The 144,179-nt window shown below is 33.3% G+C and overlaps 1 protein-coding gene across 1 annotated transcript; it reads left to right on the top strand.

Moving 5' to 3' along the window:
- The first annotated feature begins 31,859 nt into the window (after positions 1-31,859).
- Positions 31,860-91,933, top strand: LOC143240990 (pyrokinin-1 receptor-like). The gene is made up of 2 exons (XM_076484381.1): positions 31,860-32,905; positions 90,705-91,933. Exons 1-2 carry the CDS (start codon positions 32,149-32,151, stop codon positions 91,388-91,390), a joined length of 1,443 nt encoding a protein of 480 aa, XP_076340496.1. The 5' UTR covers positions 31,860-32,148; the 3' UTR covers positions 91,391-91,933.
- The last annotated feature ends 52,246 nt before the right edge of the window (positions 91,934-144,179 follow it).

The following is a 144,179-nucleotide window of genomic DNA, read 5'->3' as shown; positions in this document are numbered from 1 at the left end:
CATTAAACAGTAACTTTTTATATTACTTTTGTAGTTAAACCAACTTAAACAACAAATTTTAACTTTAGACACACAACAGTTTATGTTAAAGATGAGGCTTTTTAAACATTCGTTTTTGATATTAATTTTGGAGTTCATTCTTCTCAGAAAGAGTTTTTAGCATTAATTTTGAAAATGTATCTTTTCAAACAAAGAATTTTGGTGCAGGTTTCAGATATCATATTTTAAATAAAGTTTTTTGTTGTTCAATTTGAAAGTTACATATCTTAAACAATGACTTTTGATTCTAATTTTGGAGAGTCTCACTTCCAATCAGTGACGTTTTTGTGCAATATTGAGGTCATACTTTATTTTCAGTTCGAACTTAAAAAACACTTTCTCGATTTCTTGCGACCAGTTTGTTTGTAATTCTCACTGGTTATTTTTCTCAAATGAAGGAATGACTTAACTGGTATTTCATTAATAAGAACTATATTTTACCTTTGAATAAAACATGAAGACTGTGGTACAAGACAGATTGCATATACCACACTAAGCAGATTTTTCTTATTTATTAAAAAAAATGTTTTATGTTACGTCACAATTTGAAGCCCTTTAAATACTCACCTTATTTTTTAATCTCATTACCGAGTTGCAGATACATGTGTTGAGCCTAACATTTTATCTTGTAGCCAGCCATTCATTAAATATGTAAATCATCAAACTTCGACTGACTATGTTAACATACTAAGATCATTAATAAATAACACAATAAAATCATAAGAGAAATCTTTAGCGGGCTTAAACTTCCTTCTTTTACCGTGTCGTTTTAATCAAGTTTTGTTTGTATCACTGCAGAACTATTTAGTAAACATGAAGTGTATAAGACATAAAGTAGATTTAATTATTCATAACTATGCTCCACGTTATGTAATGAGTGATGTAGTCCTGTTCATTAACACATATAATAAAATATTGGATCAACAGCTTTGCAAATATCAAGACGTGAATCTATATCCTCATGCACACACTAAATCGGAATTGTCAAGACATATATAGAAATTCGTTGCTCTGAAATAAAGTTATATATTTTGTAGAATACCATATAAAAACATCTATTTCTCTTTTCTAATAGTCCCACCGTTGGACAGCGTAAGGTTACAGATTTATAAATCTAAAACAGGGGTTCGGTTTCTTGCAGTGGACACAGCATAATGTGGCTTTATTCTAAACCAAGCAATGAAGCAAGACATTTGTAATAAATAATAAAATGAAAATTCACGCAGTATTAACATTAAATCAAAAACCTCTTTTGTATAAAATACACCCAATTCATCCACTATATGAAGTGAGAACTTTGGTTTTAGTTATCAGTACCTATCTCGTGCTCCAAGGCAGTGATTTAAACTGAAGGAAGAAACTGAAATATTGTAGAAAATTAATACTAAATTGTTAGTAAATATGTTATTAATATTATTCTGATCAAAAACGTTTTTTGAGTGTGAGCATCAGGAGTATTTATATTTGTCTTCTGCCTATATCGGTTTCGTAGATAACTCCACTGATGTCTAAAATATAAGATTCGTACACCAAAATAAGAAAAATTCGGGATAAAATTGTCCAGTTTTAACATTATGAAATAAAAAAGATAAACATAATTTGGGTGTTCCAATCTGTTTTGTAAGAAAGTGTGATTGTTAGGTTTTTTTGTTTTTTGTTCAGCGGAAAGCTGTACAATGGACTACCTGCAATTTATCTTCAACGAGGAATTGACCTTTGGATCTTAACGTTAGTAAATCTATAAAATTATCATTGATCTACTGGTAGATTAATTGAAAGTAAAAAACAATGCATAACACTATATCAAGCATACTATGTTTGCTATATATAGTGCCGACGAGTCCTTTCGGATAATCCCATGGCTCATTAGGCTGGTTGGGATACGACAGACATAGCAGTGGTTAAGACACTATTTATATCATCATTAATAACAACTGTTATGTTATATATGTGAATGAAAACAATTTACTATTGCATCCTTATGTTTTACAGTTGAAATTCACTCAAAATTTATAAATAGAACAACAACTAAAAACAAATAGTAAAACTAGAACATCTTATTTCTTGGTAGCTCAGCTGGAATCCAACATTGAAATTAGAAAATTTTTACCTGTGGCGAACACAGTGACGAAGTCCATAGCATAGTATTGCGCTTCATAAGGAACAATCAAAGAAAAGAAAATCCCTATAATCGAGACTGAATTATGTTATATATAATACGAACCGTAGAGCTTCTCGCGTTTGAAAAGCTGTAAACGAAGACAAAGCTCAACATTCCCTTTTGAAATGACAATAAAAGACATAAATAATGTTGAAGCCAACCTTTATTCTTCAAGCACGATATTCTACATAAACTTATTAGGAATTAATCATAATACCGTTCACGTGACGTAACTTAAATAAAAACGTATATTTACTGTGTGTTATTGTTAAGTGGCTCTTAGCATGATTGCATTGTTTTATTTTAAATACCAAGCGACACAATGGGCTATTTGCCCATCACGCGTATCGAAACCCGATTTCTAGGGTTGTGAGTCTGCAGACTGGGGATAGGGTGGGGTTTAGCATGACTGAAATGCTCAACAACTATCTATCACGGGGATGGTATAAGTGGATTGGTTCCACTCAATACAACTGACCTTTTTAAAGTTCATAAAATAATTGAAATTGACAGAAAAAGTTAAACTTTGTCGTTACTGGGGATGGGTAATTTTATTTGTAAAAATGTAAGAGAGAGACATGGAAGTAAGAACCTGTTGGCTTAACTGGGAAGAATTCCACGAAGTTTTCGGATATTTATGCGTATCTACAAGTAAATTTACATTTTACAAGGAGAATGATCCAACGAATATGTATTTGGTGTCATAAGCATCCCGCTAGTAAAGTTAAATGAATTACTACTATAGATAATACTCAAAAACTATTATTCTCTTGTAATAAAACACAAACAGAAAAACTGCTGTGCTATTTGGTTTCTTTCCGAATAGTCATAATAGTGTGTGGATATTTATCAAGCACTTGACATACGATGCGTACATTGGCATGCAAGTATGTAAGCTTTCGTTTGCAGAAAACGAGACACAATTCTATATGGCCGTCTGCAGACCATATAACTTCACCGAGATGTTTCGCAGCACGTGATACCTAGGTTGTACATTAAAATTTAATGAGCCGAAAAAATCCGCATACTTCCTTTAATTTACCAACGATACCGGAGCCAATGTGCGATCCATGTAAGCTTTGCCGTCTCTTAACGTGATTGTGTTCTCTCCGTACGTGGGAAGGCTTTTTATGTTGAGAAAAAGCCTACAAGGAAACTTTATACATGCAGAAGTATAAAAACAAAACAATAAAAAACTGAAGAAAATATAGATACAGTAAGATCCATATTTGTTCTATGAATCCATGAATTATTTTCAAAAGCTCTTGTTGCCTAGCATTTAAATACATTTACTGATATCTTGTTGTATTTCAATTCAATGTAATTTATTGAAGACAAGACTGTTGCATATTGTGCTAAAAGTGATTTGAAAGACTCAATAATGCTCTTTAAAGAAACGCAGATTACAAGTTTTTTATATAACAAAACATTACAGTAAAGACCAAATTTATTCAAAAACCAGGTACAAAGCTAAAGTCCATACTATACAAAAATTATATCGACAAACACAATACCAACATAATTTATAAAATACAATATAACAACTATCACGACTTCTATATTGGAGAAAGAAGCAGTAAAATGAAACTAGAATCAGATAACACAAAAATACACCTTCACACGTTTTTGAACTCTGCAAGTCAAATAAACACAACATAACCATAGAAAACACTCAGATCCTAAGTAGGGAAACAAATATAAACAAACGTAAAATCAAAGACGTCCTACTTATACAATATACAGTAACTAAAACCAAAATTAAACCAATATAAAAAAACACCTTTATACCTAATACTAATTAATAACCTTTTATCCACCTTCAACGCCCCGTATAATTACGTACCCTTTATACTCTCGTCCCTAAGACATGTGTCCTTCAAAGGTCACATTCAAACTCTCTCTTTCTTAACCTGAAGATGACCTAGGAAAGTCGAAACGTTGTTCTCTCCTTATCAATAAAAGTGTTAATACCCATACCAGCCGTTCTGAGATACATTTTTATTTGAAGTGGATTTCTCGTCGTCTTGAATATTATGCGACTATATCTATAAAATTAGATATATAAAAAAATATTTAACAGGTTTTACTAATATTATTCTTATGTACTTTTGAGTTAAAAACGTCCTGAAAAATGAAAGTTTCTATATAAGAAACTTGAAGCTCATTATACAAAGAAAGGATGTATAACCGGCTAAAATGTGATTATATTAGAAACACAACAATAACAAAATATACGACATTTTAACAATTTTTAAAACTAATGCTTGTTGTTAATTTCGCGCAAAGCTACACGATGGCTATCTGCACTAGCCGTCCCTAATTTAACAGTATAAGACTAGAGGGAAGGCAGCTGGTCATCACCACCCGCTGCCAATTCTTGGGCTACTCTTTCACTAACGAATAGTAGGGTTGACCGTCACATATAACGTCCCCACCGTTAAAAGAACGAGCATGTTTGGTGCAACGGAGATTCGAACCCGCGACCTTTAGATTACGAGTTGAACGCTTTAACCCACCTGGCCATGCCGGGCCGCACTAACAAGTTTCTCTGAGAATCACCCAGTAACGTGTTTGCTACTTTTTTTTTATATATGGTAACGTGTCTAACTCAATGACAAGGGTGAGTTCACGTTTTATTTCATTAAAATACAAAATTTAGTGTAAATAAGAACAGTAGTAGTGCTGTACTTTTTTCTTGAAGAGTTAATTAGCTTTCTTTTTAGTATGCCCGGCATGGCCAGGCGGGTTATACGCGTTCAACTCGTAATCTGAGGGTTGCGGGTTCGAATCACGATCGCACCAAAATGCTCGCTTTTTCAGCCGTGGGGGTGTTATAATGTTACGGTTAATCCCACTATTTGTTGGTAAAAGTGTAGCCCAAACATTGTGGTGGGTGGTGATAACTAGCTGCCTTCCCTCTAGTCTTACAGTGCTAAATTATGGACGGCTAGCGCAGATAACCCTCGTTTAGCTTTGCGCGAAATTCAAAACAAACAATTCTTTATACGATATGTATTTTACAGTACTGTTGCTGATTGAAACTCAAATTCATATTGTGAATTAAAATTGAGATCTTATTTGAAAAAAACAAAGTACCATAACGACAAGCACCAATCATTTAACTATTGTGCAAATTATATTTTTATACAATATTAATATAACGATTATTTTTACCCTTGTTTTATTTAATTTACACGATAGAATGCATAGATTCTTTTCTCTATAATTGTCGAGTCTCGTCCCAAAAAAATAGGGTCGATAATCTCAGAGTTATCCAACTGGGGCCGCTACAATAAGACGTGTGCTACAACAAACTTAGTTATTTGTTTTGTCTTCACGTTTGCTGTAATAGTAGTACTAATAGTTATAGTATTGAAAGAAATTTCACAGTTTAAAGAAGTATTAAGTAGTGTAAATGTTTTATGAATTATGACGTATAAATATCGTGTACCAGGCTGTAATATCAGCTGCCGACAGGTGTTTCAAGATGAAACAACCAACGATTGGAACTTAGGATTTAACTGTAAGCATCCATCTAAAGGAGGCGAACTACACCAGTGAATAATCGTAAATGTGGAGCAATCACTGAAAAATAAACACTGTTACGTGATTCTATACACTGCAATGTACTAAAAAGTACATAGAAATATAATTCATAAACAACTTTGTAAGTATTGGGTATACTTTCGTGTGTCTTTCTGAACTTCGATATTGTAAGTGGTGTCATACATAACTGATCTTATCTTGATGGAAGACATTGAATCAAGATTGTACTCACATCTTGTATAGAGGTGCTAATCTGGAACAAAAGATCTAAAATACATCATATAAATGGTGGACTAATTTTGCATCATTAAATTTATCATCATTTTTCAATAGATATAACTTTTCGAAATTGTTTTGGTATAAACAACAAATTTTCATGTTGTTTTGGAACAAAAAGGTGACCTTGAACTTGAAATCAGTAGCGATGGTTTTAATTTATCTTTAAAATTATATGTTCATCCAATATAAAATATATTTAGAAAGATGTGCTATCTTCATGTCTTGCAGTGTAAGATCGATTCATTTGCCATCCAGTTGTTATCATTGTTATCAAATATAGGCAAATCTTGGAAACACAAATTCTATAATTCTTTGTTTTCACTTCAGTAGTGTTTTCACATTTTTTCTGGGCCGGCATGGCCAAGCGCGTTAAGGCGTGCGACTCGTAATCTGAGGGTCGCGGGTTTGCATCCGCGTCGCGCTAAACATGCTCGCCCTCCCAGCCGTGGGGGCGTTATAATGTTACGGTCAATCCCACTATTCGTTGGTAAAAGAGTAGCCCAAGAATTGGCGGTGGGTGGTGATGACTAGCTGCCTTCCCTCTAGTCTTACACTGCTAAATTAGGGACGGCTAGCACAGATAGCCCTTGAGTAACTTTGTGCGAAATTTCAAAACAAACAAACAAAAACAAACACGTTTTTCTACTGCCCCACTTTCATGCATTTGCAAAGATGGAGGTCTTAACGTTTTTGCAGTTGTTAGCCTCTTGAACAGGTTATTCACATCTTTGCAGATTTATCAAAATTACTATTATTCGATCCTGTAGGACTTGGAATCTAACCAATGTTGATAAGTTGCTTGCCCCTATGTCAATTCTTGCTAATGGTTTATGATTTAGCGTTTTAACAATAATATTGTTAAATGTCCTAATATACATTAGCATACACAGTTAACAATATCCAATACTTTTTATTTATCACTGTCCATCTAGCTCTGTAAAAAAACATAAATTAATCTTATTGATTTATCAGTCGATGTTTTCGTACACATAACGTTCGTTTTTTTTCAATTCTCTTACTTGAGATGTTGTATTCTTTCCATATTTTGTCAGTTTATAACTGTAAATCCTGAATAATATGACGTTTGAAATTCCACTGTATCAGAGTACAGATTTGTGATAACCGTGTTGTGTGGTAAAGCTATCTAACGGATTAGTTCTAAGCCCATTTTTTTTTGTCAATACATGCACATGCAGCATTGCACTGTCTCTAGTTACGAACCACTTAATGGAGGTAATTAGCATAAGATACCACATGTACTTTATTAATTTATGTTTTATTATCACTAATTATTTTGTATCCCTTTCTCATTATAATTACTTTAATTATTAATGTTAGGTAACCAATAAAAATAAGATTACTTTAATACTGTATTTTTACGCTGTGAGTGTTTAACACCAGTTTCACATAGGTTTTCCGTCTTGTAATAATATCTTCAAAACATTTCATGTTTTTATGCACAATTTTACTATTTACACTCTCCCTAACTACAAAGGCTGTTTCTTATCGAAATTAGGCACAATGGGCCATCTGTGCTCTGCCTACCACAGGTATGTGTGTGTGTTCTAATAGCAAAGCCACATGGGGTTATCTGCTGAGTCTACTGAGAGGAATCGAACCCCTGATTTTAGCGTTGTAAATCCGTAGACTTACTGTTGTATTAGATCCCACCACAGATATCGAAATAAAAAGTTGTATTTTGACGTAAGATTGTTTGTTTGTTTGTTGTTGAACACTAAATAGTGATTTTCTGACTTCAGGTGCCTAACTCCCAATTTTAGTGTAATTAATCCTCAAGCTTACCGCTAAGCCAATGGAAGTACGACGAAAAGACATTTAATCAGAGGGTTAATGTCATTTGACGTTGCAGGTGATTTTGTTACCTCTGGTTTCGGACAATTACCTTAAAAAGACTATCAACTATGATTCGACTTTCATCAGACAATACAGATGAGGTTAATATCTCAGAATGTTCCTAAGTGTTATTTTGGATGATCTTACGTTTCCTTTTTTTTTGTTGGCAAAAAACAACAAAATCGTTTTAATTCCCATGTTTCGTGTATTTTTTGTTGTATTTCGTAAAAAACAAAAAAACGACAAACATATGAAGTGTCATTAGAAACTTTATAGTGATGCAATTCCACTGATACGTTATGTTAGCATTAGCATATTTTTGTAAGCAATAAAACATATTCAGCATAGATTCGTAAACTCAGAAATTAATAGATAAATTAGTTTTAGTGTGAGTGAATCAGTAACAGTTAAATGTAATGATACGTTAATTATAAAAAAATTTATGTGATTTACACACCACAATAAGCACAAACAACGCTAATAAAACATATGTTGAGAGGACCTATAAAACAGAAATAGATATTTGAAATTAATGGACACGCTTGTTCTGAATTTATTTAATTTAATAGCATTCAAGTAAGATCACATATTAGCTATCAACAGATTCATACACCCAAAGCAGTTGTAAAATGATAACTGTTTAGTGTTAACAATAATAACAAAAAAATTAATCTGCTTATGGGTGCAAAGGGGACCTAAAATGAATTCAACGAGTGCAAATAAAATTACTGAAACTTAGGAAATCAGATATAGGTTTAAAATATTCTATTCCTCATTAGAAAACTAATAAAAGAGATACTTCAATAACCCATTCATCAATGTAAGTATAACTATACGTTCGTCAGAAAACATGGACAGATGCAATAAAAATAGGAAATCATGGCGCTCAGCTCAAACATCGGTGCAGTTATTGATAACTTAAAACTTATTAAAACTTTGTTTCGAAAGTAAAGCTAGCCTTTTAGGCTTAATTTATTTTACGATAATTTTTCGTTATTGTGATAATATCTTTACTTTTCATTTTCTTATTTGATGTTATTTTATTAATGAGTTTAGAACGCAACATAATTTGGAGAAGAGCGGAAGACCTTTTCACACGCTCATCTCAGAACACATGAGTGCATTATATACGTATAATCAACCGAAAATGTCATTACAGAACACTTCCTATAAAAATCTGAACCCTAATACAGAAAATCAAAACCTTTTTAAAGTCTCTAACTTCCAAAACAACGACAATAACACAGAAACAATATTTTAATGACAAAAAATATATGAAAGTTATACTCATCTAACTTCCAAAACAACAACAACAACACAGAAACAATATTTTAACGAGAGAAAATATATGAAAGCTATACTCATCTAACTTCCAAAACAACAACAACAACACAGAAACAATATTTTAACGACAGAAAATATATGAAAGCTATACTCATCTAACTTCCAAAACAACAAAACAACACAGATACAATATTTTAACGACAAAAAATATATGAAGCTATACTCATCTAACTTCCAAAACAATAACAACAACACAGAAACAATATTTTAACGAAAAAAAATATGAAAACTATACTCATTAACAATAAACCCCGTCACACCCAACATGCTGACTCTTTCAGCAGTGTGTGTGGAGTGATAATGTGACGATCGATCCCATTATTTATTGGTAAAAAAGTAGCCCAAGAGTTGATGGTAGATGGTGATGACTAACTGCCTTCCCTCTAGTCTTACACTCCAAAATTAGGGATTGATAGCGCAGATAGTCCTCGTGTAGCTTTGTGCAAAATTCAAAACAAGCATACCTTAACGATAAAAATACAAAAATTAGAAGAAATATTGTATCATACGTATAAGTAATGCGTCACTCAAAAGCCAGTGTCATATCAGTGCACTTGATGTTATTGTATTCAGTTCAACCTTTAAGTGCTCTGGCTTATCATACAGTCTTACAATATGTGTTTCTCAACATTAACATTTGTAGTGACACAGCGGCATGTCTGTATACTCACACCCTGGAAGCCGGGTTTTGTTACCCGGGGTGGGCAGAGCTAAGAAAATTCATTGTATAGCTACGTGTTTAATTCCAGTTCAACTTTAAATTTTTGTTTTAGAATCTGGATAATGATAAAATATTCTATGATTCTAGTTAAACTTATTATTCATATATTTAATGTATTACATATGTTAGTCTAGCCGTATTGTTAGTACGATAATTACACTACAATATTAGAACAGTAGCGAGGCAACAAAAATAATATTCTATACACTGTTAGAAGCAAGTTAGGGAAGATTCAAGAACAAGAGCAATACAAGCAATTTTATAGTTTAATGAATATTCTAATTCCACAGTTTTGTGTACTAGCCCTGAAAAAGTCGCAAGATGAAACAACAGTTAATATAAAAGTTTTATTTTAATCATCTCAGTTGTGAAGGTCGTTTTTCTTAACCTTTTTGTCAAAATACATATAAAATCTAATAGTCAAAGAGAAAAAAACTGAACAAAGTAAATTGACGGAAGTATTTCTGTACGAGAAGAAATAATGATAAAATTATAACATTCTTAGACGTCATAATTATATTACCACTACATGGCCAAAAGTATGTGGACACCCATTCTAATTAGTGGGTTCGGCTATTTCAGCCACACCCATTGATAACTGGCGCATAAAATCAAGTATACAGCCATGCAATCTCTAAAGACAAGAATTGGCAGTAGAATTGGTTGTAAAGAAGAGTTCAGTGACTTTCAACGTTTCATAGGATGCCACCTTTCAACAAGCCAGTTCGTCAAATTTCTGCCCTGCTAGAGCTGCCTCAATCTACTGTAAGTGCTGTTATTGCGAAGTGGAACGTTTAGGAGCAACAACAGCTCAGCCACAAAGCGGTAGGCCACACAAGCTCACAGAACGGAACCGCCGAGTGCTGAAGCACGTAGCGCGTAAAAATCATCTGTCTACAGTTGCAAGACTCACTTCCAAGTTCCAAACTGCCTCTGGAAGCAACGTCAGCACAAGAACTGTTTGTCGGGAACTTCACGAAATGGGTTTCCATGACCGAGCACCGCACACAAGCCTAAGATCGCCATGCGCAATGCCAAGCGTCGGCTGGAGTGGTGTAAAGAACGCCGCCATTAGACTCTGGAGCAGTAAAAACGCGTTCTCTGGAGTGACGAATCACGCTTCACTACCCAGCAGTCTGACGGACGAATTTGGGTTTGGCAGATGCCAAGAGAATGCTACCTGCCTGAATGCATATTGCCAACTGTAAAGTTTTGTGGAGGAGGAATAATGGTCAGGGGCTCTTCTTCATGGTTTGGTCTAGGCTCTTTAGTTTTAGTGAAGGAAAATCTTAATGCTACAGCAAATTACTTTATAGAGAATTGTGTGCTTCAAACTTTGTGATAACAGTATGGGGAAGGCTGTTTTTCTGTTTCAGCATGACAATGCCCCCATGCATAAAGCGAAGTCCATAAAGACATGGTTTACTGAGGTTGGTATGGAAGAAGTTGATTATCCTGCACAGATCTCTGACCTCAACCCCATCAAATACCTTTGGGATGAACTGGAATGCCAACTGCCAGCCAGGTTTTCTTGCCCGACATCAGTGCCCGACTTCAGTAATGCTCTTGTGACTAGATAGAAGCGAATCTCTACACCCATGTTCCAATATCTTGTGAAAAGCTTCCCCAGAAGAGTGGAGGCTGTTGTCGCACCAAAGGGGGAAATAACTTCATATTAATGGAATGAGATGTTCAACATATTGATGTGATGGTCGGGTGTTCACATACGTTTGACCATGTAGTGTATTTATCTATTGATATACGCGTCATAACATTCTAAAAATAATAAGCAAAATTTTATTCGATTAACATTCTTTTGCTTTTGTGTAATATATTTTCCTGTTTTATGTTATACACAATATGCCCTCTGTTCACAGCAAGAAATCAAACACTGAATTTTAGCATTGTAAATCCGTATTGTAACTCCGTAAGGAGTACTTTCCACTGTGATTGTACGTTTGTAAACAGCTTTTAATAAAATTCATTTCCTACAGTGAACAAGCTTTTTTTAATATTCTTAAAGAAATTCACGAACTATTGAAACTGTTATCGAAATTAGTGGACACGTAAAGTGGTCAGCTCGAAATGACAGTCCCCTCCAGTGGCACTTCGGTATGTCTACAGACTCACACCACTAGAAATTACGTTTCGATACTCAAGGTGAGAAAGATTTGTTTGTTTGTTTTTGAATTTTGCGTAAAGCTACTCGAGGGCTATCTGCGCTAGCTGTCCCTAATTTAGCAGTGTAAGACTAGAGGGAAGGCAGACCACCCACCGCCAACTCTTGGGCTACTCTTTTACCAACAAATAGTGGGATTGACCGTCACATTATAACGTCCCCACGGCTGAAAGGGTGAACATGTTTGGTGCGACGGGGATTCGAACCCTCGACCCTCGGATTATGAGTCGAACGCCTTAACACGCCTTAACCATGCCGAGCCAGGTGGGGAAGGAACAGATAGTTCATCGTGTAGCTTTGTGCTTGATCCCTAACAAACCAGAAATGGCAAGATAGTTGTTTTTGAAACCTTTTGTGAGAATATGATTTCACTTACTTTATACACAATCTGCCCTCTGTTCACAGCAAGAATTCAAATACTGAATTCTAGCATTGTAACTACGTAAGGTATTCACTGATCGACCGGGTTTTTCACTCGTTATTTTCCAGCTTTGAGTTACAGTTATTTATTTTGTTACTGTTATGTTGTTCAAGGATTACTGATTAACATGTTTTACTAAAAATAACCTTCCTACCTAAACTTTTCCTTATCTCTGGCTTTACAGCTTGGAATAGCTGTGCTTCATTTTTATTTTTGTACGGAATTCTTTTACACTAAAACAGGTAATATATTGGGTTTGTAGATAACTAGAAGGTAATAGCAAGAGGATTAGTAGTTGTTTTTAGTCTTTGAGATAATACAAATCAAACGTATTTACTTTAAAAAAAACGTTAAAATAAATCTGACGAACAAACTTTTCGGTTATGCCTTTTTATGTAAGAAATTAGTTGTTTACGTGCACAGTAGAAGGCTGCTCAAATGATTAAATAACTGTTTGTTCGTTTCAAGTTTAAACACAAAACTGCACACTTGGGTCTCTGTGATCTGTCCACAACGGTATCGTAACCCGGATTCTGGAGTTGTAAGTCCGCAAACATGCCTTTGTGCCACTGAAGGAAGGGGCTGACCATATAAGGAGAGAATGCATGACAATTAAGATAGTAAAGATAAATAAAAAAAATGTTATAATACAGAAACGAACTTTAAAATATATTAACGAGGAAATGTTTTGGGAATATTTACTCCATGCTAAAATAGTGAAAATTCAATATTTAGCATTATTTTCTTCTTAAATCGATTTAATAAGCAGACTTTTTAAAAGTGTCTTTAATCAGCGAAGAGTTTTAATAAATTATTTTTATAAAAACAACAGATATTGAATATGGATTATCATAAGATGGAAACTGTTTCGGTTTATTAGATAAGAAAATTTTTGAAAATAATTTTTAAACGCAGTTCTTATTAAAAAAATATGGTTGTAATGCTATAGTAAACACTTCTGAATTAGCCTAGAATGATGTAAGTTTGGTTAATAAAATCGAATAAAACGGCTAAGAATAAATATATTTGGTGAAGCGTGAATTTAAACCCGTGACCCCCTGAGTGACCCTGAGGGTTTAAAAATGAAGCGCTTTTTTATTATACTCATCCAAGATGAAAGATAGATATAGATATACATATGCCAAACTCACAATTAACTTTTCATATTACAGAAGCGCCACAGCATAATACTATGAATACCCTACTATGAATTAAGATAATTTAATGTGAAGCTTATCTCCTTGCTGCTTAGCCACGTCATACTCAACATACCTTTGAATGAATGTCTGTAATTGGTTTTTATACTAAAATCTCAAGCAATCAAAATAAATTTTATTCTTAAGTTTAGCTCTATAATAAGCAAACAGGTTAGGTTTAGCTTTACAATTTCTTATTCATTTCTGGGTGTTAACATTACATATCTGATCAATGAAATAGCATAGAACAAATTCGGCTGCAGTGGTTTTTCTATGTTAAAACACACAGATACCATAGCTAATTTGAATTGTGTAACGCAAACAGAACTCTTTGTACGAAACCTAAACAAACGTAATTCCAAAGAAGCGTTGCTCTGACTATCAGGCCATGAGGACCCGTGACGTAAAGGAATAATGTTATAGGATAACTCGACCCTTCAGCTCCTCATTGAGTTCTCACTATGACAAACACTATAAATACTATAGTTTCCAGCAGAATTACGTTATTTTATTTATAGTTTGTTTTGTTATCAAACTATGTCAACTAAACGCTTTAAGTTGAATTCGCCCTCCAGTGGCACAGCGGAATGTCTGCAGACTCAAACCGCTAAAATTCGGATTTCGATACACGTGGTGAGCAAAGCACAAATAGCCTATGGTGTAGCTTTGTGCTTAATTCCAAACAAACAACTTGAATTCTCGTAACGATGTTTTTATTTATATATTTTTCATAAAATACTAGAGCGATGATGCGGACAGTTTTGTCTACAAAACGTTATTTCAGAACTACATCTCAGTTTCAGTAGAAGACGTGAAGTCAGAACAAAATCCTTATAAAATTATAAGTAATTTTCCAAACAGATAGCTGTATTGTTTATCAGAAATTAGCATATGTTGGCATTTGGAGGGTTAATGATTTTTTTCTTCTTAAATGGCAATCAGTCAAGAGTTCTGAAAGCTGTTGTTCAAAACAAACTTTCTATCAGTGTTTGCTAAGCAAGCTGGTTTACTAACAAAAGTCACATTCTCCATAAAATTGTTTCAATACATCAGATGTAACCTTTAGTTTCTTTCAATGAAATGTCCCTCTCACAGTATAACTAAGAAAATAAGCATAACAAATAATTTACTGTATTAGTTAGCAAGTAATATCCAATTGCTAATCGACCGTTTCAGGTTCTTCCAGCGCTGCTGTCTTTAGGGATTTTATAGTTGCACGTAAGTTAACTCGCGTTATTTGTGATTTCCCACTTTTTATTTTGGTTGCACTTATGATAAAAACAGAAAAGTAGCTCCACAGGACAAAATATCCAATCGACTGCTCTTGTGAATATTTGGAATTGCTCAAACTAGTTTGTCCATTCAAAGAAAGCATAACTGGTATTGTTAGTGGTACTTGAGGCGATATGTAGAATTGTTTACGTGCTACCTGCAGAATAAACATATAACAATAAAAAAAATTAGAGGTTACGCGCTTATAGAGGTAGCAAGTCGACACCTCTCATCGTCAACTCTTAGACTGTTTTCAATAAACAAATAATGGGGTTGGCTCTCATATTATAACACTACAATGGCAGAAAGAGTGAGCATGTTTGTTGGAGAGTTTCGGTCTTGCTACCTTCAAATTACGAGTCGAGCCTTCAACTACCAAGATATTCCAGTCCCTTAAAAATAGTCAGCTCTCTTTCCAGTTTTATTGTAATGGAGAGTGATTTCAGGCTAAGTCGATTAGCGACATAGCACATAGAAAACAGCATTGCTTTTTTATTTTCTTTGGTACACAAAAGGCAGTGGTGAGTTGATTAACACTGAAATCAAATACCATAGGTTGTTTATCTCTACTTCCTGCGAGGATATTTGGGTGTATCTGAGACTTGTTCAAACTGATAGCTCCTATGTAGTTAAGTCTCTTAGTCAACAACTCTTAAACCAGGAGTACTGTAGAGAAACTATCCACTGCCATATTTCTATCACGGTACCAAACTAGGCATTACAGCTCTCGTTCCTGAGATATGCTCTCATTAATCTTCAGCTGTCAACCTAAATCTTTTCTATTGAGAAAGTAAGATATATTGGTATCACAAGACCATCGTAGTTTGACACCACAGGATGCTAATTAGAATGTAAATGTACTGTTGAAATGGTCAGTAACCTGTAAAAGGCACCAAATATTCATTAACTGTTATATCTGTACCTAGATTATAAAACTTTTGCAGCTGTACCACAAACATATTCATGATATCTCTTACTAGTACCAATTAATCCGTTGTCCTTTTCTTGGCTCTCATGCTTCACATGATATCTCTTACTAGTACCAATTAATCCGTTGTCCTTTTCTTGGCTCTCATGCTTCACATGATATCTCTTACTAGTACCAATTAATCCGTTGTCCTTTTCTTGGCTCTCATGTTTCAGTTATGAAATCTGATGAATCGCATGATAGTGTGGAAATGTTTCTAGCTCAATATGTCAATAAAATTAGGACAACCACATTTTGATGATTATAATTCCTCTAGTGGTTCATAATTATCACAGTACACCAAAATGAGTAAATCTATAAATCCTTCTGGTCATTTCTGGCGAATGGATATCATTGCTTCTGACGACTTGGATATTAGATATTATATTCTTTATAAGACTGCTCAGCATCTCTGTTTCGTTTACTGTAATACAGATAGCGTCTCCGGTTATAAACAGTCCAAACGTTTCCTTGATGGTATCTTTATAGCCTACTCTGATACACTAAGCTAAATTTAGATAATATCTTGTAAATTCTGTGTTGTGCAAATTACCACATTTTTCACTCTATTCTATCATATTTCTATTCCTTGCATCAAGATCTTGGTTATCTATTTCCCTTCAATTTGACCAGCATGTCGAGTCACTTGATCTCGAGTTTCACCTTTTCTTTATTTCTTGTTATGGCCACAATAACAACCCAAGCCACGCCTATGACCTCTCTTCCTGTGTACGGACTTTCTGAGCAGCTTACTTATTCTGGTGCCGAATAACTGGATCACAACTGTCATTCCCTGGTATATCTAAAACATATTTCTCATCCTTTCAAATGGAGACACATTCTCAGACACAATCATCTAATTGTCGGCTTGGGCTGAGAATTCAGATACGTTGCACTTATCTTCAGTTACAAGTGTGATTGCATTTTATAATGTGCATCTTGTCATTATTCATATCTTATTAACTATATTTTATGACTTACTCGTTAATTTTGTCATACATAATTCGGTAAATGTGTAGCATGATGTAATAGCACCTAAAGTGAGGTTATTTGAATGACTATGCTCTTAAAAACGTACACAACCTGTTTGTTCGTACTGAATTTGTGTGAAGCTACACGACGATTGTCTACGTTCGTCATTCCTAATTTAGCAGTGAAATACCAAAGGGACGGCAGCTAGTCACCGCAAACAAATATTAAACTATTTGTTTACCAACGAATAGTGGGACTAATCGTAACATGGTAGTATCCTCACGGATGAAAAGGCGAGCATGTTTGGTGAGATGGGGATTCAAACTCGCGACCCTCAGATTGTGTGGCATGGCCAGGTGGTCTGATGCTCGACTCAGTCTCATTATTCGCTGGTAAAAGAGTAGCCCAAGAATTGGCGGTGGGTGGTGATGACTAGCAGATAGCACTGGTGTAGCTTTACGCAAAACTCAAACCAACAAACGAAACAAATCCTCAAATTACGAGTTGAGCGCCCTAACCAACTGACTATGTCGGGAACACAGAACCTCCTAAAGAACTATAACTTCAGTGGTCTGAAAAATGTTCCATGAACAGAAAATATTTCACAAATCTTTTTATTATTTTTGGCAGTTGGTTAAAACTTTCCCAACATTTTCTTTGTTGCCATTAAGATAAAAGCATAAGAACAAATCCTAAATTCTATTTGGATATCGGAATATAATACGCTGAAAAGTAGAATTAGGTATACATGTGGGATGCATTTGTACTCCAAATGTAGCTTAACTGACCAATAGAGGGTTTACGCAGGGTGGCACAGCGATACGTTTGCGGACTTATAACAATAGAAACTGGGTTTTGATACCCCTGGTGGGCAGTGCATAGATAGCCCATTATGTAGCTTTCTGCTTAATTCCAAACGAACAAATAGACTCTGTAAGATATAAGTAGTTTATGGTTCGTTTTTTTTGTAGTAAATCACAATGCTACACAGTGGACTCTGCCCACCGAGGTATCGAAACCGAATATATAGCGCTACATACTCTCACAAAAGGGGCTTTATTGCTCTCAGAGAGGTAAGGGGATGCCATAGTCTCATGTAAGATTTTATGCCTTTTAAAAAAATTTACTGATTTGACAATTATTTTGTTATCTAATCAGCTTATGTTTAGCTTATGAAGAGTTTAATGAACTAATTTGTATCTGTTTACTGAGTACAATTTTTACTGTTTGTTAAGACCTTTCTTAGTTTGTTTTATTTTAATAAAATTATTTTGGTATTTATTTATTTGGTTTATCGACAAACTCAGTATCAGTTTAATCGGAATACCCAGTAGATAACAGAGAATATTAGCAGTAAATTAACAAACAATGATTTATAAACAATCTGATAAACCTTCGACCTGAACTGGTTCAATCTTTCTACGAGAACAAAGCTCAGAACAAAGTGTTCTATATTTTGGTTTATTTCTCAGTGTCTGATTTGTTTACCTGTTTCAATCTGGTCATCTTGTTAATATGAAAAGTACGAACAGTTCTTTTAAGAAATTGAGTTGATTCGACAATACTGAGTGTTGGAGGTTAAATAGAAATGGATTTTCAGATCTATCTATAGTCGGAGATAAGTATAGCATTAATTATATTTGCTATCTTTCCTTTTTGTATTTTATGCTGAAACCATTTAGTTTCCGTCACTTTCATGACAAAATTGTACTTGTCTGCTTCAAGTGGTGGCGCTGTATTCAGTAATGTGATATCTTATCATCCACTTTCACCGGTCACAAAATTAATTTAAGCTCTGAGACACGATACGTTTCTTAGGCTTCAAATCATGGAGAATCTATCGCGTACAGTTTAGATCATAAACTGACTTCCGATACCAACATCAAAAGCCTGTGGATTTCGTAAAAGTTTTCGAAGCTTTAATTACAGTTATTTCTGGATTTTTGTTATTATTTTCGCACGTGTTCTTTTTTCATTCGGCAGTGTTTCACATGTTCTTATCTTTATTACCTCTCTTATAGAATATTACACAAAAGCATACAAAAGACTTAGTAAGAAACATATGTCCAGCAAGGTTTACAACAGAAATATTTATATTTTTATTAAATAATTCCCTTACCCATTTTCCACTCGTTTTACAAATTTTTATTTCGTCCTTCACAAATATACCAGAACGCTAAAATCAGGGGTTCGATTCCCCTCGGTGGGCTGAGCAGACAGCTTTTTGTGGCTTTGCTATACGAAAAAAACACACACACACACACTTCACAAATATACCTACAAAATTAAATAACAAAATAAAAGATTCCTTCCTAAATGATACAGATATGCGAAATAACCAATTGTTTTATTGTTCTTGTATAAATACAATAAAGTTTATGTTGTTTCACCTTTCCTGATTAATCTGAAGAAACTGTTATTTAAAATCCACATTTTTGTTAAAAAAAACAAAATGCAGCAAAAAAAGGTTGAATTATAAAGCAACGAAATTCTTACTTTGAGTAGGCGTGGTCCAGCATATAATGTGCTGTTCTTTTGAATAAATAAACCTGAAAGTTATTTACAGCTCTTAAAACGTTTAACTTATAATTAGTAACTGTTTAAGAGCATTCTTTATACTTATGTTAACCTTGTTTATCAAAACATGGGAACTCTGTGCTTTAGTGCAAAATTGTTGCGAATATCTGCAGATTAGGTCACAACAGTTCTGAGTATCACTAGATTTTTTTTTTTTAATTTCGCACAAAGCTACTCGAGGGCTATTTGTGCTAGCCGTCCCTAATTTAGCAGTGTAAGACTAGAGGGAATGCAGCTAGTCATCACCACCCACCGCCAATTATTGGACTACTCTTTTACTAACGAATAGTGGGATTGCCCGTAACATTATAACGCCCTCACGGCTGAACGGGCGAGCATGTTTGTTGCGACCGGGATGCGAAACCGCGTCCCTCAGATTACGAGTCGCACACCTTAACACGCTTGGCCATGCCGGGCCCTCACTACATTCAACTTAAGAACAAATAATAATATTACTAAAGCTATGTAGGCTTATAAATAACTATTTCGTGGTCACAATCATTTGACTATGGTTTATTACATTACTTGTAAAAGTGATAGAAAAGTTATTAAAAAAAGAAATACAACAAAAATTTATTCATTTAGATTATTCATCACATTTTAATAGAATATTCATTCACATCGTATAAAAGCAGGACAAACATATGAAATTATCTCGTGGTATTATTATAATGACGAAGTGTAGTAATTAAATCAAATATTTAACATTAACTCCGATAGTTCAAAATTCTAAAATAAATTTTAATGAAAGTGTTTGTTAAAACTTGAATCGCTTTCGGTTTTTTCTTTAGTGCATGTAAAATATATGATTTCTACCAAAAATGAAATAATTACTTTTTAGAGTTTTAACAATATTTTACATATCTTTAAAAAACAAAAACTGTTTAGGTATATACAACTACTAACGTAAAATATTCGGTAGGATTTATTATTCAGAATGGTTCCAATAAACTGATTAACATTCCCTTATGTCCAATTACTTCTATACTTTATCTGAAATTTGCAGTAAATTAACCATCAATGTTCCTCATATTTTATTTCAGTTGCACAGCTAAGGCACTTTCCGGATAGGCAATTCGGCGTCTGAGTAGTGAAAGTGGGTTTTCTCGGAGTTCTTCAGTTTTCCCCCATCCAGTTCTTGGCATAGGATTCACTGATCCCCTTAGTCCCATACCAGCCATTGAGTTTCTGATAGTTATCAGTTTTTGTCGTCAGTTTTATCGACGTTGCTTGCTTGCTTTATACTACCTGAAATAAACATTCAAGAGAATGGGCCCGGCATGGCCCAGCGTGTTAAGGCGTACGACTTGTAATCTGAGGGTCGCGGGTTCGAATCGCCGTCGCACCAAACATGCTCGCTCATTCAGCCGTGGGGACGTTATAATGTGACGGTAAATCCCTCTATTCGTTGGTAAAAGAGTAGCCCAAGAGTTGGCTGTAGGTGGTGATGACTAGCTGCTTTTCCTCTACCATTGCACTGCTAAATTATGGACGGCTAGCGCAGATAGCCATCGTGTAGCTTTGCGCGAACTTCAAAAACAAACAAATCTATATTTACCCGAAAAGGTCCCGCGTCCAAAAATGTATCTCATTTGGTGAATCATCCATAGTGTCCAAGCATGCTTGCCATGTTTGGTCTTTCTAGCTTGTCAGCTGGTTCGCAGTACATTGTGTAGATCTGGAAGGATCAGATACATTCGACCTCTCCCAACCTCCTTGATGGTTTTTCTTTCAGTTTGAGGCATGTTGTCTTTTTATTCTGTCCTTTTCACAGCTATCTTCTTGAATGTTAATCTATGGCTGGCGATGGAAATAGACACATCTCAAGTCCGTCTGCTAAATTTCAACGTGCCAATTCTTAAACCGGGAAGAGGTTTGCAGAAAAATACACAGAACGTGAAATAATAAAGGATTGGAAATCTTTAAACTAAGAAAGACTTGGGTTCTCAAAAACTTAACTTCTATGTTAATAGATGGTACAAAATAACACTAAAGTAATTCAGTGTTTTATTAATTTAAGGACTGTGGATACCGCTAACAAAATAGTTAAATAGTTTTTACATATTGATTTCCGATGGTATGAAAAAAATATGTCGGCTATAACCTCTTCATCAATTTCTTCATTGGTGTCGTTTTTTATGTAATAAAAACTTTTATTTTCTGAGAAAGAATTTTTTCTTCTTCTAGCTGTTTATAACTTTATACAAATCACGTTTATCACGTTGTTAGTTTTAATACGAAATTAAATTCAAGTAGGAAACAGAAATGCGAAAAGGTGTTTGCAGCAACCGTCACACCTGGGCTCTCTAGATTTCATGTGTTAAAATGTCAAGGTGTTAGAGACAGCCATTATTGTATGCTACCGTCATAGTCCTTAGAATAGATCTAAACTTCATACTTTATTCAACAAGTTAATGTTACTCCTATCACAGAATTCCTGCCTTCAACTTATCCCAGCGTTTGTGTCGGTGTAACTTGTGAGAGAACAGTGATTATGGTAGCGGAGATTGTGCGTGATACAACCTTTCATAATTTAAGTCCTTCGAGACTTGAAGAATGGTACACCTTAAGTGTACTAATGGATTAATCTTAATCGAATCTCGCAATTTATACTGACAAGCTACTGTAACGAAAGAATCAATATTTATTAATGAAAGAGAGCATACCGAACGTGGGATTTAAAGTTATATATATATTTTACTTAAATAAACAAGATGCACGTGTCGAGTCGTTGACAAATGTATCTTGGACCCTGGCTTAAAATGGAGAATTAAAAAGGAATTATATGTTACGACAAATATTTTTTAGAGCACGTTATTTTTATGTCTTCATATATATTATTCATGTTTAAAAGTATTTTCAGTATTAGGCATTTTAAAAGATCAAACGTTTTCAATTAACGGATGTAGAAGATATTTAAGTGACTTTTGTTGTTTTTCTATATTTTTGCGCAAAGCTACACAAATACTATCTGTGCTAGCCGTCCCTAATTTAGCTATGTAAGACTAAAGGAAAAGCAGCCAGTCATCACCACCAACGCCAGTTCTTGGACTACTATTTTACCAATGAATAGTGGGATTGACTGACCATTATAATGCCCCTACCACTGAAAAGGCGAGCATGTTTGGTGTGACGGGGATTCGAACTCTCGACTCTGAGATAACGAGTCGAAAGTTTAATCAGCTCGTTATACCAGGCCAAGTGACTTTTTGTCGTTATCAATGAGTGAGATAGAAAAATCATTTTCTCGAAGGAAACATTTCACGTTATTTATTATTCTATCTATTCTATTTGTTTGTTTTGTATCTGCAACATACGTCGCAGTATTATTGAAAACAAACAAAGTAGAAACATCTCGAACTTTATTTTGTTTGCTATGGTACATACGTAAAATATTTAAAGCAAAGGTGCATAAGAAAAACAACTCAATTATGCCAACTTTGAGGAACTGCAGTTTGCGAAAGAGATATTTAGGCAAAATATTGTACCCAGAGGGCTTACTAGCCCTCTTTCGGAAAACTTGACTATGCTAGAAGGAGGATAACACAGATAGAGATTCTAGTACATTATTCAAAGGCTCCAAAAGAAACATGCAAACACAATTTACAAATTTCGACTGTAATGCTATTTCCTTTGCATAGGAAGAGATAAGGTCTTGGAAAAAACAGAAGAAAAATCTGAGCAGTACAATATTTTCCACAACAAGATTAAACTGGGTATGACAGTCAGTTTAGTCTATAACATGAATTTGATGTTGAATGTTACTTAATGTATAATAGCCGATGTATCTGTGTCGTTGTTTTTACGCTTGTCACGAGTTGATGTTTCTGTGTATTTGTGTCGTTTGAGAGATAACTTATTTCATGAACAGGTTGAAGTCTGGGTTCTAAGCTTCAAATATGTTTATCATTCATTCTCTAACGTAACATGTTTACGAAAAGAAACACCCAGTTCTTCATTTTCAAATTGAACTTGAAACGTTTATGGAGTTTTTGTAATATACGTTTATTTATCTCAGATATATTTGCTTGATATTCAGAGTAAAAGTACTGAGTTTGAGAAACGTCAGAGGATTCTTAAAAACCGCTCAGTGTTCATCATCAACATGAGAAAGAATTTTATCTATTGTATTCTGAGCACTAACTGGACAATTTAGCAACGTGATAATTTATATGACCAACATCTATAGATCAGTGTTTTGTATTTCAGCCCCCCGCTAGTACAGCGGTATGTCTCCGGATTTACAACGCTAAAATCAGGGGTTCGATTCCCCTCGGTGGGCTGAGCAGATAGCCCTATGTGGCTTTGCTATAAGAAAACACGAAACACGTTTTGTATTTCATTTGGTGTTATCTTATGTTTATAAGATAAATTTAACCTATGTGATTAAGTAAAAGACTTAATGTAAAAAGTAAACGTATATTACTTACGGATAGCTTATAATAACTACGGGAAGCGAGATGATTTAATATAGAAGGTTATTTTTTGTCTACCAACTATTTATTATATGCTCAGTTACCACACACTTCTCAAACACTTGTAACTTTACGATACATTAGAACTAAAAACACAAACCTGTTACACCTATACATTGTGAGAATGTAGATTTCAATGAATATTTCACAGGAAACTGTGACTTTGTCGTATAGCGACACTATTAAATCGTGTAAAGGATTTTAGTTGTTCTGTTGACAGAAGTTTAAAGAACAAATTGTGCTATAGTAATATTAAGCGTCAGAAAAGTACAAGTTATGCTAAATAAGTGTTAAATATATGGGTCATTTGTTTAGAATTTCGTGTAAAGCTACACGAGGGCTATCTGCGCTAGCCGTTCCTAATTTAGCAGTGTAAGACTAGAGGGAATGCAGTTAGTCATCACCACCCACCGTCAATTTTTGAGCTACTTTTTTACCAATTAATAGTGGGTTTGATCAAAACATTATAACACTCCTACGGCTGAAAGGGCCAGCATGTTTGGTGTGACGGGGATTCGAACCCACGACTCTTAGATTTACGAGTCGAATGCCTTAACCACCTGGGCTTGAGAAATGGTTACAACAACAAATTGAAACAAGGACTTGGTGAAATGTATCTTCATTTTGCTGACAAAACAACCATTAAAACCCGCTCTCTTCTCGTCGCGGTTTTATTATTATTTATGAGTAGCAAACATAAATTTGTAATAAAAAGTGCAAAGTATGATAAACGTATAATAAAAACAGTTATTATAGGTTCTGACGGATCTACCATTACATTTTACATTTAGAAATATACATAACGTATACTGTTAAATTTCTATTGCGGTATTCTCGCCTACTCATTAAAATTATGAAGGATTTCCCAGTGTTAAAATCAATAATATGTTTTGTAAGTAAACACCAGTTTTTCTTCAGTATCGTTGTGTAGGCTGACATTTCTAAAACTCTCCTTACCTCTATAAATGTAACCAACGTGATGTGCCAAGAACAATATATATTACTGGTTTTCTATAGTTGGTATACTATAAACCATGGCAGCTATAATTGTGATTAACGCTTATTAATCGGGAAATTCAGACATTTGACAGGAACATTTAAAAATTTCAAACATTACAAACTATATAACTTCAGCGGATTCACATTGGATATTAATCTTCTAACGGAAACATCACATAAATTCATTATAAGAAATATTTGAAGTGTGATTGGCAAAGAAAAAATAATACAGAACTAACCAGCTCTTTATCAAGTAAATTGTATCTACATCGACTAGAAATTAATTCGTTAATCATGAACCATCGATGAGATATCATAGAAGTTTCGGACCAGATAGAAGAATCAATATTGTTTGTAAGTTTGAAAAAGTTCTGTATATAAATCCTTACTTGTAATAACTGTTATTGTAAGTTGCATTATTGTTTGTATATTAAAATGTAATTTTATCAAAAAAGAAACTGTGTGTATCAATCTTATTGGCAAGTGTCATAAATTGAACACATATCAACATGTATTTAACTTAGTTTTTGGCTATTTGAAATAGTAATATGTAACAAGGTTCATCGGATTTCTCGAATTGTTTGTTTGTTTTGGAATTTCGCACAAAGCTACTCGAGGGCTATCTGTGCTAGCCGTCCCTAATTTAGCAGTGTAAGACTAGAGGGAAGGCAGCTAGTCATCAGCACCCACCGCCAACTCTTGGGCTACTCTTTTACCAACGAATAGTGGGATTGACCGTCACATTATACGGGCCCCAACGGCTGGGTGGGCGAGCATGTTTAGCGTGACGCGGGCGCGAACCCGCGACCCTCGGATTACGAGTCACACGCCTTACGCGTTTGGCCATGCCAGGCCATAGATTTCTCGAACATTAGAGAGAAAAGTACAAACTGTAGAGTTACAAACACTATATAACATTTTACGCAGTATGAATAAGTGATTATATTAATAGCCTTAAAGTGTAACGAAATATCAAAAGTGTCCCTGCTGTTGTTTAGCCAAAATATCGGTAAATGTTTCAGATTCTTCCTACAGTTGTTTTCCTTTGTGTTATGAATCAGATGAAGTAAAACAATTAGCATTATTTCTCAGTTTGTATTAATAATTACTCATATAATTCGAGCTTCATTTAATATCTTAGTAAAATTAGGTTAGAAAAACCGAAGTATGTGCTTGAGCATAACAAGTTTAAAGTAATAAGACTGCACTGTATTTTAAAGAATATTATATGAATAAAATTCTGCACACTGAGCTTCACTTTAATGGTTATGCTAACCCATTTTCATCTAATGAAGTTCAACTGTGCTCGAATTCTAAATATATAGAATTACTAGTAGAATGGAAATATATATAAATATCACGAAAGATACTTCAAATGTTTATAATTGTCACATCCTAAGTTCTATTTCTTCATATCAAACTTTGTGTTTTTTTATAATAACGTTGTGTTTTTTCTAATAGCAAAATCACTGGGCTATCTGCTGATTCCACCGATAGGAATCGAACTTCTGATTTTCGCGTAGAATATCCGTAGACTTACCGCTGTACCAGCGGGTGACATAATTATTTGAGGATATTTTTAGGAGGCTTAAATTAGAAGGTACAATATCAATTAATGTTCATCTTCATTTTTTTTTTTAGTTCTTACACTTAATAACCGAACTGCATATCCTGCTTTGTAAAAGGTAATAACTGACTCATTCAAGTACGCTTGTCTTCGTTTGTTTGTTTGTTTTGATTTTCACACAAAGCTACTCGAGGGCTATCTGTGCTAGCCGTCTCTAATTTAGCAGTGTAAGACTAGAGGGAAGGCAGCTAGTCATCACCACCCACCGCCAACTCTTGGGCTATTCTTTTACCAACGAATAGTGGAATTGACCGTCACATTATAACGCCCCCACTGCTGAAAGGACTAGCATGTTTGGTACGACCGGGATTCGAACCCGCGACCCTCGGATTATGAGTCGAACGCCTTAACACACTTGGCCATGCCGGGCCTGCTTGTCTTCAAATTTCTTTTAAAGGTAATTATGTGCCTTATTTCAGGATCTTTTACATCTCCAAATTATGACAAAAGCTTACATAAAGTGTTTCATGTACATTGTTGGATATTTTTCAGTTATTATCCGAAAGCGGTATTTCTCCAAACTTACATCGCTTGAAACCAGGTTTCGATACCCTTGGTGAGCATTGCACAGATAGCCCGTTGCATAGCTTTGTGCTTAATTCCAAACAAACAAACATAAACCATACGAAAATTTATGATAATCAAGCGGGTTAACTCTGGGTGATTTATGCTAACACACACATTGTGGATAATCTTTATTGTAAGATACCCTTTTACTTCACAGATAAATATACTTCACAGTTAAATATACTATTTATTGTTTACTAAGAATTAAGGTTTCCATCAAGGAAAGTTTCATATTGTGCCATTCAGTATTTGTCTTCATATAAAGTTAATGCAAATTTAGTTATCGATTTGGTTGAAGCTTTATCACTGTCACGGTTGAAAGTGTTTGGTGAAATTCGAACCCGTAACACTAAGATTAGGAGTCTAGCGCCTTAATCACCTGGCTGTGCCGGGCCAATTCTTAGATGCAATGACATTAGAGTTTCAAAATATACAATTTTGCATCCTTTCACTTTCCTTCTCTATTAGAAACTTAAAAAACAACAACAACTTGCAAACAGTTAGGACACAGGCTGTCAAAAATTCGAAAAAAACGTCACTCAACGTCAATAACGAGTATGCCCCCCGTGAGCATCGATAACTGCTTGGCATCCCCTGCCCATGAAAGCGATGAGATGACGAATCACATCCTGTGGAATGGCTGTCCACTCCGCCTGCAAAGCTGCTGCAAGCTGAGGTAGAGTCTGCGGTTGAGGTTGTCGCCATCGCAGACGTCGGTCCAACTCGTCCCAAAGATGTTCGATGGGGTTTAAATCTGGTAATATGGAAGGCCAGGGAAGAACGTTGATGTTGTGGTGTCTCAAGAAGACAGTGGTGAGTCGGGCTGTGTGAGGACGGGCGTTGTCATGTTGAAAAAACGTCATTAACGTTCATCATGATAGGTTGCACATGGGGCCTAAGAATCTCGTCGACGGTTGCGTACGGTCTGATCGGAAATCCTACGCAGCACTGGTATGGTTGAGGCAGTAGACGTCGCAGTGGTGGTCCTATTCCGAAGGTGACGTAACCGGATGTAGCGATCTTGTGCGGGCGTGGTCACACGAGTTGATCCATGTTGTTGGTGACGATTCCATAGCCTTGTGATGGTGCTTGGGTGGACATTCACAGCTCTGGCAACATCTGATCGAGATTCGCCTGCTTCCAAGCGACCAATGGCGTTGATGCGTTGTGCTTCAGTCAGTCTTGGCGTAACTGTATTGCGTGTCGGTGGCTTAACACTGAGCTATGGAAACCGAAAACCCGTCACTTTTATAGGTATTTTGCACATGTTGCACTTGCAGAACATGCAGATCTCTCAAACAAATTTATTGGACACGAATGCGTTTTGGCGAAAAATCCATTGTTTTCCTCCGTTTTCAAAGTGCACAACTTTTATTATCATTTTGGTCTGACAATCAGTGCCTTAACACGTGTAACATCACATACTCTGAGCTTGTAACGTTATTACATATATTTCTCTTTAAAATAATAAAATATCCCTTTTGCGTTTCTTTTTTGAAGAGTATATTTTAGTAACAGACTAAATCTGACAGTAAACCAATTTGTATATTTCAGTTAAGTTTTTTATGAAAATAATATAAATTTATTATCTTTGTACTTTGTTAGCTTTGGTACCTGATTTTTGAAGAATCAATGTTATTTTTTTCATGTATCTCTGTCAAAGCATAATTTTTATACAATTATAAAAATTACTCAATGTTGTACTTATTAAGTATATAATAAAGTTTTACGTATGTTAATATTTTTCTGAACTGTTTTACCATCTCGGTTAAATAAATTCTAAAAGTCTAACAGCAGCTTCCTTAATTCGGTTTATAAGTTTGTTTTCGTGCAAAGTTACACAATGGTCTGGTTACGCTCTGTCATCCACACAGAATCGAATCCTGGTTTTAACGTTGGAAGTCTCTGAAGATTACGGCTTATCCACTGGTGGAAATCGTCCTTAATGCAGACCAATATAGACTGAAATTAACTGTAATGATGTGTAGAGAAAGACGAAGTCCCAAGATTTTGCAGTCAATACATAATTTTGATTCACTTATAACTAATTTATAAGTTACTGGAAAGATGCTCGATTAGAAGTGATCTCGTGTTAACAAAAAGTTCCGAAAATACTTGATGCATTTAAAAGTTGGGCCTGGCATGGCCAGATGGGTTAAGACGTTTGACTCGTAATCTGAGGGTCGCGGATTTGAATCCCAGTCGCACCAAACATGATCGCCCTTTTAGCCGTGGGGGCGTTACAAAGTTACAGTCAATCCCACTATTCGTTGGTAAAAGAGTAGCCCAAAAGTTGGCGGTGGGTGGTGATGACTAGCTGCCTTTCCTCTAGTCTTACACTGCTAAATTAGGGACGGATAGCGCAGATAGCCCTCGATTAGCTTTGCTCGAACTTCAAAACAAACAAACAAACATTTAAAAGTTTGCTTACATTTGAGTGCAAGTTTGAAGGGGATGTTTTGTATATTTCTGTAACAAAACTGAGAGTTAAATATTGTGCTACAATATATATTATACATACAATATAAGAAAATACTTTCATTTGAGTTCATGTTTTTGCATGCTACGCTAAGAAGGAAAATTAGATATATTTTCGTAAAATATATCAGTGTTGCAGGAGCGTACGTTTGTTTATTTGGTTTAGGAAATAAATTTTGGTATTTTTATTCCCCTTTCATGAAAATATCTTTGAAAAAGTGTTAATAACTTGATAAACGTCGATTAATTAATAAATTTTAAAGTAACTACTATATTATTGTAGGATCATGTACAAAGAAAGACTTGCATTCTTTAAAGAGTTAATTATGTTAGTGATGAAGACTAAATATTTTATGATTTGCATCATGTACAGAGAAAGTTTCGTATTCTTTAACATGTAAAATATATTAGCGATGAAGACTCAATATATTTCTTGATTTGCATCATGCACAAAGAAAAATATGAATGCTTTGAAGTGTCAGTTATGTTAGTGATGTAGGTTAAATATATTTTAAACTATTAATAGGATTTTACATAGTATTCTATTCACTGTATATTCAACTGTTTTCGAGTTTCTGAAAAGATTTAGACTTGTTGATAGAACTGATTTATGATCACCAATCAGATTGTTCAGAAGTATTTTTATCAATTTATACAACATACTCCAAATAATTATATAGAATATTTATATCATAATTACTCATTTTCTAACTGTAGCTGAAAAGAAATCTATCTGTAAAAATGTAAATAAAACCACTTCTCCGAAATTTGTTCAGTACTATGTTCCTAAACATTTTCGTTACGTTTCTTTTTTATTCCAATTAAAAACAAAGTGAACCGAATAACGTATAATAAACCTTTAATTAGCCAAGACGGAATATAAAGCGTTCAGTGCCGTTGTGTTTCAAAGTTTCTTGGCTTTTTGTTTTTGTCAGTGTTCATTTGGTGACGAATCATTAAACTAAGAACAGGAATGACGTTTGACACAATAAAGACGTTCTGTCAAAGAAATAGACGCTTCTTCAAACTATGAGCACACTCACTCTTCTCGCTCATCCAGTATGGGCAATTTCCGATTCTCAGGATTTTTTAAAAATCAAATTATAAAAGCAAGGACACTAGTTATGAACTAGTTTGAATTAAATCGACTATTTTTGCAAACATTGGTGCCTCATTCTTAAGAAAAATCAGTAGGTTATGATTTGTATTGATTTCAAACGAGGCCCGGTATGTCCAAGCGTGTTAAGGCGTGCGACTCGTAATCTGAGGGTCGCGGGTTCGCATCCCCGTCGCGCCAAACATGCTCGCCCTTTCAGCCGTGGGAGCGTTATAATGTAGTGGTCAATCCCACTATTCGTTGGTAAAAGAGTAGCCTAAGAGTTGGCGGTGGGTGGTGATGACTAGCTGCCTTCCCTCTAGTCTTACACTGCTAAATTAGGAACGGCTAGCACAGATAGATCTCAAGTAGATTTGTGCAAAATTCCAACACAAAAAGACTTCAAACGAAACATTTAAACAAACCAATAGACAATGTGGGCATTCTGAAGCACAGATTCAAGTTCACCGAACTACCACTTATAAAAATTATTTGTTCGTTTACAATTAGATCACAGAATAATCTTGTTCTCACATAATTAATAATAGATGTTTATAATATCAAAAGCCGAAATCAATACTAGCTATTTTTATTACGTCACAACGTGTTTTCACAAAGGGCTTAGACAAGTTTTCATTTCGATTTCTTAGTTTCGTTTTCTTGAACTCAATATTGTTGCCATATGATCTGAAACTTTAGATGCAAAAAGTACTCTGATATGTAATATTTTGTCTATTTTAAGTATCATATACGTTTATCGTCTTGGTTACTCAGAGATACGAGAAATTAAATCCTTACCTCGTGTGGAATTTACTCACGTAGCCAAAGCTATGTTATCTCTCTTACTGCTTTTCAAATTAGCATTACACAGGTGTAAATTAAAAAATATGTTTTCTCTGTTAGCCAGGACGCTTACTTTAGTTTCCACTTCTGCAGCAGGACCCCTCAGATTTTAGATCATGAGAAAAGCTATGAACCAGAGAACAGAAAGCGTGATTGTATCGATTTTGGGCGACATTTATCCAACCAGGTTGCTGGAATAATGGAAACTTGTAGCATGCACGGCGCAGCTCACAGCGGGCAGCTTCAGTTCGCTGAGCTGCGTATTTTGGAGAGGTTGAGCGTCTCTAACGTGAAGCCAGCCACAGTTTGAGTCCTGGTGAATGAGTCTAGAATACGACAATCTAGCTCACTTACCACACCAAGCATATGGTTTTAACAATAAGTTGTTTGTTTTTTAAAAACTTAACCAAACGTTATTAACTTTCAGATTACTGACATCAGTTGTACGAAGAGTATTTTAGTTGAGTCTTATCTGATTTACCAGCTTTGTTTGTGCATTTTGAACGTTTTATCGAATCAAATTTAAGTGCTAATTATGGCTAATGAAGTAAATATTACAAAATATATACTGGAGCAGTTAGGCCCCAAACGCGCTGCTCTTTCTATGGTCATTCCTATGACTTCAATTTACTCGGTTATCTTACTCACCGGGGTCATAGGTAACATCTGCACGTGTGTGGTCATTGCTAGGAACAAGTACATGCATACTGCTACTAACTATTACCTTTTCAGTCTGGCAGTTTCTGACGTTTTACTATTGGTTTTGGGCCTACCGCAAGAGATTTACCTTCTTTGGCAGAGTTATCCATATATCTTTGGAGAAAGTTTTTGTATCATCAGAGGTTTGACATCAGAGACTTCAACCAACGCCTCCATCTTAACTATAACGGCTTTTACTGTGGAGCGATACCTGGCAATCTGCCGTCCTCTCCGAGCCTACCGAATGTCCCAGCTGTCTCGGGCCATTAAAATTATCGTTGGTATCTGGGTTGTCGCTGCGCTATGCTCCGTTCCTGTCGTCTTCCAGTTCGGTATAGTCTATCAACTGAAATATAACGACACGCTTATTTCTGAGTCTGCGGCGTGCGGTATGAAACGGATGTTACCCTACATCTTCGAAGTATCTACCTTCCTTTTCTTCTTCCTTCCCCTAACAGCTATCTCACTGCTATACGTTCTGATTGGACTCAAGCTGCGGCGCTCCACCATTGGTCGCGTGGAGTCATCTCCTGAACTTAGTAATACTCGAGGAAACCACCATTCTTCTAGACGGGCGGTGATAAAAATGCTTGGTAAGGAATAACTCATTTGTATGATTAACGATTGCAGAACTTAATAATTGTGTTATTTTTAGACAACAGCTCAGGATTAGCTTTTGAAAAAAAACAAAACAGATGAGATATTTTTCGAAACTATTTTTGATGTTTGCGAGTTTAAATATTTTTGTTTTTTTAATTTCGTGCAAAGTTACACGAGGGCTATCTGCGCTAGCCATCCCTAATTTAGCAGTGTAAGGCTAGAGGAATGGCAGCTAGTCATCACCACCCACCGCCAACTCTTGGGTTACTCTTTTACCAACGAATAGTGAGATTGACCGCCATATTATAACGCCCCCACAGCTGTAAGGTTGAGCATGTCTGGCGTACAGGGATTCGAACCTGCAACCTTCAGAAGACGAATCGAACGCCTTAACCCACCCGGCCATGCCGGGCCTCTTTAAACAAACAACCAACAACGTTAAAAATATATAAGCTGTCTGCATTCAACTAGTTACAGGTTTAATAGTGTATAGTCAACCAATTAATAAATAATTACTATTTTAATAGAAATGGATATCAGGTCAGTAACTGAAGAATTATGTATAGAATAGACATGTATATTCGATCAGTGAATACAAATTTAGTAATAAATTAGGAAGTATTGCTCTTTATAAATAGTAAATGTCTGAGTAGTAAATATATACGTATGTTTAGAATAACAAGATTTATTTGATTAGTGAATAAATCCTTATTTACACAATGATAATGTATGTGACATCGTGTGCCAATTAAAAGTTATAAAAAGTCTGTTTAAGGCTTAATTTTTTTTAAATTAAGCTCCCTAGTCTATTAGTTAGTTAGTTATCACCATTAGATTCCATCACCACCGCCAACTCTTGGGCTACCCTTTTACCAATTTGTCATTGCACAGATAAACAGAAACCAAGACTAATCGAGAATAAACATTACTAATATAATAGAAAGGTTAAGTTGTAAGTGAATAAATGCGTACTTGTAAAATAGAAATATATATATAGTGTTCCTTGAATTATCGAGAAAAATATATAGTTGATTAGTCAATAGGTACTAAATTTGGAATAGATGTATTTATTTTGCAGATTTTATGGTGAACCATAGAACCAGCTGCCTTCCTTCTAGTCTTACACTGCTAAATTAGGGACGGCTAGCGCAGATAGCCCTCGAGTAGCTTTGTGCGAAATTCAAAAACAAACAAACAATAGGGGTAGCTCCACCGAGAATATTTTACACATTCGTGGTAAATTATTATTTGATTTTCTTTTGTAACATGGCCTGGCATGGCCAAGCGCGTAAGGCGTGCGACACGTAATCTGAGAGTCGCGGGTTGGCGCCCGCGTCGCGCTAAACATGCTCGCCCTCCCAGCCGTGAGGGTGTATAATGTGACGGTCAATCCCACTATTCGTTGGTAAAAGAGTAGCCCAAGAGTTGGCGGTGGGTGGTGATGACTAGCTGCCTTCTTTCTAGTCTTACACTGCTAAATTAGGGACGGCTAGCACAGATAGCCCTTGAGTAGCTTTGTGCGAACTTCCAAAACAAACAATTTTGTAACGTATAACTACATAAAAGGTCACTTGATACCTAAGCTCTGTCCACCACGAGTCGTGGCTTTTATTGCTGTAAGTAAGTAAACTTATCTTTGACCTACTCGGAGTTACTTTATATTATATAAAATAAGTGACTGATTTAACGAGTAATTTCCTATCCTTGAATTAATGCTGCATTTATATAAAAGTACTCCATAGCTAAAAATTTGGAAGAGCAACAAAATAGTAAATGCTAGAATTGAAGCTTTAATTTAAACAAATAACTAAACTCTCACCTTATGTTTTATCTTGCCACTGTTTTTAACAGGAATACGATTAAAAAGTACGAGTTGTAGATCATACTGTGCACCAAGTTTGTTTTTGTTTTGTTTTGAATTTCGCGCAAAGCTACACGAGGGACGTCTGCGCTAGCCGTGTCTAATTTAGCAGTGGAAGACTAGAGGGAAGGCAGCTAGTCATCACCACTCACCGCCAACTCTTGGGCTACCCTTTTACCAATGAATAGTGGGATCGACCGTTACATAATAATACACCCACGGCTGAAAGGGCGAGCACGTTTGGTGCGATCGGGAAGTATGCACCTTCATCGTGAACTATGGAAAGAAGCAAATAGCATTTATCAAGTACTGTTTTTTTTTGTAAATGTTTCTAAAGAAATTCCCTTGAAATCCATTCGTCAATATGTGACATTATTAAATAATATGAATATGTAAATTATTTCAGATAGTTGCACCATATATTATTATTAGACTTACTGATTTTTTAAAGTATACTTTCTTTGCCACCGTTAGTTAATTTGTTTTAAATCCACTCTCTACAAAATTTATCTGTGTCTAAAATCGTTTTGTTTGTTTGTTTTTGAATTTCGCACAAAGCTCCACAAGAGTACCTGTGCTAGCCGTCCCTAACTTAGCAGTGTAAGACTAGAGGGAAGGCAGCTAGTCATCACCACCCACCGCCAACTCTTGGGCTACTCTTTTACCAACGAATAGTGGTATTGATCATCACATATAACGCCCCCACGGCTGAAAGGGCGAGCATGTTTGGCGCGACTGGGATGCGAACCCGCGACCATCAGATTACGAGTCCCACGCCTTAACACGCTTGGCCATGCCGGGCCGTCTAAAATCTATATGTTTTGTTGAAATTATCTTCATAATTTCCCGTTTTAATATTTAGTGCTGAACCTGGAGAACTAGTAGTAACAATAATGAATAATATGTCAATATTATTTTAGCATTACTTTTGGGTAATCAAGTTTTTGTAAACGCCAATAAATACAAATCAGAGAAATAAATACTTTATGTAAATCATTATACTATAGTATTATACTAAATATTATAGTTTAATAAGAAGACAATGTTGCAAAGAAAATGTTCGGTGAAACTTTTCAACTCAGTTTAAACATCGAAGGCTGAGGAAGTTTAAAAATCAACAGTCCAGGAATTTATTATAAAACTCGTGTTAACTGCGTACGTTTCTTCACTTATTTCTCTTAATTTGTCCGTGGCTGATTCAAAACCAGAAGCGTGAAAAAAACACCATTTCAGACCTGTCCTTTATCTTTCACAATTCACTGCACAAAAGACGTGATTTTAATTTCGCCATCGACAAGCCAAGAGGAATGTTTGGAAACTTCATCGTTAGTTAACGTGGTTTTTATAACTAATTTTAAGCCTTGTTTATTTCAAAGGTTGGTCTATTGACGTTTTTCACATAAAAAATGAAGTCATTATAAACAGTTTTAATGACTATAGATCAAAGAATTAAAAGAGTAAAGTTGAAATTTTGTGAAATGATCTAGTAAATTAAAAAGAAATTATAACTAAAATGGTTGTACCCAGGAAGTGATAAAGATTTTTTTTTTTATTTTGGAATTTCGCGCCAACCTACATTAGGGTTATATGCGGTAGCTCTCCCTAATTTAGCTACTCTTTTACCAACGAATAGTCACATTATAACGTCCATGCGGTAGCTCTCCCTAATTTAGCTACTCTTTTACCAACGAATAGTCACATTATAACGTCCGCACGGTTGAAAATGAGAGTATGTTTGGTGCGACCGGGATTCGAACCCACAACGCTCGGATTACGAGTCGAACGCCTTAACTCAGGTGACTATGTTGGGCCGTAAGTGATAAAGATAAAAATATCATGTTTGTGTGTAAACATTCTTACTAATATAAAGTAGGTACGAATTTATTTTTCGTGTCCCAATGCCTACCAAATAAATACGAGGGCTGTTCAAAAAATACGCGGACTGACGTCATAAAACAAAATGTACTTTATTTAGAAGTTCAGGTCTGGGACCCCTTCAAAGTACTCTCCTCCCCAACGCACACACTTATCCCAACGGTGTTTCCACTTGTTGAAACAGTCCTGGTACGCTTCTTTTGTAATGTCCTCCAGCTCCTTCGTCGCATTTGCCTTAATCTCGGGAATCGTCTCAAATCTTCTTCCTTTCAAGGGTCTTTTGAGTTTGAGGAACAAGAAAATATCTCAAGGAGAAGGACAGGTGAGTAGGGTGGGGTGGGGAAGAACAGTGATCGAGTGTTTGGCCAAATCTCACGAGTTCTGAGGCACAAATTTCGCAGCAACGCGGTGCATCTTCAATTTTTCGGTCAAAATCTCGTAACAAGATCCAACTGATATCCCACACTCTTCAGCAAGCTCCCTGATAGTCAGACGTCGATTTGCCCGCACCAGGGTGTTGATTTTGTCGACGTGTGGGTCGTCAGTTGACGTGGAAGGATGTCCAGGACGCTCATCATATTCAATGGACTGTCGACCATCCTTAAAACGTTCATGCCACTTGAAACATGCCGTACGCTTCATAGCAACATCATCGTAAGCCGTGTTAAGCATAGCAAAAGTTTCAGTCGCAGAGTTTCCAAGTTTAACACAAAATTTCACAGTGAGTCGTTGCTCCTTCAGGTCATTCATTCTGAAATCCGCCAAACGAAAAAATCGCACTTCCCTTAAAACCGCGTAGCTAATACACAAATGAAGATATCTGCAATCGGGAAATGGCGTCGTAATCAGCTGATCTGTGCGAACCTAGCGACACCAAGCGGATTCCCCTGGAATCAACTGGAGCCGCGCAATTCAAACAGTCCGCGTATTTTTTGAACAGCCCTCGTATCTAGATTATTACATGCAGTTATTGTATCAGATCCATCTGTCTTAAGTATTTACATTCTATTTTAATACTTACCGAACAATTATGTAGATTATTACTCGCATTTATTTTTCATTAGGCCCACCCACATTAACTATTTTCATTCTGTTGTGAAACTTTCCTGATGATTGTATACATTTTGACCAATAGTTATGTCATCCAATCTCAGATATTTCCACTCTATTTTAATATTTGCCGAGAAGCTATTTACAATATTAATAAAAGTTATTTCAGTAAACATTCACATCTTCCGCATTTTCATTTTATTATGTCCATCCATGTTTTAATACTTACTCAAAATCCAAGGTGGTCTTTACTGGTAAAGTCTATTTTTTTGCTTTTTCCATCTTTGTTACACCCTTTTCGCTTCAGTATACGCTTAGCAACTATTCAGTAACACTTGTTAACTGCATACAGTGACAACAGATTATCCAATGGAAACATCTGCAGCTACATACATGTGTAAGGCAGTAAAAATGGTGATGTGATAGAAACAGACAGTTTATCATAGGCAGAGGTCAAACATCTGCAGCTACATAAGAAAGTAGGAATAGTGATGTGACAGAAAAAAACATTTTATCATAGGCAATTAAAGATTATAGATATGAAGGTGCGTTTGTTTAGTACTCAAACCACGAAGTTTTGATTTTCAGATGCTATATATATTATTTTCAACTTATATCAAGGTGACACATAATGTTGTATATTTTAACTATGATTAAAATCAAGGGCTCTAAAAATGTTTGTTGTTTTCATATTATGACATTAGAATTCATATATCTGAGGAACTGTAATAAACCTTTAATTGGAATGTTAGAAGTAATGCAGAAATGCAAACAGATTGTAATGGAAGAAAAAGCATGGGAAGCTGAAACCCCAAACAGAAGTAGCAGAAGTTAAACACATTTGCTATCGTAAAAGAAATCAGCAAAAAATAGAAACTAAAAGAGACTGTATGATGAAAGATAAACCGCTGAGCAAAGAAATAAACGCCAAAAACACCATTAGAAATAATATCAGAAAAAGGATGAACTCAGTAGAGAAAGTCTTCTGAACGATTTGGATGAATCAGGTTGCTCTTAAATTAAGTTAATAAAATATCGAGAAATTTCAAGTTCGTATGTACTTATGAAGCTCCAAACCAAACAGTAGAATAAAAAGTTGCAGAAAAAGTCACAAATGTGATATAGGTGTGAGCTGCCTGGCAAGGAGATTGAATTTTGTCAAAGGTGGTGTTCGTTTGTTTGTTTAGAATTTCGCGCAAAGCTACACGAAGGCTATCTGCGCTAGCCGTCCCTAATTTAACAGTTCAAGACTACAGGGAAGGCTCCTAGTCATCACCACTCACCGCCAAGTCTTGGGCTTCTCTTTTACCAACGAATAGTGGAATTGACCGTCACATTATAACGCCCCCACGACTCAAAGGGCGAGCATGTTTGGTGTGACGGGGATTCGAACTGCGACCATCAGATTACGAGTCGAGTGCCTTAACCACCTGGCCATGCAAAGATGGTGACTATTGCAAAATGCAATGAAAATCATGTAGCCAACGATTTTTCAGATAATTAACTTCCTATTGTACGCTCATAAAGCTCGGCAGGTTATACGAATATAACGATTGCAGTGAGTGAGAGAAAATTAACAGATGAACAGTTTTGGCTTAGAGCTGGTAATAGTACTTTGAATGCAATTTTAGCACAGAAAAGTATCATTCGCAAAAGAGAAGTAAAAGCCCATGGAGCTGTGGCTGACGTTTATCTGTTATTCCAAGGTTTTAATGTAAGCCACTAAAAGATGTTAAGAATATTAGAGAAATAAACATGACAAACAATTTAATGTTGTTTTTGTACATATTTGCGAAAGATAAAATTAGAGTTGACGAGGAATGCAGCAACCAGTTTATTCTTTAGGTCCAGTGTGTCTGATCATCACTGTCATTAAATAGGGCTGGGAATGACATCATGAGGAATATCTGTCGTTGTTAATCTGGATAATGGAAAAGATGTCAGCACTGGAGAAAACTGATACAATACTTTTGATATGCTAATGGTACTGTATTTCTGGCTCAAAACAGAAAGTGTCCAGACGAAATCGCTGATTTACGAGAGAACAGAATCTGAAGTTTGAGTTGAAAAGTCACCTAGAGAAAGGAGCAAGTTAAGAAGATGAATGTCCATGAGGACTTACCTTTAGAGGGATATGTACGCTAAAGTTGAGGGTGTTTCTTATATTTTGATACACTAGTTGAGATAATGCTTCATACACGACAAAGAAATTTAAGAAAGTTACTATGGTAAGAAATGTGACGGTGGTTTATTTGGCAAATATATTGAAAGTGCAAGACAGTAGCTGGGAGTTAAAGGTTAAGGTAATTATAGGTTGTTAGGGCTGTAAAACTTGTCGAGGAAGGAGAACAACTTCCAACTGAGGGAGGCACTTCAAGTGAGTTGGATAGACAGATATGAAAACAAATGAATGAGCGAGAGAGACAGAGATGATGTAGATCTTGGATGAGAAAGGTTTGTTAACTAAGAAGAAGAAATGTACCTAGCTAACTGTTAGAGATAAGAAGTAAACTTTGTGTAAATCACAATAAGCACTAAGAACAAAAAAAGAAGAAAAATATGAGCAGATTAAATCAAGAAAGTAACAACAATAGAACGAAGAGATGTGCAAAGATAGTGATAATTTTTTAACAATATACCGGAAGGTCTTTAGGTTGGTTTGTCTTATTTCCTTTCATAACTGAGCAAAAGTCTAAAAGTTATTTTTATCACCTACGTTACCTAATACTGTTGTTTTCTTTCCAAATGTACAAATCTCATCTTCATTGCTAGTTAATTGTTTAATAAACGATCAAACAACGACTTCAACCAGAGAAGAGAATAAATAAAATGTTTCCATTTGTTAGTCAGTTAATGTGTTTATAAATTTCACCCAAAGATACTCATACAATAGCTATTTGCGCACAGTCATCTTTAATTTTGAACTAATAAACTAGAAGAAAGGTAGCAGGTCAACGTTACCTTCCACCTATTCTTTAACCACTCTTGTCTGACCTAATAGTGAGATTTGACCTTCACTTTTATATTGTATCCACAGCTTCTGAGACAAAAGCTTTTTTTCTTAGCAACTGGAGTCATCTTCAAAGTCCGTTGTTTCCATTCGATATTATGATCAATTTATTAGGAAATCACATAAATACAGGCCTGAACAACTTACTGTTTCTTTTATAGCTTGGAGAAGATGTGATATTGGCTTGGAAAAACGAATAATTCTAATATTTATTCTCATTTTTTTGAAAAGCTACGAAATTTCAAAGCGTTATAAAAGTGACTATAAGGAAGACGTCAACTTACATCGCTGAACTTATTTTAACATGAGAGAAAGTATCACTTTTTGAATCTATTATTGAGCCAGAAACAAATGATGGACAGTGTAGAGAAAATAACTTACTGAGAGCTTAAGAGCCTTTTGTTGCAAGCCAAGGTCCTCAGAGGATTTCACTTTCCTAGTCGCTAGTAGACTTTCTTGAACATGAAGAAACCTTAAATAAATAGAAGATTACGTCTTAGTCACTAAAATATCTTATTTTAACGGCATGCTTCGTTTTTGTTCACCAAGAAAATGAAGCCTCATGTACCAACAGATTTCTTGGCTAAACGAACAAACAAGAATAATGCTAAAGGAAGATAACTTGATGTTTAGCAATAGTTTACCTCAAAAATATCGGTTTTCATTAATTTAGAGAACTTAACTTGATCAAAGATTTCGTCTTTCTACAGCCTAGTTAAAGTGAAAAATTACATCTCAGTTACTTTGTGAGCCTGTTACAGAAAGTTATAAGCCTATTAAAATGTGTTATTTTAATTGAAATTAGTAACTGGAGTATCAAGATAAACACTTGAGAAAACCGAATATTATCAGATCTTCTCTATAACATCATATTACTAGTATCACTGAAGATAATATTAAATTATATTGTTTAATTAATACGATTATCGAGAACATATAACCAAGCTAAATATTATCAATACTATACTTTAATTTGTGGCATTGTGTATTTATTCAGTATTTGTACTTTAAATTAGCTGTCTCTATCTCTATTTGGATACCCTCCCCTAAGATAAGAATAGTTTCGTAATGAAAGAAAGGCATTAAAATGTGTTTCAGAGACAAAACTCTCATTTCTACACACATACTTTGATATTAACATCTTTGTACAGGTGTTGTTGCACAAAGCAACATAATTCGCTGTCTGCGTACAATATTCAGCGCTAGGAACTGAGCCCCGTATTTTAGTTTTGTAAGTCAAAAACTCACTGATTTGTTTGTTTTCTTACAGTAAAGCCAAATTGGGCTATCTGCTGAGCCCAGCGAGGGGAATCGAACCCTGATTTTAGCGTTGTAAATTCGGAGACGTACCGCTGTACCAGCGGGAGCCAAACTTACTGACAGAACATTTTTTTGTAAAACAGTCGTTAATTCAAACTACTTAGTACTCTATACACCAGATACATCGATCATAACAAAACAAATTTCTATTAAATACTGTCGTTCCAGAGAGTAAAAAACAATAATAAGGCTATGGGCAATCGCACATTTATCACGATTAGTTCTTATCGGTAGCTTTCGAGCTTCAGTTTTCTTATGTTATTGCGTTAACAACAATGCAACCATTAATCCTTGCGTTTCTTAAAATTCTTTTGTCAATGACGTCGAAATAAATATCGCCTTTCATTGATGTTTTCTTTAACTTGTTAACAAGCAAGTACGACTTTTAACTCTCGTAACGAAAAACTAGTATACTCATATTTGTTTCCAAAATTTAATTCGTAGGTGGTTTGAAAAATAACACAGCTTTCTTAGTGGGAGTAACAATGAATTTTGATTTGTTCATTATCTTTTTATAATAAGTTTTTACCGCGAAGCAACAAGTGATCCGGAAAGATTGCAGTGTAGCTGTTTCATCGCAACTGACAATGCTGTAATACAGCAAAGATTGCTGTTTTAATAAGTCAAACTATGTGATGGGTGTGTGCATAATGTATAAGGTACCCTAGTTCTGCACAGTATAATCTCAATAAAGGAAATTAATCTGTGCTGGCATTTTCAATGAACCTTTTCAACTTTATCGGTATGGCATTATAATGCGTAGAGTTAATAAGGCTTTATAACAACGCAAATTTAAGATCTGTGGCGTGGTCGACTTTATCAGCACATATATATATATATATATTTTTTTTTGCTTGAGGCAGGTTTCTGCCATTTGACAACTCAATGTTGCCAAACTTAGACTTATGATTGAAAGGTTATAAGTATCAATAAATACAGGTATACATAATAACCATTTTCGAAAAGTGTGTGTTTTCTTATTGCAAAGCCACATCGGGCTATCTGTTGTGCCCACCAAGGAGAATCGAACCTCTGAATTTAGCGTTGTAAATCCGAAGACTTAGCGTTGTTCCGGCGGAGGACTTTTCGAAGAAGGACACTCATGTCATGAAATCGTTAAACGATGTTGCGTTTCTATGTTTTAAATCTGGTGGTTAGATAAACATGGGCTATCTGAACTAGCCGTTCCTACTTTTAGCGGTGTTAGACTAGTGGGAAAGCAGCTAGTCATCACCATCCACTGCTAACTCTTGGGCTACTCTTTTAACAATTAATAAGGGGATTGACCGTACATTATAACGACTGAAAAGGCTAGCATATCTGGTGAGACTGGGATTCGAACCCGCGATCCTCAGATTGCGAGACGAGTGCCTTAACCACCTGGTCATGCCAAGCCATGATGTAAAGTAATAAAACATTTCAAAGAAAGGCGCCTCAGTGTTTACAGTAAAACAACAACAACAAAAAACTCACAAAGTAGACGTTTGGACATCAACAGGCTACAAAATCACACTACAAGCCAATACAGAGCAATCCCTCATACACAACGTGATGACAGTGATTACGAAAGAGAATCGTATGACCCAAAATTCTATTGCAGTTAAACTGATCATATTTTACTTTGAGAATTTCAAGTTACCAAAAGCTCACAAGTCGAAAGTTCTCAAACGTCTACTAACACATTAAAATCAACCGAAACTCACACATTAAAATCAGCCGGTGTTTTCATGATAAAGAGATTGGAATTACAGTAATTCCATTCATTTAAATATTAGTCAGTTTGGTTAATGTAGTTAAAATGGAATTTTTTGCTACTGATCTGCCTCAGCGTGCTCTGGGCCCGGCATGGCCAAGTGTGTTAAGGCGTTCGACTCGTAATCCGAGGATCGCGGGTTCAAATCCCAATTGCACCAAACATGATCGCCTTTTCAGCCGTGGGGCGTTATAATGTGAAGGTTAATCCACTATTCGTTGGTAAAAGAGTAGCCCAAGAGTTGGTGAGTGGTGATGCCTAGCTGCCTTCCCTCTAGTCTTACACTGCTAAATTAGGGACGGCTAGCACAGATAGCCCTCGAGTAGCTTTGCGCGAAATTCAAAACAAAAACAAACAAACAGCGTGCTCTTGAAAGTCGACACGTGTAGGTTTCTCGAGGTGTGTGAACAAAGACTGGCCACTCCATCGTATTCAGTATCTTGTTACAGCAGACGCAGTATAACAATAGCCATCATATTAAGATAAAGGAAAAAAATGTATCGACGAACAAAACAGGACTTGAAATATAGTTTATTTTAAAATGTAATTAATCCTCAGTATATTTACCCTACATAAAAAAAAGCCAGTGTGTGTCACGTCACGCTTAATTTCTGGAAATAGTAAGAGTTATAAAAATCAAAATACATTATTCTAGAACATAATTCGATTAATGTCTGCTTATTACGATTTTACTGAGGGAGTAGTGAAACCTTATAAATGTAGTGAATGTTAATATAATAAGTCTAAAGTAAAGATACAGTATGGATTACCTAGCTTACGCATGAAATATAACATGAAAGTAAAAATATTGATTTAACTTTAAACTTAAATCATTTTTAATTAAGCTACTTTCTGTTACATCATAAATGTTTTAAATAAAAAACAAACCACTTTAATCAAAGGATACTCTAAATTAAAACATCAACAAATGTATTTTCACTTGTGTTGACTATACGTTTCATTGTATGCTCTCACTACACAGACTAATAACAATATTAAGTTATATCTTTGTTTCCAAGCATCAAAACATGAAAGCCATTATTGGAGTGTAGTATTACCAAAAGATACTAGTTTTATTAGAAGTTATTGACATAAGTGATGTTTTTTCCGATACTTATTCTATGAATACATCACAACTTCATTTCACGAATGATCTTAATTTTGATTGTTATTGTAACGGGTTCAATAATTTATATATATTTTAATATGTATGTTTGTTTCAGTTTAATATATATTTAGAAACAAGTGTAACTTACATTGTAAAATGTATATTGCAAAAGTCCCGCCTATTCTCTAAATTTGTAGAAGATTCTCGAGAGTAAGAATCAATAATATATGTTTTATGAGAACTTTAGGATATCTTCGAATATTATTGAGCTTTTGAGAACATCACATTAAAATTTTATAATTCGGCACGTCAAGAGATAGAATAATATTGTTGGTCAATTAAATCAGTATACTACAAACCTAGGAAGCTATAATTGTGATAAATGCTTATTAATCGGAAAACTACAGATATTTAACCAGGCTTATTTATAGATTTCGAACATTACAAACAGCTTAACTTTACTGAATTAACTTCGGACGTTAGTATTTCTATGAGGACATTAGGTGAGAAATGTACGTGTGCTTCAAGCTAGCGAGCCAAGAGAAGTGTGCAGGTGCATCAACGTAATAAATTGTAACTTGTCCAAGATAAATTATAATATGTAAGAGCTCACAAAGAAATTTGTCTTTTTGATAGTCAAGATCGATTTCGCAAAATTTATATTTCAGTTAGTTGAAATATGAGGTTAAGATATATTATATGGTGGTAGTAATTTTATGACCCATTTTAAATTTTGTCATTAAAAATGAAACATAATATTAAGGCCTGTTTTATTCTACATGTTTTTGAAGTAGACACAAAATAACACGCTAGTTTATGAAATTTATGATTGTGCCTTATGTATCCCATAATCATTTATCATCCTGAAGAATATACTTATGGCAGCTCTGAGTAAAACAGTACAAACCTGTACACAATAAGATATAAGGAAAAACTCCTAAAAATCTACTAAGCATTTTTATAAATAAAAAAGGTCATATAAAAAGCACCCACGTATAAGAGAAATACAGGGGGGTTTATGTTTCTTTCAGCTTTTTATAATTCTCAATATTGCTTTTTTCAAAAGTTAGTGTATCAGATGTATGTTTAACACTGCACGAGAGTACAGCCTACTCTATATTAATATGGCTGACAGAATAATACTGACGTCATTACTCAGGTTCACATACGTGTACGTTGTGATGAAAACAATGGTTGAAAGTAACAAGTGGAACGAAAATCGCGTGTTTTAAGTAGATTGTTTTAGTTTTAAAAATTCATTACTTCAATGATTAAATTATACTTTAATTGAGAGGAACAGGTAAAATAAAATGGTGATAAAGATCGCATGTCAATACTTTAGTTATTATACAATATTTAACACCAACATGAGTCATAAGTGGTAAATAATGTTTTTAGTATGATGATCTATAGCACAAGTAGCTTCTTGTGGCGATCCATGAAAATAATTACGATACTCTTAATTTAACGCAAGCATTGCGCACACAGAAACCAGTCGCTTAGTCATTGTTATAGTATATTCAAACTGACTTCAATTTATATAAAATATATTTGTCACATAATTTCATATAATAACATACTATGATAAGAAACAAGAATTATCCCTTCTCATCCTTTCTTTTTAGCCCTGTTTAACTATTAGTTTCGCTTGCATCGTTTTAGGTGAGTGCTTTCGAACCTATATCTTAAAAATTTTCGAGAAAATATGAGAATACAGTTTTCAATCGTTCGTGTCTTTTCAGTAGGTAAAGTTCTGTTTTTAGAAACAATACGACTTACAGATAACTTTTTGATACCAAATGAATGCCAACCAAATTCATAGGTACTGTATATTTCATGGAAATCGTTTCTACAGGTTTTGTTCCGTAAAAGCCATGATAAAGCTGTAATTGGTTTAATTACATAAATTAATTGTTTTTGTACATGTATACTACAACTCTTTTATGTCCTGTTATTCTTAATACATAGTAAGCGAAGTGATATCAAAAATGAAACTTCTTCCTTAGTCTTATAGCAAAAATGTCAGGTTTAATAAATTATTTAGTGTACCGTTTGCCAAAAAACGATATAACTAACATAGTAAAATACTACATTTGTTTCTCAAACATTTTCTTATTATAAGAGGAATGAATTGCCTCATACCGAAAAAGGTTTTGGTGTTTAACTTTTTTAACTGCTGTTTGAAAATTCGTCACAAATACAAAATAAGGAAAACATACTCACCAGTGTGTAATGGTTGTGTACTAAACACATAGTTTGTGTTTAGTACGCAAAAACACATAACTATAAGTTAAATCAAACGTTTAGTTCGAAGCATGAGGATTAACTGTATTTTATTGTTAACACCATGTGCACTCTAGATAACTGACGACAAGGAATAATAAGTTGATACGTCTAAAGGGATTTTTTTTCTGGATTATTTTGTGCGTGTTTAAAGCAGTCACCTACCTTCAGGCTGGAGAAACAGTGTTACACTATCTCTACTCTCTGATGAAGCGTCTGCTCAAAACGTCGCTAAAAATGAACCAGAAAAAGTTGAAGCTCTTTTCATCATAAAAAAAAACAGTCGAAACGAATATTAAATTATAATAAAACGTAGTTCATTCCTAAGGTCTTTATACCGTAAAGTCAAACTAATAAATTTTGAAACGTTGACAATTCTCATAATAATACCTAAGCTAAAATCTAAGAACTCCTAGTTGACTAATTTTAATTTTGGAGTACAGTTTCTTACATCTAAAAAATGAAATCAGAATTTGGTTCGACTCAATGTTATAAAAGTCTAAAAAAGTTAAAACTTATACAATTTTTATTGTGGTTTACCAAGATTAGATAACAGAAAAATAGATATGTAAGGATTGTTATAAATATATAATGGTTGTTATACTTATATAATGATTGTTATAGATATATAATGGTTGTTATACTTATATAATGATTGTTATAGATGTATAATGATTACTATTAATGTAAAATGATTTTTACAGATATGTAATGACTGTTATAGATATGTAATGTTTGTTGTAGATATATAATGATTGTTATAGATATCTAAGGACTGCTATAGATATGTAATCATTGTTATAGCTATATAATGATTGTTATAGATATGTAATGATTATTATAGATATATACTCACTGTTATTTATGTATAATTAATTTTATAGATATGTAATGACTGGTATAGATGTGCAATGAATGTTATAGATAAATAATGATTGTTATAAATATATAAGGACTGTTATAGATATGAAATGGTTCTTATAGCTTTGGTCCAGCATGGCCACGGTAAGTTAAGGTGTGCGACTCGTAATCTGAGGGTCGCGGGATCGCATTCCCGTCACACTAAACATGCTCGACTTTTCGGCCGTGAGGGCGTTATAATGTACGTTCAATCCCACTATTCGTTGGTAAAAGTGTAGCCCAAGAGTTGGCGGTGGGTGGTGATGACTAGCTGCCTTCCCTCTAGTCTTACACTACTAAATTATGGACAGTTAGCGCAGATAGCCCTCGAGTAGCTTTGCGCGAAATTCAGAAACGGACAAAAGAGTTATAGCTATATAATGATTGTTATTTATATATGCAATGATTGCTAGAGCAATATGATGACTGTTATAGATATATAATGAGAGGTATGGATATCTAATGACTATTACAGATATGTAATGACTGTTATAGATATGTAATAACTATTATGGATATGTAATGATTGTTATAGATATTTAATGCTTGCTATACATGTATAATTACTGTTATAGATATATAATGAATGGTATAGATGTGTAATGATTGTTATAGATATGTAATGATTTTTGTAGCTATATAATGATTGTTATAGATATTTAATGACTGTTAGATGTTTGTAATGACTGTTATAGATACGTAATGATTGTTATAACTATATAATACTGTTATTGATATATAATGATCACTATAAATATATAATGATTTTTAAACATATATAATGATTGTTATAGACATATCATGACTGATATATATTTCTAATTACGTTTATAAATATATGTAATGACTGTTATAAATATGTAATCGTTGTTATAGCTACATAACGATTGTTATATATATGTAATGACTGTTACAGTTATGTAATGGTTGTTATTGATATATAATGATTTATAAAGGTATATAATGGTTGCTATAAATATATAATTACTGTTATACATATTTAATGATTGTTATAACTATATAATGATTGTTTTAGGTATATAATGGTTGTTATAGGTATATAATTTATGGTATAGATGTGTAATAATTGTTATAGATATTTAATGACTGTTATAGATATGTAATGGTTGTTATAGATATGTAATGACTGCTATAGATATGTAATGGTTGTAATAGATATATAATAAATGTTATAGATATAAAATGATTGTTAAAGATATCTAGTGACTGTTATAGGTATTTACTGATTGATATACCTATATAATGATTGTTATAGGTGTATAATGATTGATAAATATATATAATGGTTGCTATAGATATATAACAATTGTTATAGATATACAAGACAGGTATAGATGTGTAATGAATCTTATAGATATGTAACGATTGTTATAGATATCTAATGAATGTTATAGATATTTAATGGTTGTTACAGAAATATTATTACTGTTATAGATACATAATGGTTGTTACAGTTATATAATAATTGTTATAAATATGTAATAGTTGTTATAGATATATAATGATTTTTGTAGCTATATAATGATTGTTATAGATATTTAATGACTGTTATAGATATGTAATGACTGTTATAGGTATGTAATGATTATTAGAAATACGTTATGGATTGTTATGAATATGTTTTAATGTTACAGCTATATAATGATTGTTATAGATATATAGTGATTGCTATAATTTTGTATTATTTTTGGAGATATGAAATGACTGTTATAGATATGTAACGATTGTTATAGATATCTAATAATGGTTATATATATGTAATGATTGTTTTGGATGTGTAATGACTGTTATACATATGTAATAATTGTTATAGATATGTTTTCCTTATTTCTTGGTTGCTGTAGATAGATAATGATTGTTGGAGATATATAATGACTGTTTTAGATAAATATTTATTGTTATATACACTGCTGGCCAAAATCTTAAGGTCAATGAATATAAAGAAAAAATATGCATTTTGCGTTGTTAGACTTAATCACTTATTTGAATAAAGCTTCGAGAAATGAAAATAAGTAAATGAAATATAAAAATAAAAAACGTTTTTAGCATTTAATAGGAAAAATGTAAACATAATGAGATTAACCAAAATATTAACCTGGTCAAAAGTTTAAGACCATACCAAAAAGAAATTCTAAATAGGGTAGGAAATGCCCCGTAAGAGATCTCAGTAGTGAGTTGCATGGCTGTCATCGCGAATAACTGCAAACATTCGATTTGGAATGTTTGATATAAGCGTTTGCAGAAGGCTGGCTGGAATATTATTGCAAGTGGTGAAAATGGCCTCACGAAGATGATGCAATGTTTGGAATTGACAGCCATTTTTATAAACTTCCCTTGCCATCCACCCCCAAACATTTTCAATGGGGTTCAGTTCAGGCGAACACGCTGGATGGTCCAAAAAAATTACGTAATTCGCCATGGAAAAGTCCTTTGTCCTGCGGGCATTGTGTATTGCAGCGTTGTTCTGCTGAAAGATCCAGTCATTTCCACACAAATGAGAGCCTTCAGTCAGTAAGGATGCTCACTCTAACATACCAATGTAGCCAGCTGCTGTTCGACGCCCCTGTATAACCTGAAGCTCCATTGTTCCATGTAAGGAGAAAGCACTTCAGTTCATGATGGAACCTTCTCCACTCTGTCGTGTAGAAAATGTCTCCGATGGAATATCCTTATCGTGCCATTAACGTTAGAAGCCATCTGAACCATCCAGGTTAATTTTTTCTCATCAGAGAACAAATCATTCTTCCACTTTTCTATGTCCCATGTTTGGTGCTTCTCAGCAAAGTTTAACCGAGCTGTTTCGTGGTGTGAAAGGAGGCGTGACCTTTGAAGACGTTTACGGTTTTTAAAGTCTTTCTCTTGCAGGTGCCGTCTTATTGTTCTTGAGCTTCATTCTACGTCCGTAAGGGTCTTAATCTAGTTGTACGATTAGCTGGTGTCTTGCTGGACAACCCGTCGAATTCTCCGGCTCAATTTTATTGGGCCGACCACTTGAAATTCTCGTTTCGTATCCCTCAAGGTCTTTTAAGAAATTTGCAACAGCAGTTTTACTGCGCCCAGTCTTACCAGTGATGGCACGTTAAGAGAGACCTTGCTTTTGCAGCTCGACAATTGTGCCATGTTCAAACTCTGTCAACTTTTTAGCCTTTGCCATGTTTTTACCCAATGTAACACAGGAAATGTCAGTGGACGATGTTGACAACACTAATGCTTCAACATAAATGACTAAATTTCGTTACGTGTTTACCGATTCTTAAACTTTGACCAGCTAGTATTTAGGCTAATCTCATAGTGTTCACATTTTCCCTATTAAATGGTAAAAAAGTGTTTTTTTTTCCTTTTCTTATTTCCATCTTTTGAAGCTCTACTCAAATAAGTGATTGAGTCTAACAACGCAAAATGCATATTTTTTCTTTATATTCATTAGCCTTAAGATTTTGACCAGCAGTGTATATTTAATGGTTGTTATAGGTATATACTGATTATTATGGATACCTAATGACTGTTATAGGTATGTAATGATTGTTATAGCTATCTAATTATTGTTATAGAAGATAATGATTGTTATAGAAATATAGTGACTGTTATATATATATAATGACTGTTATAGATATGTAATGATAGTTTTAGATGTGTAATGACTGATATAGTTATGTAATGACTGTTATAGATATGTAACGATTGTTTTAGAAGTGTAATGACTGTTATAGATATGTAATGACTTTTATAGATATGTAATGGTTGTCATAGATAATTGATAATTGCTATAGGTGTATAATGACTGTTATATATATATTTGATAATTGTTAGAGGTATATAATAATTGCTATAGATGTATAGTGATTGTTATCAAGAACTTTGGAATAACACGTTGTACAAAATTAAATACATACATGTGTATAGAAAGCAACACCATGAAGAAGGAGTACCACTTAATAATTCATATAAAGATTTATTATCATACCAAACAGATTCAATAATTACATTAAGAAACAAATTAATAATATGTCATATGCGAACCCCTTAGTGGCATAGCAGTATGTCTGCAAACTCATATTGCTAGAAAGCAGGTTTCGATACCTGCAGTGTACAGAACAGAGATAGGCCATGGTGTAGCCTCCTGCTTATTTTCAATCAAACAATCTTATTGTTGTCAATGTAATCTCATATTAAACCGGCCAGATATGTATGACCCTTAAATTGTATTGACAAAGTTTTGTTTCAACTGAACAGGATGCCAACATTGAACATCCTTATGATTCTGCTTTTAAGGAATTTTAAGAGAAACACTAAAAAGGTTTGTTCTAGAAACAAGTCATGAGTCGTAATATTTAATACAAAATATGAAATTTGATAATAACACTTCTCGGATTCAATCTCAGTAATTAGATGGCTCGTCAGGGAATGAACATCAAAGAATACCGTTTGGTGTGAAGTTCTTAGACGAAGGAGACGACGTGACTTGCGTACCAACGTTTTAGCCAGGATATCTATTCGTAGAAAAATTTATAATAAAGTTCAAATATTTTGTGCATTATAGAGATATGTGAACAACAACTGAACCATCGTTTCTAAATTAACAAAGGAACAGGAATAATTGTTGTAATATTTAAGTTTAACTTTGCGTTTGACATTGAATACGAATTAACGTATAAATATTATGTAAATAATCAATGATTTGAAAATGTAACTATGCTAATATTGTTAATATTATATATTCTTTAAGTTGAAAGACGTTGGCTCCCCGGTAGTACAGCGGCAAGCCTACGGAATTACAACGCTGAAATCAGCGGTTCGATTCCCCTTGGTGGACTTAGCGGACGTCCCGATGTGACTTTGCTATAAAGACTTTAAGCGTTGTTTTTTAAGGTGTAATACCTCTTGTGTAAGTTGAAACCAGTTTAAACAAGATCGTAACTGATCAACTCAAAGGCAAGAATTTAATAAGCCATGCAAAGAATAACTTTTAATTCAAACAATAGACTTGAAGATTGACTCTATTACCTTTGAAAACGTATAACCAATATAATATGACACGAGCGATTTTGATCGAAATTAAATATACAAGCTGTTTATTATTGTTTGTTTGTTTGTTTTTTGAATTTCGCACAAAGCTACTCGAGGGCTATCTGTGCTAGCCGTCCCTAATTTAGCAGTGTAAGACTAGAGGGAAGGCAGCTAGTCATCACCACCCACCGCCAACTTTTGAGTTACTCTTTTACCAACGAATAGTGGGATTAATCGCCACATTATAACGCTCCCACGGCTGAAAGGGCAAGCATGTTTGGCGCGACCGGAATGCGAACCCGCGACCCTCAGATTACGAGTCGCACGCCTTAACACGCAAGCTGTTTATTATATTATAATAATATTACTATACGTAACATTTTATTTAAAATTTTATAACTTTGAAAGTATTCAAGACACGCACATGTGTTCTGCCATGCATACAATGAATTATGAACGAACGTGCACAGCTACAAAGCTTTAAATCTTATGTTCAGTGTATATTAACATAAAGCGTGTGTATACAGATGGTGCACAATAAACACCTTAACATAAAAACATTTTAAGCAGCTCATGGTAGTTTGGTGTTTGAACAAAAACTAACAATAGACTCTCAAGACTATCGTGCAACACTAGTCTTCTTAATATAGTGAAAAAAGAAAATGCTATGAGTAGACACCTTCTTGTTGTAAACTTTCACTCGTGTTACAAAAATCGAAATTTGTAAGCAACTTATTTTGTATCTGGAGGTTCACCTGGAAAGCGCAAAGTCCTGAAAATATCTTATTGTGAGGTATGAGTTCTTTCTGTCGTAGAACAAAACGTTTCATTGATAAGATGTATCAGTAAGTGGTTAATGACTTGTACTTGTTTATTAAACTGAAATGATATGCTGTGCAGAGAAGTATACTCTTCAGCAAAAGTAAAAGACGTGATATCTGATCATTTGTCGTTTCCTGACGGACATACACAATTGTAAAAATGCTTATATTTTTTAGTTTGTATAATAGAAAGGTCGTTTGGAAAGTATTGTCTTACATGTGTGATCAAGCTATTTGATTGTGTTTTGACAAAACGTAAAAGTAGTATTACGTAATAATTTTGTTTAGCTAAATAAAACATATTTAAAATGATCCATTTTATAAATTTCTTTTTGTCACTCTATTGTCTTCAGTTTGTCACTATTCTGTCTTTAGTTTGCATAAAATATTTCGTAGAGAAAACAAGGTTTAAGAACATAAGTATAAAAGTCCTTAATAATAAGAAAATAGTCCCTTGTAATTATATAGATAAGGAGATACTACATATAATATAAAACTATCTTACTGAATATAAAACTTCATTTTTGTTTGGATGTATGTTGCTTTCAGTAAGTGTGTTATGTGTAAGTAGGATACATAGTTTGAATATATTATGTAAGCGTTAACTGATAAACAGTCTTGTGCAGTGATAACAAGATTACTTGTTAGGTCGTATAATGATAATCATGTTGATAAACTATGAAGAAACGCGAATAAAATAGTTAATATACAGCTGAGGACTATTGTTCCTAATGTCATATATCACGCAAATATAGGGTCAAGAACCATTATTTTTAAATACCACTACAGTTGTGGACAATTTTTCAGCCATGCTAGCTTTATCAAACCTATATATACATAACTTTAATGTTTTAAAAATGTTCCTATCGAAACTCTGTGAAATTTAAGACTGACTTTTTACCGTCGAGATAACATTCAACAGCATTTTCCCTGTGTTTGAAATCATTGCACTGCTAAAGAGTGAATTTCTGTTTGATCAGTAGTGTTTCTAAGAGAATGTATAATGCATCAGAACCTACATGTACCTGTCAGCAGTTAGGGTGCCTTTAATTTATTTACCTTAAAACGTGATTAAAGTCCGAAAGATATACTGATGCCCTTCATATTTCCTTGAAAATAGTTACATAGACATTCATACAGTTATCATCACCATCGTCAAACTATTTTCATTGATTACATAGAGTTGCGAATTTCAACTTCATAAAAGATGTTTTGGTTTTAAGAACAAATTTTCCATAATTCAGCTATGCAGATTTGTCAAAGAATAGTCAATCTTTTCTATCACTTAAAGATATTTACAAACTGGGAGAAAATTCTCTTTCTCATATCAAATTATTATTTCGTTTACTACAGTGAGCATATTTTAGCATTATGTTTGGGTTCTATAATTATTATTTCGTTTACTATAGTGAACTTTTTTATCATTATGTTTGGGTTCTAGAATTATTATTTCGTTTACTATAGTGAACTTTTTTTAGCATTATGTTTGGGTTCTAGAACGATTGATAAGACTAACGTTGCGACTCGTCTATTGAAATGTATGTTGTCAACATTTTAAGGATAATGTGGTCTCATTGCAATGAAAATGATTTACTTATATAAAAGAAGATATGATTTGATGTTTTGTGAAAAATCCGTATGTTATGAACAACAAAACCATCACCATTACATTATAATCACACTTTTATTTCATCATTCTGTTAATTACAAAGTCTATGTGTTACGTATTATAATTCATCTCGGTGAATTTCAGATTAATTATATTATATACACTATTCAAAAAGCAGGAAATTTTAGTTTTAATTAGAAGTTATTTGAATTTCGATATGTGTCAAACTTATGATATCTGCCAACAATATTAATACACACAATTTTATTTTTTAACATAAATATATTTGATTCTTCTACAAAGTTAGAGAACAGACGGAACTTGCGCAATACATATCCAACAAAATACGTCATATGCATCAAACTGAAACAAACATCGGTATTGAAATAAACGTATAACAGCAAATCCGTTGCATATGCTATTGGCGGACAACTCGAACTTGAATTCATCTGTAAAGAAAACGTATCTCCATCAATCCTTTTTCCATATCCGTGTTCTGATGCCTATTTACACTTTTTGGTTTGATTGCATCTTCAAAACAGCACCTTTCACACATACATCGGAACCATTTCATGCTAATGCGCATTTTATTGCCCTCGGCCATCATTCTCGTATTGGTCAGTGGTGTCATCGACATCTGACCGTCGTATATCACCCAAAGAAAATACCTTGGGACACTTAATAACGCTATTGGTGAGCGTTGGTTTTCTATCTCGACCATTTCTATTATTAACAGTGCCAGTTCCACATACCCTCTTTATATTCTTTCATACAGCTGCTACTGAAACATATAGTTTTTCATATAACTTCAGCTGAAACGTGTAGATTTTCATACAGCTTTTACTAAAACATATAGTATTTCCTACAGCTTCAACTGAAACATGAAATTTTTCTTATAGCTCCAACTGCAAATTAAAGTATTTCATATAACTTATTGAAACATGAAGATGAGTGTTTCATACGGCTTCTACTGAAACATAAAGTCTCTCATACAATTCTTTCTGAAACACTTAGTTTTTTCTTGCAATTTTGTAGACGAAGTATCTTTGAACAACCAAAACTTGTCATGGTAGAGTTTTACATAATGAATGCCTGTTGTTCTTTCACATGCGCCTACCTGCTTAAAACGCTAGAAATCAGGTTTCGATATCTATGGTGGATACAGCACAGATATATTAAGAGTTCTTTCGCAAGACGTAAAAAAAAAACCTTAATAAATGATGACAAATAACACACTGACACGACTAAATGAAAACTTTTTTCACTTTATTTTGTGCGATGCCCTTCGTTAGACAGTAAAGATTGTGTTACAATGATCATTGTAACCACAAAAGTACCACTCTTTGGCTAAAATCTTTAATGATAGATGTTTGTTTTACATTATCTGTGTGTACAGTGAAAATTAATACATTTTGATAAAATTAAGCAAAAATAACAAGGAAGGACTGCGTCAAAAAACAGCAAATCCAAACCTCTTACTAATTATATTAGTTTGTTATAACTGAAAAAAGAAGCCGAAACAAATAAGTTTAACAAAAAACTCTGCACTAATTGAAAAGATCCCAGGGTAAAAATTATAATGTGGGATTATAAAATGTACCCTAGGTTTTGGAGGTGACTGAGAAGTAGGACCCACATTGCGGTGGGGATACACCATCTATCAGTCTTAATCTCCATTTGTTAGTCTCACATAAGAAATAAAAAAATAGCAATAGATATAAAAATAGAAATTAGGAGAGCGAGATGTGGGTGCTCAAGCTCACAACGTCCCACCTATATATTACTCTTCATTACCTGCAAACAGTTGTGGGAAGGTGACTCTTCTCCAAAGTAAAGAAGAAAAATTAACTGAAATAAGAATAAGAAAATTAGGTACTGCCATCTATGGGTAAGTAAGTTAAAACTTACCTCTTGAAGTTAACATTCCAGCTCCCAATACGGTAGAAAGGCAATAATTGATAGCACAGAAGACGAATTATACTGGTATAAAGCGTCTCATCCAGTTATCTAAACAAACTAGTATATTTATTTAATACGCTATTATATTTGTTACAGAATAATTAATAATTTTGTTTAAATTTTCTTTATTAAATCCATTAACTATTAATATTTGTATTGGTAATTCAATATTACAGATAATATATTGTAATTTATTACAAATTTTACAATATGTGAATAATTGTGAAGTTATATTGCTTATAATAGAATGGTATAGTACATTACTAGTAAAGAGAATAAACCATCAATTAGAAAGGTAAAATATTTTCTTTTATCAAAAATATTTACATTGATGGCCTTATCAATTATTTAAATTTCAAATCTAAATGATGTCTTCTGTATTAGATATTGAAGTATTTTCAATTTCTAATTCTGTTGAACAAATAGTGTTAATAACATTATTTATTCCAAGATTATTTATATTAATATATATAACATATATTATTTATATATAGATATATGTGTATATACACGTCAATTCATATCGCATGCCAAACGAAGAGTTAAACATAACTTGTGCTACAAATCTTCTGGTTAAATAAGTTTATATAATTTTATAGTAATATAGTAATAATAAATTCAGTTATTATTCGCATCTTATATCTCTATACTAAATTTAATATGAAAATATTTGAATTTTATTGCACGTAAATATCCTGACTAAAATTTTAGTAAACATTAGATACTGAACTAACTTCAGTTCTCTGACTTCACAAGTCACATAGAGTCTTTCCTCTAAGGACTTCTTACTAAGCGGTATTCTTTGATTCCATTCCCAGACGAGCCTTCTAATTACTGAGACTTAATTCTTTTATTTATGCATAAATAATGTTGTCCTTTTTTGAAACATTAAATCTTTAAAGCTATTTGTAAACAGTAAGCAGAAACATTCAAGTTTTTTATATTTAGAAGCTGTCTTATAAAAAAGGAGAAGCTAGTTCAATCTGTTTAATGTTGAACGTAATATATAGAATGTTTGTTTATAACAAACAATCACTTTGTATTGTTGTTCATACAATGTGTTAAAAGCTCTTAGAATAGTTTCATGTTATATTGTAAAATTAATATTTGTTATTCAAATACTGTAATGAAATTCCCTTGTAATAAAGATAATGACGTATTTCCAGTCCCAAAGATGCCTATATTAAATGGTTCATATGCATCCAGATTTTCTTTTAGTAACCATTTCCTAATGTAACTATGTTTTATCCAAAGCAAGTCGCTACCCAATAGGACTTCATATGAAGATTAGAACTCATTAGAGAAGCTGGACTTGTGGTAGCTAAAAGTATATCCGAAATTCTGCTGTATAGTTTGACAGCAGGTGCTATTTACTATGTTCCCAACAACGACTTAATTGTAGGTTTTAAATTCGAAATGTGTGTAAATTGTAGTTCAGAATTTATATTTGTAACAAGTGTCTGATTAGGACGTCTTTAGTTCAAAACTAGAAGTCATTAGCTAGGAGACAAATATTTTTCTCAGATTTTAAGCTCTGATTGGGTTCATAAGAATAGGCGTTTGATTATATTGGACAATTTTGGGACAAGTCTATTTATTACATGATACCAATTGATTTCCCGTGGCGCCAGTGATTAGATCCGAAGTGACGTACTCATGACGTCATATCTGCACTTTGAGAATGGAAAACAAAAGTTCTCCGTAACCGTAAACGGAGGCGAAAGGGGGAAATCGTGACTCCTATTTGTAAAATCTATATGCACCCAGGATAAAAATTTCGCGAAGTTGGGGAGTTTCACTTTACGTAATAATTTTTTTTCCAGTATGATATAAGCAAGAGTTTCATTTAAGTATGGTTCGATGATTTGTTCTTATCATCAAATAAAATTTGTTTGTATAAATCTTACAGAAAATCGCTGAAAATTATACTAAGTATGAAGTTAATCATAAAAATGGCTTCCCTAGATTGTATATGTATAAGTGAGCAACTCACAAAGTTCTTAGAAGAATAATTTTCATTCGTCTATTTCAAATTTTTGAATTATTAATTAAGAAGATTAGAAAAAATGACGTCATATGACGTCATAAACAACGCTCTTTTAATTTGAAGTATTCGAGAGAGAGTTTTAGTCGTACCTTGACTTTTGTTAATAAACCATAATTTTATATTTTTCTTACATCATTGGTCAGATCAGCAATTGTTTCTTTTATCTTTTTATGCTACTGTTCGTTTTATATTGTCAGCAGTTCAACATGACGAACTTTATATTCTATTAAATGTTGAAGTAAACCTATTAATTAATTAGTTGAAGGAAATAGTTTTAGAGGTACATCTTAAGATTTCAAGCCAATCCATTGCATGTATTATGTATGAATGTGTTTGCAAGTTATAAATTAGAAGGTAAACTTTACTTACGGATGGAAAAAAAAACTCAAACATGGGATCATCAGTGGAATACTGTATGCTTTTTATACTTCACTATTTTTATATTTCTTACTTTGCTTTTGTTGAGTTTCACACAAAACAACTTAAGGTTACTTCACTAGCCATCTCTAAATTTAAAAAGGGAAAGCAACTGGTCAACAACATCCACAACTAACTTGTAGGTTACTCCAATCAAATAGGATTTGATAGTCACTCTTATAACTCACCTACATCCCCAATGAGTGGAGCAATTTCTTATTTTTGGCAGTGAATAGGGACTTCAACACTATATATATTGTTTTGCTTTCAGATCCATTTTACTTCCCAAATAAATTTTTATTTTTTTCCTGCCACATTTCTGTTAAAAATTATCAAAAATGAAATGGTATTTTTACAACTTGTTCCAATAATTTTAAGCTATATTATACTACATTTCCACTGTTAAAGGAACTTTATTTATATATATAATTTACTATACAAAATGACAATAACTTTTTGTGGTGCGTCGAAAATAGTCGAGTTTCTTCTTCTGTATGTGTTTTGGTGCTGATTCTCTATTTGTGCATAAAAAAACTTTCGTTTTATTAGTATTACAAGCACCAGTTGTACAAGTGCTCTCAGGATTGAATTTTTCTAAACTCTAAAATGAGTTTCAGTTATAAGTCACTGCATACCATTATTCTATATTTAGAAGCTAATAATTAATGTATTAATGATGTTTGTTTTTTTGGTTTTGGAATTTCGCACAAAGCTACTCGAGAGCTATCTGTGCTAGCCGTTCCTAATTTAACAGTGTAAGACTAAAGGGAGGCAGCTAGTCATCACCACCCACCGCCAACTCTTGGGCTACTCTTTTACCAACGAATAGTGGGATTGACCGTCACATTATACACCCCCACGGCTGAGAGGGCGAGCATGTTTAGCGCGACGCGGGCGCGAACCCGCGACCCTCGGATTACGAGTCGCACGCCTTACGCGCTTGGCCATGCCAGGCCAAAATGCAGAAATATTTTCTGAAACGGGTTCAACAATATAGAAGATTTTCTGAAACGGGTTCGTATTTTCTTATAGCAAAGCCACATCGGGCTATCTGCTGAACCCCCCGAGAGGAATCGAACGCCTGATTTTAGCGTTATAAATCCGAAGACATACCGCTGTACTAGCGGGGGGTGTATTAATGAACCTTTATTCTTAAAATGGTATTTTATCTTTACTGAAGGAAAAACAAAAGAATTTGCAAAAATGAGAACAAAAATACGTTGAGGATAACTTACCACACGCGAACATTGTATGATGTTACATTTGTAGATGATAACGGACCTTGAGGAAGAGACATATTTTTGAATTTCTAAATGTAAACATATATTACTAAAACATTCTGCTATTAAAATTCTAGCGCTTGGACTAGACGTCTAATAATTCTAAATTCTTTATCATATTGTATGATTACTCAACAACAAGATTAACTTTGGCATGAAGTTAAACTCCGATTAAGAAAAATCTGGAAAATTTATGTAACATTCCTGTCATTTCAGTTTTTTAATTTGTGTTTGTTTGCGATATTTGAATTTTTGTATAGTTAAAATTATACCTTCCCATATCGAGTGGTGTTTTCGTGGGGAAGCGGTACTGAAGGCTTGGGGCAACCTCCTTAGAGTTATTTATGGAATAAGCATAACTTTGGGAAGACAATTTTTTAACTTACAAAAAATGCTTCTAAGAAGAAGTAATCACAATGCGAATTATAATTTCTAAGGGAGGGCTGTAGGAATGGTGTCACGACAACTTTCTAGAAAGTGTTCTGTTTCAAAATTAACTAAAACGAAAATTAAAGTAACAAACATATTTATAGTGCATAATACTTATCGTAATTAATGGTGTGCACGCGTTCTACTGATGCCACGACAGTACAAAATACAACATTAAGTGTCCCTTATGTGACGTCATTTTAGTGTTTACCGACAACACACTACTGTGAGTGGTTAATACAACTGGCCAATACAAACAAATACTGAGTATAGCCTAAAAGAAGTATCTTTAATGCATCACCCATAAGGACTTGAAATAACTCACAGTGTGAAATCACACAACAAGCTGATCTAGAAAAAACTTGTTTAGAAAACGATTTCATCGATATTAAAGAACTAAGAAGCTAATTTTGATGGTAACAAAATTCAAGATTCCAACAAACCCACATCGTGAAGAAACAAATTCAGACCCCAAGACAACAGTAACCTTCCAGTCAAGTTTCTACAAACCAAAACTCATTCAATCAAATAATTTCTAAGAAACGTTCTTCACCAAATCGAAAAACTCTTAAACACTCAATGTAAAATAAACAAATCTGTTCCGAAAAGAAAACGTCAAATTGCGCTTGAAAACAAGTCCCCTTATCCCTTGAACTCATAACTAATTAGAATGAGCAACTTTCATAATTATGCAAAATGTGTAAAATACCTATTAAAACCCATATCATAATGCCAGTCTATTGTTTCTTTAACTATAACCTTGACAAATATTTGGCCTGTATCATTTCAACATATAACACCATCAAAAATATCCATATTTTATTGACTTCTTACCAAAAATTGGATATAAAACAGAAAATGGGAAGTTGTAATTTGAAAAACTTATATACACAAATTCTAAGAGAATAAACATACAAACTTACCATTGAACTAATTATTAAAGACCTGAAACGCAAAATATTCACATCCTTATCAAACCTTCTAACCTTAGACTCACCATGAAGTATGAAACTGTGTTCGAAATTCTATAACAACATTTATTATCAAATCGACGTTGTTTTTATGGAGGAGGAGCATTTTTACATGCAAAAAGAAATACATTTTAATTCAACTGATAGGTTTTTATACAGAGCAATTTTCAAAACTATATCTGGTTGAAAAATATCGATAACGTTTCTATGGGTTCAGCTCTGATAAAGATTCTTAAACCACGCAAACGACGTACATTCAAGCATTTCTTTTACAATTGAAAAAGAAGAAAATGTTCCCATAAACTTACTAAAAATCCACATCATAAGAAAAAATCAGGACTTGATGTCAAAGTTCATATAAAAATGTCAAACTCAGAACAATACCTCAATTGGGAATCCACCCACTCCATACAACAGAAACTAGGAACTTTGAAGTGTATTATGCAAGTAGCATTTAATATATGTTCTGTAAACAATTAAGTGATTAACTACAGACGTTTTGAAATCTTCAAAAAAACAACTGTTTGAAAGAAGTTGTTAAAAATAATCGACACATGGAAAAAGCGTTTAACAGAAAAAATACACATTTTAAAGATGGGAACATCTTTAACTTTGTCAGAACTACAATTCTTTATGTCTGATACGTAAGAAACATCTTGATTATGTTATGGAAATGAATTACGAGAAAACATTACGTAGACATAAATATAATCTTCAAAAAAAGAAACCCAAAAGGGCTATTTTTGTTATTTTAAAGAGAAATATATGTAATAACGTTACAATCTCATAGTATGTGATGTTACACGTGTTAAGGCACTGATTGTCAGACCAAAATGACAATAAAAGTTGTGCACTTTGAAAACGGATGAAAACAATGGATTTTTCGTCAAAACGCATTCGTGTCCAATAGAGTTGTTTGAGATATCTGCATGTTCTGCAAGTGCAACATGTGCAAAATCCCTATAAAAGTGACGGGTTCTCGGTTTCCATAGCTCAGTGTTAAGCCACCGACACGCAATACAGTTACGCCAAGACTGACTGAAGCAACGCCATTGGTCGCTTGGAAGCAGGCAAATCTCGATCAGATGTTGCCAGAGCTGTGAATGTCCACCCAAGCACCATCACAAGGTTATGGAATCGTCACCAACAACATGGATCAACTCGTGACCGTCCACGATCTTGCAGACCTCGTGTGACCACGCCCGCACAAGATCGCAACATCCGGTTAGGCACCTTCGGGATAGGACCACCACTGCGACGTCTACTGCCTCAACCATACCAGGGCTGCGTAGGATTTCCGATCAAACCGTACGCAACCGTCGACGAGATTCTTAGGCCCCATGTGCAACCCATCATGATGAACGTTAATGACGTTTTTCAACATGACAACGCCCGTCCTCACACAGCCCAACTCACCACTGTCTTCTTGAAACACCACAACATCAACGTTCTTTCCTGGCCCTCCAGATCACCAGATTTAATCCCCATCGAACATCTTTGGGACGAGTTGGACCGACGTCTGCGATGGCGACAACCTCAACCGCAGACTCTACCTCAGCTTGCAGCAGCTTTGCAGGATGAGTGGACATCCATTCCACAGGATGTGATTCGTCATCTCATTGCTTCCATGGGCAGGGGATGCCAAGCAGTTATTGAAGCTCACGGGGGCATACTCGTTATTGACGTTAAGTGACGTTAAACTTCAACTAGTGAGCGTGGGCTTCGCCTTTGCAGACTTTGGATGTTCAGCAGTGAATGTGCAAAGTTTCACACATGTCATACAGAACTACCCGGAATAAACTTGTCAACAATATGTCTCAAATTTTGCCTTTTGCGTTTCTTGTTTTGAAGAGTATCTTATAGTCACATATAAGCCAGATATTAAAACCAAGAACTTTATTATTAACATTCATAGTATTAAGAATAAAAAGAAACGAGGCGCCAACAAGAGTTAAATACAACTCGTGTAGATATTTTATATCGGTGAAACCCGGGAAGAAATAAGCTTCTAATTGGTTTTAGACTGAATAGAATGTTTCAAATTACATTTCATTTGTATATGATACACTTAATATTTTATCATTTCGTATGTTCTTTAATAAGTGTGTGTATTGTACACTTACAGTAGGAAATATATGACACTGTAAGATAATGATAAGCATTATATGATTACAATTTATTCAAAATTATGACGTGTTTATGAAAGAGTACTTCCTTATTACATTGTTTAATAATATAGAATTTCATACTAAATACTCAGTAACACTTTTCTTTTAAACATTACATTTAAACATTATGTGAGTGAATATATAGTGATAATTAAAACACGAATTTGAAAAAAGAAACATGAAACACAAGATTTAAAACAGACAACAAATATGTACACACTGTGTTCAATTGCTGTGTCGAGTTTTCTGTAATACACGAATTTTGTAGTTATTGCTAACACAGAGAATAGATAACTTGAAGACTGTGTGTTTTCTTATAGCAAAGCCAATTCAGGCTATCTGATGAGCTCCATGAGAGGAATCAAACTCCTGATTTTAGGGGTGCAAATCCAAAGACATACCGCTGTACTAGCGGGAGGCATATGACTTTAAAAAAAATTAAATGATTTTTATAATTGTTGATGTGTAAGGAGCATTATAAAGCTTGATTTTGTAGCAAATATTTTAAGTTCTTTTTCCAGTTGGGATATAATTATTTGGATATATCAGTATATTTATATTTCGTCTATCAGTGAAAGGTAGAACGTCTTACCTCTTAATTTATGTATGAAAGGCATCAAAGTTAATCATGAATAAACAAATATCATATTTCAATGTATGACGGAAATTTCAGAAATGAAAGGTTTGAATGAAAAGTTACCTATTACACAATTTTAAGTTGACAGTAAATGATTTAACACAAACATTTATGTCTTAGTTATTGCTTACAAAATTGGCTTTTTAGAAAGTTTCTGAATTGCAGAATTCCTTGTGCGTTACTCTAATGTCATCCGTTGTAATCAAATAAGTTTAATGATTCATCACTAAATCACAGAAAGAATCAATGGCGCGAGAAAATCTTATGATCAGGATTGTTTTTCGTATGATTTTTGTTTTCACTTTGTTTACGGGAGATTAAGTTTGGAAGATTGAAATCGTAGAGAAAATTGGCAATTACTTTTTCCAGAACTCGACTGGTAAACATTGAATTAATACGGCAGGACAAGTTTTATTTTATTAACATGTTATTACCAGACAGCTGAGACTTGGCTTTGCTAGACCATACGTTTTCCTCTGAAGGAAAACGTTAATTGAATTCTTACAATTAGTTAATATTGTAATTATATAGAGTTAAGTAAATTCCTACTCTTAGTTAGTTGAGAACTTATTAATTCAAAGTTATCATAGAATAATTAAGCGAACAGAAACATTGATTATAAACAGGTAGTAGAACACCGGTTAAGTGAAATGATAAAATTAGTCAGAACTTAAAATTATACCGAAACCAAATTTTTAACGTGAACCAGTTTCTTAATTAGTTTTAATTAAATAGAATTTTGCGTACTTATGGGAGAACTGGACTTAGCCTAGTGGTTAGCGTAATCACAATTCGCATAATGTTGCCATAAAATGCGCTTCGTGCTTTGGATCCGTAGACACGATATAAGAACGATAATCGAATCCCATAATTCAATAACTTAATGTGTGTATGTTTTTTCCTTATAGCAAAGCCGAGGTGAATCTAACCCCTCATTTTTCGATTAGTTAATAACATCACAAAACTTGACAGTAACTAAATGCCTTCACTCCTGCTCAACCTCCGCTAGTACAGCGGTAAGTTTGTGGATTTACAACACTAAAATCAACGATTCAAATTCCATTCGATGGGCTCAGCAGATTGCTCAATGTAACTTTGCTATAAGAAAAAATACAAATACATAATCCATCTATCTTTTAAGATCAGAATTAAGGAAGACTATGTATTCAGTGTATTGAATATAAATTTCAATTTATTTTAAATGAATTATAGTTTGTTTTTATTCTATGAATACCACATCTGTAATAAATTGCTGAATATTTATAGTATTCAGTGGTTAAGCTAATATCAAAGCATTGTTTTTTTTAAACAGAAGGAATGTCCAAATATCTCACAAACTTCTTTATAAATTACAACGAATAACACCTTGAACGTCTTAGTTCTCCACTGTAGAAAGTATTAGCGCAAGATTTCGATCATTAGCTCCGTAAGCTCATCTTTCATGTTATAAAGATGAAATTAACTAAGAAAATCGTGACTATGAAGTAACACAATTCTTTTTCTCTTAAACAAAGATGATTCAGGTAAACTAAGCAAGTTAACTTTGACAAGATATCCAGAGTACCAAGATCAATAAAACAAGTATTAATCAGTGGAAACAGACGTGTTCAACTTTTGACCTATAACTATTAATAAGCCGTCAATGATTTAATAGAAGCCAGATAATATTAGTATTAATATGTTCAAACTTAATGATATATAAATTTATTGTCTTGTCTATCAAAGCCGTATAATGTTTGTCAATCTTAGTGGTTTTTGTTCGTAGGGCATTAAAACAGACACATAACTTATTTACATATTTTACAGCTTAACATTCTACATATATTTTAGTTTTAGAATGGTTACTTAGTCTATATTGACAATTATTACATAAACTATATAATTTCAAATGGCCTGAAACTGAGTTGAAAAACAGTTTAAATTTAGAAGTTAAATAAATGTTGATGTGAATCCAACTTATGACACTTGCTTTATGACACTTGGTACTAAATGATACTAAATATCATTTAATTTTGTCAAAGAAACATAGAAAACTGTGTTTCAAATTATAATAAACATGCATTTGTTGTTTAACAAAAGACTTTTGAATCATAAATGCATATATATTTATTTTCAAATGAGTTGTTTTTTATGAAATAATTTTTTTTCAAAGGACTAATATAGTACATTTTAGAAGTCATTGAGATTCACCACAAGTTTCTTTGAAGTTTTTATTGGCTTTTCATGTGAAGGGAAAAATTATTTTCACTAATGTACTACGGCAAATAGAATCTTCGTTTTTCTAGCAGTACTATGTCCAGTATTTGACTCATGAAAAAAGTCTTAAAAGATTACATAAAAGAACAACTTAGTAATGCGTTTCTAATAATTCTTTTGGTCTCATGGGAACCTTTCTGTAAGGTACTTTCCCTGTGTTCCTATAAAAGATAAGTTAATATGAAAAACAAATCGTTTTAAATAGCTACGTGTGGAATAGTATATTTATTTCAGTACAACTTTTCGTCTCTAATAGTGAAACATGATGGCATAAACATACGTTCAAGTTACAAATACATCTAATCAAAAATTGTGTTTATGATTATAATAGTTGTATATGTTATTTAACGTAATTAACCTGATGCAAATATAAATTACTCCTGGTGTTAGCTTTAATTATTTTTTCACAGTGATCCCAAATATGTTTTTGGGTTTACTCTCTATTCGATACTTTAAAATTTTTAAATGTATTTCGTGTTTTTTGTCAATCATATGTTTATTTTATTATTGACTCTCCGTTTTTCATGTTCTTTCACCTTGTCCTTATTTTTCTTCCTGTTTCTCCTACAGAGTGACTTTTAAACTCTAAACACTTTGTTTTATACACTGCACCAATGCCATATTTTTCATTATTATCGAAGCCCAGTTTTTAATGTTGGATCCTGGTTCAGGTATGATTTCACTGTTTCTTCTTCACTTTGTACCATGAACAAAAAATTAAAAACAAAGTTAAGAAGCACTACTATATAGTTATTAAGTTAATTAAATTAGAAGACATGTAAAGCTTGTATCACAATAAACACAGTTATCTGATTGGATGTATTTGTAGCTTGAAGATTGTAGAAAAGCCATTTTCACTGTTGGAGGAAATGGAACGTTGTATTGAATTAGCTCTGTTATCTCATAAATAACTATTTCAACCATTTTATATATGACCGTTAATTAAGTGAGTAGCTATTAAGCAGAAAGTGGTTGATAATGTTTTAACAAACTATAATCATTAGTGAAGGATGGTACCATTGTTAACGACTTATGGATATAAATGGGTATATCCTATTAACTTAACCCCTTCTTCTTCAACAGTTCAAACTGCTCTTAGCAAACATTCACATTTCGATCGCTTTCTTTGCTCTGTATGCGACACATAAATTACAGCCGTGAATTGCCTTTCAAGATGGAGACTGTAATTTACTCAGGTGTTTAATGAAGCTGAAATCGCTGTTGTATAGTTCCTGAGTGTTCGACAATTATCTTGTTTTCGAGACCGTGTAATCTGAAGAAAACAATACATACTTAATGAGGGATAGTAATTACTAACTATGCTTCTTAATCAAAATTCTCGTATCAAAACATAGTGTAAAAATTGTACTTATTTAAGCATATATCGTAAAAGTCATAAACGCGTTAATTTTATCTTTAGCCATTTTAAAATACAGTAAACTACAAGCATTGGTGTTAGAAAATGTAAATATATTAATTATTTATTATGCTTCTCTGTGATTCAACTATGAAATAATTGTTTCAGGGAAAAGGAACAGTAGAGAAGAAATAATTACAGGATTAAAAAGTTAGACGTTTGTGAGACTTAAAAAATAAACAAACCAAAATTCAGCAAGTATCAATCTATAATATACTTAAATTCATACAGTTGAAAATACTGGTAGTAAACACTTGTGTTAAAACAATAATAATAATCTGAAGAATTTTTTATTTATTCGGTATTTCGAGTTTCACTTTCTTCAGGGTAGAATAATTTCAAAATAACCAGTACTTTTCAATTAATAAAATCAGCTACTTACTCAATTATTCTAATGTTCTTTATATTTTGTTAAATCTAATGATATGAAATATATATCACATAAAATACCTGTCTCTTGGTATATTTATTAAACTAGTATAAATAGGATGTTCCAGTTAAAACATAAAATTAAAAAAAAAACGATTATTTTATACACAATTGAAAGAATAAAATCTTGATAAGACTGGAAAGCAGTCTTATACACTCTGTGTTTCAACATATATCATTGTGTTATTATCAGAACTTTTAGTAATTTGCATTCTGTACAGCAACATATTTGTATTTTTTGTCATTTTGAGACTAAAAATGGTCTCCTTTTAGAACTGTGTATAAAATAATCGTTGTTTTTTAATGTAAGTTTTAATATTGAACATTACATAAGTGCCAATGAATTGTGATAAATGTATTCACATCAAAGGCCAATTGTTTTTTTAAAAAGCTAATTCGTAAACGTACAAAATAAAATAACAGTAAGATAAAATAACATACATAATAAAATAATAGTAAAATAAAGTAACATACAAAATAAAATAACAGCAATATAAAAGAACAGTAAAATAAAATGACATACAAACTAAAATAACAGTACAATAAAATAACATAAAACTAAAATAACAGTGAAATGAAATAACATACAAAATAAAATAACAGCAGAGTAAAATAACACACAAAATAAAATAACAGCAAAATAAATTAACATACAAAATAAAATAACAGCAAGATAAAAGAACAGTAAAATAAAATAACATACAAAATAAAATAACAGCAAGATAAAAGAACAGTAAAATAAAATAACATACAAATAAAATAACAGTAAAATAAAATAACAGCAAAGTAAAATAACATAAAAATAAAATCACAGCAAAATAAATTAACATACAAAATAAAATAATAGCAATATAAAAGAACAGTAAAATAAAATAACAGTAAGATAAAATAACATAAAACTAAAATAACAGTGAAATGAAATAACATACAAAATACAATAACAGCAAAGTAAAATAACATACAAAATAAATTAATAAGATATACACTTAGAGGTGGATATCTAAAACAAATCTGGATATATATATATTTACAATAGCTGCTAACTTTTCGCGATAATTATCTATGATGTGTAAGAGCATAGAAATAAGGTGTTGAAATACTTTTTAGAGAAACGTGTATTGTTTCGATACAATTTTCTGGTTTAGTTTGTGATAAGTTTTACACAAAGCTATCACTGCCAGATCAGGGACGGTTACCTCAGATTGATATCGAGTAGCTTTAAACGAAATCTAAAACGAACAAATTTTAACTGGGCTCCTATATATTAAACTTATCTTATGCACATAATAACATTGTCCTTGAACATTATGTTATATTATAACTCTGCGACGTGTATTACCACAGCCGTTATTATCAAATATGACCTTATTTACGTTTCAATCAAAGTCCTCTTTCAAATGTAAAGCTTCACATAAGAAAGGACAGGCTACTGTATGTTGATGGAATTTATCATTACATGACTTAGAACAGTATAACGCTAAACGCAAGCACATAGCTATGTATGTTATTGTAGTTCCTTTCGAGTGTTCAGTGATATTTGTAAACTTGCACTTATTGTTGCAATATAAAACATTAATACAGCTTGTGAAATGTGTGTATATATATATATATATATTATTATTACTAATTTTATTGATCAGTTTGTAATATTGCTGAAAGATTATTACCACTACGGAAACACACCATTAGTTGGTTTAGACGTTTGTCACTTCCAACCCACACTGCACAGTCGTAAGGTTAGAGCATGATAATCTATGACTTTGAACTGAGAAGAACTCATCACAACAAGGACTTTGTCTGATCTTGAGACAATTAATGGAACTGGCGTTTATTCTTGTATTGCACCTTTTGCGTGTTCAGCTGTATCGCAATACAAACCTTAAACCTTTCTTCACGCAGCCTGATACGTAAACTGCTCCATCCCGCCTCCTACACACCCGACCCTTCTCCGAATGACAATTGAAAGCATGCATTTAATTTCATTACAGACATGATTAAGTCAACGCTTTAAAAGTAAAACACTTTGTTTGGGAATAACTACGACAGTAACTCGGTTATTTGTTGTCATAGAGGGAAGAAGAAATATTAGGTTATAAACTAATAAGAAATCACGTAAGTATTTGGGCCAATCACCACAATCATATCAGACGAGTCAATAAAATGTGAAACAACAAATAGTCCAACTTTATAGGCGAGAATAAAAATGTATTTTATGACGTGAACTTGAAAATATTACAGATCAGTGTGATAGCACCTACGATCTTTGTAACTACGTTTTAAACCATAAAAAACTCCCCCCACTTTGTGTGGCTTTGTGATCAATTCCAAACAGCAACAAACCATAATGAAAATCATATAACACACACATACAAAGATACACACGTATAAAAATATATATACTATTTACAGGCGTTACTTCAACAAACAGTGATATGGTTTTCTATATTTCTGTGCATTAAAAATAAGGTTAGATTAAGAGATGTCAAAATTGTTTTCATTTTATTTGATCGTGAAAACATAGCTTGCCAAGAATGTGAGATAAGTTAAAGATATTTGAACGGTATTGTTAAGATTAGTTAACCGAGAGCTAGCAAACAAAACAAGAAGTGTATGTGTAACATACGATGTAATGCTTTTAGTATCAATTTGTTTATCTAGAATTAAGCGCAAAGCTACACAATGGGCTATTTGTGCTCTGCCAAACAAGGGTATCGAAACCCGGTTTTTAGCTGTGTTAGCCCGCAGACATTTCGCTATGCCACTGCGGGGAACTAGTATCAGTATCTGTAACTTAAATTACAATAAGAACTGAAAGAAAAGTTGAAAAGTGTTAATAATAATTTAATCGATAATGTCATTAGATAAAATCAACATATAAGTAGATGACAACATAACAGGTTATAATTAACTTAGTTATTGAATTGAATATTAATTACCATTTAAATTAATTATCACTTCATCCTGCACGTCATCAATCAGAAATGCTTAAAATGGAATTCGAAATTTATTAACAGAAATAAATTTGAAGTTGGATTTTGTAATTAATGAGAAGTGTTTGTTTTTCACTTGTGAGGTGTTTGTACAAAATCATATTGAATCCGACCAAAATTATCAGGTTTGTGTTTGTTGGATACAATTTATTGCCCACGGTTATTCTTACATTTTATTAGATAATTTCATTATGCTAACTAAGAAATATAATAGCTGGGTTTATTGGTAGATTTTCTAATAATATTGTAAATTCCAGTTCATGTTATTCTGATACGCTAAATTAATTATTAAAATAATAACAAATTCTATCTGATGTAATGCTACTTTAGAACACTAAAGGTATAAAATTTTATAATGTTGAAACCTGAGGGCTTAAGGTTGATTGATTAATTACCATTTGATAATATCACACTTCACGACATCGCTGTAACACTTGTTTAAGTTTTAATTAATCTGTATTTGGAAACAATCATATAAGAAGCCTTATGGATTGAGGTGATAATGCAAATAATCTTAAAAAAATATATGAGTGTAATTTACCTGACCCGATGATCAAATTCTATGTAACTATTTCACTTGTACTTTGTGTCTCAATAAATACTTACGTATACTGTCTTCATCGTGACCAGAAAATAATCAGTAAAAGTTTTAAATTTACTTTTTCTTGATATATTTATCATTTTATAAAAACGATGGAAAAGAAAATGATTCTGAAGACATTCTAACAACTGAAAAACATATCAGTTGTTATTTTATCATGTTTCTGTATCAGTTATTATATTGTCATGTTTCTGTATCAGTTATTATTTTATCATGTTTCGTATCGGTTATTATTTTGTAATGTTTCTGTATCAGTTATTATTTTATCATGTTTCTGTATCAGTTATTATTTTGTCATGTTTCTGTACCAGTTATTATTTTATCATGCTTCTGTATCAGTTATTATTTTGTCATGTTTCTGTACCAGTTATTATTTTGTCATGTTTCTGTATCAGTTATTATTTTATCATGTTTCTGTATCAGTTATTATTTTGTTATGTTTCTGTAACAGTTATTATTTTATCATGTTTCTGCATCAGTTATTATTTTATCATGTTTCTGTATCAGTTATTATTTTATCATGTTTCTGTAACAGTTATTATTTTATCATGTTTCTGCATCAGTTATTATTTTATCATTTTTCTGTATCAGTTATTATTTTATCATGTTTCTGTATCAGTTATTATTTTATCATGTTTCTGTATCAGTTATTATTTATCATGTTTCTGCATCAGTTATTATTTTATCATGTTTCTGTATCAGTTATTATTTTATCATGTTTCTGTATCAGTTATTATTTTATCATGTTTCTGCATCAGTTATTATTTTATCATGTTTCTGTATCAGTTATTATTTTATCATGTTTCTGCATCAGTTATTATTTTATCATGTTTCTGTATCAGTTATTATTTTATCATGTTTCTGTATCAGTTATTATTTTATCACGTTTCTGCATCAGTTATTAATTTTTCTGTCCTAAATTTACTTATTCTTATTAAACTTCATAAGATATATTTTTAAAAGGTTTAATCAAAAATTACATTTTATGCATGGCAAGGATCACGTAATTTATTTATTTATAGAATGAGAGTAATGTATTTAACATGGTGTATTGGAAACATATTCTTAGCTTCGTTGCTATAGGGACCTATATAACATATAAATCTGGTAGGTTCCTCGGAATTATAATGCTAAACTTCTTATTTCGATCTCGACGGCAGACAGAGTACAGATAGATTTCATGTAGCTTTAATTTAAAATTAAGTAACGTATACTTTTAAATTTAAAGGTCACAAAACATTGTACTTTTATGTAAATAAATGTGGCTTACATTTTAAGTGTGTTATACCGAAAAGTGAATAAGTAAATAAACTCATAGTGTAGTTTTCATTTATTCGCAATAGTTGAATCGAAATATCTTTTCCACATTACGTTTCTAGAGTTCGTTTTAAATTGGATACAAGGATACTGCCAACTCACGTTAAGGATTTATAGCAAAGTTATAGAAGAAGAAAAATAAAACATGTTGACCTTAGCCTTAGACTGTGTGAGAAAAGTACAAACTTTACATCGGAAAACTGTTGATAGTACAGCTAAAGATGAACACTAAGGATTTAAGATAAATTATATATCTTATTTTATTTAACTTTTGTGAAACATATAGATTATAGATCTGTAATCTTTATTAGATCCTCCTGTCTCGTTTCATGTTTCAGACTGTGAGTCGAAAAAAAAGAACAACTCGTTATTTATTTCTATACGTTTTCTACCTGAAGAACCAAGACAGAGTGAAATTCTGCTATGTGTTAAATGCGGAATCACAAAATACTAATGCGAATTCGAAATGTAAAATAATTGTATCACTTAAAATTGACATTACATAAAATATGTGTTCACTGGCTAAGTAAAAATGACTACTTTTATCTGTAGATATATAGTACTTTCAGGCGAACTTGTTTCCCTGCAAGTAACGGATAGATACATCTGCTCCTGGTGGGAGATTTGGCTAAGAATTATGGGGTAGGCTGCATTTAAAAATTTGACCGAGTGTTTTATTTGTGTGTCAAGTAACGAGTTTGGACAAATTATGAATGAAAACACGTAATTTTTTTATTACGATCGGACTACAAGAAAGCGCATTATACGTACTTGTGAAGAACGCAATCAGTATTTTAGTAGGTGGTGTATCGTTGCAAAGATTTCACTTTATTAAAATTAATACCTGCAAACTTAAAGTGTTATCTTTATTCGAATTCTTAATAAAACTGAATCAAATTATTAAACTTGAATTCATCAGGCAAATTTGATTTTTTTGTCCGGTCGTTAAAATCACTTTATGACATATTTTCTCCCACATCGTTGGTTGGCTTTAATATACAAGCGTCATTAATTTGGTTAGTAAAGGATATTATAGTCTGTGTTATGGATGTTCCATGTTACTGCAATATTTCTTTGGAAAGAATAGACATTATCTACTGTCAAAAACAATTCTTGATGACGAAAAATTCAGTTGAAATAAAAATCTATTATTGAACACTGATTAATACTTAAACAAACTAATTAACTAACTATTAAACTAATTAATAAATTAATTTTTTGGTATAGATATTAACACTTTTACTAATAAAGCAAAGAACAACGTTTCGACCTTCCTAGGTTATCTTCAGGTTATTAGTTAAAGTGTTAATATCCATACCAGCCTTTCTGAGATACACTGTAGAGAAAAATTAAACAAATCCATTAGAATAAGGCAAGTTAGGTGGATTTATGGACCACATATTTGTGCCAAAATTGTACACATATACATATATATATATATATATATATATATACATATGTAAACTAAGTAAAGGAAAAAAAGTAAACGTTTCCACATAACTAAAAATCAGGTAGCAAGCGTATATTATAGAAGCATATGACAATTATATAGAAAAAAAGAAATGCGAGACAATATGCTATTTATTATGAACACACTAACAGAAATATTTAAAACTGTCGAATTCAGTGCGAGAATTAGAACTTAATAATGCTTTACAGAACAATTTTTTTAGTTATTTAGTTTGAATACAGAATAGCCCAGTAGTTATTTCATGTATGTTTTCTTATAGGAAAATCACATCGGGTTACCTGCTGTGTCTACCGAGGGGAATCGAATCCTTGATTTTGGTGTTATAAATCCGAAGACTTAGCGCTGTCCTGTCCCTGCATAACCAAGCGTGTTAAGGCGTTCGACTCGTAATCGGACGGTCGCAAGTTCGAATCCAGGTCGCACCAAACATGCTCGCCCTCCCAGCCGTGGGGGCGTTATAATGTGACGGTGAATCCCATTATTCGTTGGTAAAAGAGTAGCTCAAGAGTTGGCGGTGGGTTGTGATGACTAGTTGCCTTCCTTCTAGTCTTACACTGCTAAATTAGGGACGGCTATCTGCGCTAGCCGTCGAGTAGCTTTGCGCGAAATCAAAAAAACAAAACAAACAAAACCAAACAAACAAGCGCTGTCCTACCGGCGGATATTAATAGCTCTGATCTGCAATACCAAAATTCTTATTTTCACTGTTAGTCTGCATGGAAAAATATCTATCATTGACATACACTCAAGTTCTAATGTGAAAAAAAATAAAATTAAAAACGTTTAACTTACCGTTCTCAGTGAACTAACTTTGTGGCCACCTTGTACATTATTCTTTTGTTACAAACTTTTTATATTAAGCTTAACTAACTTGTTTTATTGTTTTTAAGGTATTGAACAGTATATCAAGCGCGAGGTTTCTAACAGATTTCATTTGTTATGAACGTAAATCCTAAATTGTGTTAACGAAAAAATATTTATCATATTACTGTGTTTAGTATGAGACGCAGACTAGCTACGACCACTGGTAAGATTTAAAACACTTTGCCACAATATAATGGTAATGAAGTGCTGTGTAGAGTAGTATCCTGGTGGGACAACGGAAAGTCTACATTTTTAATGTGAAAATCAGAGGTTCGATTCCCTTATTGGATACAGTATATAACTCAACGTGATTTTACTCTAAAACAGATTAACTTATAAGTGTGCCTGGCGCGGTCCAATGACTAGCGTTCCGAACTGTAGGTTCATGGTGCATGCTTCATTACCACACTTCTGTACCGTGGGTGTGTTATAAGAGTAATGGTCAAAATCCATTGTTCGGCTTGATTAGCCCAAATGGTGGCCTGCGAACTTAAACTTCACAAAGGTTGTTCCATTTAAAAAATGGATGTTCCTTAATTCAACTACGCAAATTTCAAAAATAACATTTTTTTTTCCAACACGTATGAATCTTTTACAAATCTTACTTAGATCGAATTATCATTTCGTTTACCAGTATGAAATGATGGAGAAAAATGGATATCATGTCTTCCTGCGCTCCAGTTTATCATTTAAAAATGAGGGGTAGTCAGCCCAGATAGCTCCTGTTTGCATCTTGCAAAATAAAACGAATTCGTGATATAACATTTAATAAGAAACATCTCGTGACTCGATTAACCAGTTTGTTTTGCTTTACACTTTTCTTTTAAAATTCTAATACTGTTTAATTTCTTACTATATAACCTCATTCGTTGTAAGAAATAAGAAAGAGAGGTCAATATTGTTAATATCATGTACTACGACACCACCAATTATTCAGCTTTATCAATGTTGCAAAGATAATAAAAGTTAACAAGTCTCGATTGTTCGTATTGATGAATTTTTACACAAAGTTAGACGAGGCCTAAATCTGCTAGCCGGCCGTAATTTTTAAGCTATAGGTTAGTTTTTCTTGTTTGTTTGTTGTTATGTCCAAAATTGCACAAAGGGCAATCTGTGCTCTACCCACTACGGGTATCGAAACTCGGTTTATAGCAGTATATGTCCGCAGACATACCACTGTATCACTGAAATGCTTATAGGTTAGTGGGGAAACACCCTTCTCAGACTGAGTATCAGGATTTGACCGTTACTCTTGTAACACACCGAAGGCCCCAAACTGAACAACGCGCTTTACGTTCGAGGCAATAACGGCACGCGAACCGCGGAACTTCAGCTTTTCAACGTGGTCATCCCAAAAATTCAATACGAATTTACTTGTGATGTCACTTAGAACGTTCCATACTTCATTGTCAAGAGTAAGTGAAGAAATAGCATTCTTAAACCACTGAAAACTCTGAGTGGTTTCAACATTTTCTTCCCACAGTGAGATTTAGATATAGCGAGTGTGTAAAAGACAAATTAATCATCGTCATGCACGTGTGAGCACTTGTACAGTTTTAGTGCTAATTAGAAGTTTGTGAAGTATTTAATAGAACCTTTAATTTGTGATTAATAAAACACCTTTGTGATGTAGTAGCTCCTATCAAAGTTAGATACAACAGGTTTATACATTATTAATCTAGTCACTGGTTTTAATAATAACTCGGAACTGTCATCATAGGAGATTGTCATAAATCACTTTTATTTAAGTTATTTTCTTTTAGCCGTTATAATTTATAATAATTCACACGTAATAGTTTTCAGCAAAGTGTATGATGATCAAAGTTTTTAAAACTATTTACATCCACGCTAGTCACCATTAGATCACGTATTACAAGGCTTGTAAATTAAAATTAACTGGTCAGATACTTGATTTAAATAAATGGTATGATAATCCATCTTAATGAGTATCTATTATAAATATGCATCTCAAATGCCTTTTCATTGTGAAACGATTTCAATATCGATTACTTGATTTGAGCAAATTGATTTTTTGGCATTTTAAACAAAATATAATGTAATCTATATATATTTACAAAGATAGGCAAAACATGAGAAAACATATTTAATGACTTACCAGGTGAAAACTATTTCTTAATCCTCAAGATTGAAATTGAGGACGTCAGACATATTAGTTGAGTAAATCACTTCATTCATCTGTCCACTAACTACGAATCGATGAAACACAATTAGGAAATAAAAGGTCTTTTTCCAAGGACTTTTTCTAACGACTAACAGTTACAATATGAAGAAATTTCAGATCGTACCAGGACAGCCATATTGACAAATTACACAATATTGCACTCGGTAAAACTAAACAATTTTGAGGTTTCAAAATAGATGGAAGATGGTTTTATTGCTCAAAATGTTTCAAAGTTAATATTAGTTCAGAAAATAATAAGCTTAATATTTCAAGCACTCCAGGCGATTCAACCCCTGAAATAATTTAGAATAAACAAACTTAAGGTGAATTACAGGTATATCATGTACACAATTCTAATAACACAGCTTTGCTTCGTTCATGAATTCAGTCGTATTGTTTCATTTTGTCGTGAACCACGAAAGTGATTCATAACAGAGATCGCAAGATATTGTATGAAACCATTCTGGCAAAAAGCACACTTTAAAACCTTTAGCTAATGACTGCTAAAGTTGTACACATATAAAAATAAAATCTAATAAACCAGCTTGTTTGTTATTCTTTATATTTTTATTATTTTACAAGCCTACAACAAAAAAATTTTGGTATATTGTATACAAACCTTTTGTAGGATACTAAATAAGGTATTGTGAAGGCCTTGGAAATATTGAGAAATGGATTTGTTTTTTCAGTGTTTCAAATGAGCTAAAACAAACAACATCATAATTCTAATATAAACGATGTTATCATTGGTGGCTGTACAGCTCTACTGAATATTTCAGTATTGGTCAGCTCGATACTGGTCTTTTCGCTACCTCAAAATTTTGTGTCATAACCTCTCCCTTACATATCTTATTTAAGATCATAAAATAAAACTTTTTCGTCAGTATTCGTTAATTATAGAAACATTCCACTTGATAAAACATTATAAAATCTCAGTAAACATTTCGTTACTATTAGTTTATTAGAAAAACAGTCTTCAAACAAGGTCCTGATGATGTAAAACTTTTTATTTAAAATGATGAAAGGTCTAAACTTTTTAAAGAATGATTTAGGATGTGAGAAACTCCACGAAGAAAGCGGAGTTTATTTGCTGGGTCATAAGCCTGTAGGCCCAGCACGGCCAGGTGGGTTAAGGTGTTCGACTCGTAATCTGAGGGTCGAGGTTTCGAATCCCCATCGCACCAAACATGCCTACCGTTTTACCCGTGAGGGTGTTATAATGTGACGGTCAATCTCACTATTTGTTGGTAAAAGAGTATCCCAAGAGTTGACGGTGGATGGTGATGACCAGTTGCCTTCCCTCTAGACTTACACTGCTAAATTAGGGACGGCTAGCGCAGATAGCCATTAAGTAGCTTTGCACGAAATTCCAAAACAAGGAAAATAAAATTACAGGCCTGTAGCAACCGCCTTGTGCGTTGGTCTGTGCCTCTGTACTTGTTTTCACCAACAGTGTCTCCACAGTGACGACGATCCATTTTTGTCCTACTTAAAGCTTGTTGTTTTTTCAAGCATTTATCAGATTCAAAATGTTTGGATAAGCATTTGTTATAGAACTTCTCAGTCCGTTGTAAAATCCTTGAATGTCATTATATACATGTGGCATGCCATTTTTAGTCCTTACATGAACATTCCAGGAAATGAATACGAAACGTTGGCTCTGCTCCTCTTCTCCGTTAACTCTTTCGGCCCGAAATTTAAAAATCGCGTGTTCGAATTCCTGTGACATCAACCATGCTTGCTTTTTCAGCCGTATGGGAGTTAGAATGTGATAGTCAGTTCCACTATTTGTTGGTAAAAGAGTAGCTTAAGAGTTGGCGGTGGGTGGTGATGACTAGTTGCCTTCCCTCTAGTCTTACACTGCTAAATTAGGAACGGCTAGCACAGATAGCCTTCCTGTAGCTCTGCGCAAAATTCAGAAACGAACGATCGAACAAACATTATCTTTGTAGTTTTAATGATGTTGCGTTCTTCGTCGTCTGTATAAGCGTATACCTGGGCCTTGCATGATCGATTTTCGCACATCCAATATTGCTTCGAAACATCTCCATCCTGCTTATCATACGTGTAGTTTAGGTCATCCATTAAACTTATTTCATTTCTTGTTGAAGTCATTAAACGTGGCACGCTTAATGATAACGACACAAAATATTTACGACTACAAGTGTAAGCAGCAGGTGGGTGATTGAGGGCTGGAAAGACTGTAGCCTCTTGACGTCACCTCGCATATAGCGTCATTTCGTCGAATAGTTGTCGAGCTATAATGACTTGGAAGAGGTAACGAAATGAGCTGGTCGCTACCGTAGTAAGAAAAAGACCGGTAGCGAATTGTCTTTGTACTGTTGTAATTATCCCTTCATATTAGCTTTGTTACAGAAACTTGGATTTCTTTGAAAAGTTTAAGCACAGGGTAAAACAGGAATTACCAGCCAATACCACTGCAACAACTGGTTTCTTTAGGAAACCATCCTCTATATTATGTATGAAGAGAAGGGTTAAAAGGTTCAATGTATATCATATTAAATTTTATTCTACACATTCGTAAAATAAATTCAGAGAGGTTAATTTAAAGCGATCTTTTTTATATTTCTGATTTGTTTGAAAAGGATGTTCTTCTACTGGTAGATCTCTAAACTCGTTCAGTGGGATGTGTATTAGTCTAGGCATACATTTGTCCATTGCTTTGCATTATATATAAAGAATTTAGTAACACAGAAACCATAACTTCTCACTACATTATTAAATAAGTACTCACGAAACTCTCCAGTTGATACTTTACATTTCTTCATCACGAAATAATGCGATCAAATTGTCAAAAGCTACTGCAAATCATCACGAACTGTATCACACAGCTACAAACGAAGTTTATTATCATTTCAATGTATAACATCAGCTACCATATGAAGTAATTCTTTCCCTATAGTCAAGCATAAAAAGACAGCAAACAAGATAAATATAACTGAATCAAAAATGAAAAATCTAGAAGTAATTTTCAGCCACACTCTATACAACACGTTAGTTTCGATGGGGTTTAACAGGCTTTCCGGCCCGGCATGGTTAAGTAGGTTAAAGCGTTCGACTCGTAATCTAAGGGTCGCGGGTTCGAATCCCCGTATCACCAAACACGCTCGACCTTTTAGCTCAGGGGACGTTATAATGTGACGGTTAATCCCACTTTTCGTTGATTAAAAGAGACGTCCAAAAGTTGACAGTGGGTGGTGATGACTAGCTGCCCTCCCTCTAGTCTTACATTACTAAATTAGGGACGGCTAGCACAGATAGCCCTCGTGTAACTTTGCGCAAAATTTAAAACCAAACAAACAGCTTTCCAGTTGATATTACGCTCCAGCTATTTTATTAGCGTAGCGCTATACACAAGGTTATCAACACTATCTCATCTGGATTTTCACATTGTAAGTTCGTTAACTGACTCCAAGCGACACTTAGGGTTCAGGATGAAAAATACTTCATGTCATGATACAAAAAGTGTACAGCTAATCCAATCCTGTTTACTGGTCTATTATACCCGTTTATTTCGTTAAATATAAGCTAAATAAACAATTGGAAATTTACAAACCTGCAAATAGGGATCGTAAAAAAGTATAAAAACAAGGCTGAAGATATTGTAGATATTAGTTACTCAAAGTACAAACTCATATTTTGATTCCATGCTGTTACCTATAATTATATTTGGTTGAGTTAAACAGTGATTCATAGCTTGAGTAAATAATGTCTACAGTATCACCATTCTTGTTTCCTTGCTTTTTTTACGATTCATATTTGCAGGTTTTTGAATTCCTGGAATTTGGAAAAGAATATTGAAAGAAGCGAATATAAAAAGGTCAACCTGATTTCCAGTAGTCAGAAAACAGAACGTCCATAAACACCAAAATAATATTGTATTTATCGCTTCAGAAGCAATGGACTTTGTTGGTCCATCAACAATCGTTTCTGAATGAGGAAAATATTTTACTTGTTTGTTTGTTTTTTGAATTTTGCACAAAGCTACTCGAGGCCTATCTGTGCTACTCTTTTGCCAAAGAATAGTTGGATTGACCGTCACTTTATAACGCCCCACGGCTGAAAGGGCGAGCATGTTTGGCGCGACGGGAATGCGAACTCGGGACCCTCAGATTATGAGTCGCACGCTTTAACACGCTTGGCCATGTCGGGCCATATTTTACTTAATCTTTGCTTGTGACTAATATTTCTGGACATATTTCCGCTTAGAAATAGCTAGTAAGGCTATTTGTTGCCATTCCCAATTTTGATCTACTGAGGGAGTGTATGTGTGTGTGTTTTTCTTATAGCAAAGCCACATCGGGCTATCTGCTGAGCCCACCGAGGGGAATCGAACCCCTGATTTTAACGTTGCAAATCCGTAGACATATCGCTGTATTAGCTGGGGTGACCAGAGGAAAGGTAAGCATTTAGCGTGACACCTTACGGTGTTCATTATCATGCAAACACAAGCAGGGACACGTATGTCCTTTTGCGTCTTGTTGGTAGTGTATTGACTGAGGTCTTGCATCTAGCAAGGTGCAAGAACAGCAAGATCCATAAATTTCAAAATTTAATAATATGAAATAATATCATTGATAAGGATGACTGGAGATTAGACATGATCCTGAACTTATGAAAAAAAATTAATGATCAGCCTTTTCTCATAAAATGTTTACGTATATAAATATTTTACAAAAATGTACAAAATCAAAAGAAATACACTAAAGAATAATATCAGATTATTTTAGATAAGTTTACATAATCTGAGTAAGTATCAGATTAAAAACTATTCCTTAAGGTACGAATTTCATTCTTATTATATAATCAAGCACAAAACAAGGCATTTGGTTCTTACTGGCCGAGAAATAAAGGGTTCAGGCAGAGAGCTACGTCACCAAACATAATATTTGATCTACAATGGAACTGCTTGATAAATGAAAATGCGATGAAATTGTTATGAACATTCGCTAATATTCTGAATAATTCAGAAAAACTGGCACTGTTAGAGTACTCTCATCTAAAGGACGCTAAGTTCTCGAACACACATACTGATTTTATGTGAGTGTTCTTAACCAACTGTAATTTAACAGAACCTGTTTAAATTTTCAGTCCAGGCAGCAACTGCAGTATTTGATGTGTTTGCACGCTGCAGACCACGTATTTGCCGAGGTATTATACCCAAACGTACCTGGTCAAGAACATACACATGACAACCACACATAAATAGTAACGTTGACAAAAGAAAGACGAAAGCTACGTAGACAATACAAATTTAAGATCCCGCAATTAAAACATAAATAGTAAGACTAGGAACAAAATCACAACAGAAGTCCAATAACTTAAACATGATAACTGGGATAAATTTTGCTTGTTATTAAATGAAGTAACCGACTTAAAACAACTCTGGATACATTTAAAACGATTGACAACTTCAGGAAACTCAGCCCGAAATTACCCGTTTTCACAAATACATAACACTTTGGCACACGCAAATTACGAAATGGTTGAAACACGTACAACAGACGTTCCCGGATACACCATGAACCAGACATGAATACACATTTTTTAATGAAGTGTTTGTTTGTTTGTTTTGAATTTTGCACAAAGCTACACGAGTGCTATCTGCGCTAGCCCTCCCTAATTTAGCAGTGTAAGAGTAGAGGAAAGAGAGCCGCTCATCATCACCCACCGCCAACTCTTGGGCTACTCTTTTGCCAACAAAAGTGGGATTGGTCGTTACATTATAACACACTCAAGGCTGAAACAATGAACATGTGTGGTGTGACTGGGATTCAAACCCGCGATCCTTAGATTACGAGTCGAGCGAATTAATCACCTGGCCATGCTGGGCCTTTTTAATAAGGTGAATAAATGTGTAACACGAAACATTAATCTGTACAAAAATTATAATACAAATAAAAGTACTGCAATATACGTACGACAAAATGCGTTAAGGAAATAAAACTTAAACAAGCAATAATTTAGCAAAACATAAAACTGCAGAAAAAATAGTATTCAGGCTTTCTTCCTCAAAAAAGGCACTCAGAATATTGTTTGTACTTGACCTTCCAAACTTAAACACCCATAACGAAAAAATACAAAGAAGGCAAAAATGGTTAAAATAATTCTTTACATAAATTCAGTTAATTAGCATATTATTACTTAAGTCACAAGTTACCTTGCTAATAAGATACAAAAATGTGAAATAGGATACTGCTAAATAAAATTCATGGATGTGTAAGGACTCTCAGCATAATAGAAACTTATAAACGAAAGAAAGAGAGAGATAAAATAAATTGTGTGTTAAATTAACTTTATAGTTTTCAGTGGATATATGAGTTCGTATTATGTTTTCTTTGTAAATATTAATGCATGAAAAGACTTAAAACATGTAATTTTACACACTCCTTTTCCCTATAATTAGTGGTTCATAAAAGAATGTTACTTACATTTTAGTGCATCCAACAAAAACCTTTCCTGATATCATCCTATAAATTCCCTCAGTGTTAAACAACTACACGTTTGTGAATTAAAACTAAAGACTAAACAGTCATAATTCTTCCAAGAAACCTTAATAAATGTTACGCCAGTCGCTTAAGAAACATAAAAATAACGTTTTGATAAAAATAGAAGCATAAAGGTCAAAAGTAAGTGGTTGAAACCAGAAAGCTAAATGGATTCTTAAACTTAGCATACAGGTACGTTAAACAATACATTGCTGATTGGCATCTTAAACTTAGTATACAAGTATTTTAAACAGTACACTGCTGATTGGCATCTTAAACTTAGTATACAAGTATGTTAAACAGTATATTGAGTCCGATGTTGTATACAATCAATACTGAAATATTCTAGTATATTTACTAAAGGCCACAAACTTGTCTTGCGTGACATGAAATGCTGTCTCACATTAGTTTATTGATTTAGTAATTTAAGAACTAAAGAGTTTTTTTTTTTCCTTTCTATTCAGACGAAGAATTTTAAGTAACTTTTCAAATAAACATTGAAACTTGTCAACTTGGTTATTTGATCCATATTTATTAAAAGTAATATTTTATGTACGTTAAAGCTAATAAACTATTACAATCTATTTAACTGTATTAATCAAAAGCGCTGCGTTTGAAATTAGACATTTGGTATTTATTTATTGATTTACATCAAAACAACGTTTTTTATTTTTATGCGCATTAATACCAATTCACATGATATTATGTTTAGTTGACTCGGTCAAAGGTTACTTATGTTTTACGCAGGATAAAATTATATATACTACAAGAGAGTATAGTTCTTTGCAAGTTATTCACTTCACCTGACAAAAGAACAACAGATTTCTTAGTTATATTAAATCAGATATCAACCTCCTTGATGGAGTTACTAACCTAAAAGCCATTTCAGAATATCTTTTCTAGAGCTCGTGTTTTTTGAATAAAGAAAGATGTTATTCGTCCATTTATGTAAGTTATGTAAGTGTGATTATTTGGTTTAAACATTTAGATTTATTTTAGTAGTTATCAAGAAAATGGTAAAATGAACGTGAAAGTTGTTTATCAAGTTAATATCAAGATAAGTAAGTGTATCCATGAAAGTTGTTTATCAAGTTTATATCAAGATAAGTAAGTGTATCCATGAAAGTTGTTTATCAAGTTAATATCAAGATAAGTAAGTGTATCCATGAAAGTTGTTTATCAAGTTAATATCAAGATAAGTAAGTGTATCCATGAAAGTTGTTTATTAAGTTAATATCAATATAAGCAAGTGTATCAATGAAAGTTGTTTATCAAGTTAATATCAACATAAGTAAGTGTATCCATGAAAGTTGTTTATCACGTTAATATCAAGATAAGTAAGTGTATCCGTGAAAGTTGTTTATTAAGTTAATATCAAGATAAGTAAGTGTATCCATGAAAGTTGTTTAGCAAGTTAATATCAATATAAGCAAGTGTATCAATGAAAGTTGTTTATCAAGTTAATATCACGATAAGTAAGCGTATACATGGAAGTTGTTTATCAAGTTAATATCAAAATTATTAAGTGTATCACTATTAATTAGAATCTTCCTTCAGTTCAACACTGATAATTTACAATACAAAAAAGACAGAATATTCTTAGTGAAAAGTATCTTAAGAATGTTTCAATTTATTGTTTAATTTCGCATCTCTTTCTGTTTAATTACATAAGAAGATATATGCAAGCATGATAGAAATAGGGAACCAGCATGGCCAAGTGGTTAGAGCTCGTGACTCGTAATCTGAGGGTTGCAGGTTTGAATCCTCTTAGTACCAAACATGTTTGTTCTTTCAGCTTTGAGTGTGTTTATAATATTTTCAACAATCCCATTATCAGCTGGTAAAACAGAAGTATAAGAGGCAGCAGTAGGTGCTGATGACTATCTGCTTTCGCTTTAGTCTTACACTGCAAAATTATGGACGGGTAGCGCATATAGCCCTCGTGTAGCTTTGCGCGAAATTCAAAACAAACAAATCAGAGAGGTATATTACTTAGATTTTAGCTATTCTTCCAGTTAAAATTCTTATTAAAATGTGTTTTAACTCGTGGTAAGTGAAAAAGGAAAATGACGCCCAAACAACGCTGTTAGCCCTTATCTTGTCTACTTCTGTTGTCGTTTAATGAGGAACATTGTTATTAAAAAATACATTAACGAATTTCGACTTGCATAGCCCGAAGTTGCTCAACAATAAGCTTAAATACCGTAGTGCCCCTAATTAACGCCCACATGGGCATTGCAAACTGCAAAGGGGCGATAATTATACTATTTCTGCAGATTCGAATTCAATTGTTCACAAATGATTTGTTGATTCACATACTCATCAGTATGTGTGTTTGTTCTTCTTCTTTTTCCCTTTTTTTAAATGAATATTATGTTAATAAAAGTTGATTATATGTTGGATTACTATCGCAGTCTTTTATTTTCACATTTAGTTTCTTTCTAGTAAAGTAACAAAACGTTTTCTTGTGTATTACTTGAATGAACGCCCTCTGTGGGTTTAAGACAGCACAAGAGTAGATGTGTAATTAAAGGATAAACTTTCAGATTTCTGTATAAATATAAACTCTCATAAATGCTTGTTTGTTTGCTTTTGAATTTCGCGCAAAGATAGCCGAATGTTATCTGCGCTAGCCGTCCCTAATTTAGCAATGTAAGACTAGAAGGAAGGCAGCTAGTCATCACCACCCACTGCCAACTCTTGGGCTACTCTTTAGCCAACGAATAATGGGATTGACCGTTACATTATAACGCCCCCACGGTTGAAAGGGCGAGCATGTTTGGTGCGACCGGGATTCGAACCCGCAAATTACGAGTCAAGTGTCTTAACCACCTAGCCATGCCGGGCCCTCAAAATTGCCTGTTACATTATATCTGAATCTTAATACGTAAAACAAGTTAGATTTACTATAATAGGAGGCCTGGCATGGCCAAGCGCGTAAGGCGTGCGACTCGCAATCCGAGGGTCGCGGGTTTGTGCCCGCGTCGCGCTAAACATGCTCGCCCTCCCAGCCGTGGGGGTGTATAATGTGACGGTCAATCCCACTATTCGTTGGTAAAAGAGTAGCTCAAGAGTTGGCGGTGGGTGGTGATGACTAGCTGCCTTCCCTCTAGTCTTACACTGCTAAATTAGGGACGGCTAGCACAGATAGCCCTCGAATAGCTTTGTGCGAAATTCCAAAACAACAACAATACTATAATAGGTCTTTAAATCTCGAGTAAAAAATCGAGTGACTGTCAATCACTTTATTATATTATATCTTAACGCTATGCCGTTATGCCGCAGCTGAAAATGTTTATTCATTTACAGTTTCTCTTTTTTTTCAATGAGAAGGTTTGTTTTGTTTTGTCTCTAATTTAGCAATGTAAGACTAAAAGGAAAGCAGCTAGTCACCACCACTCACTGCCAACTTTTGGGCTACTTTTTTACCAACGAATAGTTGGATTGACCGTAACATTCAAACGCACCCACGAACGTGCACAAACTCTCACTAGTTATATATCCGTAGCAGTAAATTAAGTGATTAAATAGGAAAGATAAATATTGTTTCTGACTTCTACCTTTTTTGTAAACCGCATAAATATTTTTATAAAACCTACCGAACTAATGCTAATGATTGATAAATATGTAAACTGTTAGTGAAACAACGCAAAACTGCGTTCTGTCAATGAAAACGTTATTAATGCTAATTATGGTAACACATTACTTTTTATGGGATGAATATTTAATATTTACTTACCTATAGCTCGATATATCCCCCAAGTCAAACAAAAATATGTTCGCATTCCCAAATATATGGTCCGAATTAAGTTTCTTTCCGTGATCCAAGTTCGTATAAATTTTACTACATTTTACAGAGTTTCTGAAATATGCATAGAACACATTTAATATAAGTTAGGCCTTTTCTTGCCAGATTATGTGACGAAAACAAAACTTAAATTTCGATATTTGGTCTCATTTTTTTGGACGAATACGTACAAAAACTTACTAGATAATTCAATGGAATATTGAATTACATCAATTAAAAGCATATTTGGTGATGATTCTAACGACATATTATTACAACCTTTTGCCTCGAGACCAATGCTTACTGGTCTGTTACTCATTTAGCTTCCGAAGTGATGTTCTCAAAAAAGAATCTGTGACGTAATGGCTTAATACATTATTTGATTAGCTGTGACCTTTGCTGTGTAATATCGAATAACAAATTCGGCGATGTGTCATAACATTATTTACATACCTAAATTAATTTACATTACTGTATGATGAAGTAAAAACAAATCGGACACCCTATATATAATACTGCAGAATAATTATTTTTCTTAAAGTTTTTTAATACTCAAATCCTGTTTCTATTAGTCTACTCTGAGTGGCAATTGGCACTATCTGGTTGCCTTATTTTTTATACACAATTCAAAGCTTTAGACAAATATGCTTGAATTATAAGGGAAGAGGGGAAGTCTCACTTGTTGTTTGATCTGTTTGTTTTATTTGTTATTGTTTTTTTTATTTCGCGCAAAGTTACACGAGGGTTATCTGTGCTAGCCGTCTCTAAGTTAGCAGTGTAAGACTCGATGGAAGGCAGTTAGTCATCACCACCCACTTGGGCTTCTAATTTACCAGTGAATAGTAGAATTGGTCGAAACATTATAAAACCCTCAAGGCTGAAAGAATGAACATGTTTGGTGTGATAAAGATTCGAACCCACGATCCTAAGATTACGATTGAGCGCCCTAACCCACTAGCCTTTCTGGGCCGCTGTTAGTCAATCTGTCATTCAAGTGTACAAACTATGGGTATTTAAAATAATTACTTTAACATTTAAAAAATACACTGTTAGAAAGAACCATCCAATCTTGGAATAAGATTTCCACTAGCTTTAACAGCCTATACCTCCGAAATGTGTTATTAGGTTGCTTTGTTTTCAGCAAACACCGTGCAACACGACACGAAAATAATGTGCTCATAGCTGGGAAGAAATACGCTTACCTCTATAACACATAGTACAGCGGTAAGCCTACGAATTTACAACTCTAAAATCAGGCGTTCGATTCCCCTCGGGCGCTCAGGAGATAGCCCGATGTGGCTTTGCTGTGAGAAAACACACACCACAAAGGGGGAGCTTTAGCAGCCTATTTTACCGAGATAAAACTTATTTAAGAAATGAGCATACCTTTTGTGGAATTTAAATATCCAACATAATGTTCCTTTTTCCTTTTCTTCTGTGTAGTTGCTGTTGTTGTGTCGTTCTTTATCTGCTGGTCGCCCTTCCACGCTCAGCGTCTTGTAGCTATCTACATGGAAGATACACCAAAGGCAGAGATGACGTTTGAGGTGCTCACGCACATTTCTGGTGTGATGTATTACCTCAGTGCGACTATCAATCCCATTCTTTATCAGCTGATGTCCCTAAAATTTCGACAAGCATTTCGAGATACTTTCGGAACATGCCTAAATTGTCTACAACATCAGGAATTACCCCGAGTAACTTTTTCAGCTTGTGGACATAATGCTGACTCTTCACGTTTACCTCTTTTTAAAGGAATTAGCGTCAGTTGTAACCAGCTTGTATCTTCAATCGGTAGAAAATGGCCGTCTGCTAGCACTATTAGTGTCAGTCAAAGGGCAATGTTCTCTTCTTCTGGTGCTTTGAATGTCAATCACAGAGTGTTATATTCAAGTAATGAACTGAGCCCTAATCAAAGATCGCTTTCTAATTCTACGAGTAAAGTACCTGTTCAACACTCGCTGGAAACAGAACTTAGACAAAATAGCCCTCTGTCTGTTTCAACCGGGTTGGCTAGAAGCAAGTGTTCTGCACCTGTCTTATGTCCAAACTATGGGCTCTCGGACTTACAGATTGAAGGTTACTCATCAATGTCAAACCGGAAGTCAGTAGCTCCGGTGGATGTTTAACTGGTAGCACATAGATTAAAATGTTTGTCTGCAGCAAATTGCATATTACACACCTTCTCTTAATAATATATATGTAAACAAATGATAAACTATCATAAAGTTATTGTGGTAAAATCAGTTTATAATGAAATTAAACAATTATTGTTATGATGTCGTAAATTTCTTCATACTAATGTTTCAAAGTTTAATAGTTACCTCACGACCAAAAACAACATCAAGCCTATTTTAAAATTAAAGAAATGATTATTATACACATTCTTGAAGGAAATAAACATTATTGGTTTAGTAGTGAATGCCGTTTACATGACTTTAAAAGATTTAAACATTTTTTTTTAAAGTGACACTGGTTTATTTTATCTTTATTGTGGGTGTTTTCCAAGTGTCAGTTAATGATTCTGTAAATCAAATTAAAGTCCTTACCACTTTGAAATGTGTGAAATAATTTTAATATCTTAATAGCATTATTCTATTTTTTACGATTATCTCAGGTATATTTGCTATTACAGTAATATTGATACATAAAACCAAAACACCAATAAGATTCACCCGTGGTTACATATAAGAAAACACCGGAATATCAGACTTTTAAAATTAATATCTTCTATGGGTTTCGTGGCTTCAAAGGTCACTCTTCAGGAAATAGTTTTACTGAGAATTTTTTTCTTTTTTCTAAATCTCAGTAATTGTCTTCAGAAAAGAAAACAATCCTGAGAAGAAAAATATTTCCGTTGAAGTCACGAAACCGGTAGAAGAAACTGATGATAAATTATGATATTTCAGTGTTTCCTTACACATATAAATTAAACTGAAGGCTCACTTAAAACTAGACATGTATAACAAAACTAATACTTTTCTTTTTCCACGTAGATATGTTTCCTGTGTAAAGAAACATTCAAATGTTTATACTGAAGAGTAACTGAATACGTTTCAAAACTAGTTTAGTAAAAAGGAAAAATATTCGAGAAAATAACATTGAATTTTTTACAATTATACAAATGCTATTTAGAAGATTTATATTTTTCCTTACAAAAATATCAATATTATATTAATAGTAAATACTTAATATTTTAGTTATAAAAATGATTTCAAAGAAAAAGTAACATTTATCAATAAAACAGAAATAATATTTCGTAATTTTATTCTGGTGTTTATCAACATGCTTTTCTATTATATATTTTATTAAAATGTATGCAAAAACCAGCCGAAAATGGTAAGTGTTTTAAAACAGAAGTTATCAAATGAAAGCCTACATTGTGCGCTCTGTAAGAATTTGTTTTTATTGAGCTAAATTAAAGTATCTTGAATATTAATGGTAACTGATATCCACCGTTTTGTAAGAGACCTTGCTCTAACACTGCTTATTCTACACAGTCATAAGAACTGTGCTGCTCGTTAAATACCTTACATTAAACAATAAATTATTTAATATAATTGTTGAACAATAAACGAGGACTTGAGGGTAAAATATTTTTGATCTTTTCATTACAGTTGAGTTAATACTCGTATCAGATATAAATAGTAAATATATTTATATTGTTAAAACGTTTCAACAATAAACTAACTTTTGATTTTATTGTTCTAAGGCCTGTAAAATAGAGATCTTAATCAAATCAGGCATTCCAAAAAATAAGAAATTCCCATAAGTTCAAACAAACTGATATAATTAACAAAGCATCAAGTATTGCTTTGGTAAGTTACCTTCATCTGTGTTTTTTAACAGTTTGGTAAATTGTTACACAGACGATTACTTTCTTCTGCTGCTATATCAGTCCACATTTTATATAGTTTTTTGATTAGCTGTATCTAGCTACGAATTACATGTATATGTAAATTTAAGGATTTTTCATGATCATTTACAGGCATTACAAACTGCGAAACATTTTCAGCCCTCTGATGGCCTATGTAGAAAGTTGGTAATTGTTATACATCCAAATATCAGATGAGAAAGCTACAGCTCATCAGGGAATAAAGATAGTGTATACCTCTATCTCTTTCCTTTTTTGTAGTTGTCCTTAGATGCAATTAAATAAATCCATGTAGAAATATATATTACCAGAACGTGGAGCGTTTTTTTTTAATTTCTATGCAAAATACGTTTTTTTTTTTTTTTCAGTGTTTGATCAACAGATGTGAGAACAGGTTGGCTAAAGTACCTGTTAATGGTTTTTCATGACTAGTTCATCTTACCGGAGAAAGTACAACTCTGTGTATTAAAATCAAACAAATGTGGCCAAATCACCTGTTAATGGTTTCTCATGATTAGTCCATGTTGTAGCAGTTCCATTAGGTGTTCTTGTTTTATTTTATTGTTCTTACTGGTGTCTTGTGAAATACTTTTTGCAAAATATTGGATTGGTTCATGACACGGAATTTGAAAAATTAGATTGACGACATCAAAAATGTGTAAGTACAGTAGGAGTCGTGAAGTGTATTTAACTGGGTATTTTCAAAACACAAGTTTCCGAAATCCAGTTAAAGTATTTACCAAGGTTATAGTTTAATCATTTATAAGACTACATAATTGGACATAATATCATTGGGGTTTATGGACTTTCGGTAAAATATAGATTTTTGGCGGTCCTTTGGCTATTCTTTTCTTACATAACATGGAAGAACATACCATAGTGGTTTTTATTTTTAGTTAGCCATATCTTCTCGTCACGAATGTATATGACATTTTTTGCAACTTTATCAGCAAAGACGAACAAACAAATTTCATGTGACGCATAAACAAGCAACAATTCTATCTTATTATATCAGTACATATATATATTGTACATACTAATACAAATATGAAAAAAAATGTTTAAGACAGGTAACGTGTTCTATTGTAAATCTAACGATATTAATAGATTATACATTTTATCCATTTAGCATTGTCGGTCTGATTTGTCTTAACTCCATGAATACAAGAATGATTGATATTACTTAAATACAATATCAACTTTCTAAACACATGTATCAACATGTGGATTCAACTGGATTAGTGAACTTGTTTAATATCGATAGCTCTTGTTGAAACTGTAACAGATAAATGTTGAACTAATATGGTTGCATGCTGGAAAAACAAGCATAGTTTTTCTACACAGAACATAAAAATACTAAAACGTGAGCCTAATATTAAGAGAAGAAACAATTGAGAAAAATTATTAATAAGTATCAAACAATGGATAAATACCGAAGTACATCTCTATATGTCTAAATTATTAATAAATATCAAACAATGGATAAATACCGAAGTACATCTCTATATGTCTAAATTATTAATAAATATCAAACAATGGATAAATACCGAAGTACATCAGTATGTGTCTAAATTATTAATAAATATCAAACAATGGATAAATACCGAAGTACATCTCTATATGTCTAAATTATTAATAAATATCAAACAATGGATAAATACCGAAGTACATCTCTATATGTCTAAATTATTAATAAATATCAAACAATGGATAAATACCGAAGTACATCAGTATGTGTCTAAATTATTAACAAATATCAAACAATGGATAAATACCGAGGTACATCTCTACATGTCTAAATTATTAATAAATATATAACAATGGATAAATACCGAGGTACATCTCTATATGTCTACATTATTAATAAGTATCAAACAATGGATAAATACCGAGGTACATCTCTATATGTCTAAATTATTAACAAATATCAAACAATGGATAAACACCAAAGTATATCACTATATGTCTAAATTATTAATAAGTATCAAACGATGGATAAATACCGAAGTACATCTCTATATGTCTAAATTATTAATAAATATCAAACAATGGATAAATACCGAAGTACATCAGTATGTGTCTAAATTATTAATAAATATCAAACAATGGATAAATACCGAAGTACATCTCTACATGTCTAAATTATTAATAAATATATAACAATGGATAAATACCGAGGTACATCTCTATATGTCTAAATTATTAACAAATATCAAACAATGGATAAACACTGAAGTATATCACTATATGTCTAAATTATTAATAAATATCAAACAATGGATAAATACCGAGGTACATCTCTATATGTCTAAATTATTAATAAATATTTAACAATGGATAAATTCCGTGGTACATTTCTATATGTCTAAATTATTAACAAATATCAAACAATGGATAAATACCGAGGTACATCTCTACATGTCTAAATTATTAATAAATATCAACCAATGGATAAATACCGAAGTACATCAGTATGTGTCTAAATTATTAATAAATATCAAACAATGGATAAATACCGAAATACATCTCTACATGTCTAAATTATTAATAAATATTTAACAATGGATAAATACCGTGGTACATTTCTATATGTCTAAATTATTTACAAATATCAAACAATGGATAAATACCGAGGTACATCTCTACATGTCTACATTATTAATAAGTATCAAACAATGGATAAATACCGAGGTACATCTCTATATGTCTAAATTATTAAGAAATATCAAACAATGGATAAATACCGAAATACATCAGTATGTGTCTAAATTATTAATAAATATCAAACAATGAATAAATACCGAAATACATCTCTACATGTCTAAATTATTAATAAATATTTAACAATGGATAAATACCGTGGTACATCTCTACATGTCTAAATTATTAATAAATATATAACAATGTATAAATACCGAGGTACATCTCTATATGTCTACATTATTAATAAGTATCAAACAATGGATAAATACCGAGGTACATCTCTATATGTCTAAATTATTAACAAATATCAAACAATGGATAAACACCAAAGTATATCACTATATGTCTAAATTATTAATAAATATCAAACAATGGATAAATACCGAGGTACATCTCTACATGTCTAAATTATTAATAAATATTTAACAATGGATAAATACCGTGGTACATTTCTATATGTCTAAATTATTTACAAATATCAAACAATGGATAAATACCGAGGTACATCTCTACATGTCTACATTATTAATAAGTATCAAACAATGGATAAATACCGAGGTACATCTCTATATGTCTAAATTATTAAGAAATATCAAACAATGGATAAATACCGAAATACATCAGTATGTGTCTAAATTATTAATAAATATCAAACAATGAATAAATACCGAAATACATCTCTACATGTCTAAATTATTAATAAATATTTAACAATGGATAAATACCGTGGTACATCTCTACATGTCTAAATTATTAATAAATATATAACAATGTATAAATACCGAGGTACATCTCTATATGTCTACATTATTAATAAGTATCAAACAATGGATAAATACCGAGGTACATCTCTATATGTCTAAATTATTAACAAATATCAAACAATGGATAAACACCAAAGTATATCACTATATGTCTAAATTATTAATAAATATGAAACAATGGATAAATACCGAGGTACATCTCTATATGTCTAAATTATTAATAAATATAAAACAATGGATAAATACGGAGGTAGATCTTTATATGCCTAAATTATTAATAAATATCAAACAATGAATAAATACCAAACTACATCTCTATATGTCTTTGATCATTATTTCAACAGAGATTTCAAATCTTATGAAAACAATTCACTTAACGTCTCCATCTTTTCACGTTTATTCGCTTTTAGTTTTGTTTTTTTATTAAGTAGATAAAATAAAGTAAATAATCAAGCGTATTGCTCTGTACCAGTTTGTTTGTTTTTTTTATTTCGCGCAAAGCTACACGAGACCTATGTGTGCTAGCCGTTCCTAATTTAGCAGTGTAAGAGTAGAAGTAAGGCAGCTAGTCATCACCACTCATTTTTGGGCTACACTTTTACCAACGAATAGTGGGATTGACAGTCACGTTATAACGCCCCTTACGGCTGAAGGGGCGAGCATATTTGGTGCGACGGGGATTCGAACCCGTCACCCTCAGATTACGAGTCGAACGCCTTAACCCATCTGGCCATGCCTGGCATGTGTATGAATAACTAATAATAATTCTAAAGTTAAATACATTGTTCATTTGTATATTAGATCCTTCTTTACCGTTAAAAACTTGTGTACTTGAGAATGATATAAACAGTGATCTAAACACCGTATCTGTTCTAATAATACTTTTCGTTACTGTAAAACCTGATATAAACAGTGATCTAAACGCCGTATCTGTTCTAATAATACTTTTCATTACTGTAAAACCTGATATAAACAGTGATTTAAACGCCGTATCTGTTCTAATAATACTTTTCATTACTGTAAAACCTGATATAAACAGTGATCTAAACACCGTATCTGTTCTAATAATACTTTTCATTACTGTAAAACCTGATATAAACAGTGATCTAAACACCGTATCTGTTCTAATAATACTTTTCATTACTGTAAAACCTGATATAAACAGTGATTTAAACGCCGTATCTGTTCTAATAATACTTTTCATTACTGTAAAACCTGATATAAACAGTGATCTAAACACCGTATCTGTTCTAATAATACTTTTCATTACTGTAAAACCTGATATAAACAGTGATCTAAACACCGTATCTGTTCTAATAATACTTTTCATTACTGTAAAACCTGATATAAACAGTGATCTAAACGCCGTATCTGTTCTAATAATACTTTTCATTACTGTAAAACCTGATATAAACAGTGATCTAAACGCCGTATCTGTTCTAATAATACTTTTCATTACTGTAAAACCTGTGACTTGTAAAAAAAACAATGTTTATAATCAGTAAATAAACTCAAATCAAAGATAGTCTATTGTTTGTGTTGAACACTGGTGGTATATAATGTATATAAATAAATTACATTTTCTTCAGTGTTTGATCAATAGATATACCACACACAAATAGTGCCTCTGATCTTTTTATTATTACCTGTAATTATATTATTTTATGAATACGTAACACAAAAATAGGCAGGTATTTTATTGTTTTCTTTAATAAAAATAGTACTGAGTGCTATGTACAACTATAAAACGTTTTTCTCCAGGTTATATTTCTGTTGTCGGAAACCAAACATTTTTTAATCCATTTTTGCTACTATACTTCAGGTTGCTGACTAAGGAAATATAACACGACACGTTCTGTGAACTATGTATGGTTTTGATTACCTTATGTCACATTTTGAAGCCAGTGCCACAAACTTAACTAAGCCCTACATACACCGAAGAACGATCAATCAGAGAGGTATCAACTCCAGCTGGTAAATGGATCTCGAGTTTGTCAAAGAAATACCTCTCAGGAGAAAAATGGATTATAGAGGCATTAGATTCAGTTTTCACGTGGGAGATATAAAATATTTTTTCACCATATTATAAAAAAAAGGAAGCGAATTAATAATTTTATTCATAATAGTTGATTATAGTTGACAAATAATTTTAATAAGGTAACATTTTCAATGAAACCATGAAATGTAAATTAAATTACCATCGAAATATGTCTAACGCATCATGATGGATATCTTCAACCATCTTGTTTGTGGAATACAAGTAAATGTCGTGGAACAGAACAACCACTTCAAATTTTTCAGCTTACTAATATCATTTTATCTTGTTTTGTAAATATAACCTAAAGATACTTTGAAGTTATGTTGATTACGTTCAAGTTCATGTAAGAATCTGAAAAATTATTTTTAATCGTATTTGTTGAATTGAAAAATAAACGTACGACGTAACGCGCATTGATAACCATACTCAATAAAGATAGAGCTGTAACTTCAAATTTATTTTGCAAATAAAGTGAAGGTCAGTATTTGAAATATATTAGGGGCATTTGAACAGATTATTACAATTAATACAAAATATTGAGGATTTATCGAACACAAACTGAGACTATCTGCTAGAGAAGTAAAAACTGTATGGAACAATGTTAGATAATGTTCCTCCTTCTCTCTTATTTTGTTATCAAATTCATAACGACCTCATTAAATGTAATTACATACCATGCTTTAAGAAAGAAAGTAACTGACTAATTTAACTGATTAACGACTTGTGGTTTTAAATTCAAAGTAAAAAAAATGAATAAAGAAGTGGAAATGTTGCCCTATTTTAAAGTATTTTTTATCACCCCATTTTCGGCTGTAAATCTTAAAACAAAGTACTCTACATACATTTTGAGACAGTTTTCAGTTATATAAAAATATAATAATCGAGCGAACTAACTATGGATGATTGATGTTAACATGCACACACATAATGAATCGTATTTATAGGAAAATAGTAGAGAACAATAACAGACAAGACTAAGTGCGTCCTTGGTTTTAAAATATTGGTTAGAATCCTATCTTCATTCATCAGTCTTTCTTAGGCCCTTATGAAAGTCTATCATATCAAGTTTTTGAGACAAACGAATCAATTTATATTATTTTACAATTCTTAATAATTCAAGCTACTAACTGATTTCACGATTTTACTTTTAAAATATGTTGATTTATATAATACGGGTACATACATTCTTAGCTCATGTCTTATAATCACTTGTTCAATTTGTATCAGATAATTAATTCACGTTGCCAGTTTGTTGTGTACAATACAGCGACACACGATAACTAATGTGTTAATTTGAGAGTAAACTTAAATGTAAGGATAATCCATCGTTTCAGTAAAAAAAAACAGTTAATCCCACAAGAAGATGGAAAACAATATTATTCCACATACAACCTCAGGAACTTCTGGTGATGTTTGGTAATATAATAGTCTCAAATAGCTGAATGGCTGTTGTTGTTTTACTTCGTTCCTTCTTATTACAGCGAGAGTTGGTTCTTTGATAAAACTCTGGATTTTAGAACCAATGAGATGGGTTTGAATCAATATAACACCACAACACATTTCCTGTATTGTAAGTTGTTCGTGTTTTATAATACTATTGATGGTGAGTGGTTGGAATCTGGTGACTGACTCTCTTGCTTATGTTTAATAATTCAAAATTAGGGGCCTTAAAAGATAGCTCTAATAGTTTTGTCATAAATAGAAATACAAGTATTCTTATTACACATAGCTTCCAATACAATGAACTAGTTTACTTTAGAATCAGTGACATCACTGCAAGTAAATCAGTTCCACTGTTTTGTTTACTATTATTAGTTTTATACACTACGAGAACATTTACCATAATATATATAACTTTATGAAGAGCTTTAGAAGAGTTTAAGGGTGGAATGTGATTAAATAATAATCCTTGTATTTCCTATATTTATCGGAACCGGTTCTAATACACCTTCATAGCAGTTTCAGAATCGTATATGATGTCTGCTATTTAAACTTCTTTGCATAAGAAGCAAGTTTTATCTGTTAACATTCTGCTATATTGACAAGACAGACAAATCATTTTTACGTAAGTTCAGTACTACCAGAAAATGGTGTGTTAAAATAAATGCACAACTAAACAAATTTTATTAAAGTAGCTAACTTTGTGCCAAGTTATTTATACATATTCAAGTACTCAAGACGATAAACTTTATTGCACTCAATTTGTCGACTCTCAACACAGGTTTGTTTTGTTGGATTCTGCGCAGACTTATTTAAGGGATACGTTGACCTTCCCTAATTTGGAAGCGATGGACTAGAATGAAAGTAATTAATGAACCATACCCACCGCTAATGTTAGGGCTACATCTTTTACCAATGAAAGATGGGGTTGATCGTCATATTATAATGTCCTCACGACTGAAAGGGCGAGCATATTCGGTGACTAGATTCGTACTCGTGTCCCCCCCCCTACTAGTACAACGGCATGTCTTTGGAGCTACAACACTAAAAGCGAGTTTCAATACCCGTGGTGAGCAGAGCACAGATAGCTTATTGTGTAGCTTTATGCTAAACTTGAAACAAACAAACAAATACTCAAACTCGTGGACTACAAATTGCAAATTGAGTGCTCTAGTAAAAACAGACATATATTTTTGTGCTAAACTTATAAAATTAATTAAATGTTAAAGTCCAAAAACACATATCTTGAAAAGTGATGCTAGTATATGTTTTACATGTAACATAAAATTTATGAAATAATTAGTTTGCACTAAATATACCAACAAGGATTTAGAGTTAACTCTGACTTTTGACACCGAATTAAGAACAAAAATCTTCATGAATGAAAGGAGAGTTATTTAATGTACGAATATAGATCAGTTACTTGTAAATATCTTAAATACAGACCATCTGGTGTATCACAGCTTCTTTGTTCTAACGCAATGCTAAAACCTGCCGTTTATCTATCGGGAAACTATCACAGAGAGGACTTGATTAGACTAACTCCCAACTTGTTAGATATAAAAAGTTAAGAAAAACATATGTGTGTGTTTGTTTCTTACAGCAAAGCCACATCAGCATATCTGCTGTGTACACCGATGGGAATCGAACCCTTGATTTTAGCGTTGCAAATCCGTAAACTTACTACTGTCCTAGCGACAACTAAGAAAAGGAGAAAGCTAATTATAAGATAGTCCAACAAGAAGAAAAGTAATACTTCAAAATACAAATTCCGGAACCTTATAAATAGGTGTTGAATCATCTGTTTCTATGAGCAAAAACCTGAAGGAAAGATGAGAGCAAGAGTGGAAATATTTATGAGAAATCTGAATAAGTTAAAAACAAACGAAGTCACGTATCTATATTCAACATAAAGACATCAGAAATGATGTTAAATGAAGACGATGGTAAGGTTTTGTTCCTTAAATCGGGTCATTGAGATATTAACCAACACGTATTGTAAACTATCGTTAAAAGGAGAGATTCGTAAAAAAATATTACACATTTTAAGAACGTATTAGTGAAAGTAAAGAAGAATTGAAAACAGTATATGAACCATATATATTTGTCATATCCAGTGTTGACAAGGCGTTTCACGTAACACCTGAGCTCATTAAAATACAAGTTCGAAATTTCTGATGTAACCCATTGATGATTTTGAATCACTTTTACGAGAACTTTCTAAGAAACAGTGCATTCATTAAAACTGCGTACAATAAACAAAATTTAGCATGCTGTGAGTAATAAAAAAACGTAACAAGGGTTATTACCTACGATTCAGTAACAGTATAAGAAGTAGCAATTCCTGAGAGAGGGGAAGAAGTCAATGGTGAACCTAACTGTCCGTGATTTGGACCAAATCACAATGAATAAGAACCTCAATTAACTGAAAAATAATGAAAAATTATTTTAATATAATTATAATTTTTTTAATTATAATTTTTATAATAAAAATCAGAGCAATTGCAGAAGGTTTCTTTTCATATTCCTCTTAATTTGTCAGTGTGAGTTCAAAATTTTAACTTTTAAACTATTCAAATCTTTTTAAATTTTATCTCTACCCTAAGCTCTTAACTTTGTAAAACACATTTAAATATGATATACTGATAACACTTTTAGATATAATAACTCTTACCTGGTTTCAATTCCAAATTTCTTGCATGTTAGATATATAGGTCCGGCATGGCTAGATGGTTAAGTCACTCGACTCGTAATCTGAGGGTCGAATCTACGTATACCAAACATGCTCGCTCTTTCAGCCGTGGGGGCGTTATATTGTGACGGTCAATCCCACTATTCGTTGGTAAAAGAGTAGCCCAAGAGTTGGTGGTGGGTGGTGATGACTAGCTGCCTTCCCTCTAGTCTTACATTAAGGACGGCAAGCGCAGATAGCCTTCGTGTAGCTTTGCGCGAAATTAAAAAAACAAACAAATATATACAAAGTGTTATATTGATAAATTACTGAGTGAAATTAGTAGAGGTGTTTACAGTGACATCAGCCATAGAGCGGCATAAAAGGATTTGTTTTTTTTTTATAATTTCGTACAAACCTACACGAAGACTATCTGTGCTAGCAGTCCATAAGAAGAAATAATAAACAAAAATTAATGTGGTAACTCTAAGGTACGTTCTAATCTGTTTACGTTGATGTAAACAACCTTTTAGCAAGTCTTTACATGTTTTATTTTTTATTTATTTCTTCTGAAAAATGCACGAGCTGGTAAAACAACTGAAAGTCGTTTTTCTTCACTGTGATTTTCGTTTCAGTAAAAAATGAATTCCGCTGCGAGCTGGAAAACGAAACACTTCAATAGGATTTTCTTCTTGGAGTGGGAAGACTAATACAAACAAGTACAATTAGACCTGTTATATTTATTTTGCTTGGAGTTAAGCACAAAGCTATACAATGGGCTCTCCTTGCTCTGCTCCCCTCCGATACTATCATCAAGTATCGAGACCTGGTTTCTAGCGTTGTAAGTCTGCAGATATGTTTCTGAGCTACTAGGTGCAAACCTCTTATAATGAAATAGCTGGATTACGCTATCAACGATTTTGTTTGTATTAGAAATACAGATTGTGCGTATTTATTTTTCCTATTGTGTGTGTGTTTTCTTGCAGCAAAGTCATAGCGGGCTAGCTGATGTGTCCACCGACCGGAATCGAACCTCTTATTTTAGCGTTGTAAATCCGCAGGCTTACCGCTGTCTCAGCAAGGGACTTATAGGTTTGAAAGTTGCAGGTATTTTTAGGATTCTTGTTCATATAATTTTGATTGAACTCTCTCAACTAAAACCTACATTCAAAGATTATTTTCGTCTTTTGGCAACAATTGAGAAGCTACCAAGTAATAACTTGAAAAAGAAATTAATGAACTGGTTTATTATGGATCAAAACAAGTGTTTGATTATCTTATAATGCCGAAAATAATGCGAAAGTAATACGAATCGTGTGTTTATGTTTTATAATCGTGGAGAATAGATAACCTAATCTCGGTCCTACCGCCAGAGGTTGTTTGAAATAGGTTTTTTTAACGATGGAAGTAAGGGACTTAAGAGCTTGATTATATAACTTTTATTGTTTATACATTTCAGAACAAATCAGCTTGTCAGTATATGAATCGTATTTTTTGTCCTAAGGCGTTAAAAATTGTACAGTAATACTGTGTGCAACATTTACACAGTGTTTCTATGCGAAATAAATATTTTATGTATGAGAAGCGAAGGTGAAATTTTTCTCGCAGATGAAGATTTATGTTTTATCTTGCATATGACAATGATTAATTCCGTAGAACTAAAATGTAGTCACAAATCGTATACAGATAACAAATTATGTTTTATTTTTCTAAATCAAATAATTATATAAGAACAGATAGGCAAAAACCAAGAACAAAAATTATGTTTTGTTTTTTAGCGTCCTCTAGAAACTTAAGATCAAACTATTTACGAATATCTAGTGTGTAATACTTAAATTTACATCTGAGATTACATTTAAGGTATTCCACAGTTCAGTGAGTCGAAACATTGAACATTAGTACTCAATACATTAAAGCTAGACTATGAGATGGAGCCCCCTAGTAGTACAGCCATAAGTTTGAGGGCTCATATCGTTAAAAATTGGGTTTCAATATGCATGGTGAGAATACAGATAGCCCATTTTGTAGCTTAGCCATTAACAAAATAAAGAACCTTTGACACGAAATAAAACAATATATCTTATACCCAATATGCTTTTCAATTTATATTTACTTGGTTTTTTTTTTTGCAATAAAACTTATTCAGTTTTATAAAGAATATTTCAGCAATAATTCCAGTTTCTACTTTGGCAAGATTATGAAAGTTGTAGTACAACCACAGCGATTTGTTTCTTTGCAAGTACTACTGATCATAACGAAAGAAAACTTGCAAATCGTCGGAAGCAAAGTCGAACAAAGGCTTTTCATCATGAGTAACTGTGACACAAGTTGCAAAACAACGTGAATGAGTAAGGTATAAGTGTTAAGAAATTCTGGGGATTCTCCTTAAATAAGGATACTACGAGTTGTGGTTCAATAGGGTAATACTTGTATAAACTGCAGCCTAATCACTCTCTTGGAAGGTGTTTGCCATTTCAGCCGGAGAGGCGTTAAAATGTTTGAGCAATTTCTTATTCTTTGGAAAAATGTGGTTCAAAATTCGACGGCTAGTGCTGATAACCTCGAGTAGTTTTGCGCAAAGTTAAAAACTAACAAATTCTCTTGTAAGTTCAGAATATTTTTATCTTTCCAATGTTTTATCTTATATAGCTCAGATGATGTTAATGACCTTGGATATTTTCACACTTTTGACCACAGCTTTAACTAATGTTTACTTGTATCTGAACACCCACTGGTGCGTCTTTGTCTCAATTCTTATGAGCACCCACTGGTGTATCTGTGTCTCTATTTCCTCTGAACACTCACTGGTGTATCTGTGTCTCAATTCCCTATGAATCGCCACTGGTGCACTTGTGTCTCAATCCTCTCAGAACGCTCACAAGTATATTTATGTCTTAATTATTTGTGAGAATTCACTGGCGCGCCTTTGTTTCAATTTCCTCTGAGCACCCACTTTTGCATCTGTGTTTTAATTCATATATTTTCACTGTTTTAACCTCGTATTTGTTTCTAGACACACGCGCTATCTGTGGACTCTCTCCTGTTGTTCAGATATTGATTTCACACATCGACAATTATCAATGATGGGCTAGCTCTTATCCAATTAATGAACATGCCAGCTCTTGGACTTCTTTAATCGAATAATGGGATTTATCATTGCCTAATAATACCCTCACAGCTGAAAGAGCTAGCAAGTTATGTAATGCGATTCAAACCTGCAAACTACAGATAGGAAAATGAGTAGCCTAACTGTCAGGGTCAGTCATTTGTGCTTAATACTCATATAGAAAATATACCGTGTTAAATAAATGAAGTGCTATCTTTTATTTTTCTTCGAGGTTTGTGGGTCAACAGTGCTTACAAGACACATAAACATTATTTTTAATTAATAATAAAACAAAATTACTAATTCCCACAAGTATAGAAAAAGATTGAAGAACAAAAAAAACATCTATTGACATTATAGCACTTGTTGATATAATCTCATCATATTAATGTTCTTATTTCAGTCTTGTATACACTAGAAATTATCTGTTAGTCCAAAATATCTAACTACATTATGTTTCAGAAAGGACAAACAAATCGATTACTGCACTTTCAGTAAAGACATTGAATTAAAACTAAGAAAAGTCGCTTAAGATATAACGCCATTTAGCGTGACAATATTAATTACCATAGTTTTATCACGAGTTTGATTTGAGTCGTCAGAGGTATATATAAGAATATTGTAAGTCTTTATCTGTGATACTGTAAAAGTGAATGAAGAAAAAAAAACTCTTTCTAAAGTTATATAAGTATCGATTTAAAATTGTTTCCTGTAAAAAATATGTTAAAATGATACATTAACATAACAAAGCATTACTCATATAATAGTTATCGTTGTTTTGAATTAAGCACAAAGCTACTCAATGGGCTATTTGTGCTCTGCACACCACGGGTATCGAAACCCGGTTTTTAGCGTTCTAAGTCCGCAACCATATCCCTGAGCCACTGGGGGGCTATACAATAGTTATATCTTATTGGAAAAAACAAGGTCACTTAATAAAATATAATCTAAAAGCACTGTGGTTTTTACTTAAGATAAAAAGAGTGAAAATCTTAATTTCGAAACACGAAAAAATATAAGTTATAAAAATTATATAATCGGTGTAATTACTTGTGTCATTGTCTGATTCTTCGTAATTCACTGTAAGCTAAGGTCGATGCTTTAAAGACAGAAGGTTGTAAATAAATTACATTCAAGTGATGATAAGTTTCTACACAAACATATTTAATTCTACTTCTGATTTTACTGATTTAATGGATAATTATTTTTCTGTAATACTAAATTAGTACGTGTTAAAGACAGAAAACATCACATGTGATTTTCAACTGTAAAAAGGACTAGATAACCCTAAATATGAGTATCTAGGTAAATGATTTAGCAAAAATATAAATATTATAATAAGCTGTATACACTTGTCCAACTATTGATTTCCAGAAAATCAATCTTTATAATATGTTTGTTTGGAAGATGTAGAACCTTCCCATAAGAATAAACTTATGGGATTTTGGAAGAAAACTGGACATCAAGGAAATTTTGCCCACTGTCACTTACTAATTAATCATTATTACATAGAATGCATAAGGAAACTAGGTGTAGAGCCAAGAAAAACACACAAAATAAACAAAACTGTGCTCTTCTGTACTTCACTCGCCACGCACTGTCACCAGAGGTCGTTACCAATATAGTTTGCAGCTTTAGAAACTCAGTGATGAAGTAACGTGATCGTCTTTTCAATGTCTTCTTTGATGTAACGAATATTGTGTCTTTAAATGAGGCGTAAAAAGATGTAACATATATTTCTGTGGCTTATTTCTTCCTGGTTACAAATGTTGTTGATACGGTTTGTGCAGTGTTTCAAATTATAAATATTTTGAAAACTTATGAGTAATAATTGACGTTTTATCTTTCCTTAAAGTTTTCACGTTTGTTTGAAAGACAATTTCTTTAACAATCGACACGGTCGTTTGTGAATAGTATTTTATCATATGATTATACTCTACAAAGGGACGAATTTAGTGTTGATTGTGTGTGTGTGTGTGCTTTCTTATAGGAAAGCCACGTGGGGCTACCTGCTGAATCTACCGAGGAGAATCGAACCCCTGATTTTGGCGTTGTAAGTTTGTAGACTTACCGCTGTACCAGCAAAACGATTCGAAATAATTAAATTAAATTTAATTAAATTTAAATTTAAAATTAAATATGGTCAAACTATTTGTTAGAGAAATTTATTTAATCAAACACCAATTTGATATGTGTAGAAATTACGCGTAGTGGTTGTTAAAAAATATGAAAATAAATATGTTTTAGGGTAAATTACCGAATACAACAAGAAGTTAACTCCATATATATACCGTTGCGGATATAACATTCTAGACAATGCCCTTCGTCAGATATCACTAATTAAATACATTAACGAAAATCAATTTATTGTTCAGTTAGTGATACCTAAAAAAACATGCACACTCAAACCTCTACATATATAGAAACTGTTTAAGGTTTCTTTTTGTTTTGAATTTCGTGCAAAGCTACAGGAGGACTATCTGCGCTAGCCATCCCTCATTTAGCAGTGTAAGACTGGGGGGAAGTCAGCTAGTCATCACCACCCACTGCCAATTCTTGGGCTACTCTTTTACCAACGAAGAGTGGAATTGACCGTCATATTATAACGCCTCCATAGTTGAAAGGGCGAACATGTTTGGTGTGACGGGGATTCGAACCCGCGACTTTCGGATTACGAGTCGAGTGCTTTAACCACCTAGCCAGGCCGGGCCAGAACTGTTCAAACCATATCCTTACACTATCAAAAGTCACATATAAGAAAAAGAGATGATTTTAATCTAACTTCTCAATATTTGTTATATTTTATTATTTGTGATTTCTGTTTACATTCAGTATTGGTAAGAGGAGAGTCAGCATTACACTATATTGAAATACATTCAATTATAAATGGTATAGATATTTTCCACTAAAACTTCAATCTTTTTCCAGCCATCGTAGTTATTAATATTTACTTTCTGTCAAAGAAAGTCATCAATGAGAAAAGTGGACAGTTTTGATTTCAACATAATTATTGTTTGTTCTACCTTTTGGTTTCACGGTTAAAAGCCAAGGCATATTTCATAAGTAGTTTCAGGAATCCCTACTAAGTTATTAAGCTGATGTTCGTATGATAAGCAATCAAATGACTGACGTATTCGACCTTTGATATTGGACCTTCAAAGTTTGTCACTCCTAATCTTTAGATTCTTTGGTCGATATCTGATATGTCTGCATAACTGAAGAGTCAGTTTAATAATCTTCATACAGAAACACTCTAAAGATTGAAAATTTACAAAGTTTCAGGTTTTCTTAACTGGAAAAATTACTAAGAAAACAAATACAACCCATGGTAGTATTATTGAAAGCCAAAATAAAAAAAAAATTCATTTAAAGACTATTAGTTTTTGGATAACTGAAAGCAGAGCGTAACTCAACAATTCATAAATTCCAGTTTCAAAGGTTTTAGTTTCACTGAAGTTAAAAGTTGTTACAAATTGATATTCATGAAAGTCAATAAAATTTAATTCAAATTCTCACTTTCTTTGACTCTATGTGTTCACACACACATACACAGACACACATAAAATATATCGGGAAGAGGAGAGAGAGAGAAAGGGAAGAAATGAATGACAAACTCACTCACCAGAAGTTAAGTTTCTGTACACTTAATGGTACCTAAACATCCATCAAAACCTCGAGCGCTCTAAACATCTGGCCATGCCGGGCCCCATATAACACGAAGATACCTTATCATAACATTATCCATGAACTTTTATGACTGGTGTAAGGATCAGTTAGGGTTTAGAAAAGTTAAAATGCAGCTGACTTTTGATTAGTCCTTGAGAGTTGCAGCTCTAACTGATTAAAAAGAATTATTGAAACAGTGACATCTTTTCTCGATTCAGCTGAGTTGTAAGCTACTAAAAGCCCTATAATTATGAGAAGTTTAAATCTGGTAACAGGAAAACACTTGTGTTTAGCGTGATTTGAAAGGTTTAAATAAAATGGTGTCAGCAACGGTCTATAATAGAGCATTATCAGAAAACAGACAAAAGTTGATATGAACGAAGAGTTTCTCAAATGTTTCTGTAATTCACCGGGGATATCACCATTTTGACTGAAATACATTCACTTTTGATTGAGCTATACACTTTCTGTAACAGTGAGAGACCTTTTAATATTTAATTCAAAGTCAAACACTATAGTATGCTCCAATAAACAAAATATATCTGTATACAGTATTTAAAATGATCGCAATACTTCAAAGTAATCTGATATAAGTGTTTATAGAAGGTATACATATTAGTGAAAGGTTCAGTTAACTTAGCATTAATCCTTGTTTACTGCACTAATTATACATCAATTTTAAATAATTCAGTACTGAAACCGTTTGTTGCTAACACTTGTTACTTGTGGTAACTTGTAGAATATGTACAGTTAACAAAACATTTTAATGAATAATAGCTAGCTATTACGCATACAAAAACCAAAAATAAACCCCAATTAATGTCTGTTAATAACTTCTATTACCAGAGCTTGATTCTGTGACAGTTATGTATAAAAAATGCAGTACATAAAAGGGTTTTACTGTATTATAACCGTAAAGACATCGATTTCTTAATTATAAAGACATAAGGAATGTTAATTTACAGTATCCCATTATTACTCTTCTACTATTATTAAAACGTTTAATTACTTTGATATACAGGTTAGATATGTTATAAATATGTGGCCAAATGGTCCAAAGTTTTGCTAACTGAATATTGCTGGTATTAGCATCCGTTATGATGAATTATCCTTAGTGTAACAATATAGTAACTAAATATGATGTATGTGTTATAACGGAGTGTAAAGGATAGTTGGGCCGGCATGGCAAGGTGGGTTAAGGCGTTCGACTCGTAATCTGAGGGTGGCGAGTTCGAATCCCTGTCGTCCGAAATATGTTCGCCCTTTTAGTCGTAAAGCGTTATAATGTGACGATCACCCACTCTTCGTTGGTAAAAGAGTAGACCAAGAGTTGGCGGTGGGTGGTGATTACTAGCTGTCTTCTCTCTAGTCTTACACTCCTAAGTTAGGGACGGCTAGCACAGGTACTCTTGTGGAGCTTTGCGCGAAATTAAAAAAAAACAAATAAGAAAGGATAGCTATCGGGCGAAATAGGTAGCTGGTTTACGTGCGAAGTTTATTACTCACATTTAAACTACATGATCGTTTACTTAATTATATGAAACTAAATTATCAATTTACGAACCAGTCTTTAATGTTTTATCTTTGTAATACCTAGATATTAAATATTCTTAGAACTTGACGAACAAGGATTACAAGGCACTTATGTCAAAAAGTTCATCTCTAACAGTTTAAAAATATAGTGTTTACAGCGTGAGTAAAATAGAGATGAATTATATTTAGGCCTAGCTGACCTATATAAAAATATATATTTAATACTTATCGAACTACACAAAAATTAAATTTAGAACTTGTCGAACTATATACAGATATATCTCGTAGGAAACTTCTATGAATTTTTTAATGTAAGCATACCATCAACTACTACGTTTTGTCCCTCCTTTTGCTATTATATTTATTCCTAGCAACATCAAGAAACTTACTGAGTTGGTTCTTCCAAGAATAATTCTTGACAAAAAGTCCTTTGTAAATATACAAGACACAAATGTCATTTTATTAAATAACTAATATTGAACAGTACAACTATTATTTAACAGTATGAAAACTGTTTTTATAAGGTTTATCTATTAATAATAAAAATCAGCTCCTCTGGTGTTAGTGTAGGTTACTATAATAAGAAAGCGTTTTTATTAAGGTACTTTTAACTGACGGTACTAGTGATTCAGTCCTAGAATCTCTAAATTTTTGTAGGTTACCATAACAAGAAAGCATTTTTATTAAGGTACTTTTAACTGACGGTACTAGTGATTAAGTCCTAGTATTCTTGCATTTTGGTAGGTTACTATAACAACAAATAGTTTTTGTTGAGATACTCTCAACTGGAAGTACTAATGATTAAGTCCTAGTATTCTTACATTTTTGTAGGTTACTATAACTACAAAAGGTTTTTCTTGAGATACTCTCAACTGGCGGTACTAATGATTAAGTCCCAGTATCCTTACATTTTTGTAGGTTACTATAACTACAAAAGGTGTTTGTTGAGATACTCTCAACTGGCGGTACTAATGATTCAGTTTAAGTATCCCTAAAATTTAAAGATAAGCTGTAATTGTTTACAAAACTGTAAAACAAGATTAATATTATAATGCTCTCTTTTACAATTTACACATCTAAAGCGTTTTCTTTTATTTAGATGATCTAAGATGTTAGATAATTTAATCTTTAAAACAAAAATGTAATGATGTATGAAACAGTAAGTCGTACAGGTTTCAAGTTTACAAACTTATGAATCCTTCTAACTTAAGTAAAAGTACTGAAAAACAATTTACATGACTAATAGTACTTAAATAGATCAACATTTGCTGGAGAATACAGCATGTCTCTGCCACGCAGGCCCAACATGCCCAATTTTAAAACCATAAAAATCGATACAAATACAGAAAAATAGAAAACTATATTTATCACTGATTGGGACTGACAAGAAGGTATCTTTGTACCAAACAACATATACGTTGTTGGTTGGAATACACGTAAATAGTGGCTCAGCGGTATATCTACAAAGTTTCAATGACGGAAACCGGATTTCGATATCCGTAGAGGACAAGAGTACAAAAAGCACTTTGCGGAAGTTTGTGCTTAAAAATAACATTCAACATCCTGTCTTTCTGATGCACACTTGTAAGGCTTTGGAAGTAGAATTTTCAACTTCAAAGACAACTTCTGCACACATGGGCTAAACGGACATGTTAAAGAGCCCTAAAGTCCGGAGGTAACATGTATACTTTTGAAGAACTGAACTCGGGAAGGTAACTTGTGAATAATACTTGTCGCCACAATGACTTGTTGTTATTTGCTAAATTGAACGAAAAAAATAATCGAAGAATATCTGCATTCTCTGCCCCACGTTTGAAGTAAAAAAATAGAAGAATCGAAAGATAGCCAATAGCACTCGAAGCCAACTTGAGAACTACAATAATAGAATAGAAGGATTTGACCTTCATTTATAGAATAATCAATAGCTAGCATACTTGGGGTTTGCTATAATAGAATAGTAGGATTTGACTTTCACTTTATGGAAAAATCGAAAGCCAACAATACTCACCGCCAGCTTGGGAACTACTATAATACAATGGTAGGTTCTGACCGTCACTCTTCTAACGCACAATTTTTGTTTGATGGTAGCGTGACGCGACCTACGCAATCCCTAATATATAGTTCGACATAATAACAACTAGACCTTTCTCGACCTTTGTTTCTATGAACTAAATAGTAGGAATACCTGTTTTTTTTTCTAACGCATTTACAGCTGAAAGTTGATAGCGCATTTAGTAGTTATTGTTTCTAGAATCCTTGACCCTTTGATCCATAATTTTTCCCATAACAAGAAAGAAACATCTAACAATAGCATCTTTCTGTATCTGAGGTGTATCCGACGTGGAAATAGGAAACCAAGTTTGGCAAGTAATGTTTCATGAGTTCTATTTAAAATCATTCATCTGACTTGCTTAAGGTATTAGTGACAGTATAATAAAAATGCTTGAGTTAAAACTTTAAATCCGTAGTCGAAGAAAAGTGTTTTCGTTTTATAGTTTGCTTCACCTTATAAGTACGGAAGTACGGAAAAATGGGCGTATTATTACCTATTACATTTTGACAATTTCCAATGGTAACACCTAACCGGAAACAAATGTGTGTAATAACAAAATATAACATTCAGGCTACTTCCACTGGTAACATTTAGTCAGAGCCAAATGTGTGTAATAATAAAAAAATACATTCGGAATACTTTCATTTGCAACATGTAACACCAAACGAATTTGGGTAATAATTATGTATGTCATTCGGACTACTTGCCATTAATAACTTCTAATAGAAGAAAAGGACAATCTGACCTTGAAACATTGAACTCAGACACTAAATCCGTATTGTATTTTAAATATAATCGGTGCGAAAAGTTGATTTTAAAGGTCTAGTAAGTACTTAAAGTTATAATTTCATCCTGCAAGTAATTTAAATGAAAATATATTTTAAACTAAGGCCTGGCATGACCAGGTGGTTAGGGAGCTCGACTCGTAATTTAAGGATCTCGGGTTTGACTCTTCGTCACATCAAAGATTCTCGCTCTTTCATTCATGAGAGCGTTATTATGTGACGGTCAGTTCCATTATTCGTTCGAAAAATAATAGCCCAAGAGTGGTGATGACTGATTACCTTCCCTCTCGTCTTACATTACTAAATTAGGGACAGGTAGCGCGAAATTCACACACACAAATATTTTAAACTTTCAGTTCCTTCAGTATTGCCTATTTTGACTTTCAAAAACTGTGATTTGTGATATTGTAAATGAAATTACTGTCTCAAAAAGATTGGGAAGTTATTTGACTGTAGAAATTTAAGTAAAGAATATTATAGTGTCATCAGTTTCGTGTGACAACATGTAGTTTAAACTGTTGTGGCATAAATTAAATATCGTGGCTCGTTTAAGAGTGGTACACATTTATCTATGATGTCATTTCAGTTTCATTTTGTGTTTCTGTAGTGATTATGAATTAAAGAAAATCATTGTTAAGTTTGAGTGTGAAACTAGTTTACATAAGCAACAATAGATGGCAACTGCTAGTCAGACGGGTTGTCTTCTTGGTGAATTTATTTGTGTGTCCAAAGCTATACAATAGACAATCTGTACTTTGTCTACCATATGGAATCCAATCTTGGATTTTATCGTTGAAACTCAGTAAACTTACCATTGACACATTAGGGTATCTCTTTCATACCATTACAGTTTTTAAGATATACATAACGTAGATAAAGTTCTAACAAATTATTTTACATTATAATAGTGTGCGTGTGTGTGTGTTTTATAGCCAAGCCACATTGGACTCGCTGCTGAGTCCACCGGGGCAATCTAATCCTTAAATTTAGCGTTGTAACTCCGTAGACTTACCGATGTACCAGCGAGGGATCATTATAATAGTAAAATTCATGTTCTACAATATTTGTGTGTGTGTTTAAATGTTGAATAGAAACAGAAATCGGTAAAAGTAACCTTTAAAAGTTGTTAAGATAAAAGACATGCCTTTTTCCTGTCCTTATGGACTTTTCTTATAATGGTGAGAGTATTTTCAGCCAATTTAGGTCGGCAACTGCTCTTTGGGTTGAGTTTTGGCCTTTCAAGGTATCGGAGGTAGTCAAAGTTCTTTAATTTTTGTTTCGTGCCTTTTTGAGCTCTCTGTGTTGAGGTAAATGTATTTTTAGTCAATCAGCATCTTCCCTCTGTGTCGAGTTTGGGTGCCTCGAAGTGTCAGAAGTCGCTTTAAAATGTGTTTACAAACTCAATGCCTTTTCCTTGTCCCTATGGATAATCCGTGTTGTGATGCAAGTAACTTTAGTCACTTTAAATCTACAAGTGCCACTGGGACGAGTTTGGGTCCCTCGAAATGTTGAGATATTCGAAAGTAGCTTTCAAAATGTGTACAGACACAAGAAATGACTTTTTCTTGTACTTACAGACGCTTTGTTATGGAACGAGTATTTTCATCCACTTTAGGCTCGTGTTTGACTCCCTGGATGTTAAGTGTATGTCATTAGATTACACGTAACACTGTATGCGCATTACGCAAGGTTTACACAAGCTGACCATACTGACAGTATTAGAGAAACAACAGGACATAATAAATCGCACAAATAATAAACAGAAGAAACATACATACATTTTGGCGCATAAGTTGTTGCTTCTATACACAGGAAGAATAAATGTTTACCGTTACTGTTACATTGTTTCCTTGTAGTTAAGCACACAAACTACACAATGAGCTACACCCTTGTGCAAATTAATTGAAACAAATGGTCATTTTACAATATTTTCAGCATGGCGGCCGGTGTAGACTCGCTGGACCCGTTGATTTATTTAATAGTCATTTTTTCACACAGACGGCGTCATTAGCTGTGTTTTGCAGTACATGTACGGTGGATCAATATTTGAGATATATGACGAAATTTTGAGGAATATTACGTCATTCGAAATTGCGTTAGAAAGACAAGAAGACCAGTCAAAAAACAACTTCTTACCAACTCAATGAAGAAAAGACGGTATCAATGAGGTCTGAAATACAAAAACTGGACGGAAAAAAACAACAGAGGGAGGTGTTATTCAGTGACGAAACTCATTTCTTCTTACAGGATCAAAGAAGTCTGCATGTTCGCAGATCTCCAGGTGATAAACTTCGAGAATCTCACATCAATCAGTTTTGTCAATTGTAGGCCTATGGAGTCTAAACTGACACATTTATTTCAGGATTGGTTTTGGTTTGTTTGGGAATTTCGCACAAAGCTACTCGAGGGCTATCTGTGCTAGCCGTCCCTAATTTAACAGTGTAAGACTAGAGGGAAGGCAGCTAGTCATCACCACCCACCGCCAACTCTTGGGCTACTCTTTTACCAACGAATAGTAGGATTGACCGTCACATTATACACCCCCACGGCTAGGAGGGCGAGCATGTTTAGCGCGACGCGGGCGCGAACCCGCGACCCTCGGATTACGAGTCGCACGCCTTACGCGCTAGGCCATGCCGGGCCCTTATTTCAGGAAAGAAAGGCACTACTCTGAAAGGGTGTTGCAAAGAAAGATTACTGTTCACGTAAACGAGCACGAATTTGTTCATATGTGATGCAGTTTTACCCGTTTTAGTGCTGGAAATGGTCATCAGAAGTTTGGTGTAAACATGTTACCACTGAAAGAACATTTAACAAAATTCAAGAAAAAGGCCAAAATAGATCCAAAATAGCATTCTAATATCGAATTTTTTTTAGACGCATTATTGTCCGTATCAGGGAAAACTATATAACCGAAGGTAGCTCTTACAAATTTATGAAAGACTCGACAGTTTTAGAACTTTATCACGAACGACAGCAGAAACTATGGATCAGTAATTTTGAAAAATATTTCCTTTTCCAAGATGCGAGAAGAAAGAGTAACATCAATGTTTGTCGCTTGTTTTCTCAAGAGAAGAGCCACACAGAGGGTTTTCCTGAATAATTTATTTAAAGTTTTTATATCAAATTAGTGTCTAAAAAATGTTCACAACAGTGGCTAAATAATTTTATTGCAACCCATCAATGGGCCAGTTGATGAATTTTGTTCTTGTTTTTGTTAAAGTCAAGCACAAGGATACATTACAGGCTATTTGTTCTCTGCCCACTACGAGTACCGAGGCCTGGCATGGCCAGATGGATAAAGGCGATCGACCCATCATCTGATGGTCGTGGGTTCGAATCCCCGTCGCACCAAATATGCTCGTCCTTTCAGCTGTTAGAGCGTTATAATGTGACGATCAATCCCACTATTCGTTGGTAAAATAGTAGCCCAAGGGTTTGCGGTAGGAAATGATGACTAGCTGCCTTCCCTCTAGTCTAACACAGTAAAATTAGGGACGACTAGCGCAGATAGCCCTTGAGTAGTTTTGCGCGAAATTAAAAATCAAAGAAACAAACGGGTACCGAAATCAGGTTTCTTACATTGAAAGTCCACAGACATTATGTCTCTGGTAGGGCGATTGATAAAAAGAACATGATGAATATGAAAACTATTTACATTCACTCAAACTACTTTCCCGAAAGTAGCTGTTAAAATATTGTGAACCCTCGACAGGATATCAAGGTAGATCTATATCAGATAGGAAACTCAATATTGTTTGTAAGTCTGTAAAGCTTTTGGATATAAATTATCATTTGTAATAACTGTTATTAGAAATTGTATTATTGTTTATATATTACAATGTAGTTGTATTAAGAGAGAAAACTGTGTGCATGAATCTTGTTGGCAAATATTATAAATTGAATGGTTATCGATACTTATCTAATTTCCAAATCTAAACTACAATTGAACTCAGTTTTAGACTATTTGAAATCGTAATACGTAACAACTGTAACTGATATTACTTTGCCAGTAAAAAGAATGGTGCACGAGAAAAATGTGAAGGAAACCATAGAGAGTTTATGAGTGCCCGAAATTAAAGACATATCCAACTATAACTATTACAGATTGCTAAAAGACTGTAGTAAATGGGTTTTGTTGGAAGCACCTATTATCAGATATCACATATTGAGAATAAAAATACGACAGTAAGCTGGGTGACATACAGGTGTTTTGTAAACATATAAATTAACTTTTAATGTGTAAGACACAAGGTGAGTACCATAATGCGTGAGGTCAGATTAAAATCAAATACAGCCAAGTCTTCCTTGACTACAAAACTCGAGACAGCCATCCATTCCTCTACCAGCAAATGGGTGCTCTGGAAGTTGCAGACTTACAGGTACGATTCAGGCATTACCACAAATACAAACGAGAGTTTTAATGCGATAATAAATCTTCTAGTTGAAAGCAAGAAAGTAGCACTCAACAACATAACACTCATTTTGTATTACCAACAAAGAAAGGTTTTACTACAAGGAAGTTCTTTGAGGGCATTGTCACCCTGAAAACTTGAGACTGAAACCAAAACCTGTCGTATTAACTCGCAGAGCATTTGAGAAAACTTTTCCATCTATGCTCAGCAACCCTGAGAAAGAAATCTTACCACAAGCAGTTCAGAGTTGAAGATCAAGATTTGGACATCACTGGGCTCTTCATTACATGGTAACAATGATGGAGAAGGACGTGTGAAACATTGACGTTCTTTATCCTACAACAGCTCTCTAAACAATAAACCCTTTTCTCCGGGGAAACACCAATTATAGTTCATAATCTGCAGAAGAAACCATGTTTTCCAACCGAATAAGAACGTCAATGCTAATGAAAAGGACACATGAACCAACTTCCAGTTCCTTTGAACAGTTATATATTTAAACTTCAGAATGAATCTAAAGCAAGACAGAGATGTTTCTGTCATAGGTTCTTTTCAGGTCAACAGCACTGAGTTGAAAGAGCTCTTACTCAGTGGGTGGTTAATAGAAGCCGTTGTTTTTAATCTTTATAAGAGTGTGTCTAATAACAGCCATGTGAAGATAGCACCAATAGTTTTATTGTTGTATTCTTGAATGCTTTTGCTGCTTGTGAAAAAGGACAAAAGGATGTGTTATGAAGTGAGCACTAGCACATTGTGTAATTCAGAAAGACATTTGGTTATGACATGTCTTAGCGCATGGTAATCACTCGACTCTTCTTGTTTTGATTCGAAAATTGCCTTAGTTAAGTGTTATCCACTCTTTGAACAGTGAAAACTTTGTATGCGCTAACACGGTTTTGGACACGTATGAAACCATTTTGCCTTCAACAAATGAAAACTCTTCTTCTATAATAGAATGGGTTGTTTATGCACCCACTGACGCCCTTTATCAAGCCATTGGTGACGAATGTGGTGTTTTTGCACGCACTGCCGCACATGCTGTTATCCGTGGTGGTTACCTTTTGCACTCACAAGCTATTCGATTCCCCTCGCTGGACTCAGCAACTAACCAGATGTGGCTTTGGTACATAAAAACATACACACACTCACAAGCTAATATGGCGCGTATGAGGAATTGGATTATACGTTTTTGCTTACAAAAGTTTTTCGTGTACCAAACAATACATCGTCTCGTTTTCCTCTTGAACTTTCAGCTGCGGCCAAAAGTTCAAGAGAAAATATCTTCTTGTATCATTAACATTTATACAGAATTGCCATCTGGTGCCAAGGATACCATGTTCTACCAGACAAACGTCAAGCACAGTAAGGCTACATGGTCCATGTGTTACATTGGTGAAGCCTATTCCAAGCCACACCAAACCATAAAATGCTATTCCATGAGGGTTACATAGACTGACTTCTTTAGAAATGCATTCAAAAGAACAGTAAACATTTCAAATCAGTAAATGATATCCAGTGTGTGTGTGAAGCCTGTAATTTAAAATGAGACTCGTGATAGTATTTACAGCAATTTTTTAGGTTAAGGTTTTCAAAGAGTAATATCATAGAGTGAATGCTTTAACGTTTTTGTAATTATTAAGTTACATTATGGTAATTGTAGGTTTACTGCAATCGACAATATATATGAACTGCAAAACATTATATTGCAGCGTTTATGTTAGCAAGGATTATGACCATAGACTAGAGTGGCTTGTGTCAGTCGGCTACAATAGTTAAATCTTGATATATTTCTTACATATTTTGTTTACTTTTATAAATTAAATGGTCAAGGTATAGTTTGTAAGGAGTTGTATTGTAGGTGATTAGTTACTGTAAGTTTAGGTTAGCAAACACTCGGGTGAATTGCGCCAGTTGCCTGTAACAAAGTTAACTCGTACAGTTAACTAGAAGTTTTCTGGATACAATTCCATGTTCAAGGTGATCGTGTATAATATTTTTTTATACAGCTTGTTATTTGTAATTTTTCAATGTGTATAATACGTATTATTTTATATTGTGGTGTATTATGTAAAAGAAAAGAGACAAAATTGATATATTTTACAATTTTAGCAAAGGAAATATCACATAAGAACAATGGAGCCAGAATATGTAAAAATTTTCGAATAAAACCAGGAATAGACTAAATCAACCATTCCACATTGAAAAACAACCATAAGTGAGGTTTTCGTTTTTGTTTCTTGTATTTCACTTCTTTCTACTATTCTATCGTTTAGATATTATTTAGCAGATTACACCATAAATACGGCATCTATATTAATGGAATATATATATATATATATATACACGTTTTACTGTTTGTGCTTCTAATGGAAAGTAAATATTACATTGTTCGAATTCTAACGAAGTTGTAACATTAAAACTGCACTAAAGGTATGGATGCAAAAAGACGTAAATGACAAACTACTGTTTCATTTAATATCACTAAACTTCAGTTACTGAAGTTAATGTTCTATTAAATAGGAAAGTAATTTCTATCATGACTTAACAATTTTAACATCTTGATTAGAACGACATCGTGCCTTTGATGACTAATCTAATATTCACTGTATCTCAGAATGGCATATACGTGTTTGTATTTTGATTTCTTAAGAATCGTTAGGAGCTGAGAAAACTGTAAAGGAGTGTTTAAGCACACTTAACACACTGTATTAGACCTTAGACGATAAATTCCTTTAGATTCATTAATGTATATTTAAATCCATGTTTGAAACTCAATTTAATGAAACTTAACATAGAAAGCAATACGTATATTTTGAAATATAAATATAGGTCTTGAAAATGAAAACGTGACTCGCTGGAATAAGTCACAGTAGGTTAAATCCTGCACGAAGACTGTTTTTCAAAAGAGTTTCAATATATTGTTAAGAGAATTTTGTAAATCTGAAGCCTGATACCTCCACTAAATCCGACCAGATAGCTAAACCTTCAATGCTGAATATCTTATTGAGCAAAATAGAGTTTGTGTGCTGACTGTGAAAACGACTGCAAGGTTATTGCTAAAGATGGTCAATTGAAAAATGTTGAATCCTATTTTATTTCGAAAAAATATATTTTTTTACTGATTTAAATTTTATTCGAAAGGTTTATTTTATTTTATAAAGTAGAAAAAATTATTCTTCGAATTCTAAAAATATTTTCTTATATCACTAAGTTATTTAGGAGATTTTCAAATTTATTCAGGCTAGAAAATCACATTTAATATATTCTATTATAGTTAAATAATTTCAACTTTAGTGAAGTGGAAATAAAGGACAAGAATTTAAGCGACAGATTTAGATGGTTTCGAAATATAATAAAATTTTGAAATAAATCCTATGAAATGCAATGAATTGTTTCTGCTCTTTAAGTTCAACGAACGAAAAGGCAATAAACCGCAATTTGTAAACGACTGTAATAATCTATAGTGCTCTCAAACACAGAATGTATTAAAAAGTTTTGATGTATTAAGTATTTATTTTAGTATTTTATTTTTGCCTAACCAGTTATTCGTGTAAGCTGTGTAATGCACATATACCTTATTTCTTATTTGACATCCAGACTTTTCCAAAATTTCAGTGCTCATTTGGCATGTTTCTTAATATAGATTAACCATGAAGGGAGTCACTAAGTCATGCAATTTTATTTGACATCTAAACTTTTCCAAAATTTTGGTGCTCATTTAGTATGTATTCTTAATATAGATTATCCGTCAAGTTTTCTGGCCCTTGCTACTCACGGTATTAGGTCATTTAACAATGGTTTCACGCGTGCTCTTTCATTGGCAATATTGTTGAAACTCAAACACACTTTATAGCAATCGACAGTAATATTTTCCATTAATAATCAGGTGATATCACAGGGTTAGGAAAGATCTTGTTGGCTTTGTTTGTTTCTTTAGAATTTCGCGCAAAGCTATTCAAGGATATCTGCGCTAGCCGTCCCTAATTAACAGTGTAAGACTAGAGGGAAGGCAGCTAGTCATTACTACCCACACAACTCATGGGCAACTCTTTTACCAACGAATAGTGTGATTGACCGTCACATTATAACGCTCCTACGGTTGGAAAGCCAAGCATGTTTAGTGTGACGGGAATTCGAACCCGCTACCCTCAGATGACGAGTCGAACTCCTTAACCCACCTGGCCATGCCGGGCCGTCTTGTCGGCACTGGATATAATGAATGTACTGTGATTAACATATTGTTATATACTCTTCTTTACTTTGATTCACAAGGTTTTTTTAAACTACATATAGATATATACAATTAAAATTATATCAAAAACAAAAATCCTGATAAATTTAATAGCTTATTTTAACACCATACCTGTTTCTCTTCAGTTAAAGTACCACACTTTAAATTTGATGTTAACATTCACTGTTGTTTGGTAATGCACTGGAATAAAATTTGTTTTACTCTGTCCAGTTTCGTTCAGTTTATTCTTTGCACCAAAAACAACCAACAAAAGATCAGAGAAAATCACATTTCTGTTTTGCAATAAAGTGCATTGCCTTCAGTTATGCAGCGGTTTCTACCCAATATCTCTAAGGTAAATGGCTGAGCCTGAGAACACCACAATGTTGTTTATTTTCTTCAGCAGAACCCAGTTGAATTCCAAATAGTGTATAATATCAGCGATGTTTTTATCGTATATGAAATCTTAAGATCGCGAGTATTAATTCCACGAACACAACCACAAAGTAGAGCATCACTTTAAGATATTCTATAAATTACTACCTACATTATTTAATTTTTATTTAACCTCTATTTTTCAACAAAATAAAAAGAAACATTTCCTTATTTATCACTAGAAACTAAAATGTATTTAAAAATGCGACCATCTGAAGAGATTCCATTGTTTTAACACAAAGATTCTTGCTTAATAACAAGCAGAAAATATTACGTCTTAATTCTTTATAATTTCAAGGCTGAGTAACATCTATAAATCCTATTTAGTTTTTTGGTGCTGTATATTGTGCATGTAATATAATATATAAAGCTCAAATTCAATATGTTAACTGTGAGGTTTGCCCACGCGATGTTTTCTTATTCTAAATTCAATTAGCTAAAATAACATTGGTCTTGCTAATTCATGAAGCTTACTTTTGTTCTTCTCGTCACGTGGTTATAAGTGAAAGCTTTTAGTCCCATCAGTCCCTGCTCTGTTTTCTGGTGCTTGCTTATTAAACGTCCTTAGTTTGTTTATGCTTGTAATTGATACCTATTGTGGGGCTCATGGTCTAGAGGCACCCCACTGCTTCTTTGCATTACCTTTTAAAGAGTTAACTAAAGCTACAGTCTCTATATGTTTTAAAGTATCTTAACAGCAAATAGACAATTAATGTATGCTGTAATTTCTTTCAATCAAAGAGTTCACTTTTGCATATTTCTTGTTTTACTATGAAGATTAATACGTCGTTCTTGTACTTAAATAATTATAAACTATTAAATAATTATGTAAATTAGGCTTAAGTTTTTACGTTAATCGACATGTATTTTAAATTCTCCATTATCCACTATACTTCTATAAATCTGAAAGCAAAAAAAAAAAAAATCTTGAAACCCTAAAGCTAGAGTAAACTATATTAGTTGAGTGCAAAGCAATCTTACTTCTCTGATTGTTTATCATTAACTTTATAATTCTTTATTCGATAAAAATAACTGAAAAATATTTTAGTTAGAAATACTAGGTTGTAAATGACCCTGTTTATAAGTTTCTTTCACTATTATAGTTTTAACATTCTCTTGGTTATGACTTTCTGATTTTAATTTATTTATATCATCTCCTAAATAACTTGGGTCCGGCATACCCAGGTGGTAAGGACGCTCGACTCGTAATCTAAGAGTCACAGGTTCGAATCTCAACGTCACCAAACATATTCGTCCTTTCAGTCATTGGGGCGTTATAATGTAACGGTCAATCCCACTATTCTTTAGTAAAAGAGTAGCCAAAGAGTTGGCGGTGGGTGGCGATGACTAGCTGCTTTATACTGTTAAATTAAGTACGAATAGCGCAGATAGCTCTCGTGTAGCTTTGTATGAAACTGAAAAACAAACAAACGATAAATAAATTATGTGTTATCATCCACGACAGGCCAGGCATTGGCAGGTAGTTAAGGCATTCGACTCGTATTCTGAAAGTCGCGGGTTCGAATCCCCGTCACACCAAACATGCTCGTCCTTTTAGCCGTGGGGGCGTTAAAATGTGACGGTCAATCCAACTATTTGCTGGTAAAAGAGTAGTCCAAGAGTTGGCCGTGGGTGATGAAGACAAGCTGCCTTTCCGCTAACCTTACACTGCTAAATTAGGGACGGCTAGAGCAGATAGCCCTCGCGTAGCTTTGATATTCAAAACAAACCATCTTCGACATAATTTTTACATTTTTAGTTTGTGTAGAATTATCCTTTTTTAAAGATATTGTACAAATAGCATGGTCCATTTAATTTAGTCCATTATTTTGAACTACATAAATATTACCATCTTAAGTATATGAAGATATTTTCCCCACAGTGTTCTAAGATAGCAACTTATTACACAACTCCTTTCTAGATTTATCTTGTTAACTAGTTTTCCTGGAAGTTTTCCAGATAACTTACAATAGTTACAATAGTTATTTTCAGTTTATTCTCTATAAAATATTCTTCATGAATATAAGCCTGAATTGCTGTTTCTTCAAAACCATTATTTCGATAGAAATGTTCATATTAAAGAACAAATCGAACAGCAACCATCCATAAACAGATGTAAAACCTTTGATATCTGAAAGAAGTAACGGAAGTAAGTTGTGAACTGAGAAAATGCAAAACATTTTCAAAACTGCAACCGATTTCACAATATCCTAGCTACGTTTTACAAATGTAGGCAAATAGTTGAACTAAATATTTTTAAGCCAGGAAAAAGAAACCGGTGTTAATAAGGTGTTATCTGATGATTTAACAAAGAATGAAATAATATTGAAATTTATAACTTATGTCTAACAAGCGTAGATTAATATATCTGGACACTGAAATTTTATTTTATTTAATCTACTTGGAAAAGTACCATCCACAGATATAATTTTTTATTACAGTGTCAGGAGGTCATGAAACCACCCTGTTTCCATTGAGAGCAGACATTCCAAGTTTTCCTAGCATAAAAGAAAGGTTTTATATTCTGCTACATTTTCACATGTGTGCATCTTCGTGATTTGTAGATATAAACCTTAACATCTTCCCAGCAAAGACTTACTATTTCCTTCTTCAAATATGCAAGAACATAGCAACATATAATTAGTCTGGGTCGTTTTGTAGTTGGAATTAGTCCATATAACCTTCCTTGTGTCTTCTAACTTTGGAAATAATTACATTGGTTTATAAAAAAATATTTTTTGTCTGAGGCAAGAATGTGAATAGGTGTTTTTTTACTACTTTGGGTGTGCTGAATTCAAATTTATAAACAGTTTTGCTCTATCACCTCTAGTTTTCTGGCTTTTAAATAGTCTCATTTTAGTATATACAGAGTATATACGTGCTTATTTCAACAGTTGCAGCAGCTTATTACAGATAAAACAGGATATATAAAGAACATTGACGGAATAACTATACTTGGATGACACAATGTACACAATTCATAGTACCGCAGACAGTTAGAAGTGTGTTTTCTTAGATGATCTGATGTATTTTGCCTCCGGGATGTCACGCAAGAGCATCCAGCAGAAGTCTCCCATCATGCTGGGGTTCCACTTGCCTTGGTAGTTGCTCTCCATCTTCGTAATGTCTTGGTGGAATCTTTCTCCGTGCTCATCACTCACTGCTTCAAGGTTTGGAGGATGAAGTTGAGGTGGGAATGGAGAAAATGAATTTTGAGTGACATTCGGCATCCCATATCCTCATAAGTCTTTAGCAACTTCTCAATACAGGCTTGGTAATTTGGTACGCGTGTGTTACCAAGGAAGCCACTACAGACTGACTTAAATGCTTCCCATGCTCTCAGTTCCTTTAAGGTAAGAAGCTCCTCAAAATCAGTATCCTTCAGCACTTCTCGGATTTGAGGTCCGACAAAGATGCCCTCTTTGAGCTTAGCAGCACTGAGACCTGGGAACACAGTAGACAAGTGTTGGAAGGCAGCACCATTTTTGTCCATGGCCTTCACGAAATTCTTCATCAAACCAAGCTTGATGTGAAGAGGAGGAAGAAGCACCTTCTTCATGTCAACCAGAGGATTCTCCTTGACGCTGTGTTCGCCAGGAACGAAAGTGCTTCTAGACCCCCAGTCTTTCTGCTTGTAATGCTGGGATACAGCTCGACTATCCCAGAGACAGAGAAGCAACAGTACTTTGTGAAGCCCGCTTGCATACCCATAAGAAGACCAATGACCTTGAGGTCCCCACACAGACTCCACTGCTACTGGTTGTACTTAACAGCTTCTAAAAAAAGCTCCATATTGTCATAGGACTCCTTTAGATGGACAGAGTGTGCAGTGGGAATGCTGGGATATTTATTCTCGTTGTGCAGAAGCACAGCCTTGAGACTTTGCTTGGAAGAGTCTATGAAAAGATGCCAGTCTGAAGGATTATGTGACAAACCAAGGAAAGTGAACAAGCCAGGTACATTTGTGCAGTAGCACAACTTGTTTTCCATGTCGAAAAATGAAGCAAGGTCTTTGTTCCATTCCTGAAACTGGTGATCCTTACATCTTCCTGGACTAGGTTCCACTGTTTAAGCCGAGAAGCCAAGAGCTCTGACTGCTGTTTTGACAGATACAAATCACGAGCAAGGTCATTCAGGTTTTCTTGCGTGATCCAGTGTGGCTCGTTGCCACTTGTTCCTGAATAAGAAGAGTCAATATCTTCGGAAGAGATTGATTTGGCAGAATCTTCCCTTGGAGGCATTTCTTCATCTGGAGGAAAGAAGATCCTTATTTACTGGAGATGTTGAGACAGGAAGATCATCTGAATGGGGAACGGGTCTCATAGCAGATGGAAGGTTGGGATATTTGATCTTTTTTCTAGAAGATGCATTGAAACCAGTTATATTTGTTAGACAAAAATAACAATCATCTGCATGGCTTCGTGGCTCTCTCCAAACCATCGGGACTGCAAAGTTGAAAGCCGCTTTCTTGCCATTAAACCAAGCAGTTAGTCCATTGTAGCAGGGTTTACAACAGATGTGTGGAGCCCAAGATTTGTCCTGATCACCAATTTTACAGTCAAAATAATGAAAGTAGGCAGTTCTGAGGAGGGAAGTGATGATTCGACGCTGTGCAACTGTCGTGAAGTCCCCACACACGTAGCATTGAAACGATAAAAAAATTCTGTGTACTATTTGTTTGTTAATAGTTAAGCACAAAGCTACACAATCTTATTTGTATGTTGTTTGCTTCTTAAAATTTGAGTTAACTATTTTGGATTGTTTGTACCAGGTTTGTGTTCAATACAAACAATTAAAATTAACTGAATATTATTAATATATCCTAAAGTGTTCCCTCCATCTGCTGGAACAGTGGTAAGTTTCCGTAACGCTAAAATTAAAGGCTCAATTCCCCTCTGTTGACAAAGCAGATAGCCCGATACGGCTTTGCCATAAGAACAATGCACACACATATTTACAAACACCTTGCTCTAAAGAATAGTTGAATTATTTGTTTGAAGCACAAAATGCATATTTTATCCTAACATTGATTTTAGAAATATAATATAATACACCGAATGCACATTTCGATCTGTTAATACTATTTACAAAAACATCATTTTACAACTACTGTTTAGAAGAGTGAACTTGTTTGTTTGTTTTGAATTTCGCACAAAGCTACTCAAGGGCTATCTGCGCTAGCCGTCCCTAATTTAGCAGTTTAAGACTAAAGGGAAGGCAGCTAGTCATCACCACCTACCGCCAACTCTTGAGCTACTCTTTTACAAACGAATAGTGGAACTGACCATCACATTATAACGCCCCCACGGCTGAAAGGGCGAGCGTGTTTGGTGCAACAGGGATTCGAACCTGCGACCCTCAGATTACGAGTCGAACGTCTTAACCCATCTTGCCATGCCAGGCCATAAAGTGTGAACTGTATATTGGTTCTACTTAGATAATTATTGCACAGATAGATAGTTTACATTTCAGATGTTTAGATTTGAAAGTACCACTCACCTTTGTGTTCACCAAAACAAAGAAAGCTGATTGGAATTAAATAGAAAGCTACACCATGGGCTCTGCCCACCACCGGTATTGAAACCCTTTCTAGCCTTGTAAGTCCGCAGGCATACTACTGTGCCAATAAAAATGAACCTTGTACGTGCAGCTCTTATGAGATAAGATTCAAGTCATTTCTTTAATATCTTTATTTTGTTAAGATATTGACAACTGAGTAGCTGCTACCATCTATTAAATTGAAGAGAACAATACAGATATATTTTCAAAAATGTATCGTTTTCTCTGTAGAAATAATGGGTTCTGGGTCTCTTTCGTTCCTAATACCAGCTCGAGAATCATATATGGTAGAGATATGAAGAAAATATGTTGTCCAGCAAAGCTACGTTATACCTTTAATTCTGGATTCCATTTTGTTACGCCTACTCATGACTTTTAAGATCAGAATTAGAAAACAAAACTCAGTAACATAAAAACATCAAATATTAATGGCATGTTTGTATTTTTTTACATCTTTTCTCTTATATCAGCTTACATGTAACAATAACAATAAACTTCTGATTAATAAAGAATGAATTTGATCAACAAATTGGTTCAAACACATGAGATTTCACCTATCCACTAAAATTAGCCATAGAAGAAAACGTTTTAGTTTAACCAAAAGTTTCTCACCCCCAATTGCACAACACTGCGGACTCACCGCTGAAAACCAGGTTTGGATACCCGTGGTGGACAGAGCACAGATAACTCATTGTTTAGTTTTGTGTTTAATTACAAACAAACAAACAATTAACCAAAACTTAAATTTAAACATTTGACTGTTTTTTTTATGAATGTGTTTGTTTTCAATGATTTCTACAAACCTTCTCAAGGGCTAGCTCTTCTTCTTATCGATCTTAAAGACTAAAATGAAAGCAGCTAGCTTACAACACGCACCACTAATTCTTGGACTACTCCTCTTACCAAGTAATAGTATTTTGTTGTCTCTTATACCGCATGGACTGCCACAAGAGTGTGTAGTGTGATTAACTGTTTTGGGGAGGGTAGGTTTGGACCCAAAAAATCACTGGGCTTTTTTGTTCGTTTAGAGTTAAGCACAAAGCTACACAATGGGCTATCCGTGCTCTCTCTGCCCACCATGTGTATCGAAATCCGGTTTCTAACGGCGTGAATCAGCAAACGTATCGCTGTTCCACTGGGAGGAACCACTTGGCCAGAATAAACAGAAAAATTTATCTATGAAATTTATTGTTGATTCTGATTTATATCCTCACCAACATTCCTTTACTTTCATAAATTTTATTGATAGTAAAGTGAAATTGATCAAAAAGATATATTTAATAGATGTTTGTAGACTGGTGATGTGACACCAGCAATGTTCTCAAATATTTCTCAGTAAAAAAGAAGTGATTAGAGAAACAATTCTGTGGCAAAAACAAATCTTGATTAGGACCATAATAGAAGAAAAAAATTCATGATCATTAGCGCAAATTATTTTCCTTAAGAACTTCTAATTTTTAGTTGTTAATGTGAATAAAAATTTACTGTTGAAATCTGCTGAAATAATATTGACAAGTCCAAGCTGCCTTCAATTTAATAGAATATAGCATTTACATTCTTATCAGCTTATTGAAAACAAAGATTAAAGGCTTACCAGTAATACATTTATTCTTAATGATTAACTTATAAAAGTGTTGATATTTTACATTATATATATATATTTTTAGTATGTCCTTGCAAACTGTTTGTTTGTTTGGTTCTGAATTTCGAACAAAGCTACACGAAAGCTATCTGCGCTAGTCGTCCCTAATTTAGCAGTGTCAGACTAGAGGGAAGGCAGCTTGTTATCACCACCCACCGCCAACTCCTTGGTTGCTCTTTTACCAACGAATAGTGTGATTGACCATAACCTTATAATGTCCTCATGGCTGAAAGGGCGAGCACGTTTGGTGTGAATTCTAATAAATATCTTTACAATATTTTAAATGGGATGTGACATAATTTTGCCCTGAATTGATCAAGAACTATCCTCCAATAGAAAGGCTAGAGATTCTTAAGAGAATATTACATCACAATTATATGAGCTGAATGAAATACATATGTGAAACTATAAACTAAAAATCAACTGACAAATATTTTGTTTGTTTGTTTGTAGTTAAGCGTATAACTGCATGATTGGATACCTGTGCCATAGCCGCCACGGGTATAAAAAACGCCTGCTGATCTACTGCATCGACCAAGGGTTTCTTGATTGAATCATCGTCTTTGCTACTGATGTTATTGTTGTTGCAGCACCTAAAGATCCACAATTAGGGCGTATATTCCTTACCTACGTTTCTCAAACTGCAGACTTATATTTCAAGCTGACTAAGAACTCTATAGCCTCGAGAGACTATATTGCCAGCAGGTGTAATGGAGAAATTGATTTTACACGTTAATGTACAAAGAGGTTTACATCACAAAAAAGTCTTGAACTCCACACCCACTCATATTGACAGATCACAAGACATCCTCGACCTAGCAATAACTACCCCAAATATTCTGCCTCGTATTTCTAATTTCCCTGTATTGGATAATTTTGTACTTTCCACTGACGAAAGCAAGACAGATCAGCCACCTACTGGAAAAAATGTAACTCGATATGTAACATCCTCTCTTCAATCGAAAATTGTATCAACCAATTGCAATCTATTGACGCTTTAAAAGAAAAAGCTGACTCAAACCAAACTAACTCTGTTAGGCTCCGATATCATACTCACCAAGTCCATAAAATTTCTTAGTATCACCTTCAATCGGTCACTAAACTGGTCAGATCCCTTTGGCAAAACTTGTAAAGTTGCAAACCAACGTATCACTTTTCTTAGGATTGTCGGAGTCATTCACAAAGGATGTTCATCCAGTTCCATCATATTCATTTATAAATCATGTATCATACCACTTATTGAATATGGCTGTATTGTCATGTACAACTTGCCCAATAACCTCATCGAAAAACTCGAAGCCTTATTATGTGAAGTAATTCGTACAGCTTATTGATTATCGAGGTACACTCACCCGAGTAACCTGGATCCACTCGAGACATTACCCATATCGAGGTACACTCACCCGAGTTACCTGGATCCACTCGAGACATTACCCGGATTCAGAGAGAGAATCCGAAATTTAACCTAAAAATATTATCAAACAGCCAGCACAAGAAACACGCTAACAAAACAATTTTCACAATTAGTTGCAACACACGACGCATGACGCACTTACCAATCCTCTTACTTTATCTGAAATTTGTAGTGAATTAACCATCAATGTTCCTCATTTTTTATTTCAGTTGCACAGTTAAGGCACTTTCCGGATAGGCAATTCGGCGTCTGAGTAGTGAAAGTGGGTTTTCTCGGAGTTCTTCAGTTTTCCCCCATCCAGTTCTTGGCATAGGATTCACTGATCCCCTTAGTCCCATACCAGCCATTGAGTTTCTGATAGTTATCAGTTTTTGTCGTCAGTTTTATCGACGTTGCTTGCTTGCTTTATACTACCAGAAATAAACATTCAAGAGAATGGGCCCGGCATGGCCCAGCGTGTTAAGGCGTGCGACTTGTAATCTGAGGGTCGCGGGTTCGCATCCCCGTTGCGCCAAACATGCTCGCCCTTTCAGCCATGGGGACGTTTTAATGTTACAGTCAATCCCACTATTAGTTGATAAAAGAGTAGCCCAAGCGTTGGCGGTGGGTGGTGATGACTAGCTCCCTTCCCTTTAGTCTTATATTGCTAAATTAGGGACGGTTAGCACGGATAGCCCTCGAGTAGCTTTGCGCGAAATTCAGAAACAAACAAAAACAAACTTAAGAGAATTTGTGTGTGTGTGTGTGGGGGGGTATTTTCACAAAGCCTAATTTAACATTTAAATCATGAGTGGGACGGAAAGAAAGATGTTTCTGATCGACCCCGGTGATGACATTTGCGCTAAGTTTCGGTTTATGTCATTTTCTTACCCGAAATACCTACCAAGGAGTTTGATTTGCTTTGTGCTGCTAGGGGGCATGTTGATATTGAAAGGAGGAACAAAGTCAGTGCTATAGTTTCATATTGTTTCTGTGAAGATATTCAAGTGGAAACATTTAATTATTGCCTATTGCTTTGAATTTCGCGCAAAGCTACACGAGAGCTATCTGCGCTAGCCGTTCCTAATTTAGCAGTGTAAGACTAGAGGGAACGCAACCAGTGATCACCGCCAATTCTTAACCTAATATTTTACCAACGAATAGTTGGATTGGTCGAAACATTATAACATCATCAAGGTTGAAAGAACGAACATGTTTGGTGTGATAGGTATTCGATCCTGCAACCCTCACATTACGAGTCGAGCGCCCTAACCACATGGCCATGTCGGACCAATCTACAGTATCAAGTGTAGTCAAAGTTAACACGAAATGAAACTTCAGTTTGGCTATTCTGTATACTAATCAAAAACTATTTATTTAATACAAAAATATAAATATCAGGCTTGCAGATATGTATTAATTTAGGAGATTAAAATTTAAAATTCATGATAAGACTGTCGTATCATCTTCATCGGCCTGGCATGGAGAGGTGGTTAAGGGACTTGACTCGTAATTTGAGGGTCGCGAGTTCAACTCCCTGTCACAGCAAACATGCTCGCCCTTTCAGCCGTGGGGACGTTATAATGTACGCTCAATCCCACTATTCGTTGGTAAAAGAGTAATCCAAGGGTTGGCAGTGGGTGGTGATGACTATCTGCCTTCCCTCTAGTCTTACACTACTAAATTAGGGACGGATAGCGCAGATAGCTCTCGTGTAGCTTTGCGCAAAATTAAAAAAGAAATAAACAAAACCTAAACCATAAATAAATGCACATTATCAGATGCCGACAGTATTAAACAAATATTCCTTGTGCATATCTCTTGTCCCACAGTGGCACAGCTGTGTGAGCTGAGTTACAATGCTAGAATCAATATTTTGGTACCCGTCGTATCTCTAAGATGTTAACATTAAACATGATTACATTGAAAATCTGAAAGAAAATATCCTTTTACTATTTTGTAAAAGTGTTTAATATGCTAGAAATTATTGTTTTTCTTTTATACAGTGTTTGTGTTGACGATGCTTTCGAGTTTTTGTTAAAAATGAAAAAAATGTAATGCCCTTCCAGGAAAGAAATAACAAATATGATTCAAAACCTAAGTATTTTGATTTCAAGTCAATACTTTTGAAAATATGAACCTAATATTTCTTTTATTATTATTATTTATTATTTTATTATTTCTTTTATTGCAAGGTGATATAAACAGAAAGTTATACTGTAAACTCTATTTTCAAACGAAAAAAAAGCACAAGGAATAACCCAATATTTTATGAAATATTGAATAATTTTCAAGAAACATGTAAGTTAAAAGTAGCATCACTTTTTAATAGTATATGAATACTGCAATACCTAATATATTTATTAGTCGTGTATGCTCTTATTTAATTGAAAATTAAAACTGAATAAAATTCATTGGCATTAATATAAATGACTTGGGTTCAACAAAGTTTGAGTTATGTAAACAGAAGTAGTTTATTGTATTTTTCAAAATATCGGATGTATTTTTTCTTGCTATGAGCTGTAGGAAAAATTCTTACTTGTATATCATATATGAAGTAAAACTTAGAGATATGTGAAATGATAAAGAATAACGAAATGAAGACTATTTTCAGAATATGTTGTTCTGTCTGATACTCAAAACAATACAACATGATTGCATATTTTATGGTCTATCTAAGCATAACAGTTGCATTTATTATTGGCTACAAATATGTTTTTATGTAAAATACTGTTACAACACGTTTTGACACGGAATGATAGGTGACGAAAATGTCAATTTATCTACCTTGGTGGATATTAGATGAAAAACCTTAAATAAAAGCAATGTTTTATAGTATTAAAATTTTCATTACTTGATATAAATAGTGTGAATTTAAGTTCATTTACTCATGATAATCGTAAACTGTTAGTTCAGACCAAAATTTTGGAAATTAAAAATAAGGTCCTCTGTGTAATTTACCACTAAATAAAACATGGCCAGTGACGTATCTTCTTTTTAACAGCTATCTTAGAGGAGTATATTGGAAAGAAGTGGATATCGGATACCTCTTGACAACAAAGAGGAGATTACAATAATTAGTGTTATGGCATATACATACATATATATATATATAAAACTAGAATTTTTCAGATATTTTTAATATATTGTGGTGACTATTCCTTAACGATAAAGTATTTCAATTTTGAAATATTGGTGTCGACAACTCTGTTAAAACAGCAAATATTTACCTCTAGCGTCTCTGGTATTAAACATTCAAAAGGTTGAAAAATACAAGGTTTATCAATTATTGAACAATTTGCTGATCAGAGCAAGAAAATATTTTAATAACCAGATAGCACTATGAAGTCCCCCCAAGTGGCACAGCACTATGTTTGCGGACTTACAACGATAGAAACCAGATTTCGATACCCGTAGTGGATAGAGCATACACGGATAATTGTATAGTTTTGTGCTTAAATTTGGATAAAAAAGTTCTATGAAGGTTTCTCAAGCAAAACGAACCACGTTTTCATGTTGTTCCTTGAAAAATCTTTGTAACGACACAAGGCAGTATGTATTTTTATCCAACATACCAGTCATTCCATCTTATATTTTATATTTGTACACATAAGAAGCTAATTACCGTCTGTCCACAAAATATCTCCTGCAGTTTAAGCCCAATATGGATAAAACTTTTCATGATTTTTTAACATCACAAATTGAAGTTTCTAAGAAAGTTTAGTTAGAACTGTATCTCTCATAAACAACTTTTATTTTGTTCATGTGTCCACTGTTTAAAGAAATAAGTCAATGACAGCTTTATGTTGCAGCAAAATAAAAAATGTTATAAGAAAAAAATATTTGCTAAAATAAAAAAGGACATTATTTTATATTTACTTTATATCGTTTTTATTTTATATTTACATTTATTTTATATCGTTTTCTATATATTTATATTTACTTTATATCGTTTCTATTTTATATTTATATTATATCATTTTTATTTATATTTATATTATATCGTTTTTATATTTATATTTATTTTATATCGTTTTCATTTTATATTTATAATATAGCATTTTTATTTTTATTTATATTTATATTATATCGGTTTTAATTTTATGTTATATTATATCGTTTTTTATTTTATACTGTATTTACTTTATATGGTTTTTATTTTATATTTATGTTTATTTTATATCGTTTTTTAATTTTATATTTATTTTTACTTTATATCATTTTTTATTTTCTATATATATTATATCATTTTTTATTTTCTATATATATTATATCATTTTTTATTTTCTATATATATTATATCATTTTTTATTTTCTATTTATATTATATTGCTTTTTATTTTATATTTATATTCACTTTATATCGTTTCATATTTTATATTGAGAATCATAGGTTTATTGAAGAAGGTCTGAGTACGCTAAAGGCAATACAAAACATAATACGCTCCACTGCTACAGATAAATCGCTTTTTTGCAAACTGATATTGTTTTTATTGCTCTTCTTTGCCAATAACACAAGATCTTCTTGTAACACTTGCATCAGTGTATGAGATATTGTAAGCGTTATTGAACATTGTACATACCAGATACTACCAGTAGTTGAATCATTTAGGGATAAGCAAAGTATATTGATTGAGACTGGTAAAAGTCATGTTAAGTACTTTGTGTGGTAGAATTTGAAGCATCCTATACCATGTAAAAACTTTTCTAATTCATATATTTATGATAAAAATGATAACAACCATATAACTAGAACCTTTTCGAAAGGTGGACGTTTCTTCTTCAGGGGCAAACTGAGTCTGGTTTGGCTTCAATTTTCAGTCAATTTTCAGAATATTCAGTTTGAATTTTTCCCTTATACAGTTTAAAAATACAATCATCAATATGTGGAGCATATACAAACAACTCTAAGAGAAAGTTTCAACAACTATGAATCTTCTATTAACATTGAGAAAGATTTCCTGTTTCTCAACACTTTAACCAACCTGGTCAATCCATTAGCGATGTTACTTTTATTGGCTTTGAAACAAGATTCAAAAGAAGCGTATTGGATAGCTAATCTATACACTGTTCAACCTATTGGATTCATTTATATCTCCTGGAATCAATGATTTCTAATCTTTGATTTCATATCTTTCGAAAAAAGAATTTTTTTCGTGTAGTGTGAATACTGTTTTTTTATAAACTTACAACTTTTTTATTATGATAATGTTCCATACTTGTTTGTATAAGCTAATTAGGTTAACCTTTATTTTTCAATCAGTATCCATGTGTCACTTTTATTTTATTTAATAATTTACGTATAGTTTTATTTATTTCTTTTTTCATTTCTAAAGTAAAAATATTCCTAAGGTTTTTTACATAACGCTGTCGTCGCGAGCCATATTATACCTCAAATGAAACACAACAACAGCACGTGGAAAAATATACAAAACATTTCCTGTAAGACCAGATGACCTTTATGATGTCACTTAATCCCACTTATATATCATTCATCAGATTACACCATCATTCCAAGTTTGAAAGAAAAAAAGGTTCACATTTCGAAAGCGGAATGGTTATAGGGTTTTTTATCATTTGGTATAATTTTGTATTACGTGTTTTTTTGACATCATTAATGTATCATGTAATCATTCGATAATTATCCTATGCTCATAATTAAGGAAAATGAAATCCCGTAATATTTTATGAAAAGATTTCTTTATAATAGTAACCAGTTTACACATATATTTGTAAACATTAGATGGGCTTAAGTAACAGTGAAATAGACGTAATTATAACGACAGAAGTAGCATCCTATATTAAGCATTTAAGTATTCATATTAAACATTGCGATAAATTAAAAACAAATAAATATCTTTGAGGATTTTGTAAAGCAGTGGATATACTCCTATCACAATTAAACGTACTTGACAGCATGGGAGTTAAAATTTGATAACCTATAAGAATGTATGTTTTGTAATAAAACAGAACGTTTTATGACTTTTACCAATGAAAGTAAGCGTTCTTATATAAAAACAGGAACAATAGTTCTACCTCATCCCTTCAACGTTTATTTTGCTCATTTTTGTAATACGAGTTTTGTGCGAGTCGTTTCGTACATATATTTATATTAGAAATAATAGTTACGGTATTTTCAATTTGAAGGACATCTTATGAGTTATATGATTTAAGCGATGAGGTCAAATATAATAAGATTTAGATGTAGCCGTCCATAATTTATAACTGTTGAACACATAAAATGCAACCACTTGACAATAAGATTTAGATGTAGCCTTCCATAATTAATAACTGTTGAACACATGAACACATAAAATGCAACCACTTGACAATAAGATTTAGATGTAGCCGTCCATACTTTATAACTGTTGAACACACGAACACATAAAATGCAACCATTTGACAATAAGATTTAGATGTAGCCGTCCATACTTTATAACTGCTGAACACATGAACACATAAAATGCAACCATTTGACAATAAGATTTAGATGTAGCCGTCCATAATTAATAACTGCTGAACGCATAAAATGCAACCACTCGCCAGCAACTGCTGTTTATTCTTAATCAAATATAAAAACTAATTGTCATTTTCATGACGCTATCATATCTCAGAAGTATCTACACTTTTTATAGTTTATATTATTGTACATTTATACTAACCTCATTACACAATAATATTAATAAATCAACAAATGAAATAGGCATTTAAAAACGTACGTTGATAAACTAAAAGAAAACACCAACTTGAGTCATCACACAATCCATAATACTTTGATGTGAGATTTACAAACAAGATTTTGTCACCTTTTACATCTGGTCTTGGAGTTTTACCATTGTTTTAGGAACAGAACTTGCAATAACCTTACTTTCTAACAAGTTCAGTCCCTGATTTTGTAACCAGTGTGTATCAATACGCTGCTCGAATTTCTCATCCATTTTGTTGTTATTGGATTAATTCATATCGTAGAGTCGCTGAAACAATCGTAATTTTTGTAAGTTTATTTCTTCTAACCTGAGCCAAGTCTACCAAAAAAAAATTTTTCTTCGTTTCAGTTGGACACTTTATCATTTGTTTAACAGTTTTTATTTCATCTCCAGTGTTGTTGTAATACAGGATCATTATGGCTGTTACAGTTTTTATGTTTTGGTTGAACATGTGTAGCACTTTGTTTGCGAACTACTTCTCTTTCAAACGTTATGAAGTTGGATCAGCAAATCATGTTAAGAACTCAGCACATTATTTCTCAGGGACAATTTAAGTTTAATGTAATTTAAATACATTATTTTTTTTTACTGTACCATATACTTTTGTTGCCTGCTTAGTAATTTATTGGTCAACTTCAAACTTGTACATAAACACAATTTATATTTCATTTACTGCTTTCTAACCCTTGTCTCATATCTAGTTTAACCCTTGTTTCATATCTAGTTTAACCCTTGTCTCATATCTAGTTTAACCCTTGTCTCATATCTAATCTAACCCTTGTCTCATATCTAGTTTAACCCTTGTCTCATATATAGTTTAACCCTTGTCTCATATCTAGTCTAACCCTTGTCTCATATCTAGTTTAACCCTTGTCTCATATCTAGTTTAACCCTTGTCTCATATCTAATCTAACCCTTGTCTCATATCTAGTTTAACCCTTGTCTCATATCTAGTTTAACCCTTGTCTCATATCTAGTCTAACCCTTGTCTCATATCTAGTTTAACCCTTGTCTCATATCTAGTTTAATCCTTCGTTCTGTTCTGTTGTTTTTCTTTGTTCTCTTGCACATTATAAGCAATGAAAAAAGTGACGTCACGCATTTCAGAATTGCTTTGTATATTTTGTTTAAAGCTGTATCTGCTACTGATGTGCTTGACTTGGTGTTTATTAACAGTTATATATTCTAACGACAGATTAAACTTTAGAATCTGCAGCCTTTCTTTAAAGACGACTTTTATACAATCACTTTCATCTTTCAGCATTATTATTTTTGAAAGCGTTTTAATAATTGATGAATTTGTTTGTAGAAGAATTAGTATATTATTTTCTTGCCCCAAAGCATTCGATAGTTTCATTTTTTATTTCAATAACACCTAACTGACACCATAACACCGAAAGCATATAACAATTGGTTAGAATCTAAACGGTTCTATGTTTTTTTCAATACAACTTATTCTTACTTGTATTTTAGTTTCTGTGTTTGATCTATAAAGCTCTCCTTCATGAGTTAATTAAACATAAATAATGCCGAGTCAATATTTATCTTTGTGTTTATAACCAAACCCAATGTTTTGTATATTATAATTCTCTCAGTTGGTTACTTTCTTGGTTTCATAAACTATTCCAATTGTTTATTTTTTTAACACAAACTCTCACTGTTTCATCATTATTATAACTGCTTCCATTTCTGTCACATATTCACTCAAGTTTATATCACTAGTATCTTCTTCAATAAACAAATTATCTTCTTCACTTTCACTACTTGAAGTCATAAAAACATCACCAGTGAGGTCACAGTCTTCTTCAGAAATGTCACCTGTCACCATACTATTGCAAATGGAATTTATTTTTATCACTGCACAACAATTAGAGAAGAATGAGTTCCTCATGCGTAATTCAGTATAATACACAACAATTAGAGAAGAATGAGTTCCTCATGCGTAATTCAGTATAATACACAACAATTAGAGAAGAATGAGTTCCTCATGCGTAATTCAGTATAATACACAACAATTAGAGAAGAATGAGTTACTCATGCGTAATTCAGTATAATACACAACAATTAGAGAAGAATGAGTTCCTCATGCGTAATTCAGTATAATACACAACAATTAGAGAAGAATGAGTTCCTCATGCGTAATTCAGTATAATACACAACAATTAGAGAAGAATGAGTTCCTCATGCGTAATTCAGTATAATACACAACAATTAGAAAAGAATGAGTTCCTCATGCGTAATTCAGTATAATACACAACAATTAGGGAAGAATGAGTTCCTCATGCGTAATTCAGTATAATACACAACAATTAGAGAAGAATGAGTTCCTCATGCGTAATTCAGTATAATACACAACAATTAGGGAAGAATGAGTTTCTCATGCGTAATTCAGTATAATACACAACAATTAGAGAAGAATGAGTTTCTCATGCGTAATTCAGTATAATACACAACAATTAGAGAAGAATGAGTTCCTCATGCGTAATTCAGTATAATACACAACAATTAGAGAAGAATGAGTTCCTCATGCGTAATTCAGTATAATACACAACAATTAGAGAAGAATGAGTTACTCATGCGTAATTCAGTATAATACACAACAATTAGAGAAGAATGAGTTCCTCATGCGTAATTCAGTATAATACACAACAATTAGGGAAGAATGAGTTCCTCATGCGTAATTCAGTATAATACACAACAATTAGAGAAGAATGAGTTCCTCATGCGTAATTCAGTATAATACACAACAATTAGAAAAGAATGAGTTCCTCATGCGTAATTCAGTATAATACACAACAATTAGGGAAGAATGAGTTCCTCATGCGTAATTCAGTATAATACACAACAATTAGAGAAGAATGAGTTCCTCATGCGTAATTCAGTATAATACACAACAATTAGGGAAGAATGAGTTTCTCATGCGTAATTCAGTATAATACACAACAATTAGAGAAGAATGAGTTTCTCATGCGTAATTCAGTATAATACACAACAATTAGAGAAGAATGAGTTCCTCATGCGTAATTCAGTATAATACACAACAATTAGAGAAGAATGAGTTCCTCATGCGTAATTCAGTATAATACACAACAATTAGAGAAGAATGAGTTTCTCATGCGTAATTCAGTATAATACACAACAATTAGAGAAGAATGAGTTTTCATGCGTAATTCAGTATAATACACAACAATTAGAGAAGAATGAGTTCCTCATGCGTAATTCAGTATAATACACAACAATTAGAGAAGAATGAGTTTTCATGCGTAATTCTGTATAATACAAAGAAAAATTAAAAAGGAAAAAATTAAAAAACTCAATCAAAATTGGATCGTAATCCGAGAGTCGCAGGTTCAAATCCCCATCGCACCAAACACATTTGCCCTTTCAGCGGTGGAACGTTATAATGTGACTATCAATCTCACTATTCGTTGGTAAAAGAGTAGCCTAAGAGTTGGCGGTGGGTGGTAATGATTAGTTGCCTTTCCTCTAGTCTTACACTACAAAATTAGAGACGGTTAGTGCAGCTAGCCCTCCCTCATGTAGCTTTGCGTGAAATTAAAAAAAAAAAACTAACAAAATTGGAAATGTTATATTTCAGGTATTTCTTAATAAATTGTCTTGAAATCTGTTAAATAAATATTAAGTAGACAATACACGCTGAAAAATATGGCAATTTGGATTATCATAGTCTCTTTTACAAAAGGTAGGAAATCGCTAAACTATTATAACTGTATCCTGTATTTGGTTGCTTTGTACGCATACTGCCGTGTGCTTTGAACATTTAGCGATCCAAGAATGCTCCAGCTCTAACGAGTGAATTAAATGCAAAATTAATAAAAATTTTTGTTTAATATCTGGTGTGTCAATTATTAATGACTAGTAACCATGAATGTTATCAATCGACAAGCAATTTGTCATACATTTGTATAATTAGTTTTAAAATGTGTTTTAAAAAGTCGGTGGTTCGATGAATATAAAAATATCTGTGACAAATGCTAAGGTAAAATGTTACAAATTAATTTCAATTTAAAAATTTAACAAACTATTCAATAATACTATTTATGAAATAAGATCTTAAAACATATTACCACTGTTTAATACCTTTATTATAACGTCAAACACATAAATGCAAATATTCTCAATATTTCAAATAATAAATAGTTATGAAACTACTGTAAAAATTATCGTTTTCAATCTACATGTTTCTTTGTTTCTGAATTTCGCGCTAGCCGTCCCTAATTCAGCAGTGTAAGACTAAAGGGAAAGCAGCTAGTCATCACCACCCACCGCCAACTCTTGGGCTACTATTTTACCAACGAACAGTAGGATTGACCGTCAAATTATAACGCCCCCACGGCTGAAAAGGCGAGCATGTTTGGTTCGACGGGGATTCGAACCCGCGACCATCAGATTACGAGTCGAACGCCTTAATCCACCTGGCCATGCTAAGCCTCTTAATGCACATTTGAAACAGTTTTATAATTTACGAAATAAAAATAAAACGAGAAAAATGTTTTATTTTTATCATCATCATAGTTTGAAACAGAAAATTTTTATTTTGCATGGATTTAAAGTAGTATCATGATAAACAGAATAATTACATCAACAGTGGCGCAATATTTGCACGTTCACACATATTTACACTACGAAGTGTAAAACTGTTATAAGCTCAAAGTTCTTATAAAATATAAAGAATCAATTACGGCAACTTGTGCAATAAATTTGAACAATAACAAGAAGATCAACCTTTAAAATGTCCAATAAAATTTTATTTGGTCAATGGACAAAATTAAAAGACTCCACATGTTTCGGTTTCTTCACGCTACCATCATCAGAAGACAAAACCTCAACGATTGTTTGTTATGAATTTCTCGCAAAGCTATCTGTGTTAGCCGCTCCCAATTTAGCAGCGACAAACCAGAGGAAATGCCCTAGTCGTTATCACCCGATGCCAAATTTTGAACTACTCTTTTATAAAAAGAATAATGGGATTGACTGTTACATTATAACGCGCCCACGGATGAAAGAGCGAGCATGTTTGAAGTGACGGGGATTCAAACCCGCGACCCTCAGATTACAAGTCCAGCGCCCTAACCACTGGTCATGCCGAGCCCACACTATCAGTACAGATAGTTCATTGTGTAGCTTTGTTCTTAAAAACAAACAGACAATATATATGTAAAAACGGCTCGTTTGGGTTGAGATTTTTTTCTTTTACATAGAGGATCAAACAACGTTTCGACCTTCTTATGTCATCATCAGGTTCACAAAAAAAGAAAGAGGTAACTGACCGGAAGCTGACCACATGTTTGAAAGAAGTTGTGTCACTGAATGTCGGAATGTAGAGGTCGTGCTTAGATGTTTGAATATATAATTTTATATTATTTATTTTATTATTATTATTTATTATATTATTTTTAATATAGGTATAGAGGTGTTCCTTTGTATTGGTTTATTTTGGGCTTGAGTTGTTGTATGTTTTTATTGGTGTATTTTGGGCTTGAGTTGTTGTATGTTTTAATTGGTTTATTTTGGGCTTGAGTTGTTCTTAACCCAAACGGTCCGTTTTCACATATAAATTTTCTCTACAAGTGGGTTTTCTCGACATCACTGAAACAAACAATAAATTTACACGTTTTTAAATGACAATTGTGATTTAAAAACAACAAAATACATCACAATAGACTAGTTTCGTCAGAATTACATGAACAGAACGACATATTAAACACTGTTGGTTGAACCTCCGGCCTTCTGATCGATTATCCGAAATGCTGATCATTAAGCCATGCCTGGGCAACTTATGGTGCTAGTAATGAGTTTTATTTACAATAGCTGATTTTACAAAACGAATAGGTGCTACCACAGAATATTTCCAAAATGTATATATATATATATATATATAT

The sequence above is a fragment of the Tachypleus tridentatus genome, chromosome 2 (assembly GCF_004210375.1).
Source record: "Tachypleus tridentatus isolate NWPU-2018 chromosome 2, ASM421037v1, whole genome shotgun sequence".
NCBI classification, from domain to species: domain Eukaryota; kingdom Metazoa; phylum Arthropoda; class Merostomata; order Xiphosura; family Limulidae; genus Tachypleus; species Tachypleus tridentatus.
Note: the sequence above shows the minus strand (reverse complement) of the source record. Positions and strands in the feature narration are given on the sequence as shown.

Bases quoted from the DNA above. Each gene is read 5' to 3' on its own strand.
- LOC143240990 (XM_076484381.1), top strand. From the start codon at position 32,149: ATGGCTAATGAAGTAAATATTACAAAATATATACTGGAGCAGTTAGGC. The intron at 32,906-90,704 runs GTAAGGAATAAC...TCTTCTGTGTAG, and splicing joins GGCGGTGATAAAAATGCTTG to TTGCTGTTGTTGTGTCGTTC.